We start from the raw sequence: 144,179 nt of genomic DNA, 5'->3' as shown, positions 1-144,179 counted from the left end.
GCTTTTCTTCACCTGATGCTTGTAACTGCCCTGTTAAATTCTTGGAAGCTCAGTCAGCTGGTGTCGTAATTTTAAAATGAGAGTTTTTATGGTGGTCGCGTAATAAGTATTTCACGTGAAGCACTGTTGCGACACAGGTAAAGGTCAATTGTGGAAACTAAGCCACAAGTAATGTTATTATAGACTCCACAAAATAAGAAGGCACGTACATTTGTGAGTGAGTGGTTCAGAATAAGAATATATGCCGTACAGGAAATGGGACATAAATATAGTCGGTACACACTCAGTTGTATGCGAACGTACGATCAGGATAGAGGCACGTACGTTCTAAGTACTATCATTCCCCCTGGCCTAGATAAAAAGAATTGTGATTAAATTGCATTTAGTCATCTAAGAAGGAAAATTATCAGACTTCCAAATTAAATGAAAAGAAAGATTGCAGATTCTAAAAGTCGCGGCAAATACATCGAAATCGACATTGGTGGCCATGAAGGGAAAGAGATGAACACATTCACATACCTCTATTGTTGAACAGCGCCGTCGTGAATATTGTCGCCTCCATCTAAATTCTCCATATAAAATTAAAATAATAATAATCTCCAAGAGTTACAGGAGCTGGGATCCATGGTATCGTAAATCAGAAAATCATATTGAGCGTGAATAGCTTTCATTGCATAACACCATTTCATTTTAAAATTACACAACACGTCTTATCACCAGGACAGGAGAACAACGAAAGGTATCTTATACTGAAATTAATAAACGATGAGTGTAAAAGCTTCTTTTGTCCATCAGTGTCAAAAACTTTTCACATTAATCTTTGGTATGAGAGTCAAATAACTATCTATTTATCAATAAGAACAAACTATTAAGTTCCTTTACATGCTGCTAGGCCACATTTCTCATGTATATATTGCACATAGAGGAAAAAGGCATTGATTAAATGTAAACATTGTACATATTGAAAGAAATGATTGAAATGTAAATACCATATATATAAAATGATGATGAAAGAAAATTATTAATTTGTGTCTATATGGACTGACTTCTTGTACCTGATAATCATAAATCTTAAGAAAAAAATACTTTGTCAATAAGCCCTATATATATATGTGTGTGTGTGTGTGTGTGTGTGTGTGTGTGTGTGTGTATGTATAAATACACCAACAAAAAACTGAAAATTATTGTATATAAGGAAAGACATTCATAAAAAACACAGTGTAATTAACAAATAAACTTGCAAATAAACAATTGTTCATAAAAAATACACTATTTGTATAACAAATAGCACTGTAAAGAGAAAAAAAGAAAAACTGCACAGTATTGTAAATAATGTATTAAAAAAAACTACTTCATAAAAAACTATTAGTTAATCCGTTACATCATTGTTATTATTTCCAAACCCCATTATACACGTATACAAGGCAATACCATTGCAACTCTGCCACCCTAACATCAATAATAAATGTCCAAAAGTCATTAATACAGGGGATGAGTGGAAGTTACACTAAAATAATACATAACCTGTTGTTTTTGTTGCTGCTTGCACCTTGTCGAATTCTTCTTTTGAAATTTGCCTGGATCTGGATTTGCATGTGGAATCTATGTGAATAAAAGATTCAGGTGCATTTTCAATTTTACCATCATTTATTTGTCCTCCACATGATATAAACAGAATTCTTAAAGACCGACCGTCCAGAGCACATCAAGGCAAAACACACTGAGGTGAAACACTGAAACTGAGACAAAAGGCTGAGCCCCATCAGCAGTGCTGCTTTCCTTTATATATAATTTTAACAATGAATTTCAAAATAATCCATTACTAATTTTGTACAATTTAGATGTAACAATTAAAATTTACCAAATGTAAAGGAACTGATGTTACAGGCGAAATAGGTATAAAATACAATATCAAATGACATAATTTTTGTGGTTTCATCTGTAGTTTTAAATATGAAAATCATTCTAAACTTTAATTACAATAATGTGTCTTGTATTATTTTAGTTACATACTTAATTGCAGTTTGGATTTGGTTACTAACGTTCAGTGACAGTACAGAGCTTGTGTTTTATCCCATTACACATGTAAAATTCACAAATAATGCCTCAAATTCTGGAAATCGGAAAGCTGTGTGATGTAAACAATTGAAGAGTTAATTAGAAATGTAAATATAAAGAATATTAGTTACAGAGGAGGACATAATAATAGATAACAAATGAAAATACATTGTTTGGTAATAACTTTTAAGCTGCTTCTCAAGATAGTGAGGTTTAGATTACCATTTTGTTAATTAGAAGCACTGATTTTTCATGATAACATTTCTGAAGTCTCTAGTTATTTATTGCTAATCACTTATTACTTCAATTTCTCGATTTGATATTTAATATGCATATCAAAAAGGTTGTATCAGACACCTCATAATTATCTTCAGGGAGGCTGTAGCATCATACCATCTTAGGACATAAAAAAATTACAATTGTGGTTCTCTTTCTTAAATGATGAATTCTGTGCGTCTATTCTTCCTGGCAAATTGGTTAATTACATCGTCAATAGGACAATCAGTGTCAGGGTGAGTGTTCAACAGAGTCTCGTAACAATATTTTTACTGAAAAATTACTACGAATTACTATTATTAATACTCCACAACCAACTGATCATTCTCACTCTTGACTAATCTTCAAACTTGCGCTTCCTACAACTAGGACTTTTTACTTATTCATTCTTCAGTCTTAATATTTCTGCTTCTGAATGTAAACTAGCTTCCTATTCAGCGAATAGTCCGTATTTATAACACTACTTATTGAAGGTTCTCTGTACAAGAAAACAGTAGAATATTCGCGACTTTTCTCCAACAAATTCCAGACAGAATAACAAATAGATATCATTAGAAAGGTCACGACTTTTCGCACAAGTACGTGTTAGCTATCTATATGCCAGGCAAACGTATAAAATACAATGACGCGGACACGCATGCTGCTTAGGAAAGTACAACTACTCGATTCAGTTGACTCGACTGACGAAGAAATGAACGAATAGCGTGCGGGGTCGGACTGACGGGGGCGGCACGGGTGGCAATGCGGGCGGCCCCGCCACTGTGTTGCACAGACCTCAAATGAAGAGGAATACACAGCTGGGCTAGTTATAACGAATACTAAAGGGGAAGAGGGAGTTTTCGAATATTATTGGTGCATGGAGTTTCCCACCATTTTCATGTGCTCCCTTGGATCTAGGGGTTTCCAAACAATTTTATATCACCTGACAAGTGTTGAGTTACATCATGACTTAGTCCACTTGCCTAAGGTGCTTGGTTAGGGCAGAGGTTCCCCTAGATGACTCTGAATATAACTGATACAGCTGCATAAGGTGCTTAGAGTTACCCTGGATAACCTTGATCACTTGACTGTAGTTTCCCAGACGAAACTGATTGGCAGTGACCTTAAATGTAAGTCTCCCAAGTGTGTAACCTGGCATCAAAAGTCTTTATCTTATCAGCAATGCCCACTATATCTTGGACTGGCACTGATAACCTGTAGGTTTAGCCTAAAAAATGTTGTACTTTTTTTGTAAAACAGTGTAAAGTGAACCGCATTGGATGGGAAGAGATTTCCTGTTACCCTTATATTATGTGTACTTTTTGTTTTTTATGTGTCAAAATATGAAAATATGTCGAAGTGTATAAACAAAGTGTTGAAAAGTTACTGACCAACAGAATCCGTTTCATCTAGGCAGCACACCCTGCTGTAACAGGGAAAAGAAGTGATCCAGCTAAAAAATGCTCCTGTCAGATCACAAAAAGGTGAATATGCTCCTCTTTAAACGACTCTGACAGGAAAATGGGGAACTAGCTGCCTAAATCCTTATTCCACCTTCCTCACCATAAATTTGGCTATGTGAACATATTCGCACTTTTTTGTACTGAAATAGACTAGCAGAGAAACAGTGAGGGTGGAAGAGAGAGGAGGCACTGCTGGCAGGAGAAAGTAGAAGTGAAAGAGAAAGAGAGATGGATGAAGATAGCAGCAGTAGGAGCAAAGAGAGGTGAAGGATACACGACTGGAAACCATAGCTGGGCTTTGAGGGTCTGGATGCCCCATATGGGTGAAGTTTAACCCCTCGACTGTGCGCAACAGAGTTTGGGATGCCTGCTGGCAACGCTGCACTGCATGTTCAATGAACAGAGCTTCAGCCTGCAGTTGGCAACATTCAGGATGCCTTACAAAGTGTATCTAGAGTTTCAGATCAGCCACAACGGTCCACTTGAAATTTTCACATTTGTTTCTGATGACGGGTTGTTAGCAGTAACAATTAATGGGACAAACAAATATGCTGCACAGTTTGTAAGTTCAAGATGAGTGCACTGAAACAATGAACACATGTGCACAGATGGATAGCAACCAGCAATTCTATTCTCTGTTGGCAATGTTATCCCTACAAGGCATAGTTCAGAAACCTGATTTTGAAATGTATTATTCAAGGAAAGAAACTCTTGAAACATCTATTTTCCGAAATGTATTGTGCGTGCATTTGCTCCTCCAGAAAAAGGCTTCATGAGACAGTTGGCCAAATAAATCAATTGTAATGTGCTTATTTTCGTAATATACAAACCTTTGCCAAAAGCTTCGAATTGTTAACAACTTACAATCACAACAATCACTCAATTTGAGAAAATGCATCAAAATGCGTCACAGTAGGCTGCACTGCAAGAAAGTACTGCGAAACACAGGAATAACTACATGGGTAGCACCAGATAGCAGTGCAAGGAACAGCCCAGTCAAGGTGCTAACACAAAAACATTTGCACCCTTTCCCCATTTCCAATACCTATGAGTTAATGTTTCCCTGCCTAGGTGCCAAACCCTGAGCAAAACATCTGCAATGGAATGTGTGAAGAGCAGACATTGGTTATTGAAGAAAAAGACAGCAGATGATAGGTGAGAAACAAAGAGACAGTGAGTGGCAATGGAAGAGAAGAAGAATGGGACAAAGATAATTGCAGTGGGACAGAGAGACAATGAATGTTGCAGAGAGGGAGACAGTGGTAAAAAAGAGTAAGAGAACAGTATGAAGACAGTGTCAGTGGGGGAGGCACAAAGGAGTGCCAATAGGAGAAAGTGCCAATAGGAGAAAAAGGAGACAATGGGAGTGACAGGGAGACGCTGGGTATGAAGGCTTCATTATGAAGAGTGACCGGGCAAAAGGATTTAGAATGTTCCACATTAAATGAGCGCAAATATGTTCCCATGCTGAAGATTTTGATGAGGAAGGCGGAATGAGGGTTGAGGTAGCTGGTCCCCATTTTACTGTCAGAATCTTTCAAAGAAGAGTTTATTTATTTATTTATTGCTAATTTAATCTGACCTTTTTAGAGCTTTAGGGTTATCTCTTACACCAGACCTGAAACTACACTTAAAATAGAACATTACATAACAGTCACAATAATAATGGTTTATATTATTAATTAAAGTAATAACTGGCAACAATAAGACGAAATATTGTAGGAATTAAGAATGATATTAATTAGTTTTTACATACCACAGTCAATAATAACTACCTGATTTATTGACAAAAAGTAATAATGTGCAATAATAATAGTAATAAAAGTAATTATTATTACAAATAATGGAGACATTAAGAAGGATATTAATTATTTTAGGCCTTTTGAAGCCTTGTTTGGTACCAGAGGAAGTGGTAGGAATAATGAAAGAGGAGAGTATTAAATAAAAGGGACAAAAATGACTGCCAGGAAAGGACAGGAGAGGAGAGGAGTAATGAGAGAGAGAGCTGCAAGAAGAGAGAGCTATTGTGATAGAAGGTGGGTCGTTAACTGCCTTTTGAAGTTTGAAAGGATTTTAATTTCTCTAATATTTTGAGGAATATTGTTCTATTGTCAGGTTCCAGATACAGCAAAAGATTTAGAGAACATGGCAGAGTTGTGTAATGGTGCAGAGAGGATTTTACTTTGTTGAGAATGAGTATTTCTACTGTGTTGTTCAGATAGTAGCGTAAGGGTTGAAGATAAATAGGAAGTAGTGTAATGATTGCAAAGACAATAGAGCAAACACAAGGTATTATAATCTCTTTGCTTATTGGCACATAGGCATGATAATTGTTAACAGGCAGGAATGATATGGCCGAAACAGCATACATCACAAACTCACCACACACAATCATTCATCTCCAGTTTCGAACAACATGAGCTCTCATACAAAAGTCCTTGTAAAACAGGACCACCATATTCAATGATGGGGAATATTAGTGACTCTATGAGTTTCTTTTTAAGCTTGAGAGGAAATACTTTTCAATATGTCTGTAATGAATGAAATGGTGCTGACATGTACTTACAGTGTGTTCAATCTACTCTAGGTGATGGTCCAGAATTATCCCTGTTCTGTGTTAGATTAAAGGTGGAAGAGATTCTCTGAACTGAGGAGTAATAAGTCTTATGTGAGTGACTAAGACTGCTTGATTTTACATGGGTTAAGTTTCAAATCTATGTTCTGTGCCCATTCTGAATGGCTGTTGGGCTTACACTTAGGTATAACTAAACGTCATCAGTGTATAAATAATGATCAATGTGTAAACAATATTTACAACGAGAAATAATAGTCGACACATCATTAACATATAATGAGAAAAGTATTGGGTCCAATACTGGTCCTTGTGGGACGTCTGATACTACATTCTGCCAGTGTGCCCTCTTTGTTCCAATCATTACACACTGTTGGGGGTATGTAAGGTATGAGTGGAACCATTGTAGGGCATTTGAAGAAAAGTTTTGAGTTTAGCAAGTAGAATATCAAAGTCGACACAGTTAAAACTTCGCTAAAATCCAAAAAGCGCCTTTTTTTGTCCATAGCTTGTTTCAGTTCGTCACTTTTCTAACAGCAGTTGTCATGCTGAAATTTTTCTGGAAACCACATTGATACTCATCCAGAAGGCTATTTGACGTTAAGTAACTGGGAAGCTGATAGTGATCTATATATTCTAAAGTCTTAGGTAATGCTGGTAGAATGCAAATGGGTCTGTAGTCATAATGTTCTAGAGCAGATTCTATTTTGGGTAGAGGTTCACGAGTCCCTTTCCCAAGGTCATTGAAAAGATGCTGGATGTCAGAGAATGGTTAAAAATATACATTATTATCCACTGTAATGGACCTATGAGGAAACTGATCATTTATATTGTAATACTGTCATGTCCTGCAGCTCCAGAATGAATTGATGTCCTGACTGTGTTAAGGCTTACCCTGTGTTAAGGCTTACCGGCTACAGACAAGTTTTTCGTTTATACACACTGCAGATACTTCATGCGATTCGATGGCTTGTGTCCTTATGCAGTGGTCCAGTAGAGATGTGGAGTAGGCACAATACACAATTAGGTCATCAACAGGAAAGAGTGGGGGTCAGCTACAGTTTGAGTTCTGCCTGTTCCTAGTCCTCATAGATTTTTCCACAAGATGGAGAGCCTGTGAACGCCCTCAGTTAATGAGTGGACATGCACTTCTCACCAACTCGCTAACTCTGTTGCGTAGTCGCAACTCTGTAATTATCTTTGTACTAGTGCCTTCACTTATTACTTCTATATTACCCTTAACTGTAATATTAGTTTTATTTACTGTTAACACTATTTGCATGAGAATTCTCTATCTTGTATGTAATAGTAGTACTGTAATTAATAATCTTTTCCTGGTTACATTGCTCACTCACCTTTTTTGATCAACTTGCCAGGAACAAAATCGCAGTCAGTGTTACTTTGGTAGTTTCTAATTTAATTGTTAGCTTTCTGGATTAATTTTTTAGTTATTAAACCCATTTTTCACTGCTGTCAGCATCGCCCCTGTAAGTCATCTGCTTCTCTCCCTCACCCTGAACTGTACAGTGTACTTAACTACTTTTCATCCTTTAATACAGAGGGCACATGTTGTTGTTTTTCTCTTTTTTTTTGCTGCTTAACAGTCCACTATTCTGTCATATTCCCTCACATTGAATACTCTCTGGTTCCCGCTTATCCGTGTTCATGCTGACCTCTGCCCTTTGTTCTAGGGAAGTGTAACTTGCCTTGAACTCCTTCCTGTCTCCCCCCCCCCCCCCCCCCCCCCCCCGCCCAATGCAAGTCCAGGACAGCCACTGTCCCTACTTGGGCATTTTAGCGGAAACGATTTGCGACGGCTAAGTGCTACAGGTAACACATACAAATGGCCAGTCGTTACCAACCCATTTGACTGAGTTCGGAGGTATATTTCAGGACCTCAGATTTCACGTACTACTACTATTGAAGAGATAAGCCGATTATCGCTTCAGTGGCTATCTGAGACATGACAGGTATAATAGCAGAGGTGGCGATGTGGTTGCATATACACGTGTGTGCTTACTTCTCAATGTCGTACGTCCAAAAACGAGGACAAACAGACAGAATATATGTTCACTGAAATTAAGACTCTCAACAGAAAGAGCCTCTCCGTGTAGTATACAATCTACCCAAAGCTGGGCAGCTCTCTAGGTTTCAATCCTCACTCTCAGGTCTTGAATCCTTGTACGAACACATAAGTGTAGCCTGAGATGTGAACATAAGTTTTCTAAATGGCAGTCCTGCAGTCTCAAAATTCAAGCGTATACTTTCCCGCTCATTTACACTGCTTTCACTTGCGTGAACTCGTCTTGCTGCATACAATCATATCACTATCGATATTTTTGTGACCCAGTCTCCAAACAGAGTAATTCGTGTTGATCAAATTTCTGCACCTGACTTACCTGCTCATGATGTAATATTGATGCACTATTCGTCGCCATGTCCAAAGAACAAATCACAATTAGTCACTCAGAGATTTTAAGCACTTGAATCTAAGTTACAGCTGACACCTATGATATCTCTTGGCAGAGATTGACAAGAAATCACTTGCTCTCTGTTCTCCAAATGTTGCTTTTCCTGCAGGGTGAATAAACTGGCAAGATAGGCAGATGTGTCTGTGAAATCAAGATTCTTTCACGTTATGTGAATGTGTCAGCCTATACTCACAGTATCTGACTCATTAATTTGGTCATATCTTATATAAATTGGTGCTGGTGTTTAAAAACTATCTTCTTGGGTTAGTGACACTACCTCCTCCATGTTGTGTTCAGTATTCAATGCTGCCTACTTCAGTTTATATGGGTACAACATTAACAGATTTACAACGGTGCTTTGGAAAGATCTCAGAATCACCAAGAGAGTTCACGAGATATTCATTGGACAGTTGCCTGTAAACACGTGCCACGTCAGTGCTCTTGGAAGAGAGCTCTGTTGTTGTTACCATGTAGTGTTTTGCGAGGATTGGCAGGGGGGGTGGGGGGGGGGGGGGGGGGGAGAAACGACATTCGAGCAGTGATTAAATACCTCATGAAAAAAGGTATGAAAGCAAAAGTCATTCATGCCGATTTCCAGAATCCACGGGGTGACTCTCTTCCTTCGTATTCAACTGTTGCAAAGTGGACAAATGAATTTAAATTTGTTCGGGAAAGCTTAAGACGATGATCCACGAAGTGGTCAGCCAAGATGTGTCACTACTCCAGAAATCATTGCAAAAGTGCACAAAATGGTCATGGAGGATCGCCGACTGCAAGTGCATTAAGTTGCTCACGCGTGCCAGATGTGATCTGACAGGGTGTATCACATTTTAAGTGAAGAATTGGAAATGAAAAAATTATCTGCAAGATGGGTGCAACAACTCTTGATGCCCACCCGCACACATGTGCCATCACCATGGCAAAATTACACGAACTAAGGTGTCAATTGTTGCCACACCTGCCTTATTCACCTGATATGGCTCCATCAGACTTCCATCCCTTCCCTAAACTGAAAATTTTTCTTGGTGGATGAAGATTCACTTCAAATGAAGAATTGATAGACGGAGTTGACAACTATTTTGCAGGCTTGGAGGCAACTCATTTACAAGATGGTATCAAGGCACTGGAACATCATTGGACCAAGTGCATTAATCTACAAGAAGACTAAACTGAAAAATATAAAAAGTTTCACTGTTGTAAGTACTGTTTTTCTATTCCGTCCCGAGAACTTTTCAAACCAGTAGTAAACAGTCACATCTCTTCCGAGTATTTTCTGTGTAACTGATAGTATTTCACGACTGCCATTCATATCACAGAAGCCTGTAGACTAACAGTGTTTATTTCCTGGTGCATTGTCTCCATGTGCTAGCATCATGTGAGTTCTACAAAAGGATCACTTTACAGATGTCATCTACCACATTGCTTCCATCATATTCAGATTCACATTCATTCACAGAGTTGTCACCTCATAGTTTTGGGCTCGGTTCTTTTGTTAACTATGAATACACAGATATGCTGCCGGTTATCACCAAATGTCTTCAATTTCAGCCTGAAATTTGTGCCTGCTCTTGAGTCTTCCTCTTCCTTGAACCTTTGCCATACCGTAGAATCTAAATATGGAGATTAACAAAGACATTACATCATCCACTGTTATAATTACTGACAAACCATTATAGCCATTTAGTCAGATCCTGGCCAGCAGCTCCCAGAAACACTGCTAAATGCTTGATGTGCACCTCACTAACCAATTTTTTTGTATCCACTGGTACCTTTTTCTAGGGGATGTACTGCTTGTATTTGGATTTCTCATCATGAAGTCAGTTGTTTTGTTGAGCCTCACTGGAACCACAACGATAATGTCCAAGGTACCTGGCATCTCCACTAAACTATTGTGTAGAACCAGGAACCAAGTACCAGGCACAGGAACAGGGTTGAAACTTCCTGGCAGATTAAAACTGTGTGCCCGACCGAGACTCGAACTTGGGACCTTTGCCTTTCGCGGGCAAGTGCTCTACCATCTGAGCTTCCGAAGCACGACTCACGCCCGGTACCCACAGCTTTACTTCTGCCGGTACCTCGTCTCCTACCTTCCAAACTTTACAGAAGCTCTCCTGCGAACCTGCAGAACTAGCACTCCTGAAAGAAAGGATATAGCGGAGACATGGCTTAGCCACAGCCATGTCAAAGGCAAAGGTCCCGAATTCGAGTCTCGGTCGGGCACACAGTTTTAATCTGCCAGGAAGTTTCATATCAGCGCACACTTCGCTGCAGAGTGGAAATCTCATTCAGGAACAGGGTTGTCAACAAGAACTAACACTTCACACTGAAAGGACACGTCCACAACAGCATTGCGCAGGACTGTGGTGAAATTTGATGCTAATGTGGCATCATTAACCCACCTTACAGGTCACAAGAACTTCGGAGCAGTAGCCTTTTCATTGCATGTGTCTAAACCATCACAAGACCAATGGTGATATTGCAGGTCGCCATGCTTTTGCACAGTTACAGATTAAGATTATACACACCTCTGAGTTCAGTTTCAAACTTCGGCATCACAATGGGTGGGAATTACAGGGTTTTGAAAAATTGATCCTTTAATTCTGATGCACAGTTTTTTGAAAAAAATTAAACATTGTCATTTCTTCATTGATATTGTGAACATTTTATGCAATTCTTGGTATTTTAAAAGTTTTTATAAAGTGTCACAAAAATGTGCCCTACAATCTCCTGCCTTAGCCATGACAGGTAAGACACTCAGTCCAATGATGATAGCATTTAAGACAAAATTTAAAACTCTGTAAGTGACGTTTACCAGTACAGTATCATGAAATAAATACACTTATATTCTTTCCATTTAACAGATTTAGAGTTTCTGCAAGAATTAAGCACCTTTTTCATGACAATCTACAAAATTTGTTTGCTGAAAACTAATCAATGTAAAGTACATTGTAAAATGAATGGGGATATGCAGACTATGTATAATGGATGACAGTTGTTCGTCGATTGATATTGTATATTTAGAGGAACGAAGAAAATGTTTGCTATGCTGTTTTCATATATTTCAGTTTTATGTGTGGGAGTGAAATATGGAAGCATTCTATAGTACTGTAGTATCAAGATGCATAACAATGCCAACCAAAAGGCAATATTAATACTTTGGAGACCAAGCCCGAGCACAGCTCAGATAGCAACGATGTGTTAAAAAAAGACTGTGTACAAGTATAGGTCAATTTCCCTGTGTGAGCCACCTATTGCTCGAAAACTGTACTCATTTCATGTGAAAACAATGTGATGACATCTCACTACCTGCCCCCTTGACTGGTAGTGCCTTCTGTTGTCAATTTCTAGAATTATTTAGAAAGAAACATTTGCAAATATTACAGCTGCTATCACGAATGGCTGAACCAGCACGACTTCACTGATGTAATTTCGTGTGTGTACTTGTTAGGTTGACAGTTTGCTGTAATTCTGTTACAAAAACCTCACCTTTCTTGAGTGAACAAGAAATTTTGGAAATTGAAGAGGAAGAAATTGACAGTAACCCACCTCACACTTCTTTCTTCAGGAGATAATTATATTATTATTTTAAAATTTGTAATCTATCAAAAAACTAAAGCAAACATGAAAAATAAATCTTGAAGCTTGGCCCAGTTTTAGTTACATCAGTTACATTTGCGCCAGTAATGCTTTAAAAAGTGTTAATCATAAGATATGTATTATTAATATTTTTAGTCTGCAGTAACAAACAGGAATCAGCAACAAGAAATTAAACAATTTGTGTCAAAAATCATGTACGACAATTTAGTTTCTCTACACAAGCAAAGTCTAAAGTTAGAACTGAATCAAATACTAAAAGTTACAATAAGTAAATAAACTGAATATCATTGCTGGAAATTAGTCCTGTGTATGCAGTCAATTTTGAATTAATACATATTTGAATGGTTTTAAAAAATTATATTAAGGAGAGAACAAGTATAACATTTGTCAGATATGCCTGCTATCGAGTTATATAAAATTTCACAAGATTCGAAATCATAATTTAAAACAGAGCAAGTATAACCAGACACCCAATTAACACCTGTAGTAACAGAATACCTGACTTTGGCCTAAGCACTTATATGACTGCTATGTATTTCTACCTTCTGAATGCAGGTTAAAATGTATACAATAGTTTAATAAGCTGCAAAATACTCTACTACGATGATTAAATATTCGGTGTGTTAATATTCTATTTTCTATAAAACAATACAACAAAAAACATTTTTCTCCTTGTGGGTCCCTGAACTACATAAAACAGTGGCTGACTGTGCTTTACATCAGATTTTGAATGAGAGTAAGAATCCGTTCAACTACATTTCACTATTGTCATTGTTTTGTACTTTATTGTGCAGTATGTGAATTATTACTTAGCACTGATGGCTTTCTTTGTTATGCGTACTGTGAACCATGAACTCAGTTAATAGCTGTAATCTAAATGTTTGATCTCTATGACTGATGAAAGAAATAGACAAAGTTATGGGATGTCCAAACCAAATGAACCTTTAAGTAAAACCTGGATAGTGTAACAGGGAATCAATGGACTAAAATTGTGAAACTAGAGGTGCACACACAAAAATTAACTGCAAAGAAATCATTTGAATCTGGTAGTGAACAGTTTCAAAATAGATCATCAAAAGCCTAACTTTATAAGAACATTAACTACAAAAATAAGGGCTTGTTTAATCGAATAATATGAAATTTAATACTTATTTTATATTGCAATCCATTTCATAAAAATATGTGTGCTCATTTTTAGACTTTCTATTGCTCAAAGTCAAGAACATCACATACTGACGATGTGTAATTGGTGCAATATATTTCTCTTCATTCATATTTCTAGCATAAGTACAACTGAGACAATGGAAGGAGAATAAAAGATTTATGATCCTACACATGTCAGAAACTTTGGTGGGTCAAAGACAAGCATAGAGAAATACAACAGAAAATTCTGCAAACCAAGAAAATAAAGTGATGTCATGATTCTAAGGAGCAAAGTTCAACTACAGGGGACAAATGGCAAATAGTCACATTAGTTACTCAGATGTATATAGCTACAAGAGCCTTCTAACAATTAGTGCACAGACAAACTGTTACACTAATGCTATCACTAAAACACAAATGCAGATACTTTCAGAAATACTAAAAATTTCATTGTTTTTGTAAATTTTCTATTAATCAAAATTTAGAAATAACTAAAAGGAAAATCTAAGTAGTACAATATGAGCAACTCCATAGCAGAAATTTGCAAGCATTTGTTACACCATAACAAGGGAAAAAGGCAGCACTGACTATCACCAAAAAACTTTCCAACAACATATTTCAAGTATGCATTGTTGCTGTAGCATAATTAGATCCACGCTCTTGTATGTCAACCATATCTCACACAGATCATTTGTGCCTACTTCAATCCCTCTAATTTAGTTTATGGTTGTGGTTTTGTGCATGTGTGTAAGGTTATCAATTATCCCATACATCCCATATTTTCACTTAATTTGGACGAAAATCTCTGGTCTCTTTTCTACATGTAATTCCATATTTTCAGAATTCCCATCATCCCTTATTTTAAATTAGACAATTGCTTTCACACCCATTCTCGCTTCCTTTCTTTTGTTTTCCTACACCTTCCTGATGAATTTATGCTCACCAATACAACTTCCATTCGATGCTGTGTTGGCCCAACACATCACTATGTGCGCCTAGGTGTTCCTCTTCCATTATCGCTCAATCGTCGTACTGTGTTCTGAGAGGACAATTTTTACTACTTAGGCAATATATATTTTATGAAGAGTTAAAGATGAGCGATGCTGGTGAGAATAGTGGATAAGAAATTTCACCAAGGGAGAAAAAAAAAGTTGGGAGAAGACAGTCATGGACTGCACATGTAAAGAATAATCATCATAATACACAGTTCTTTCTACAAGAAGGATTTTAGTTTTGCACAGGATGGCAACACAGACTGTCTTCAACATTTGATAAGTGGTATGAATTATAGGCTTAGTCATTTTGTGTAATTCATTTCGTAATCTAGGAAATACAATAGTGACTAAGTTTTTTATGTTTTGGTACATCACAAAAAGAGGGAAAGTCAAGCAGGCAAACAAGACATGCAGCTTCAACAGCACATCACAAAAGGAAGTATGCAGAGCCACTGAGGGAGAACTGGCATTTGTGTATCACAATGTTAAACATAACCTCAGTTATAGTAGGATGGACTACAATTTGAAACTAGCTGAGGAAGTGTTTGGTGATTCATATATTTTAAAAAACCATGCAGTGTGGTCACACAAAAACTGGAAGTCTCTTGACCAATATTTTGGGCCCCCAGAAGCATGTGATTTTACTCAAATTTTGAAAGACCCAGAGGTCACGCTAGTTTTTCTCTATTTGCACTGATTGCCTAACCATAAAAACAGGAAAATGTTCCCAGTAGTCTTTATGATATTTTGATCCATATGTTGGAATGTAACACAAACTTTTGGACGTTTTTCTACAAGGTGATGACACAGCCATAGGCATTAACAACTTGCTGAAAAACTTCCCTCGTGTCCCACACAGTTTAGAAGTTTCCAACTGTACAGTGTGGATAATCCAAATGTAAACTTTGGAAAGCACAGCTCAGTTATGAAACTGCTAAATGATAAATATTTTAAAGGCTCACTGTTGGAATCATGTTTTACATAATGCTGTCAAATGTGTAAGTGATACTTTAAATGCTGATATTGAAAATCTAGTTTTAAAATTGTATGGGCATTTTTTCATTTCTGCAAAAATAGGAATTATCTTAACCCATTTTCTGAATATGTAGAAATGGAATGGAGTGAAACTCACAAGCACACTCCTATCATGTGGTTAACACTAATCCCTGCTGTTGAAAGTTTAATTAAAACTAGGAACCCATAAGAAGTAATTTTAAAAGTAGAGTGTGTCTGGGAAGTAGGGTCAAATATTAAAGTGGTATAGAACACATTAAGTAACTTCTCCCATTTATTTACGAAAAATTATATCCTCCACATCACAATGCAAGGCCACACAGCATCGAGCAAAGTGTTCACTGACATTCTCGACATTTTCACAACACCTGGTGGGATACCATTAATAACCTTTTCAATTTCATCGTTCAATTGGTGTATTGTCTGGTTTATTCGCGTAAAAAAAAAAAGGGGGGTCATAAGACATAAGATCACATGACCTGGCAGGCTGTTCCTCATTGCCATGCAAAGAGATCATTTTTTTTTGAAGAAACTTTCCATTCAGCAGAGCAGTTGTTTCACCAGATGTTTAACAACTCGCACCATCTTGAAACCAAAAATCATCTTTTCGTCAATAACAGGAAAAACCAATCAACCCTCATTTTCAAAAACAAGTACGGGCCAATCACTACTACTGCCCAGAACCCACATCACAGTAGTGCATTTGTGGATGCATATCTTCCACAGCCACTTGCAGATTTTTATTACCCCAAATTCTGCAGTTCTGCTTATTGAAGTACCCACTGAGGTGGAAGTGCGCCTCACCTGAGAAAAATATTCTTTTTTGCGAAGTTCTCACTCTCCGCTCGTCGAGCCAAGAACCACTGAGCAAATCAGTGTGTCTTTCCATGATCTGCAGACTTCAGCTCGCGCGTCAGTTGAATCTCGTACGCATTCATTTTCAGATCTTTTGAAAAGATTTCATGCAGTGAACTTAGTGCAATTCAACTGCTGAGATCATCAGCGAACTGATTTTCTGGGGGCTTACTGTCACACTGTCATGCACAACAGCAATGTTTTCGTGTGTTCAAACATAAATGTGGTCGTCCCATTTCCTTAATGCTAGAAACAGAACCCTTGGTCTCCAACTTCCAACCTGCTTACATTTGAGTGTCACATGCAAGGTCTTTCACTGTTTTGTAATAACTTCTTATCACTTGGATACACTGATCAGTTATCTGCTCCATGACGAAAGTAAACACCAAACAACCATGTTCACCACATAAAAGCTACCAGACTACTAATGGGATGGTTCACAGACAAACATGAAAAAACCATGGGCTGCAAGTCATATGCCAATATGGTGCAAAATTCAAATTCATCCTTACTTCCTTGACCCCTGTTAATAATGATTGTCCTGAAGTATTGGACAAATATTTCAGTGACTAATGACCAAGAAAAAGGAATCAATATTACAGTCATATTTATACTGTTTTTCTCATATTGGTAACATAATAATGGAATACTCAAAGAAACTAGAATGTGCTGTAAGTGTGGAGTTCTTTGAAATAATAAAAACAAACTAGTAAATTCAAATAGTTCATACTTTTGTAGTGCTAAAATCAAAATGATAAAGGAATGACTTGTTCTATTCAGTTATTTAGAGAGACTTGCTAGATTTCTGTTCCACTTTGCTTGAATATCTAAACCAGCACTTCAAATCTGATGAAACTTTTTCATTAGATTCTTTGATACCTTTTACTTCAGTATCTGGACTTAAATTTAAGCACATTCAGAAACTTCCGAAATTTCTTTGGACTGAGTTTATGAAGTTGCTTCATCACTCATGATGAAAATGTTTGTAAAAATGAGTTAATGTTTTCAATTTTTTTTTAAATAGAAGTGTAAGGGACTTTGCCTAATCTTTTAAATGTAGTTGGATTTGTTTTCAGGGTTCCTGGATCAAATGTAGGGACACACAGAATTTTGACAGATTAATAATAAATGAAGTGACACACAAAAGAAGAGTAACCTAGACCTAATAAAAGCAAACTTCAGGGTAGTGTAAATTTTGAATACAGTTTTAAGGAATTTCTCTTGAATAAAAAACCATTTAAGGAATTTCTCTTGAATAAAAAACCAAAAAAACACTTTTACAAAAAGAGACCATCTGTTGTCAAATACCAGAAAGCCATCAATAATTGAAAGATACAGTTTTAAATCACGGAGTGTAGTCTGAAGTGTTCAGCCTCTATACTGGTATGCTTTTTTCATTCATTTTTGTATTTACAGAAATGTAAATAATTTGGGTTGTTAATGCAGCAATTTTATTTTTATAGAGAATATGATTATCTACCATTTGTTGTTCCGTATGCGTTATCCCTTATTTTGCATTTATCCCTTATTTCCACTTTCAGCCAGTGGAGGTCATGCTCCTGCACTCCTCATGGTAATGGGAGCGGTTGCACTGGACCTCACAGAGCCGAGAGTGATTTTAGCTGTTTAATGTTGTATATTTAGTTCTCGTAAGTCATGTCATATGTTTATCATCGTTATGGAATACAATAAAATGAAACTCGATATAATAATATGTATAATACATGTATTTACAAATTATATTTATAAAGAAATGTTATAGGAAATACATACTAATAAACAATGTTTATAAATGAGAAATTTTAATAGTATGCTTATGTTTGAAAAATCTTTACTTGTTTACTTCTAAATAGTAATCATAACATTTACAAACAAAGATTGAATGGTCCTTTAAGCAAATGTACTTTTGGCATTTCATACATTGGTAGTTTGTTTTCCTAACAATCTTAACATCTTTTCCTTCTAGAATGAAATTTTCACTCTACAGTGGAGTGTGCGCTGATATGAAACTTCCTGGCAGATTAAAACTGTGTGCCAGACCGAGACTCGGGACCTTTGCCTTCCGTGGGCAAGTGCTCTACCAACTGAGCTATCCAAGCATGACTCGTGCCCCGTCCTCACAGCTTTAATTCTGCCAGCTTGCCCACGAAAGGCAAAGCTCCCAAGTTCAAGTCTCGGTCCAGCACACAGTTTTAATCTGCCAGGAAGTTTATCTTTACCTTCGTTGGTTTGATGTCTTAGAACTGGTTCCACTATGGTTGTGGATACAATATTGCAAATAAGTTGTCAATGATCTCAATTGCCTGGGAAGATTTTGCATGTATTTCCTCCGTTTCACCTGGTCAGCAACAAGACCACTATCACTGCATTAATTCCACTAACATTCAGCAATGAATAGAAAACGCTCATTGGCCAACGTCGAGTATTTCTGGCCACATCCCAGAACTGCATATCCTATCCACTGTGTCAACACCAGTTTTGGTGGCGTTGTAGAAAGAAATTATTTCCGGCCTTTTGGCAACTGTTTCAATCACAGCGTCATAATGCATACTAGGTAAGAGGATAACTTTTTTTTGGCTTGATGGACAAAGAGTTTGTGTCATCAAAAAGGGAATTGTGTGCAATACTAATTTTGTTTATTTGCAATTTCAGGTGATAATTCTTTTTATTTTTTTTACCACCCCAACCATTGTCAACCTTTCGTTCAACAATTCTTCAGCCACTGAAAAGCTACTGAACCAGTTGTCCATAGTAATATTTCTGCTGGTATCGTGTCTAGGCTTCGTCAGACATTTCGTATGGGGACATGCCAGTCGTGAAGGGTTCAGGCGGCTGTTTTCCAGGATAAATTTCCAAATTGAGGGTATAAAAGGTCCATGCACCGGTAAGAGCAAACATCTTTACAACTTACCTTGTGGGTTTTGAAGGAGTATATTGCTTGAAAGGGCATCTTCCTCTAAAAGCCTTCAAGGTTTTCGTCAATTGTAGCATATTCCCAATAATATAGCACTTTTGGAAATTACCAGCTATTTATTTGAAAAGTTCTCTAATTAGAGCTAGTTTATCACCTCCCCCCCCCGCCCCCACTCCCCTCAAAGGCCTATTTAGGAATCCTACTATGCCATAAATGCATTACATAATGTCAATCAAACAATAAATACATCATTACTCTACTGTTTTTCATCATTGATTTATTCAATTTTTTTCTATTTTATGTGTGATTTGTACAATGAACAATGTCAAAAACATGCAAAGGGGGCTTTTCTTTGGGCCATCAAACATGTAAAGCTGCAGGCATGCGAAATACAATAGCCCAAAGGACAGAAGAATAAATCCAGCAAGTTAATACTAATGCGCGTGGGCATGGTGCAGTTGTGTCGAGCAGAATCAGAAGACTGCACGAGTTGAACAGAATGAACACAGAAGATTAGAACAAAGACAAGCACGTTGTTTCACAGTTAACTAATGCAGAGCAAATGAACAACAACGCCAACAGGTACAGCGATCATTTACATCTGATTCATTACAGCATCTAGCATTTGATTATGAGCCCGATATTCAATATTATGCTCATGAAATTGGTGCTGTGGACAAGGAATGCCCGCACTGCAATGCTCTTAAATTTAAAAATGAACCGGCTGGGATGTGTCGCGCACCAGGAAAGGTGCAACTACCTGCAATTGATACACAACCTGAACCACTGAACGGTTTACTTATCGGCATGGATCCACATTGTAACTTGTTCCTGAAGTCAATTCTAACATTCAATTCACGTTTCCAAATGGCATCGTTCGGAGCAACAGAAATAGTTAAGAATAATGCTGTAAATGGTGAACAATTCAACATTCAAAATAAAAGGCAAAATTTATCACAAGTGGGCTCATTGCTGCCAATGCCAAACAAACCACATAAATTTTTACAAATCTACTTTATGGGCAGTGAGGATGCACGCATGGATGCATGTTGTGGCTACAATAACTTCAATTCACTTCTTGCCAGATGCAACTGGCGAGCTGGACGCTCTATTGAATGAGCACAATGAATTATTGAAAATATTCAAATCACACATGCACAAATTACAAAGCGATAATCATGCCATTGTCATCAATCCTGATAAAACACCTGCTGGGGAGCACATTTGTAGATTCAATGCACCTGTTGCTGACAGCGTTGCTGGAATTATGGTTGGCGATCGTACAGCTACACAAGAAATTGTGATTCGTAGAAGAAATAATAATCTCCGGTTCATTACTGGTACACACCATTCATATGACACACTCCAAAATCCGCTAATGTTCTGGAAGGGACAAGATGGATATTGTATAAATATTAAACAATGAGATTCCACAACAGGTACTTTATTCGTTATAAACTTTATCATTACTCATTTAACAAAAAACTATTTATTAATCTTAATTTATTATTGAACTTAACTAATGTTAATTAATATCCATTAATATATATTATAGGAGCCGAAACAAATAAGAATGTTAGTTTGAAGGACTATTATGCGTATCGGTTGATGGACACACACAGTCAGGACAATGTCATTCTACGATGTCATGAGCTCTGTCAACAATTCATGGTTGACATGTATGTGAAGACAGAGAGCAAATTACTATAATACTTGTGATTTAATCAACAAAAGCTTCGTGCGGAAGAATACATTCACTTACGACACACTTTTCAACAACGCCGCCGAAATCAGTAACTGTCATTCTACCGTCATCATACATAGGCAGTCCACATCATATGCAAGAATATATACAGGATGCTCTGACTTTCGTGCGCGAATATGGACGACCGTGTTTGTTTTTCACGTTCACATGTAATCCAAAATGGCCGGACATTATATCTTCGCTATTGCCTGGCCAAAATGCAATACATCGTCATAACATTACAGCACATGTTCAGACAAAAATTAAAGTCTTTAATAAGTTTTATTACAAAATTACATGTCTTCAGTCCCACACGTTGCTGGATGTATTTGGTTGAATGGCAAAATCAGGGATTACCTCATGCACACATTTTGGTTTGGTTAATCGGCAAAATCCGTCCTGAAGAAATTTATAGTATAATTTCTAAGGAAATTCCAGATCTGTCCACTGATCCATTGCTGTTTGATATTCATATAGCAAACATGATTCATGGCCCATGCGGTAATTTGAATCTTTCATCACCTTGCATGGCAGATGGAAAAATGTACCACAAGTTTTCCTAAAAATTTCACTAATGACACTACCACAAATGTTGATGGATATCAAATATATAGAAGGAATCCCGATAATGGCGGACAATCATTTATTAAAAATATAAAAAACACACATTGACAATCGTTGGGTGGTACCATATTCGCTTGCCTCTGCTAAGCAAAACATACGATGCTCATATTAATGTCTGGTTCTGCAGTTCAGTGAAGAGCATCAAATACATTTGCAAGTATATGAATAAGGGCAATGATATAGCCATATTTCGAGTTTGAAATACCAATGTGAATGCTCCTCCAATGAATAAGAATGATGAAATAATGCTCTACCAAGTTGGCCAGTACTTAAGCTCCAATGAAGCTGTTTGGTGTATCTTTGGTTTCCCAATTAATCAACAGGATCGAGCAGTTAGTCATTTAGCCATCAATCTTGAGAAGAGTCAGCGTGTATATAACACGAACGAGACAGCGATTGATCGTGCTATGAATCAACCAAAAACTACACTCACCGAATTTTTTGAATTGTGTAATCCTGCAGATGCTTTTGATGCCTTTGCATGGACATTACTATATTCAGAAATACCACGCTATTTCACATGGGCTCAAACATGGGGCGAGTATTTACAGTCAATCCAAGGCAAACAGTGCTTTTATCTCTGTTGTTGGTTAATGTCACTGGCCCATTGTCATTTCAAGATATACGTAAAGTGAATGGACAACAGCATCCAACATATAAAGATGCATGACTTGTACTCGGCTTGTTGGGAGACTGCAACCAGTGGCAATGTGTGGTTGATGAAGCAGCATTGAACTGTACACCAAATTCATCTACTATTCGCTATAGTGTTGTCTACATGTGTCCCAACTCAAGCAGAGACATTGTGGGATAATCGCAAAGATTCAATGACCGATGATATATTTTATCACCATCGTACACAGTGCAACGATCTAACGATGGCATTCAGTGACGCTATGTACAAGGAAGTATTGAATGCTACTGAGGATCTTTGCAATATCATTGCCAACTTACCACTCAGTCATTTCGGTATGCATTCACCAAATCAGAGTGCATCTGATTTAATGAACACTGAAATGAATTGTGAACTGCAATACAATACTGTAGAAATGGCAGCGATTGTTACTCGCAATATCCCACTGATGAATAAGGAACAAAGAACCATTCACAACCACATTATGCTCACAGTTTCAGCAGGATAAGGTGGATTCTTTTTATTTGGCTGCACCAGGTGGAACTGGCAAAACATTCCTTGTTTCGCTAATTCTCGCCGAAATACGATCAAATAATGGCATCACATTGGCTGTTGCATCATCTGGCACTGCGTCAACTTTATTGGACGGAGGCAGGACAGCGCATTCGGTATTTAAGCTGCCACTAAATATTCAAAATAAGACGGATGCAGTGTGCAACATAAAAAACAATTGTCCTTGGCTACAGTGCTGAAACTGTAAAATTATCATCTGGGATGAATGCACTATGGCACATTAACATTCCCTTGAACAGGACATTGAAATACATAAACGACGAACTATTTGGCGGCACTGTTACTCCTTTCAGGTAATTTCAGACATATACTTCCCGTCATTCTACGTTCAACGTATGCTGATGAGATCAACAGTTGCTTACAATTATCGCCACTGTGGCATAATGTTGAAAAAGTACAACCGAAAGTAAATATGTGTGTTCAAATGCTTCAAGATCCATGCGCCGAAACATTCTCAAAACAATTGTTAGATATCGGTGATGGAAAAGTTACTATAGATGAAACTGGATGCATAAAATTACCAACCGATTTTAGCAGCAAAAAATGTGGATGTCAAAAAATTGAATCTCAAAATACAACAGTTGTTGCCTGGGGACTTGGTGTCATACAAATCTATTGATACAGTTTGTGATGCCACCGAAGCTGTGAATTATACAATAGAGTTTTTGAACACTCTGGATTTACTGGGCATGCCACCGCATAATTTATAACTGAAGGTTGGATCTCTGGTTATTTTGCTTCGAAATTTGAACCCACCAACGCCTTGTAACGGCACGAGATTAGTCATTAAAAATTAATGAAAAAAATTGTTGAAGCAATCATTTTAAATGCCAAATTCCAAGGTGAAAATATATTACTACCACAAATCCCTATTACACCCACAGATGTGCCAATTCAATTTAAACATTTTCAATTTCCAATTAGATCGGCATTTGCAATGACTATCAATAAGTCAAGACCAAATGATGTATTTTTGGCTTAGATTTGTAAACACCATGTTTTTCACACAGACAATTATATGTGGCATGCTCTGGAGTGGGCAAACTATCCAGTTTGTGTTAGCTAAAGATGGAATAACAAAAAATATTGTATACTATTGTATTAAGGGATTGATGTTTTTAAGTAACATTGTCATAATTAGTGATTATATATAATCTCAAAGAATAAATTACAATAAATTAAAAAATAAATGTTTGGTGTTATTTATATATTCTTTTATCATTCACAGCACGCCCTGCCTCTTCCACTCATATACCACATCATCACATACTTATAAGTTTTTTTTTTTACCAAAATATTCCCTAGAGGTAATTTATATGGCAAAACAATGTTTGCTGGGTCAGCTATAACATATAAAGATTTTCAGGGACGGAACAAAGTTCGCCAGGTATAGCTGTTGATATGATAAAAATATTATACTCAGAAGGAAAAATAAGTAAAACTTACTGCAACAAGAAAGGTCTGGGGGACCAGCAGATGAAAACTCAACAAAGATAAGTACACTTAGACAACAGTGTGAGAACTGCAGTCATGCTGAGGTTTTCCGCTTGCACAGGACGAGTGGGGGGAGGGTGGGCCCCACCGGACGTCAGGTCACTACCGTCACACCGGCTATTTCCTGTAGTGTATGTCTAGAATTGTCGGCTCTGTCAGACTCTTGTGGCCGCTGTGGGGTTAAACAGTTGACACCCCTAGTGTGTATGCACGCAACATATTCGAGCACTTGCATTTTGGGGAGGGGGAGAAAGGCTGACAGCACTAAACTTGGGAATGTAGGAAAGGTGTTTCTGACACTGGATAACAATATCACTTAAAAAAAGATGCATTCTTATTCATAATGTTGAAATGTAGCTACAAAAACATTAAAGAGTATACACAATCTGCAGACCAGAACATTTAATGACACTGTCAGTGTTTCACTACATTGTACAAAGATGGCAGCAGTACAAAATTATTTCCAGTCTTTGGTAACAATTTGGAAATGGAAGCATTTAATCATGACAGACTTAACTGCTTTGGATCCTGTCTTTCTGTCTTGACCCACATGAAACAATTATTAAAATGTTAAATTTAAGATTGTGTATCACACATAAAAGTAAATCACAAATATCAAAATTTCATTTATCACATACAAGCTTACTGTAATGACAATCACATTGAAGACAAATAAAAGAGAAGAAAAAAGTCTGAGGTAAAACATATCAATATAAATCTGTCTTAAACAAAGCATGTACCATCTATAAATATAGAAAACAAATGGTGACTTATTTACAATTGATATAGGCACTCATTATGAGTCAGAATTTAAATATCCCACTAATTCATGACTTTATACACTTGTGTCTCATATCCTGGGAAGGCCACACATCAATACTACAAAAAGCACACAAGCACACTGAATATGTCCAGGCAACACAGCAGCAATTACAGCCTGTCTTTCAGTGTGACTACAAGTGCAGAGTTGCTTAGTCATGTCTGATAGAGAGAGGTGGAGGAATTATGCCACAATGGTACTTTGATAATTTCATTTTCTCCAACGATTTCGTAAGATCATCCATTGTTATCGGCCTCAATGCATCATGAAATTCTTCTTCTGCATCATGTTGTGCATTAGTTAATGTTGGGGACCTGCTTGCACGAGGAAAAAATTATACATCAAAACAGTAATACTTTCAATCTTTAATCTAAAATTGTTCTCTGCTATTTATTTTACTACTTACATTTTGTGGTTTCCAGTTCTAACATAATCCCTTACTCGATATACAGAGGCATTGCGACACATTTCTCTAAGGTCTGAACCAGAGAAATTTTCTGTTAATTTGGCAAGCAGATTGTAATTTACATCATCTGCTGTGGGTTCATTACTCAATATAAGCCTCAGTATCTCTCTCCTTTGCGTGGGCGTCTGGGAAAAAGCAAACATTAATTCAAAATACAGAAAAACTAAGATGTTTAGCGCTACGTTAAATTCTCACTTTCAATGTATACAATGCGCACAAGAAAGAGCATGTGCCAACACACACAATATCATGCAGCTCAAAAAATAATTTCCCAAATAATTAAACTGTTGTCTTTTTGGAATCAATAGTGTCAAAAAGATATGGAGAGGAAGAAAAATGATAGAACATTTCAAGTTTCAGATCATTTGTGCTTTGTGCAGTTTAGGTGGTCCAACAGTACCACAGGAGGCTTTGGTATACTTGTTTACTGGTGTACATCAGTGGGCTATATAGCAGAACATACATGACCTACATACTATCCATGAACATACTCCCATTGTACTTTTGTGAAAGTTTAACTTAACACACAATGTCAATAGTAGGACGCAATTAATTTTACCTACAGTGTGTGTGTGTGTGTGGAATAGGAGTGTTTATGTTTATGCTTGATGGTATGGATTGCAGAGACATTTACAATATACATTTATGTGAAGTCACTTACGTAAACCCACAAATAATTAAGAATGTTTGCCTAGTTTAAAAGGAACTTATCTATCAATTTAACAGCATAGCAGCAAGAATATGACAGAGACCACTTATGCATATGGTCAATCAAAAAATGGTGGAGGTTAAAGGGGGCTGGAAATATGAGATCTGTTCTAAAAATTCCAGAACATTTGCAATTTCGCACCAATGGTGTGATGCAGCGAAATGCTATTAGCATCCTCGCACAACCCTGTGTTTAATGTGTAATGGCCAGAAGTTTCATTGTTTTATGTCTGTTAGTTATTGCTCAGTGCTGTACAGAGTTTAGCATTGGGTCAAACATTTTGCGAATTTCCAGATAGTGGAGTTAAGAGGAGTACCACATCTGCGCGAAACTCACGGCAACTTTACAGAGACATGCCAAATGATGCAGGAAGCCTACAGTGATGAGTGCTTAACTTGTAATCAATGTTACAAATGGTTCACATGGTTTCAAAATGGCTGGGTGGGAGTTAAAGGTGACGCTCATTCAGGATGCCCTTTGACATCTACAAATGACACTTGTCGGAAACAACAAAATTGTGTGTGTCCAATCTAAGACTGACTGTCTTAGAGATTGTGGAAGAACATGATAATTCTGTTAGATCATGTCAGGAAATCCTGAAACAACATCTTGGAATGCCTCATGTTGCCACCAACTTCGTCCTATAGCTCACGGGTCAAGGCCAGAAACAACTAAGCCTCACAATCTGTGAACAGCTTTAGATTGCTCAAATGAGAACAAGATGTTCCTTAGGAGAATTATAACTGTTTATGAGACATGGGTCTAATGTTATGACGCTGAGACCAAAATTCAATCATCACAATGGGTCAGGAAAGGTTCTCCAAGACCAAAAATGAGCTCATCAAGCCAAGCCAAATGTCAAAGCCATGCTGATAGTTTTCTTTGACTTTGAAGTATTAGTTCATCATGAATCCATGCCTCAGGGTCAAATTGTTAATCGATGGTACTATAGTGATGTGTTGTGCCGCCTGCAAAAAAAGTGAGAAGGAAATGGCCTAAAACGTGGCCAGACAATTCATAGCTCCTGCATCATGGTAACACACACACACACACACACACACACACACACACACACACACACACACCAGCTGATGCGTAACAATTGCACAAAAAAAATGAACTCACTGTGCTGCCTTATCATCCATACTCCAGGAACCTGGTGCCTGTGGACTTTTTATTTCCAAAGTTGAAAACACCATTGAAAAGACAAAGATTTGCAATGACAGACGAGAAAAATTCATAGACAGTACGTCATGCGATCCAGCAAGAGGCGTACCAAGACTACTTCTGGAAGTGGAAACTGCATTGGGAGTGGTATCAATTGTGGAGAAGAGTATTTCTAAGGGTAACAAGCAAAGTAAGTAGACGGTAAGCTTAGAATTTTTTTTGTCAAAGTTCCAGAATTTTTTGAACAGACTGTAATACACCTGTGGCAAGGAACTATCATGTTGGGAGTAAAAATGAATTTGCCTTGACTGCAATTAAATGATCAATTGAATGATTACCTCATTCACCAGATACAAATGCAAGTATGCAGAAACATATGCTTTAGGTACATTCTCATCAATCGGTGCAAACGCAATTTTGTCAGGAGACCAATGTCCCAAGGCACTTTCCAAGAAATGACAATGAACTTTTCGGTGTCAAGGTGCTATAATGAAGTGAGTGCATGACAGGATTTCAAGAAAATATTTTCAATCTGATCAGAGAAACCCAACCTTTTTAGGCTGTTCTCAGTTAACAACAATCAACTAGTAGCAAGCTACTTCTGAATAAAGATACATGACCACCACCAAGAAACCAAATTTTTCACACCATAAGAAAACTGACAAAACAGATGAATGTACTGTTCCAATCAATCCTTAGTACAACACCTTATTACACTACAAGCTGTCTTTTTCATAAATCCTGAACAAGCATCACATACTCTAAAAAATATTTCTTCACTGACAAGCAATTTTTTTATAAACATTGCAGAGAACATTTTCACTACAACTGACAGTTATACATTATCACAAACATTCTAAAATCATCCAAAATAACCTCTTTCTAAAATAGCTTCTATATATGCAAGCACAGGTAGTAAAACAAAAATATCTTCTAACACGTTCTGGTAATCACAGTTAGGATTATATCCAGAAGAAAAAATCCTGTTATTTTCTAGTTAGAATGTTTTATTTGTGCAATACACTAAACTTTTCTTTTCTAACTACATTACACGCACTAGCTTTCATTTGCCTATTTTCTACAATACTTATTCAGGAAAGTCTGGGCAAGTGAGATTTCAAGCAACTGGGAACTTCTTTCTCACTTCTAGAGCTTTACCTTAAAACAGTGCTAGATGTATGTCACTTACAGAGGTTCAAGAGAAGAACAGGAGAGGAGAAATGATTTATAATGTAATTGTCCAAATAATTTGTTATGTGCAATCATGTACTAAAAATGCTTCCTTTAATTATTCAGTTTGGTATTTTGAATGCAGCTCATACAAGTTATCAAAAACTGATTGGTAGTTGCAGAAAACCAAAATAATTAGTGCAAAGACTCAACACTCAACTATTCTCATTTAATTAGTCTGTAACCTAGACCATTGGTACCATGTGGAGAAATAACCACCCATGTATTTACCTGGCCTAATATGCACAGAAAACCTAGCTTTTACTACAGGACATACAATCAAAGTTTCCATTTATTTAATTTCTGAAGTGTACAAATTATTTCTGTACATCCAGATGAAATGACTAAGTGAAGTGAGCACTATACACATTTCATGGAACTGACTTAATTCATAATGTGATTTATTTTCATTGGCTTCTGAGAAGTCCAAGGGCCCAACAGTGCAGTATCCAGTAATGCCTGCTTACAGATGCCACAGCACTCCATTCTGATAGAAAACTGCTTTATAGTTTGTCTCTATAGTATCATACAAATGTGAAAATGTGAAATCCGAACACAGAATAAACCACTTTTAAGTGTCAGACTGATTCTTGATTTTAATTAGAGCCAAACACATGTTAATTTTTGTGAAATGTTTGAAATTTTCCAGTCCATGGGCAACCAATAAACTCTTTATACTCTTAACATGTAGGCTTTCACAGCTGGTGTCTTCATGAAAACTTTCGGACTAAAATTCCATGGTCGAGCAGTAGAAATTCTTCCTCCTGACACTTCTTTGCCAACTGCGGGCAATATCTTCCTAGGTGTGTCAATGACTGGCTGCTGGGCCATAGAAGTCGCATTTATATGGATTGCATACAAGGTGCCACCACTCTTCACATTCTGTCAACAGTAAAACTATTTGACTAATATCAATACTCTCAATCGAAGGCAATCTATTGTCACATCATTGGTACGAAGTCAATCACCATATCTCATCTCATTTTAAACCACCTTTTCTGTAAAGATTATTATGGTGTTTATAAATCTATATGGTTTTTTGTACATGTTGTTGTTGTGGTCTTCAGTCCTGAGACTGGTTTGATGCAGCTCTCCATGCTACTCTATCCTGTGCAAGCTTTTTCATCTCCCAGTACCTACTGCAACCTACATCCCGTGCACAATATTTCAATATTTCAATGTCTTACCTAGCACGCTTGTCTCAAATTTTATTTCATGATCACTGTCTTCAAAAACACGTTCTACTATAGCCGATTTGTCTGTGTCCCAGATGGACAAGAATATTATCATATTTACTGCTGATAAGGGTAATGCTACCACTCTTTTAAAGAGTGAAGACTACTACAGGAAGATCAGTGACCACTTTGATACTATCACTTACAAAAAGTTGAAAAGGATCCTGCAACAAAAATGTTAACAGCTACCAATCGTTTAATAAGAAAGTCTTCCACTCCTACAGAGGATAAAATATATCTCTGCAAAATGGAAGTTTACTCTCCTAGTTTATATGGGCTATCTAAGGTTCATAAACCTAATGTCCTACTGGACCGATAGTGCTACTGGATCCCTTACTCAGGAGTTGGCTAGATATCTACCTAGCCTCCTTGTTACAACCGTGTATCGGAAAAACTGATCATCATATTGAAACTTCTATGTACTTTATCGAAAAATTGATGAGGCTTACTGTTAGCCAAAGTGATATCAGTTAATGTGGTATCCTTGTCCACTATGGTTCTGATTAGTGAAGCTCTATCTTATACAGCTGATATTGTAGCTTTCTTTCGACATTGCCCATCCACAACTTATTTTCAGTACAATAATGAGTTCTATGAACAAACTAAGTCCAGCTGCTACTAATCTTTTTACACAATGGTTTGAACAGCAGGCACTGCAGTCAGCCAATAAATGTCCTCTAAGTATTGATATGTTTTGTTTTGTGGCACAAAAATAACTGGGGTCACACACACCCAAGTCAAAACTAAAGAACACAAAGACAGATGAGTTAAATGACTATACATAAATCACAATTGATATAAGAGAAGACAGCTAAAAATAGGGACATGGAGAGAGGGCTACAAAAGACACCATATAGAAACAGAGGTCAAAAACTAAAAATTACATGGCCTTTGCCATATTATTTTGATGGATGAAAGTAAAATACGGTAGACAGTCCGTGCGTCATTTGCTAAAATGGCTGATAACAGATGGCAAACCCACGTGGGAACGTGAACAGTCAAAAAATGGGAATTCCATCAGGAAGTGGTGGACGGTTAAAACTTTGGCACTAGTTAAAATGACCTCCTCCCTGCAGGAGGGCAGAGGTGGTCATCCAAGCTGCTGTGAGGGGCTTAATAACCTGGAGCTTATTCCAATGAAGACAGGACCAATGGTGATGCCAAAGGGACACTACCTCCTGACAGACGGCAACAGAGATCATTGGAGTAAATATAGGCACGAGTGGGCAAGTTCCAAGCAAATGTCATGAAACTGAAGGCGATAGAGCAAGGCTGGAGCAGTGTCCTTAGGAAGCAAATGAAGGCCAAGGTTAACACAGAGCACTGCGCAAAGCAAAGGCAGTGAAGGGTTCACACTCATTGGAAAAGTGGCAGGTAGTGTGAAGTTAAGCCACCAGAGCAAGTGCCGAAAGCGGACTCTAGGAGGTAACACAGAAGAGGGAAGCTCCCATACTGGTGATCGAAGGAATCATCCTTCGATAGGATAAGAGGCATAGGATGGGTGACCACTCACGGCAGAAAAATGGCACGCATATCTACTGAGGAGGAAGTCACAGTGGTAGGACAGTGGTAGTTCAGCAGCTTCATTAGACACACTCAACCGGGCTAGTGCAAAAGGCGAAAGGGGCCAAATGGATGCTACAATGGTGGATAGTGTTGGGATGGCCTAAGAGGGATGGATGAGCAGCTGTATAAACAAAGCACTCATACTCCAGTTTCGAACAGACTAAGGACTGGTACAAAAGGAGGAGGGTGGTTCGATTTGTACCCCAGGAAGCACCATTGAAGACAAGTAGGACACTGAGGGACCACATTCAGCAGGCTGCCAGGTAAGACATCGGAGGACCAAGAGTTTCCTATCGAGCATGAGTCCCAGGAATTTCATAGTTTCAACGAATGGAAGAGCAACAGGCCCAAGATGTAAAAATGGTGGGAGAAACAGATTGCACTGCAAAAAATTCATACAGATGGTTTTGTCAGTGGAAAAATGAAAGCCATTTTCGATTCTCCAGGAGCAGAGAGAATCGGGACATTGCTGAAGATGCTGCTCAATGAGACGAGTGCTTGGAGAACAGCAATAGATGGCAAAATCATCAATGAAGAGGGAGCCGGAGATTCCCGGCGGGAGACAGGCCAATATAGGGTTAAAGGCAATATCAAAGAGGACGACATTCAGGATGGAAACCTGAGGCACACCAGTTTCCTGTACAAAGGTGTCTTCCAACCAGGTGGAAAAAACACACACACACACACACACACACACACACACACACACACACACACACACACACACACACACACACACCTTGGAAACAGTCTTTTAAAAAATCCTGAAGGGAACAGGGCAGGTGACCACAGAAGCCCTACAAGAAAGAGTATGGAGGATACAAGTTTTCCAGCAGGTGTCCTAGGCCTTCTCCAAATCTAAAAACACAGCCACAGTCTGGGATTTCTGCACAAAACCATTCACGACATGGGTGGACAAACTAACTAGATGGTGAACTGTGGAACAGTGCAGTCTAAATCCACACTGTGCAGTCATTAGTAAATTGCGAGACTAGTCACCATACCAGCCAGGCACAATCTTATGTCCAATCAATTTACAAACACAGCTGGTGAGAGATGGGGTGGTAGCTACAAGGAAGGTTTTTGTCCTTACCAGGCTTAGGTATGGGTATGAGGGTGGCTTCATGCTAACATCCGGGAAATGTGTCCTCTGCCCAGATGCGGTTGTAGGTGTTAAGTAGAACATGCTTGCCCATAAGAGAACGGTGCTGCACGATCTGAATGTGGACAGTGTCTGGCCTTGGGGTAGAGGATCAGGATGAACAGAACGATCTAGCTCCTTCATAGCAAAGGCGGCACTGTAGCACTCACGATTCTGAGAAGAGAAAGTATCACCCAGGCCACCTCCACTCATTTCCAATGGAGGAAGTCGGGGTGCTAGTGGGAAGAGCTCGAAATTTCCGTAAAATGGCAGCCCACGGTGTTGGAGATAGCAATAGGGTTCACAATGACATTGTCTGCTACCATCAGGCAGAAATTAGCAAATGGATTTTGGTCCCAGAGTGCCACTGGACGTTTGCCCACACAACAGACGAAGGGATTGAACTGTTAAAAGAGCTAGTGAATGAAATCCAGCTAGCATGTTTGCTATCCTGAAGAACGCAACGACACTTTGCATGCATCTATTTATAATGAAAGCAATTTGCCATCGTAGGACAACAGTTAAAAATGTGGAGAGCATGTCTGTGTGCAAATTGCACCACAGCGTGCTTCAGTCCACTTAGGGACTGAGACATGGAGTGGTAAAGAGGGAGTGCGAGGAATGCAACATTCTGCAGCAGTAAGGATAACGTTTGTGAGATATTCTACCTGGTCATCATAATTGGGGAAACCTTTTTCTTCAAAGGTCGCAAGGGAGGTGTAAAAATGCCAGTCAGCCTTAGTAAGCTGTGATTTGGGTGTGCACGTGGATGGGGTAGGAGTCATCAAATGAATAGCACATGGGAAATGGTCACTCAATTAGGTGTCAAAGATGGACCACTGAAGATGATGAGCAAGCTGGACAGTGCAGAAGGATAGGTCCAAATGGGAATAATGTGTGAGGAGTCTGAAAGGAATGAGGGTGCTCCAGTGTTAAAGCAGAGGAGGACGAGTTGATTAAGATCAGCCAAGAGGGCACCTCTTTCTCAGGTTCTGGGAGAACCCCAAAGGGGATGATGTGCATTTAAGTCAAAGAGTACCAAAAATGGGGAGGTAGCTGCCCAATAAGCTGAAGGAAGTCTGCCCTAGTGTCACTGAATGACGGAGGGACATTAATGGTACATAGGGAAGAGTCAGGAAAAAGCAAACTGCAACAGCTTGAAGATGGGTTAACTATGATCATCATCCCATATGAGCAGCATGATGCCCCCATGAGATGGAATGTGGACTTCCGGGGGGAGGTCAAAATGAACCAGGAAGAAATGTGGAAGCTCAAAGCGGTCGTGAGGTCGCAATTTTGTTTCCAGAAGGCAGAATGCAAGGCGATGCTGCGATGCTGAAAGCAGCTGTAAATCCTCTTTGTGGGACCGAAGGCCGTGAATGTTCTATTAGAGAGGAGTCATGATGATGAAATGAAGGGGTGTCACCTCAGCAGCTGCCCAGTGACAGCATGTGAAGACTTGCTGCTACAGGCCACAGAAGGATGAAGATCCTGGTCCATGAGGTCCACACAAGCATCTGCTTGCTTGGGCTGTTGCTCTGTGGGGTCCAACACAGAAAAATGGTGGGTGGTGCGCACTAGCAACACTGAGGCTGGTCAGGCTAAGGTACAACGTGGCTACACCGTCTAAGAGGATCTTCGAATCAGTGAGGGAGAAGACCGTTTGCCTTATTAAGACTTCTTCAGGCCTTTCCGGTTAGCAGAGGAAGATTCAAGTGGTGATTGGCTGGAGGGACATAGGAAGTCTTTACAGGTGTGTTATTCCATCCTCTCCACCCTACCAGTTGTGTAGCTGGTGGCTTCGCCCCTTGAGGCGAGATTTCATGACTTCAGAGCTGAATTTGAGGTCGCACGTCTGCATAGTCATGTCCTTCATGGAGCGAGAGGTAACAAGAACAGAACTAAGTGCCAGATGGGAGAACACAGGGTTTGTGATTAGCCAATAACTTGCAAGCGGCTGGGTAAGGCACTTTTTCCTTTACCCAAATTTCCTGGAACAATCCCGAGAGGCGGCATGGCTGCCACTGCAGTTGATACAGCAGGGAAAAGGGACAGGCAATCACCCTCATGCGTATCCTTACCACAAGTTACACATTTGGCTGGGTGTCGACAAGATGTTCTAGTGTAGTTGAAGCAATGACACTGGGAGCAGAGCATCAAGTTTGGAATGTACAGTCTGACAGTGGTAATTTCATGGCCCGCTTTGATCTTTGACAGAAGCACCTTCTATCAAAGGTGAGAAAAATGAGTGCAGGTGAGCACTAAGAAAGAATCTACATTTTTCATCACTCGATGGACAGCAATGACACCCTGATCAGAGAGGTAAGATTGGATTTTGGCCTTAATCAGACCGTTGAGCAGCCTAGTGTAAATAATATCACAGGAAGAATTCAGAGTTCTATGGGCCTTGGCACAAAGAGGATAGCGGTAGAGAAGCGAGGTGGCACGCAGTAGTGCTTGATAATTAGAAGTAGTCTCCAGAAGCAAAGTACCATTCTGTAAATGAGAGCAGGATTTCAGACGGCTGGCAATGGCATCAACACCTTTCTGAATAATAAACAGATTTACCGTTGTGAAGGACTGACCGTCCTCATTACTTGAAACCATGAGGAACCGGCTGCAGCTAGGAGGGTCTTTGAATCGTTAACCTCATTCTGTTTACATTTCATAGACGCTGATTGTGAAGATGAGTTGCTGATTGAGAGAAAATTCCCCATGACCGCCAGCATCTCCAATGGTGCGCTCCTTCCAACTGGGGGCCCCTTCACAAGGAGGCACACCTGCCTTAGGTGATGGTTCACACCTCATGTCACATCTCCCAAACACCTGACAGAGGGACCACTCAGCAATTTGGGAAGGTAGCAGCTCTGGCAATCATCCCTCCCTGGGTGTGGCCTGTACCAGGTGGTACAAGTGAACCCTACCTGTCGATCCGGGGCTGGGCGTTACCCAGTCACCTGTTGTGCGTCAGACACGTGGGAAGGCATCAGGAGCACATAGGGAGGAAAAAGAAAAAGAGGAAACTCAAAAACCGAAGTGGAGGAACATGGAAGAAGGGAAACAAAGAAAGCAAAGGGGAACGAAAAATAGTGGTGAGACAATTCTGATATCAGTGACAATGTGGAACTTTCCCAAAAACACCCCAGACATGTTCCCAAGGGAGGGGGAAAAAGAATAGCAAGAGGATACAGATGCAGTGTGGAATGGAAAAGAGGCTGCAAAGGCAGGGGCCCCCTTGGTAGCCACACATGAACCCACCAAATGGTGGTGAGTCCCTTGGGGGCGGTATCAATATGTGGATGACACTTTTGTGATATGGGATCACGGTGAAGAGGAACTGAATGGTTTCTTGATGTGTTTAAATATTATTAATCCAAAGATACAATTTGCTATGGAGACAGATTAAAGGTTGGCTAAATTTTTTGGATTTTCAGTAATCAAACATAAAGATGGGACTTTACGTCATGAAGATACACATACCAATCGTTACCTTCGTAAGGATTCCAATCATCCCAAACAGAAGAGAGGAGTCATTAGAACATTGGTGGACAGGGCTAGTAAAATTTGTGAGCCAGTTTATTTGCAAGAGGAACTAAATCATTTGTGAACAGCTTTTACAAAAAATGGATATGCTGATAATGAGATAGAGCACTTCATCCCAGAAGAAAAGTATCCAAGAACATGCAGCAGCAGCAGCAGCAATCTTTAGACCCAGCAAGATGATCAGTGAATGTTTAAGATCGGAGAAAGATGCAAGACACCCTTTAGCAGCCCCTGGGGTGTATAAAATTCCACGCAGTAATGTTAAGGTTCACATTGGGACAATGAAAAGCAGTGATAATACCCACTTAACCAAACACGCAAGGAACTGTCATCGGGGACACACTGACATATCGGCTATAGCCCAACATGTTTTTGAAGACTGAAATAAAATTTAGGGAGACAAGTGTGCAAAGACATCGCATTATTATGTATGTACACTCCTGGAAATTGAAATAAGAACACCGTGAATTCATTGTCCCAGAAAGGGGAAACTTTATTGACACATTCCTGGGGTCAGATACATCACATGATCACACTGACAGAACCACAGGCGCACAGACACAGGCAACAGAGCATGCACAATGTCGGCACTAGTACAGTGTATATCCACCTTTCGCAGCAATGCAGGCTGCTATTCTCCCATGGAGACGATCGTAGAGATGCTGGATGTAGTCCTGTGGAACGGCTTGCCATGCCATTTCCACCTGGCGCCTCAGTTGGACCAGCGTTCGTGCTGGACGTGCAGACCGCGTGAGACGACGCTTCATCCAGTCCCATACATGCTCAATGGGGGACAGATCCGGAGATCTTGCTGGCCAGAGTAGTTGACTTTCACCTTCTAGAGCACGTTGGGTGGCAAGGATACATGCGGACGTGCATTGTCCTGTTGGAACAGCAAGTTCCCTTGCCGGTCTAGGAATGGTAGAACGATGGGTTCGATGACGGTTTGGATGTACCGTGCACTATTCAGTGTCCCCTCGACGATCAGCAGTGGTGTACGGCCAGTGTACGAGATCGCTCCCCACACCATGATGCCGGGTGTTGGCCCTGTGTGCCTCGGTCGTATGCAGTCCTGATTGTGGCGCTCACCTGCACGGCGCCAAACACGCATACGACCATCATTGGCACCAAGGCAGATGCGACTCTCATCGCTGAAGACGACACGTCTCCATTCGTCCCTCCATTCACGCCTGTCGCGACACCACTGGAGGCGGGCTGCACGATGTTGGGGCGTGAGCGGAAGACGGCCTAACGGTGTGCAGGACCGTAGCCCAGCTTCATGGAGACTGTTGCGAATGGTCCTCGCCGATACCCCAGGAGCAACAGTGTCCCTAATTTGCTGGGAAGTGGCGGTGCGGTCCCCTACGGCACTGCGTAGGATCCTACGGTCTTGGCGTGCATCCGTGCGTCGCTGCGGTCCGGTCCCAGGTCGACGGGCACGTGCACCTTCCGCCGACCACTGGCGACAACATCGATGTACTGTGGAGACCTCACGCCCCACGTGTTGAGCAATTCGGCGGTACGTCCACCCGGCCTCCCGCATGCCCACTATACGCCCTCGCTCAAAGTCCGTCAACTGCACATACGGTTCACGTCCACGCTGTCGCGGCATGCTACCAGTGTTAAAGACTGCGATGGAGCTCCGTATGCCACGGCAAACTGGCTGACACTGACGGCGGCGGTGCACAAATGCTGCGCAGCTAGCGCCATTCGACGGCCACCACTGCGGTTCCTGGTGTGTCCGCTGTGCCGTGCGTGTGATCATTGCTTGTACAGCCCTCTTGCAGTGTCCGGAGCAAGTATGGTGGGTCTGACACACCGGTATCAATGTGTTCTTTTTTCCATTTCCAGGAGTGTATATACAGAGAAGCCATAGAGATTTATATACACCGCAATAATTTTAACAGTAAAGAAGGAGGCTTAAAGTTACGTAAGATATGGTGGTAGACTTTGTACCAACAATGTGACTACCACCTTTGATTGAGAGTAATGACAGTTTTACTGTCGACAGCATGTTACGAGTAGTAGCAGCATCCTCTATGCACACACTATAAATGGGACCTCGACAGCCCAGCAGCCAGTAGTTGACTCACCCTGGAAGATGTCGCCCACAACTGGCAACGAAACGTCAGGAGAAAGAATTTCTACTATTCAACCATGGCCTCATTAAAATACTTTTTTCACTGAAGGGAAGACATTTTAACAGCAAAGTTACTGTTTATTTACTGGCCGAGTAGTTTCGGGCTGTGCCCATTTCCACAAACCACATATTCGTATTTAAGGTGGCATTGGTGTTTTAAATTCTATTTATGTCATCACATCTAGATGTATCTCATTTCTGTTTTACAAGTTGTCATACAGGTAGTTTAGTTACACTTTACAGTATTATGTTAGTTTATTTGCATAATATATGTTTTTCTTAAATGTGGTATATTCACTGGCCAGCATGATTTGGTCCATGTGATCGTATACATAGTAGAAAATTTGTCAGTATGGCAAAATTATAGTAACACCTATGACAAAATCCAGTGTGACAGTGTAATCCAATGAAAGAAAAAATTCTCCATTGTGTATACAATAATGTTTCACATGGATCACACCACGCTGGATAATGAAGGTACCACAATTAAGAAAAATATATATTATTCACATAAATTAACATAATACTACAAAGTGTAACTACATTTGCGACATCTTTTAACACAGACCTCAGAAATGTCTAAGTGTGATGACAAATAGAGCTGGCCACATCAACCTAATCCAAAATGCAAATGGTTGTAAAAATGGGCAAAGCCCGAAAATAATCCGCCAGTTAATAAACAGCAGCTTTGGTGTTAAAGTGTCTTTCCTTCATTATCTGAGAGCTACAAGACATTTATACTTTTTGCACTCTTTACCAAACTACTTCACTCAGTAACAGATCTTTCCAAAGCTGCATATGGCATCTAGTTTGTTATGTATAAGATTCTGAAAAATCTTTTAAAAAAATTGTATTACTGTTTAATAAATCTTAATAGTTATGAAGTTTTAAGGTTACCTACTGTTAAAGTCACAGTAAAATTCTGAAATGCATGGGCAGTACGTATCTATACAGCGTCACTTAATGAACCTCTTTACTACTTTAACCACTTATTATACAGCATGTATAACTAAATATTACATTCATTTATTGCAGCAATAGCTAACTGGAAAGTGGCTCAGTGTAGGAAGCAATGAAGTGGAAGCTATGGCAGGTTCCCATGATGTATGGTGGAAGCAGCAGTCCAGCATACAAGCTGTCGGGTGTCAACTTGTGTAAATGAAACCATTGAATAATAGAGTTATCTTTCTTACAGCAGTTTGGACATGAAAACAAGTCTCTTCTACAGCTCAGTTACGGGGGTTCTGGAGTGTGGTGGTTACAAAACCTTGCAATTAGCCTGAAGAAGTTTTTTCACCAATCTGGCTTATACTGTACATAAAAAAACCTTTGCATTCAGAAGTAATTGAGGAGCCTATTGTACAAACATCACAAAATCATAGCTAACAATTTTAAAAGTGTCAAATGCACTAATTTAGTATAGTTATATTTTTATTGCAGCACAGCTATGTGTTTAATGATGGCGTTCTCTTGGGGAAAACATTTTGAGCACAGGTTATTCACAATACTGTCATGAGGAAAAATCTAGTACTCAGCATATCAGAGCATAGAATATTTGATCCTTCAATTGGGAAGGTAGGTTATACAATTTAAAAAGCGAAATGGATATTTTGAATTAGATATCTTGGGAACTTCACTGCAGTGGTGGCAAAGAACAGGACTTCTGGTGTGGTGAGTACAGGGTCATAAACACACAATGAAATAGGCTTAATGTAAGGTCTAACACTTAATAAGAAAATGAGAATACAGGCCAAGTACTAGAAACAGTACACAAATGCATTATTGTATCTAGGAGAGATACAAAGTCGACATCCACCACAGTGGTACAAGTTTACATACCTACTAGTTCTGCAGATGATATTTAAGGAAATTAGACGAAGTAAATTATTCAGATCATTCAGTGAAGCAAAAATTTAGTTGTGATGAGGATTGGCATTTGACAACAGAAACAGAAAAAGGAAAAAAATAGGATGACATGAACTGGGAGTAAGGAATGGAAGGGGAAACAGTTTGGTAGAATTCTGGACAGAGCACACCATTCTGTATAAGAATCATGACAGCAGGTTGTAACATGGGAAAGACATGGAAACACTGGAAACTTTCAAACTGGTTACATATTGCAAGACAGATTGCAAAACGAAATTTCTAACAATGAAACATTTCCAGGTGCAGATATGGAGTTCCCATAATTTGTTAGTCCTGTAATGAAGACTAAAGCTGAAGAAATTGCAGAAAGGTAGAAAATTAAGGGGATGTGAGCTGGATAAAATTTACAGAACTGGCAGTTGAAGCTGACTGCAAAGTGATTCTGCTGCCTCCAACATACACTGCACATAAGGACCACAAAGGTAAGATAAGAGAAATTTAGGCTCATATGGAGGCATATTGACACCCATTTTTCCTTTGCTCTACTAATGAGCAGTTTTGTTTTGTGGCACAAGAAAGACCATAAACACCATATCAGAATTGTAGAACTGAAGAAAAAAAAGGAGTTCGAAACGACAACCTGTTAAGCTGAATCGATGGAAGGGAAGGCAGTTATATATGGGACAGAGAAAGGTCTATAAAATAAGCTATAGAGAAATGGAGGTGCTGAACTAAAGATTAAGTGTCCTTCGCCACACTGCTACAATGAATAAAAAGTAAAACGCAGTCGACAGCCCACATTTCATTCACTAAAACGGGCGATAACTAATATGGCAAACACAAATGAGAACGTGATTGGATAAAGAAGGGCATTCCGTCAGGAAGTGGGGGACTGTCACAGATTGAAAGCAATGAGCACAAAGGGATGGGGAGCACCCTTTAACAAATTGTCATAGCTAAAAAGACAGTGCCCAATATGCAACCTAGCTAAAAATGATCCCCTCACAGCGAAAAGAGGTTGTACAAGCCACTGGGAGAGGCTGAAGTCCCCAGAGCTTGTTCCCACGAAGCGAAAGATAAGGTGATGCGAAGATGACACCACATGTTGACACAGTAACAAAGAGATCAGAGGGAATGGAAGAGCTAGCTGGCCAAAGTATGCGCACTGCAGCCTTGAAAGAAGTGTCAGTGGCCTCGTTTCCTGTCAGACCAATGTGACCAGGAACCCACAAACATCAAAAGTGTCCCCAACAAGAGTGAGCACATGACAGCTTTCCTGGACCCGTTGTACTGCAGGATGGACGGTGTACAGCAAAGAGGCTTTAGAGTTTGAGCAGATGACACAACTGAAAGGCCTGTGTCACTGGATGTACTTAATGGTCCAATATAAAGCGAAGAGCTCTGCTCTGAGCAGTGATCTGGAAGCCGATACTGAAAAATGTCGGCAGCAATGACTAAGGCCCACCAGACACCATGGTCAGTCCGAGAGCTATCAGTGTACACGAAGGTACTGTCGCGAAGTTCCGTGCGAAGGCCGTGAAACTGATGGCAATAGATCAAGGTTGGAGTAGTGTTCTTAGGAAGCGAATGAACACCTAGGTGAATACAGGCCACTGCATGAAGCCAAAGTGGTGAAGGATTACACCCATTGGGAAAGTGGAACGCAGTGAAGTTAAGCTGCTGGAGAAAGAGCCAAAAGCAAACTCCAGGAGGTAACAGAAGGGGGACCTGCCCCATACTGACATGGACGGCCAGGCATGGCAGACAAACAGCATGCATATCTGCTGAGGAGAAAGTTATGGTGGCAGCTTCTACATACAGACACTCAATCAGGTTAGTGTAAAAGGTGCCAGTGGCTAAACGATGGTGGTCTGGTTTCGAACTGACAAGGGACCAATAAAAACAGAGGGAAGTGACCTGATCTGTTCCTCAGTAAGTACCACTGAGGACACACAGGAAACTGATTGACTGCATACAGCACACGGCCAGATAGGACATGTGGGTGGACCAGGAAAGTTTCCTATAGAGCATGAGCCCCAGGACTTTCATAGTTCCAATGAACAGAAGACCAACAGACCCAAGATTTAGAGATGGTGGAAGAACCCAATTGCGTTCAGCAGAAAGTCATAGAAACGGGTTTTTCAGTGGAAAAACGAAAGCCATTGTTGATGCTCCATGAGTAAAGACGATCAAGACATCATTTAAGACACCGCTCGAGGAGCTGAGTCTGTAGAGAACTGCAATAGATCGCAAAATTGTCAACAAAAATGGAGCCGGAGAAGCCTGGCAGGAGACAGGCTATTATGCGATTAATGGAGATAGCAAAGAGGAAGACACTCAGAGCGGAGCGCTGAGGCACACCATTTTCCTGGGTAAAGGTATCCGACAAGGGAGGACCCACACGTACCTTGAAAACTCTGTCTCTTCAAGACTCCTGAAGGAAACGGGGCATGCGGCCACAGAAGCCCCACGTGTATAGTACAGAGGACACCAGTCCTCCAGCAGGTGTCTTATGCTTTCTCAAAATTGAAAAAATGGCCGCAATCTGGTATTTATCCGGAAAACCACCCATGGCATGGATGGACAAAACGACAAGAACTGCAGACTAGCACACACTAAATCCACACTGAGCAGTAGTTAGTTGTGAGACTCGAGCCACTACACCAACCGGGCATAAATCCTACACTCCGTAACCTTGCAAACACAGCTGGTTAGAGAAATGGGGCGGTAGTTGGAATGAAGACATTTGTCCTTACCAGGCTTAGATAGGGGTATGACAGCGGCTTAATGCCAGCATCTGGAAAACGTGCCCTCTGCGCAGATGTGATTGTATGTATGAAGAAGGAAGTGCTTGCCCTTCGTAGAAAGGTGCTGCAACATCTGAATGTGAACATTATTCGGCCCAGAGGCAAAGGATCATGATGAAGTGAGAGCACGATCTAGCTGCTCCATAGTAAAAGCGGCATTGTAGCACTCATGATTCTGTGAAGAAGAGGGTATCACTCTAGCTGCTTCCACTCATCTCCAATGGAGGAGTTAGTGCGATAGTGGGTGGAGCTCAAGATCTCTACAAAACGGCAGCCCAAGTCTATGGAGATAGGAACAGGGTCCACTATGACATCTGTTATGATCAGACCAGAAATTGGGGAAAGGACCTTGGTCCCAGACAGCCTTATGGAAATAGGTGTGCATAGAGTGAAATCAATGCGGGTGGTCCTCTATTAAGGCAGATTAGGTTAAGTTGATTGAAGTCAGCCAAGAGGGAACCACTCTGACACGTTCAGTGAGAACGACAAAGGGAATAGTGTGCATTGAAGTCACCAAGCAATAGACAAGTGAGGGAGAGTTGTTCAATAAGCTGCAGGAAGTCTGCCCTGGTGACAGCGAATGACGGAGGGATGTAAACAGTACAATGGGAAAAGGTCATGGTAGGAACAAAATTGTGGACTGCAACAACTTGAAGCCAGGTAGTCAGTGTGAGTGTGAGTGTGTGTGTGTGTGTGTGTGTGTGTGTGTGTGTGTGTGTGTGTGTGTGTCACAGTGGACCAGGAAGAAATGTGAGCACTGAAAGCGGTCATGAGTATGCAATTTTGTTTCCTGGAGGCAGAAAACAACCAGACACTGCTATTCTACGAGTAGCCATAAGCCCTCTCTTAGGTCAAAGGCCATGAATGTTCCATTGGAGGGAGTCATGACAAGGAAAGAGGAAGATGGAAAAAATGCAGGGGTGTCAGCTCAGTGGCTGCCAAGTGCCAGCCTTTGAAGACTCACTGCTACAGGGCAGAGGCTGGAGGATCCTCCTCCATGAGATCTACAGAAGCGTCAGCATTCTTCTGCCTGCAGAGTCCACAGCAGAAACACAGTTGGCAGTGTGCACCGGTGGCACCGAGTTTGGCCGGGCAAGGGTCTCATGTGGTGACACTAAGAGGATCTCCGAGTCGGTGATGGAGAAGACCTTTGTAAAACACTTCTTGGAGCCTTTCCAGTTGACAGAAGAAGACTCTGATGTTTGTTGGCTGGAGGAATGTAGGAGGTCTTTGTGGGAGTATTCTTTCTATCTTTTCCACCCTGCTGGTTGTGTAGCACGTGGCTTCATCCCATGAGGCAAACGTCTGGTGGCTTCTGGTACAGCTGGATGGGGAGATGGGGCTGCTGCCATGACACTCAGCAATTTTACAACCGCAGTGCTGAATTTGAGGTTGCGTGTCTGCATGGCCAAGCCCTCCATCGAGCAAGATTTAACAAGAACAGTACTGTAAGTGTGACAATGATGATTGAGGTGAGGGGCACTTGACATCATGGTCACCAGCATCCTGATGGAAAGTCAGCATGCTAATCTCATGGATGGGGACAAAGGCTGTCCCGACTTGCAGAGCAGTTTATATTGTATTAAAGTCTGCCTCCCTCCCTCACCAATTTAGGAATGAGGCCTAACAGTTCACAAAATTTCACTACCCTTGGAAAAGTGGAAACTGTATCTGCGAGGACAGTGGGCAAATCTCCATTGACACAGAGGGCTGCCTTAATACCAGTATATAGGAGGCACATAGTCACAATATGTGGAACTGGAAATGGCATGGCACAAACTGCACAGAGTGGTGGATCCTCCTGCCGGAGGTTGAAGCCACGTGTTTTAAGGGCTATGCCCGATGCACAGTATCTTAAGCAGAACCTCCTCCCAGCGGTGAAGCTGACGTGAAGTCTGCCACGCCTTTGTGGTCGATTTGAACGAATTCAGTTTTTTGTCTGTCACCTGCAACCATTCAGTCTCCCACTAACGCAGGATGCGCCTGTCAGAAAATGAGATGATGGCATGCAACGGGATGGGACATTCATAAGAGTACCACCCAACATGCTTCCTTGACAGTTTTGTCGGCCATGTCATTGTCCTGTATCCCAATGTGGCCAGATACCCAGCAAAAGATCACTACATTGCCACAATGTTGGAGCCACTGTAAGGAGTCATGGATGAGCTGAATCAGCAGGTCTACTAGATACATTTGGTGAAGTGGTTGCAGTGCACTAAGTGAGTCAGAACATAGAAGAAACCTTGTATGGTGATGTCTGTGAACCCTCTCCAGTGCAATCAGAATGCCATATAGTTCTACATTGTAATTTGTAAATTGCTCCAGAACACCCACCTTAAAAACCCTGTCAGGGAGCCTCTGAAGACATCAAGGTGCACTGCGTTCCATCCCTGGCAGTGTATTTCGATTCCCAATAGATCTACGTCCTTGAGAAAATTTATAGAATTTATCCCAAATGGCTTGGTCGCATGGGGCTGATTCCTGAACAGCCGTTCAAAGATGGGTTGGACCACTGAACTGAATGTCAATGACCAAGGTGACAATGAGATTTTCAGCACCTGTCGAGCCAAAGGATGTAGACTATACTGCCATAATTTAAACTTGATCAAACAAATGCCCTATAAAACTGCAGGAGGCAGGACCTGTCAGCTCCCCCCTTTCCACTACGGCATTTCAAAATATTCAATGACTGGAAGCCCTTTGTTCCGAAGTCTTTCAGGTGTGCAAGCCAAGTTAATTTAGAGTTAAATAATAAACCCAAAAAGCACAGGTCTTGAAAACTAAAATATTGTCACCCATTGTGAGCACTGATTGGTTAAAACTTCAACAAGCACAGTTAAAATTGACATGGAGTCTTGGGTGAGAACAGAAAACCAGTTGTCCTGGCCCAGGTTTACAGCCTCGTAATGGTCAGCTGTAGCTGCCTTATCATCACAGGATCGGAGGGAGAGTAGAAGTTTGCAAAGTTATCTAGAAAGAAAGAGCGTTTGACAGGGCTCCTGACTACAGAGGAAATGCCATTGACAGTGATGGCAAACAATGTGACACTGAGGACAATGCCTTGGGGGATCCCATTCTCTTGAATATAGCAGTCAGACTTGGCATCACCAATGCAGTATCGAAAAAGCCGGTCCTCAAGCAAGGATTGGATAAGAAGCGGCAGTCATCCACATAGTCCCCATTCATGAAGTTGGTGATGGGTGTTGTACCTCCAAGTAGTGTTATGTGCTGTTTCGAGATCAAAAATCCACGAACCAAATGGTTATGGTGTAAGAAGGACTGCTGTGAAGGGTGGAATGGTAATGCCTGAAACCACAGTGGGAGCGGCTGAGGTGACCTTGGGATTCAAGCAGCCACATGAAGCGGCTGTTGACCATACGGTCAAGAGTCTTACCCATTCAACTGGTAAGGGCTACACTCCAGTAACTGTTAGGGCTGCTACAGTCCTTGCATAGTTTCCAGAATGGAATTTATATTGCTTCCTTCCAAGTCGTGGGCGTACTGTACATCAAACCAGATTTAACTGAAACAAGAAAGGAGCTGTCCTTTTTCCTCAGGGCACGGGTGACAACGCATAGCATAATGGATCTCATCAGGTCCTGAACCAATGTCTCCGGCTGCAGAAAAAGCCAATTCCAGTTCCCACATGGAGAACGGAAGTTTGCAGACCACTTCATTATGTGAGGAGACATTGAGCTTCCTAATCTCTGCAGTCCTACAGAACACCTGAAAAGCAGGAGCTTGTCTGGATGATGTAACAGTAAAGAACTGAGCCATGTCTTCCGACACTTCCACAAAGAGCCCATTACTTGACAAGGCTGTAAGGGGATGTGTACTACCCTTGCCTGAAATCCATCTCACTGATTCCCAAACTTGCCCAGTGGAAGTGGACTAATTAATGGAAGTCTTGAATTCCCTCTTTCATTCTTTTATCACTCTGCTTGCATGCACTCTCACAGATCTGAAGGCATGAAGATTTTCTGCAGCTGGATAGTGTTTGAAGTTCCACAGAGCTGTTCATCTGGCCCTGATTGCCAATCGACACTCTTCATTCCACCAAGGAACAGGCCATCATCTGAGATTGGGGGATGGACTCTGCGGCAGCCCGTTTGATCTCACAACTGACACAGGCCACCACCTACTGTATATCATCATTTTGTTCAAAAACAGCCTGTTGACTGTACTGCAACCAATGTGCTTTTTGGTATCATCCATCTGCGTGGTTTCCTGCCAGCCACCGTCCTACTCAGCTGACTGATCCACACTGGGAAGTGATCACTAGAATGCAAACCTGTAGCTACTTCCCACTGAACTGAGTCTGCAATAGCTGGGAAACAAATACATGTCAATAGCTGAGAAAGACCCTGTAAATGTGCAGAAGTGTCATTTGATCCATATTCAGAAGGCAAATATTCTCAAAACGAACGAGTCGCTCGATCACCCGACCCATGGAGCAAGTGGTAGCCGAGCCCCACAGCACATTGTGTGCACTTAAGTCCCCCACAAGGAGGAATGGGCATGGGAGTGCCCGGAAGAGTTCTGCCAGTGGATTGCATTCGGAGCATCATTAGGGGGAAGGTACAAAGAACATACTGTTATATTAAAGGGTGCGAGAACTTTCATGGCAATTGCTTGCGTGGTCGTGGTAAGAGGGAGAGGAGATGAATGAATCAGTCATTGATGAAACCAGCCATTCCACCTTGACCCCTGTCTCCAGTAGTACTGACCTTCCTGTATGGATGGTAACCACAGAGTGCAGGTGTCAGTGACTAAGATGCATTTTTTGTAAGCAGATGCGGAACAGTTTCTACTGCAGAAGCCATCGTTTAGCAGCCTTTATTATTTTCTTTCTCCCTTGGCAGTAGTGGTTTACCATGGAGGGCAGGGGGAACACTAGCCGGTTCCCATTCTCTGGTTCCTCCGATTGGAAGTCCATATCCTTAAGACCATCGTCCCTTCAGAGAGGGAGTGTCTCGCAGATCCAAAGGTTTAACTACTGCTTTCTTGGACTTTGAACTCATTTTCGAAGGATTTTTTCCTTTACTGATGATAGGAGATGGTTGCTTGTGTTGCAGAGACAGTGTAGTTGGCTTCTGATGTTGGGTAATGGTATGTGGCTTAGGTGGTAAGCCCATTGCTGACAGCTTCCGTATGACTTCAGTTTCAAGTGGAGTGCTTCCTTCGCAGGTACACTGAGAAGTGTATGTGCTTGTACTTTAATCTGTGGCCTGAGTGTGTGGAGGCATCACACTTAGTGATTGGCGTCTTAAGAGCTGATGCAAAAGAAGTGGCAAAAACCGGCAGCTGCATGCCGTTTAAAGCTTTTTAGCTTCATAGGGTAGGCACCTCTTGACTTGCAACTCTAATTTTCCTTTTCTCGTTGTGAACCTCATACACTCTGCCCCACACTGGGTGATCGCAAGAGCAGTTTACACATTTCGAAGAGTGTGTACAAGGAACTGCCTTATGAGCTGAGCCTCCATAATTGCCACACGTAGCCCTCCCATTACATCCCATAGTGGTATGACCAAATCTGACATTTGTAGCATACCATTCGATTAGAAACATACGGGTGAACCCTAAGATGGATACAGCCTGCCAGGATATGTTCAGGTAATTCTGTAGAACTAAACATTAGAATAAATGTTGCTGATTTTTCCAATTTGCCATTGACACTCTTCATATAGGTCTGCACTTCCATGACACCCATATTTTCCATAGATATTTGGCTTGAATTAGTGGTTTCTACTAGAAGTGTTCATTATGAACTCATCTGACACTTTTTAGAGACTCAGCAATACCTTGTGAATATAGAAAGGGGATACCTTCTCAAAGGTTCCCGTGTTCGATTGAGTCCAAAAGCGTTATGGTGCACTAATGCCCTATTACTATGATTCTGAGACTTCTTTTCAGGATGACTGACCAACCGAGCTCGAGATGCTGATGAAACAACTATCAACCCAGACAGAGCCCTGTATTCCCGAGCAAGCCTTATACAACTGGGGAGTGGCAGGTGCCCCAGAGGTTGCCCACTAGAGACTGTTCTACCTCAACAGCATTCACCTGATAAGCACATAGCACACTTTGAGGTTGAGATTTTTTCTAGAGATTTGTACCTTCCTTGTAGTCCAGGCAGTGAAGCCAAGACCCCCAGTCTCCAAAACACACAATATTCCACTGCTGTGCTGCACGATGGTCACTGAAGCATGCCCAGAGCTTATGGTGACAGGCCTGGCAGCACTTCCCAGTCCTCAGCTCAGGAACCCCAGGGTCACCAAGACCATACTCAGAAACAAATGCTGGGCCCCTGACGGGAGTACTGTAAGTTTGGGGAAGACCAGACAGCGAGGTCATCGGTCTTATCTGATTAGGGAAGGATGGAGAAGGAAGTCGGCCGTGCCCTTTCAGAGGAACCATCCCAGCATTTGCCTGGAGTGAGGTAGGGAAATCACGGAAAACCTAAATCAGGATGGCCAGACGCAGGATTGAACCGTCGTCCTCCCGAATGCGAGTCCAGGGTCTAACCACTGTGCCACCTCTCTCAGTAGTACTGTAAGTGCCGGATGGTAGAATGCAGAGTGAGCTTCAAACTAAGAACATGCGAGTGACTGGGTAAGGCACTTTGTCCTTCACCCGTACCTCCTGGACAGCCCACTCATCGAGATACACAGGACAATCTCTAGAGGCGGTGGAAGAAGTGTTCTCCAAAAGCAAAGTGCCATTTTGTAAACGAGAGCAGGGTTTCACATAAGGGTCTTTGAATCTTTTGCCTCATTCCATTTATGTTTGGTAAACATTTATATTGACTCATCGTGAGAAAACCCCAATAATTGCCAGTGTGTCCGATGTCACACTCCTTCCATCTGGGGCCCTCTCAGACGGGGGCTCACTTTGAGTGACTGTTCACACGTCAGGTCACACCTTTCAAACACCTGACAGAGGGACCAATCAAGAATTTATGAAGGTAACAGCTCAGGCAACAACACCTCCCTGGGCATGGCCTTTACCAGGGGGTACGTGCAAACCTTACCTGTCAACCCAGGGCTGCGAATTACGCATTACCCAGTCACCTGCCAAGTGTCAAGATGCCATGAGCTGGCCTTCAGGAGCACACAAGGAGGAGGAGGAGGAGGAGGAGGAGGAGGAAGAAGAAGAGGAGGAGGAGGAGGAAGAAGAAGAAGAGGAGGAGGAGGAAGAAGAAGAAGAAGAAGAGGAGGAGGAAGAAGAAGAAGAGGAGGAGGAGGAAGAAGAAGAAGAGGAGGAGGAGGAAGAAGAAGAAGAGGAGGAGGAGGAAGAAGAAGAAGAGGAGGAGGAGGAAGAAGAAGAAGGAGGAGGAGGAGGAGGAACCTTAAATGCCAAAGTGGAGGAAGGGCAGGAGAAAGAACGAAAGAAGAAAAAAAGGAACGAAAAACAGTGGAGAGACTGCTGTGATATCTGTGACTGAATATGTAGAACACATTTCCAACAACCTTCCAGACATATTCCCCAAAGGAAGAGAAAAATAATATCAACAGGATGGCCATGTAGCACAGAAGGGAAAGATGCTGCAAGGGCTGGGGTCTCATGGTAACCAAACACAAACTCACAAAAAAGTGTTGAGCCCCCTGGGGGGATTTGCGAGTGGAACAGGAAAGGAAATGACTAGTAGCATTATGGGGTACCTCCACCATGCATCGTAAGGTGGATTGTGGAGTATTGATCTAGATGTTGATCAATACAAAGAACCAGAAACAAAGGATGCCAAGATTTTCAAAGGGACCGTTAGGTGACAAAAAGGGAACAGGAATAAAGCGCAAGACAAATGCAGCAGAGATTTGAACAATGAAATAGTGAAGACAGCAAAGGATCAAATAGGCCAAAAGACAAGTCCCAGTAAAAATACTTGGATAAGGTATTAAATTTGATTGATGAAAGAAGAAAATATAAAAATGTAGAAAAATTAAGTACACAGAAAGGATACAAACACTTAAAAAATGAGACATATATTTGCAAAAGGGCTATGATCTACAATTGGAGGATAACCTACATGTACAGAAGTAACAAGAATAAGGAACATTATTCCCACAAAAAAATTAAAGAGAATTATGGAAAAAAGAGAAGCATCTTTATTAACACCAAGAGCACAGATGTGTTTTGTTTGAAATAATACTCATGGAGTTACATTTAATATCCTTCCACCAATAACAACAGAAACCAATCATTTCATTCCATGTAATGCACGAATCAGTCTAAAAACATGACACCTGGTCCCTGGATAGACGAACACAAGCAAGCCCATTTAAAGTTGCGTACAGATAAAGTGAATCTCAGTGCCAAATGCAACAATATAAAACAGTCTAAGAAGGTACTGATTAACAAATAATTACTACTGCTTTCCTTGATCGCAGAAACATAATTTAAAGTTTTATAGAAGTGCGTAGTGTCTGTTCCCTTGAAAGAACAGACAATACATGGATTCCACCATTGTGAAACACTATACGTAAATGGAAGGGGGATCACTGCTGCCCGCTGCAGTGGGACATTAAGCGGAATCGGTGGTGATGAGCAAAAACATGTACTGGGCCAAGATTCCAGTCCAGTACACATTTTCACTCGTCGCCGCTGATTCCACTTAACATCCCACTGCAGCTGACAGCAGTGATCCCCTTCCATTTACAGTTTAACGTGTTATCAGATACAAATTGTCAGTGCCACATTATCTATGACAAGCCATTAACTGCCTTTATAATTAATAGAAATTTTTTGCAGTTAAGAATCTAAGCTTGAATTTTATGTAATAACCATTTTGTGCCTTCTCCCAAAAAACGCAGAGCACACAAGAGTCATCATCTGAAAGAATATTTGTCGCCTGATAGTTATTTCAAAATTCTGTTACTACTATGCAATACAGAATGTCTGTGCCATATTATTATGTGGCAGAATATAATTAACATTAGAGTTTACAAAGAAATGACATGTTGATACCACATAAAACCTTTGTACAGAATCCATTTGACATCATCTTGCGGGCATCTTAAATTCAATTTTAGCATTACTCTCATGAACAGGCATGGTTACTAAAAAAATATAATGAAAGAATTTCTAAGGTGAGCACCGGATAACAAACAGTGACTATCTCAGAAAATGATAACCAAAAGCTGTGAAAAAAATGATCTATCAGTTCAATAAGACAGATTTGCAAAATGTTAACATGAATTATTTACAGACAAATGGAAAAACTGGTAGAAGCCTGCAGCAGTAAAATACAGTGAGCAAAAGGCTATTTACAATTTGTACAGAAACTAGACGGCAGTAATAAAGAGTTGAGGGGCATACAAGAGAAGCAGTGGTTGAGAAGGGAGTGAGACAGGGTTGTAGCCTGTCCTTGATGTTTTTCAGTCTGTATATTGAGCAAGCACTAAAGGAAACAAAGAAAAAAATTTGGAGTAGAAATTAAAATCCACAGAGAAGAAAGCCTTTGAGGTTTGCTGATGACATTGTTCAGATGATCATCAAAGGCAGAATCAGGATAATGGAATGTAGCTGAATTAAATCAAGTGACACTCACAGAATTAGATTAGGAAATGAGGCACTTTACAGTAGTAGATGAGTTTTGCTATTTGGGGAGCAAAATAACTGATGATGGTCGAAGTAGAGAGGATATAAAATGTAGACTGGCAATGGCAAGGAAGGCATTTCTGAAGAGATTTGTTAACATTGAGTAGAGATTGAGTGTCAGGAAGCCTTTTCTGAAAGTACTCGTATGGAGTGTAGCCATGTATGGAATTTCGACATGGATGATAAATAGCTTAGACAAGAAGAGAATAGAAGCTTTCGATATGTGGTGCTACAGAAGGATGAAGATTAGATGGGTAGATCATACAACTAATGAGGAGGTACTTAACAGAATTGGGGAGAAGAGGAATTTGTGGCAGAACTTGACTAGAAGAAGGGATTGGTTGGTAGGACACATTCTGAGGCATCAAGGGATTCTAATTTAGTACTGGAGGGAAGTGTGCAGGATAAAAATTTACAGGGAGACCAAGAGATGAATACACTAGGACATATGCTGCAGTAGTTACTTGGAGATAAAGACACTTGCACAGATTAGAGTAGCATGGAGAGCAGCACCAAACCAGTCTCTTGGCTGAATACCACCACCACCACCACCACAAAAAAAAACTGTACTGCCTGAAGACTGCTGATCAACACACTAAGCAATTCTGATCCAACAATATCACAGTAACTACCTGGTAACATAATTTATAAAATGTAAAAAATTTCATTCGCTTACAGGCTGCCCAATATGAAACGTTGCTGGCATTCTACGCAGAATAGCTCTATCTAAATCTTCAGGCCTATTTGTGGCTCCCATTACAATAACTGTGCAGTCTGGATTTGTTATGAGGCCATCCCATAAAGACATAAACTGCGCTTTCATCATGGCTGTAGCTTCATGGTCACTGGTGTTACGACTTCTCAGAAATGAATCTGGGAAAGAAAACTCAATCTGTTCAAAATATCCATATAAGAATTGTTCAAGGTAACTTTTTACACAATAAATTTAATTATTAACTCATTAAATTCTAACTTAGTTCGAAACCTACCAATTTCATCAATAAATATGATACATGGTTGTAACTTTACAGCAAGTGTAAACACAGCAGCTGCAAGTTTCTGACTTTCTCCATACCATTTGTCAGTGAGTATTGAAACATCCAGATTTATGAAGCGAGTGCCAGCTTCACGGGCAGTGGCTTTAGCAATCAATGTCTTCCCACAGCCAGGAGGGCCATGTAACAACACACCTACAATTGAAACAAATTGAAGTTGAAGTATGACTTATCAGGATGCTTCTAACACAAACAAAATTTTCATGTAAATGCAATGACATTTTCGAAGCTTGGATTGGGGAAGCAGAATGATTTTTATTTCATTTCTAAAGATACCATACCTGTGGTTAATTTTATAATTCAGCTGCAGATCTGCTCATTACATATTCCATCACAATCAATAAGATCTATAAAAGCACAGTAAATCTAAGGGGCAGATGAGCAGCTTAAATGTATAAATGCATTGCTGCTTTTGCTTTTGTTAGTAGCATTTTCATAAGTTATTTTGATTATTGGCTTCAGTATATGAATTGATTGTCCCACTGACAAATTGAGTAGTGCAAATGTGCTTCATAACACTAGCAATCTACCATTAACAGTTCTTATTAGTTACTGCAGTAAGAACAGTCAACAACAAGTGTCCCAAACTCTGCTATAATACTACTGCTGCTGCTATGGGTTCTCCTCTATCATGGGCCATATGACACACAAATACCACGGTAAAAGACTACTGTGACACTCAATCTGTCTGAATACAACTCTATTTCTGCTCATAGTTGATAAATGAGTCTTCAATGTAATTAGGTCCCTGCAAGAAAATTTATCGATAATGAGATTATGATGGATGATTGGTTTGTGGGACACTCAACTGTATGGTTATCCATGCCGGTACAAATATCCAATTTTTTCACAATCCAATCTATCCACTGTTACGAATAATGATGAAATGATGAGAACACACACACACACACACACACACACACACACACACACACACACAGTCCCCGGTCAGAGAAAATCCCAAACGCAGCTGGTAATCTAACCTAGGACCCCGTCAAAGAGAGACCACATGAATACTTAACTCACCAATATTTAGGGGTAACACTGATCCATGTTTTGAAGCATATTTATGTATACAGTCGTGAAGTAGAATAGCAGAAAGAAGCAGCCATTATAAACTGCATCTGCATGTTGTACTAACATGAATCCCAATTGTAAACTCATAGCCAATATAAAATATTAGTGAAACCGCCGATACTTTGCAGTTTTTTTTTAAAATTACAATATGTATGGGCACAAGATATACATCCCTATCTCTCTGTCTCCTCTTTCCTCACCCCCCTCTCCCAATACATCTCCTCCTCCCTCCATCTCCTCCAGTCACTGTCCGCCCTTCCTCCCCTTTTCTCTGACCTTTAACCATAGTTTATTGTTATTACCTACAAAACCTTGATTGGGAATTTGAATGCTTAAAATAAATGGATTAATCGGTTCTGATCATTGGTATATGATGTGAAAGCTCTCCTGCTGCCGGACCTGTGAGGATAATAGTTTCAATAACAATATTTTGTAGTTTTAATCTGCAATTGGGGAGAAGCAGAATTTCATACAATTCAGATTCCATAGTAGTATTCTAACCACAAATTGATACACCAGGAATATAACTTTCCTGTTTTCTGTTAAAACCACTAACCACTGCAGAATAAAACAGCAAACAGCTTTGTATACAATTTTTGTTTAGAATACTGTACTGTGTAAGGAAGGATTTAAATGCCCTGTTATCACAGTTTAAACTGACTGCAAAAAAAAAAAAAAAAAAAAAAAAAAAAAAAAAAAAAAAAAAAAAAAAGTCACTTTTCCACATCACAGCATAGCAGTTCCTTTCCAGCAGTTGGTTTTAACAGAAAACCTGTACATTGTTGTTTAAAAGAAAGAATTAGCTACATCCATCTGAATGTTTATTAGAGTATTTTGTGAAAATTTGAGGTGAACTAGTCAGGAACTCAGATGTCTGGTAATAAAGCTAAACACATGTCTTTACATACAGTGGAATCTCTTTAGTACATCTTGTTACCACACTTTCTCACACAGTACATCGATTTTTTTAAGTTCCAGTTCAAATCCATTAAACACACGTTAAACTGATTAGTTTGTGTGCTCTCCCTCCCCAGTTTGCATGTTCAAATTTGGCAGTATCTGTACTGTTTGCCCAGTTAAATTTTTGTTGCTGAGAGTTGCTAGAGTGGGGGGTGTAGGACTTTCACTGCTGCATGGTGTGGAAATATGCATGGAGAACATGCTATTCAGTGCTGGCAACTCAGCAACTGTTATGGATCATTTGCTATGATAGAAATGAGGCATGGAAGTAATTTCCATACATTGGTAAGCATGAATTTAGTCACTGGTCTCCTTTGTTCATGTTTAGTATTTGACTGACTCAGTGATTTTTCATGATTTTTAGGCAGGGAATTTTGTGTTAAACTGTACCAGTTTGTCATGGGCAAAGAGACATTTAGACAGTTTACAAATGAAAAAAGTGGATCATCATTCTGGAAATGGACAAAAATTCACACAAAGTGTGATGATATAACATGAAGACTGAATATACCTCCATCCATATTAAATCCAATAGGAGCAAATGAAAAATAATTGAAGCAGCATGTTTGGAAGTAGGAAATGGCAAAAAATTTAACACACATTTGTCAGCTTCTAGAAATGGAAAAAAATGTGCTATTTAAGGGGATAATACAAACTTTTGACTCAACATTCCAACTGGTAGTACAGTGGTTTGTGCTACAGCAATGTATGTGGCACGAAAGTTGGGGCTCTTAGATTTCGAGGTATTCAATGGTTGGATTGAAAGGTTCAAGAACAAAATTCAGTGTATCAATTTGATCAAGGTGAGGCTGGAAGCGTGAACACTGACACTGTTCACTCATGGAGAAACACCCATCAATCATAGAAAAGTACAGTCCCAACAATGTTTTTAATGCAGTTGAAACTTGCTTATTTTGTTTAACTTCTGCCTGACAAAACTCTTCCGTTCAGAAGAGAAAAATGCCACAGTGGAAAATGTAGTAAGGAGAGGCTAAATGTTTTATTATGTAGTAACAAAAGGGGAACAGAAAAAGTGATACTGCTCAAATTAGAAAAGCAAAGAGACCACAATGCTTCAAAACTGTGAGCATATCCATGTCCATATATACCTAATCGAAGTGCGTGGGTAACTACAATCTTTTGAACAATTTTTCTGCGCCTGGAATGTAAAATTGGGCATTAGAAACAACAGGAAACAACTAGTTTATTGACTAGTGAGCAGCTCAACCTCAAGACATATTGTATCTACATAATATAAATTTATGGCAGTGTTTTTCTCACTAACTGTACAGGCCATATCCAGCCTCTTGACAAAAGCACTATAAAATGCCTGAAACAAAAATACAAGAAGATTCTTATACAGCAGAGGCTGACTTGACCTTCATTCTACCATGAGAAAGGTTATGATCTCTGACGCTATAAATTTTTTAAGTGCCTCGGATTCCAAGCAAGACAGCACAATCTCAAACTGCTTCCACACAGCTGTTTTCATCGGATACTGATACAGAAGACATCACTCCAGGAAAGGAAATAATTGCTACAGATCAAGGGCACCAAATGATGGGACAAGAAGAAAATACAGTCTTAGCTTTGATGAGTATGTTGACTGAAGGTGTTGCCACCTGTCAGTACATGATTACTAATGATCTGTTGCAGGAACAGATAGCCAAAAAATAAGTTTCCCACTGTGTCAAAAGCTATTGAAGCAATGGACACAGTTTAATGTTTCTACCTGAGTTTTAAAATTGACTAAGAAGTCATGAACTCTAACCAAGATGGACAATGCAATATTAAAATTAGGGCAAACAGTCAACTACTGACATGTTTTTCAAACCTTTCTTAAGACAGGACTATGCACCTTATGTTATCATGCTATAGTGTAATTACGCTAACAAGATATATAAGTCAATAGTTTGTTGAAATAACCACTAGTCAGCTAGCAATAGTGATTAACTAATTAAGAGATGCTAAATGAATGACGTTTGCTTTGGGAAGTAATAATTGCAATTTTGTGCATTTTTATTTTTCTTCATCACATGCCAGGTATATATTTTGGACAGTTGAGGTTGCATTCTCATATCAAGTGACTTTCCTGCATTCCAATTGACTGATGGCAAAAGTGAATACATCCAACATGCTAAAATTAGTCAATGTCTCCATATTTAACACATTTTTGCTTCTTGTATATAAACAATTTGTAGAGTTTCTGTGGTTGATAGTCTGAATGTGATCTCAAAAATGTGCATCTTGAATTATACTTCATAGCCATCACAGGTCAAAGTGTGGCATTATGAGATCCTTTATTACCCCAAGTACGGGTACCTGCAATTCCACATTTTCACCTACGAAAAAATCTAATTACCAAATTAGGTATTTTTGGTAGTGTATTTTCCCACTTGACATTCAAAATCTGCAGTCCTTTCAAAAGCACGTGAATGAGATTCCACTGTAGTATAAATTACATATATATGATGCATGCTAAAACTGGCTGTGAAAGAGCATTGCAGAAGAAAATTTACTTTGATAAACCCTGCTGCTGCTTCTTCAATGTTATTCGTATGTAAATGATGTTTCCACATGGAAAACAGTTTTTATGTACAACAAAAACAGGAACTTATATTCCTAAGTCATAATCCTTTACAGGATTTATGATGTTACTAGCTCTCCCCCATAGCATACACACACTGGTGTGTATGATCAATAGTGGATGTGGTGAGATCTGGCAGTAGTCAATAACTATATGTGACAGTAGTATCTGTTCCCGAAAGAACAGTTACCATGGATGACCATGCAGCTTTGCTAGAAATGAAATGATAATTAAATGGACACCCTAGCTGCAAACAGGCGTTTATGTACTTCATTGGGGACATGTTGAAAATGTGTGCCCCGACCGGGAGTCGAACCCGGGATCTCCTGCTTACATGGCAGATGCTCTATCCATCTGAGCCACCGCGGGCACAGAGGATAGTGCGTTTGCAGGGATTTATCCCTTGCACGCTCCCCGTCAGATCCACATTCCCAACATGTCCACATCTATTAGGCGCACTACGAATATAGTGGTGTGGGCATGTTGGGAATGTGGATCTGACGGGGAGCGTGCAAGGGATAAGTCCCTGCAGACGCACTATCCTCTGCTCCCTCGGTGGCTCGGATGGATAGAGCGTCTGCCATGTAAGCAGGAGATCCCGGGTTCGACTCCCAGTCGGGGCACACATTTTCAACATGCTCCCAATGAAGTACATCAATGACTGTTTGCAGCTAGGGTGTCCATTTAATTATCATTTCAGTAGTCAATAAACTAGTGCAGATGGGTATTGTGATGAAATTGACAGCTGTCAGAACACATGGTTCCACCGTATAAATGCAAGTGATGTAACTGGGACAAGTCTGAGGAGAATGCACTTATGATGTGTATTTTGAAGCTAAGAGTGGTTTGTATGAATAATGATAGCCACCACAATTTAACAGATAAGAATGGTAAAATAGTTCCTGGAGTAATGATGCCAACATCAATACTGAACCAAAAAGCACTTTAATCAGCAAGACCACTCTGGAATGTAATTTCAAGAACAGTAGATAATTTACAATAAATTATAGTTAATCAAAAATACATCTGTGATAATTAAAATCGGTTCAAAACTTACAACTGTCAGAGGTTGTAGCTATAGCAATACCAACACATTTTCCATAACGTATAATACCAAGTGCACAGGGGTACTTTGTGCCCACCACCAAAAAGACTAAAAAGGAAATTTGTAAAATATGTAATTTCTGTTAACATAAAATACAAATTTCATTAATCATAACAAAGATGATGTGACTTACCAAACTAAAGCGCTGGCACGTCAATAGACACACAAACAAACACAAACATACACACAAAATTCAAGCTTTCGCAACAAACTGTTGCCTCATCAGGAAAAAGGGAAAGACGAAAGGAAGTGGGTTTTAAGGGAGTCTGTGTGTTGATGTTTCCACATGGAAAACAGTTTTTATGTACAACAAAAACAGGAACTTATATTCCTAGGTCATAATCCTTTACAGGATTTGATTATGTTACTAGCTCTCCCCCATAGCATAGACACACTGGTGTGTATGATCAAGAGTGGATGTGATCTAGCTATAGCAATACGAACACATTTTCCATAACATATAATACCAAGTGCACAGGGGTACTTTGTGTCCACCACCAAAACGACTAAAAAGGAAATTATTATTGTAATTCTAGATGTGAGTTTGTGTGTCTATCAACATGCCAGCGCTTTCGTTTGGTAAGTCACATCATCTTTGTGTGTGTGTGTGTGTGTGTGTGTGTGTGTGTGTGTGTGTGTGTGTGTGTGTGTGTGTGTGTGTGTGTGTATGTGTATATATAGTTGTACAGATAGGTATAAACAGTCCTGAACCTGTAAATATGGCTATGACATTTGTTGCAAAAAGTCACTTTCACCACTAAGACAAATTTTAGGTTACATTTTATTAAAAATTAAAGTGGTTATGGAATCTAATATAATAAAATCATTAAAAACAATATTTTTTTGAAGCATCAGACTAGATTATGATATTTTTCAAGTGGTCACAAAGTAACCATCTACAGGAAAGCCTAAATACCTTCTAATAGTGCTGCGTTTCACAGGGATTCTGTCAAGCCTCATGGAAGGATTTCTGGCAAGAGAGGGTCTTCTGTTCAGAAGTATGTATGTAGTTTTATGAACAGCTACAGTCAGTCTGTTGCCCTTGCACCCATGCCGCATCTGAGCAAGCACATCAGTTTTTTCTTAAGTCTCACCCTGCAGACAACTAGCAGGATGTCACCTGGATATGCAACACCATGACCACCAATGACATCTGCCCCATCTAACAGACTGGCAGTGGTCCAATACTAAGATCCCACTTATGGAGCCATGAGGTCAATCCTTGGTAATCTTTTTGATTACCTTGCTCTGCCCCACAAGCCAATGGGCACAATGTCCACTACAGTAATCTATAAAGCTATTAAACATCTTGGGGAACAGATCTGAGGCATGCAAACATCGTGGGCCACCAGAGATTATCGAATCTGCCTGCAATATCAATCACGAGTACAATTGAATAATTCATTGTAAAATTTTCTACAATCTGAAGAGCACTATTAACTGCATCATCTAGACACTTGCCTTCTGTGAATCCACACTGACATTGGTTTGGACACAAGAGCTCCAAGTGCACCGGGAACCAGTCACAAAGCACACACTCCTGAACTCTGGACAACATGTTTAATAAGAAAACAGGTCTATAGCTTTTCAATGATGGTGGGTGTTTGTCCTTTCCCTTTTTAGTACTACTGCTTCAGCTGCTTTCCATATCACTAGAAACCTGCCTATTCACAACGCCTCATTCAATAACACTGTCAAATATGGCACTTAGTGGATTTTGTCATATGCACAACAAAGTTTGAGTTACTAAATATAAAGTTTTCTGAAACTGTCACTAAAACAAAGTAAACATTCCATAATTCAAATCACAAACAGCTTACAAGCAGATATCCTTGGTGTAGTGAAGCTACTCAAATCACTTACTAAATCAAAGTCTTGCAGTTTTACACCAATTATGTTCCTTTCAGAATGTATTGATACAATAGTTCCACATGTAGAACCATACCACCACACTATGATTTGCTTCACTACACTGAGGCGAACCATTTCTATGTTTCTTGTGCTTGCAGCTGTTCTTTATTTGAATTCTGTGATACTGTCTGCGTCTTCTTTGGTGAAGGAAATTTTGGGGAAAGTGTTTAGCAAGTACTTTAGTGGTGCTGTCATATGTAACATTACTATTGTTATCACATGGTGAAGATATACTCTGTTCATCATGAGAATAAACCTGATATGAACGAACACAAAATGCAATGATTGGTCAGAAGCTGTAGCACTTTTACACTTTTGGCATTACACTCTTGGAAGTAGGTCCTACTTATGTATTAGATATCTTATTACTAAGCTACATTAAATGAAACTAAGATATTATATATAAAAAAAGATGAGGTGACTTACCGAACAAAAGCGCTGGCAGGTCGACCTGCCAGCGCTTTTGTTCGGTAAGTCACCTCATCTTTTTTTATATATAATTTTTCCCACGTGGAATGTTTCCTTCCATTATATTGAAACTAAGATATTGTAATACATAAACAGCCATCAATGTTTTCCTTAATCACACTTCAGCTATGTAGTTCTTATTTCAAAAATCTTGTCAGTCACAGTCTCTGTACTGTTGTGCTCCAATTATTGTGCTGTTAATATGCAGTACGAATATGTCTGAGGCTGCTTCCTGCTCCATTGTAGAACAGACGTGTGGAACACAGTTAAAAATTACCGAGAAATAGGTCATTCTCCATGTTTTTCATAAATTAAAAAATATCGGCTTTTAAGTTTTCTGAGAGGCTGTATTTGATACAGCTGAGAGAACACACACTGGACGTATAGCAGCGATTGGTAGCACAGTAGATTAATAATCATGTGCAGTTCACAGATTACTGGTTCAAATCTCATCTTGCTTATTTTTCATTCAATTTGAAATACCTATATCTTGTAATTGCAAAAATCATCATTTTTTATAAATAGTGCATGCCTTCTTGTTCCTAATTACATGTTGCATGCAAAATTCCTGTTTGCATTTCGAATATAATTTCTTAATTATCAATCTTATATCAAAGATATTAATAAGTCTGCTTAAATTAAGAAAACAATTTTTTTTGGTCAAAAATGAAAAACCAAATACTCTTTGTTTGGACTATGTCCATTGTTTAGTACCACAGATTTAGTCTCACGAACCAGAGTGGTAAGTGTCATAGAAACAAACATTCATTTTCACAGCACTGAGCACAGCATACAAATGCTGCATTTTTACATTTGCCACTGTACCATTACAATATGTATCCAATAGGACTGACCTGGAGCCAAGTTAAGGAATCTGCCACAGGAAATAACAAGGCTGTTAAGCTGCCAGCTGTACCAGAACTAATGTACGTAGCTTTTTCACGTCACTGTTTAACAGTGGTGGGATACAGAATGTCACATCATAAAAGAGAAAATACGGTGCCTGGATGCCTTTATGGATTCTGTTGTTTGACGCATTATCAAAGTAGCAGATGACAGTTCCAGAAATGAAATTATTCCTTGAATTTGGATAAGGAAGGAGCTAAGAGATCACCAGACAACTGACTAATTGTGATGTTTAAAGCTTTCCCGGCGTACTGATTGTTCCATAAAAACACGGGAGAACTGCCGGATATAAGTAACACCCTGCCACAATATTTCGGTGCAGAGTCTTCTGGCCATCTTCACCTGAAGATGGAACAACTGACTACTTAATACTTCTAGTAGTGTCAGTATTCGACAACACAGTGAAATCCCTGCAGTATGTTTTTGCATCACACATAGCTCACTCAGAAAAATTACCATGTGTAAGTCAGGAGTTTTCATCACTCTTGTTTGTAATTAGAATACTGTGTAAGATGAGAATGAGAGCATTTTATGCTTTCTGTCTGGCCACATAAAAAATGTGCAGTAGTGCTGGAGTTTTGCTGAATATTATTTCATTCTCCTTGGAAATTAAATGACATTCGAAGCTATATTGTTTCCCTATTTGCCTCTTTACATCTGACCTACAATTGCTCACACTGTTGCAGGTTACTTTGACCAGTTGGCCGGCCAGTGCTCTACCAGTTAAATGCGCTGGTAAAGCTGTTTTATCGCATTATTGTTCAGTCTGTTAGTGTAACAGTATAAAATGCGCCCTTATGATTGTAGTTGGCAGTAATGGACAAAGCCACCCCAAATGAAAATAACCCAGTGAGATTCACACAAACACTGAAGAATACATGGTGTAATGTTTACATCAGTTTTTTCTTATGACAAATACGGCATAGTCCATATCAATTCAGGCAGGCTAGGAAAAATCTTACTTCATAGTCTCTGATGCTACTGAATTTGGCATATGTTAAAATGTAAGGAACACACATTTTTTGTTTTCTACAAAAAAGTTTCTGCTCTGAGATACAGCCCTCCAAAGAAGACACTGTGCATACCATTTCGAAGATGCTGATTTTGGAAAAATTTTTAAAATGCTGTATCTTTGAAACAGTTCTAGCTATTTTGTTGGGTTTTTTATTTGAAAGATAATTTCTTTATGATTACAAAGAAATCCTCCATTTGGACTTACCTGTCAGAGTACTTTTACTATATCATTCTGAACTTTTAATAATTCATGGAAATTTTTTTTTCAAAAATGCTAATACATAAATTTATTTTTGCTGTTTATTAGTACCATATAGTTCTACATTCCTTGAAAAGGAAAGCTTCCACTTTCAGGTTGCACATGATTAATAAACAGTTTAAATTTTTGCCTCACATAAAAACTATTTTATTACCACATTATCACGTAACAGGCTCATAAAAATCAAAACCTAGCCTTATTTAACATAGTTTTGAAAGATGAAGAAGAGACTCCTTTTTTCAAGCATTTTAAATGGTTCCAAAATGTACGTGAAAGGTATGAAGACTTAAAGGTTTCAATTTATCCAACTTCTGTGTACTCTGTTTTGTACTGAAATTAGCCAATCAATGAACTGAAAATGTGTTCCACTTATTCAGTATCTTCCTTTGATATAAAGTGATGCCTTCCTGTTGAACCAATAGGAACTGGAGCACTTACAATCTTAAAAACATTGTTAACAGGAAGTGAGCACGGATGGCATTGTTGCTGTCCTTCAGCTGGAAACCTATATCCAACAGCTAGTCCATGTGGTAGCAAAGTTTACTATAATTTTGTTTAACTCTAACTAGTATCTATAATCTCTACAATTCAGCAGTCACACTCATACACACACGGCACAAACATCCCCCTTCTCAGCTTGTGAATTTGATCATCATCCTGCTGTTTCTGAGGTGTTCGCTGAATGAACAAATTTCTTCTTTCTTGCTCTTTAAAGTGGGTGCAGTATGAGTTCGCCCATCATTTCGAGCCCAAAAATGTGTCCTCTTAATTCTTTTCACAGGAGTAGTTTGTTTGGACCATTCTTTTTTCTATTAATGGAATTCTTCGATTTACTCTTTGGGCAAAAGAATGAGGGCTTTGGATGTGTAAGATTTCATGACTCTTGTAAAATCCTCAGCATTCTGAATCGCAGCTGCATTTGGTATGGAAACATTATGTTTTGAAGCATGGTGCTTCAGCAGGCTGCCTACACCATCACAAGGCCCCTTCCTGTGACCAGCAGCACTGTATACCCAGTCAGTTGGCACGTTGTTGTTGTTGTGGTCTTCACTCCTGAGACTGGTTTGATGCAGCTCTCCATGCTACTCTATCCTGTGCAAGCCTCTTCATCTCCCAGAACCTACTGCAGCCTACATCCTTCTGAATCTGTTTAGTGTATTCATCTCTGTCTCCCTCTACGATTTTTACCCTCCACACTGCCCTCCAACACTAAATTGGTGATCCCTCGATGTCTCAAAACATGTCCTACCAACCGATCCCTTCTTGTAGTCAAGTTGTGCCACAAGCTCCTCTTCTCCCAATTCTATTCAATACCTCCTCATTAGTTATGTGATCTACCCATCTAATCTTCAGCATTCTTCTGTAGCACCACATTTCGAAAGCTTCTATTCTCTTCTTGTCCAAACTAATTATCGTCCATGTTTCACTTCCATACATGGCTACACTCCATACAAATACTTTCAGAAACTACTTCCTGACAAATCTATACTCGATGTTAAATTCCTCTTCTTCAGAAACACTTTCCTTGCCATTGCCAGTCTACATTTTATATCCTCTCTACTTCGACCATCATCAGTTATTTTGCTCCCCACATAGCAAAACTCCTTTATTATTTTAAGTGTCTCATTTCCTAATCTAATTCCCTCAGCATTATCCAACTTAATTCGACTACATTCCATTATCGTCGTTTTGCTTTTGTTGATGTTCATCTTATATCCTCCTTTCAAGACACTGTCCATTCTGTTCAACTGCTCTTCCAAGTCCCTTGCTGTCTGACGGAATTACAATGTCATCAGCGAACCTCAAAGTTTTTATTTCTTCTCCATGGATTTTAATACCTACTCCGAACTTTTCTTTTGTTTCCTTTATTGCTTGCTCAATATACAGATTGAATAACATCGGTGATAAGCTACAACCCTGTCTCACTCCCTTCCCAACTACTGCTTCCCTTTCATGCCCCTCGACTCTTGCAACTGCCATCTGCTTTCTGTACAAATTGTAAATAGCCTTTCGCTCCCTGTATTGTACCCCTGCCACCTTCAGAATTGAAAGAGTATTCCAGTCAACATTGTCAAAAGCCTACTCTAAGTCTACAAATGCTAGTAACGTAGGTTTGCCTTTCCTTAATCTTTCTCCTAAGATAAGTCGTAGGGTCAGTATTGCCTCACATGTTCCAACATTTCTACGGAATCCAAACTGATCTTCCCAGAGCTCGGCTTCTACCAGTATTTCCATTTGTTTGTAAAGAATTCGCATTAGTATTTTGCAGCTGTGACTTATTAAACTGATAGTTCGGTAATTTTCACATCTGTCAGCACCTGCTTTCTTTGGGATTGGAATAATTATATTCTTCTTGAAGTCTGGGGGTGTTTCGCCTGTCTCATACATCTTGCTCACCAGATGGTAGAGTTTTGTCAGGACTGGCTCTCCCAAGTCTGTCAGTAGTTCTAATGGAATGTTGTCTACTCTGGGGGCCTTGTTTTGACTCAGGTCTTTCAGTGCTCTGTCAAACTCTTCACGCAGTGTCATATCTCCCTTTTCATCTTGATCTACATCTTCTTCCATTTCCATAATATTGTCCTCAAGTACATCGCCCTTGTATAGACCTTCTTATACTCCTTCCACCACCTGCTTTCCCTTCTTTGCTTGGAAGTGGGTTCCCATCTGAGCTCTTTATATTCATACAAGTGGTTCTCTTTTCTCCAAAGGTCTCTTTAATTTTCCTGGAGGCAGTATCTATCTTATGCCTAGTGAGATTAGCCTCTACATCCTTACATATATCCTCTAGCCATCCACACTTAGCTATTTGGCACTTCCTGTCAATCTCATTTTTGAGACGTTTGTATTCCTTTTTGCCTGCTTCATTTATTGCATTTTTATATTTTCTCCTTTCATCAATTAAATTCAATATTTCTTCTGTTACCCAAGGGTCTCTACTAGCCCTAGCCTTTTTACCTATTTGAGCCTCTGCTGCCTTCACTATTTCATCCCTCAAAGGTACCCATTCTTCTACTTCATTTCTTTCCCCCATTCCTGTCAATTGTTCCCTTATGGTCTCCCTGAAACTCTGCACAACCTCTGGTTCTTTCAATTTATCCAGGTCCAATCTCCTTAAATTCCCACCTTTTTGCAGTTTCTTCAGTTTTAATCTACAGTTCATAACCAATAGATTGTGGTCAGAGTCCATATCTGCACCTGGAAATGTCTTACAATTTAAAACCTGGTTCCTAAATCTCTGTCTTACCATTATATAATCTATCTGATATCTTTAGTATCTCCAGGGTTCTTCCACGTATACAACCTTCTTTCATGATTCTTGAACCAAGTGTTAGCTTTGATTAAGTTATGCTCTGTGCAAAATTCTACCAGGCAGCTTCCTCTTTCATTTCTTACTCCCAATCCATATTCACCTACTATGTTTCCTTCTCTCCCTTTTCCTACTCTCGAATTCCAGTCACCCATGACTATTAAATTTTTGTCTCCCTTCACTACCCGAAAATTTCTTTTGTCTCATCATACATTTCATCAATTTCTTCATCTGCAGAGCTAGTTGGCATATAAACTTTCCTACTGTAGTGGGCGTGGGCTTCGTGTCTATCTTGGCCACAATAATGCCTTCACTATGCTGTTTGTAGTAGCTTACCCGTGCACCTATTTTTTTATTCATGATTAAACCTACTCCTGCATTACCCCTATTTGATTTTGTATTTATAACCCCGTATTCACCTGACCAGAAGTCTTGTTCCTCCTGCCACCAAACTTCATTAATTCCCACTATATCTAACTTTAACCTATCCATTTCCCTTTTTGAATTTTCTAGCCTACCTGCCCAATTAAGGGATCTGACATTCCACGCTCCGATCCGTAGAATGCCAGTTTTCTTTCTCCTGATAACGACGTTCTCTTGAGTAGTACCCGCCCGAGATCCGAATGGGGGACTATTTTACCTCCAGAATATTTTACCCAAGAGGACATCATCATTTAATCATACAGTAAAGCTGCATGCCCTCGGGAAAAATTATGGCTATAGTCTCCCCTTGCTTTCAGCCGTTTGCAGTACCAGAACAGCAAGGCCATTTTGGTTAGTGTTACAAGGCCAGATCAGTCAATCATCCAGACTGTTGCCCCTGCACCTACTGAAAAGGCTGCTGCCCTCTTCAGGAACCACACGTTTGTCTGGCCTCTCAACAGATACCCCTCCATTGTACTATTTTTAAAATGACTAGTAGCACCTTCAGAAATAATGATCTACTCTGCCCTTGTTTGCAGTTTGCACATAAAACTGTCAGATGCAACAATTTTCTTAATTAGTTAATTTTCCTCTCATGTCACATATGTAATTTCTACAGAGTTATCTGCTATGTCTTGAGAGGCACCGACTTATAAAAAATATTGGGCAGATCCATACTGGGGGTCTCGCCCCAGGAAATTTTCTAAATTTTAGATGAAAAATACTGAGTTTTAAAGTTTTTTAAAAGCATTTTAGAGTCATATGATCAACATTAAAATCCCGAAAACTGGACTCTTGATAACTCGACACTCCTGGAAACTCGACAAGCCTGACATTTTTTGGCTTTTGAAAAAAGAAACAGAATAAACACAAAGGATTTTCAGAAAAAGCTAATTTAATTTACAGTAATGATCATGCTTATAGACTATTACAAAGCAGTGAATATATAGATCTGAGAAGACAAATTATATTTAAATAAATGCTAAACTATCATTAAAAGAATAAAACAAAATATTGCTGTTGCACAGTAATAGCACTTAGAAACAGCTAATTTAAGCTTACTCTGAATAAGGCTCAGGGTTCATTAAATAAAAACAATATCTCAGTTAATACAGTATGCCTAATACTTTCAGTCAAAAAGAATGAAAAAAGCGGGTCTTAATTCGGTCTTACACCCTAGAAATAGTTCAAGCATTTGAAAATAACTAATACAGTACTATAGTAATGTAGTAATACAGTACTGAACTCGTACTAATACAGTAGAGTCCCGTTAATTCTAACTAACTGGGACCGGACCTTGTTCGGATTAGCTGGAACTATGGAGATGAGTTTCTAGAATGAAGTATACCAAGCAGATAAGTAGGTACACCACAGTAACAAATGGGAACAAGTGTGGGAACAATGGCTCACTCTCACTCCCTGCCCTTGTTGTTGTGCATTGTTGAGACTTTTGTAGTGTCTAGTCATTGCAACGCCAGCTGGTTTGCAAAGCACTTTGTTATGTTAGTTATCGATCGCTGGCACACGTAACAGTTTTATTGTATTCAATCAGATGTAGTGTATGTATTTTCGTCATGAGCAAATGGAAACATACAACGTTAAATGTCAAGCAAAAACTGAATGCTTTGAAATGGATAGAGAGTGGTGAGAATCTATCTAAACTAGCAACGGAACTGGGTGTTGGTAAAGCAACCATTTGTGATTGGAAGAAAAACTGAGAAGCTTGAACAGTCCTGCGCAATGTCTTCGGGAAAACACTAAATTCGGCAGACTTTTAAACAGTCCCAGTACGATAAAGTGGATGAAGCTCTTGTCCTTTGGTTTACACAGGAAAGAGAAAGGGGAACTTCTACAAGTGGAGCACTGGTTCAGGAGAAGGCTGTTTACCTGACAAAGTTAATGAATGGTGATGAGTATTAGTGTGAATACAGGTTGGTTGGACAGATTCAAAAACATCATGGAATCCGTCAACTAACAATTACTGGAGAGAAGCTTTCTTCTGACCGTGATGGACCGAAGGAATACTTGGGTGAGTTTGAAAAAATAATAAGAGAGGGAAAGTATTGTCACCAAAAAATTTATAATGCTGACAAGACTGGCCTTAATTTTAGGGCATTGCCAACAAAAAGCCTGACATCAAAAGCAGAAGACCATGTTACTGGTTTTATTGTGTGACTATTAGCGTGCAGTAACACCGCTGGTAATCACAAACTGCCTTTTAACGCTGATCGGCAAATCTGCTAGGCCCAGAGCTTTTAAAAACTGCAACATGATGTCTCTGCCCATATATTATTGCAACCAGAAAAAAAGCACGGTTTCACAGCCAGTTGGTTCCCTCTGTTCTACGGTTTTCTAAGGAAAAATCATTTGTCTACCTGTGCAATCATTTTGATTGATAATGCGCCATTTCACCGCAGCACTGAGGAATTGTGTGATGGATAAAGTGTGGCGACGTTTTTGCCGCAGAATGTTACACCACTTCTACAGCCAGTGGACCAGGGCGTACTGCAAATATTAAAACTGATTTACAGAAAACAATTTTTAAGAATGCTGATTCAAGATGATAGCAATCCTTTAGTGGACAAAATAAAAAGACCAATGTGAAGGATGTTTATTGGGCTGCTGAGGCATGGCAGAATATTTCAGAAAATACTCTGAGAAAATTGTGGAGAAAACTGGACATTTCTTGAATTTCAGGACAACCTAGTTGAAAATGAAGAGGAAAATCTACTACAAATGATACAGACAATCCCCAGATGTGAAGAAGCCAGTGAAAGACGTAGATGAGTGGATGGCAGCAGATGAGGCATGTGTGGAGAACCTTACTGATGCAGATTTAGATGCTGCTGTGACAAGACCAGGAAGAAGTGGACTGCTGTGACGGAAGTGACAATGAGCCTGAAAACGACAAAGGAGAATTGGTGCCGCACAGTGACACAGCAGAAGCCCTTGACCTCGCGCTACGTTATCTGGAGAAACAACCCACTGCTATACCTGCTGATTTGATGTTTACGAGACGATGGTGCAACTATGCTTCATAACAGACTGTCTTCATTAGGCCAAAAAACAATGAGTTTTGTCATCTAAAAGTAGGGATAAATGTCAACTGTATTTTAGAAAGTGACAGCTTTTCTTTCATTGTTATGCATTGTTTAAACCTAATCTTTCCTCACCAATTTTTCTAACACGTGTTTACTGTACTGTGTAAATTAAAATAGTCTTATGTACCATACAGTCTTCCATACTTTGATATTTTGAGCGTTCGGACTAACCCGAGCGTTCTCTGTTTAACTGCTCAAGGTAGTTTTCAGATAAAGCACTTAAAAAAATTTCACTGGATTCTTTGTCCCTGCCACCCGTTATGAACTTTTGAGTCTCCCAGTCTATATCCGGCAAATTAAAATCTCCACCCAGAACTATAACATGGTGGGGAAATCTACTCGAAATATTTTCCAAATTATCCTTCAGGTGCTCAGCCACAACAGCTGCTGAGCCATGGGGCCTATACAGACATCCAAATTTTCACATTTCGGATCACAACTTTTTGACCTTTAACTGTTACAGTTAGTGTCTCTCTTGGCACTCTGGTGAGAACAGTCCCATTTATCTTCCAGATGAAATAACAGCACCATTTGAACTGAGCTGCTTCTACAGGAAGACCATAATAGGGGCCTGGTCTTCCAAAGAATCTGATTAAAGACCTTACATTTCTTGATTTGTCTACCATGTACTTTGTGACTCAAAATTTTTTCTTTGAAAATTTCTGTGGAATAATAGTAAAAACTTACACCTTTTCACTGTGGGATGCTCAATATTCAACAGCTGAACTGATATTAGTGAAAAATTCCTGGCAAGAGGCGCAAGAGTTCTTCAGTTTCTTCTTCTGAAGATGGAATTTCTACATTGAAGAGTGTGGTCATCCACAGCTTTAGGAACAACTCTGCATTTTCTTGATGTGTAGAGCTTACAACTCTACTTCATTGACCACGGTTTCTTAACAGGACTAACACCCACCTCTGTAGTTGACTGATTCAGAGTAATTCTTTCTCTACTGATGCAAAATCTGCACCATGGGAGGCTTCACCTTGTTCAGATACCATCATTGTTGTTGTTCTGTCAAAACATTTATAAATCAAAAAGTCGTCACTGGAAATATCTTCACTTTGAAAGAGTCTTCAAATGAGAATACTAACTCCCAACCTGAATAAAGTGTTTTTGTTTGTCTTATATGTCACCGTTTTATGGATATGCAAATAGTCAGCACACTTCACTCTTCTGTGGCCCCAGCCAGAAGACATTTCAAACAGTCCTTTTCACAAAACACACTGCAACTGTGTCAACTGGCAAATTCCTCATGAAAACACAGCACTTGCTGGATGGTCTCAGATTTCTTAGTAGCCTCTTCAGTAAACAAATTAGCACTAACAACTACAATACAGAAACCTGCAATGAACAACCACGACAAGAAACTGACAAGAAACTACAACGAAGTGTAAGAAATATCTGCAACAAAGAAAGTGATAAGAACTAATTGCAACAAAGACACAGGAAATAAACATTGTAACAAAGAAATTAGTAAGAAACAACTTCAGTGAAGACATATGATTTGAAAGTTTAATGTTTTTTAAACAAAAACTTGTTCAACCTAAAAGTGGAGGCTCTCCTTTTCAGGGAATATAGAACTATATGGTACTAACAAAAAATCCATATTTTATGGACTGGCATTTTTGAAAAAAAAAAAAAAAACGTAAATTATTAAAGTTCTGAACACTATAGTAAAAGAATTGACAAGATTAGCCCAAATGGAGGATTTCTTTGTAATCATAAAACAATTATCTTTTAAATAAAAAACCCAACAAAATATCTAGAACTGTTCCAGACACAGAATTTTGAAATTTTTCCAAAATTCGCATCTTCAAAATGGTATGCGCAATGTCATCTTTGGAGGGCTGTATCTTGGAGCAGAAATTGTTTGGAGAAAGCTAAAAAATACATGTTTCTTACTTGTGAATTTTAACATATGCTTAATTCAGTAACATCAGAGACTATTAAGGTAAACTGCTTCCCTGAACTGATAGGGATTATGCCACACAGTATAGTGACTGTCTTGTTGCTGGTGCACTTTACATAAAAATACAATCTCTGGTATTTCTGCCAGATTTCAAGACAGCTTTGTTTTGGAAATTGTCAAAAGCATCTCACATTTAAGCTCATACTCAACTTCGAGCTACTGTAAAATATTGCCAATCTGAGATTTTGCTTTCTTTTAAATTTGATATGCTTTTTTGTTGCTTCTGTAACAGTTTTCTGACCTGTTTTGTGTACCATGGAGGATCACAGTTCTGTCTTATCAATTTTGTGTATCTATTCCTCCACTGTGTATGCATTCCTCCACTCCAAAAGTAGGAAAGGTTTAGGGAGTTGATCAATTAGTGCAGCCAATTTATTCAGGGTGACACCTGTTGGGGGTCTGATACCCGAAAACACGTTTGATCTTTGCCCAGATTTGGGAATGTGACACGGCACCCAATGGTCGAGACTTATCTCTTCCAACACTCCTGCTTCCATTGTTTGATAAGATGGCGAATGCTGGCACGGAGCCGTTTAAAGGTTATGAGGTGCTCCAGGGAAGGGTGCCAGTGTAGAGCTCGCAGAAACTTCTTAATTGCTTCATCGACTTCTAGCGACCACCAAGGAACTGCCTTTCACCGCGGGCATCCTAAAGAGCGAGGGATCACGTTTTCTGCCACAGAAACAACAGTTGCAGTCACCTGCTCAACCATCACATCGATGTTACCATGCAGGGGAGATTCAACAGTGACAGCAGAGGTGCATGTTTCCCAGTATGATTTATTTCAAGCCCATCCGGGCAGGTGTCTGTGGGCCTGACGCAGGGGCAGCAACAGGGAGATGGGGAAGTGGTCACTACCACACAGGTCATGTGCTCTCCAGTGGATAGATGGGAGAACGCCAGGACTGCAAACCGAGAGATCAATGGCCGAATATGTGGGGGGAGGTACATGTATTTAAGAGGCAGAGGTCGAGTTGTGACAGTAAATTTTCGACATCTTTGCCTTGGCCAGTTAGCACATTGCCACCCCACAACAGATTATGAGCGTTAAAATCTAGGAAAGGTCTAGGGAATTGATCAATCAGTGCAGCCAATGTATTCAGGGTGATTCCACCATCTGGAGGAAGATATACGTTGCAGACAGTTATTTCCAGGGTCGTCCTTATCCTGACAGCCACAGCTTCAAGAGGAGTTTGAAGGGGCACAGGTTCACTGCATACCGAGTTCAGGACAGATGCAAACTCCACCCGACAATTATAGTCGCTACAGTCCCTGTTATATCCCTTATAGCCGCAGAGGGCAGGGTTCTGCATTGCCAGAACCGGGTTTCATGGAGGGCAGTGTAGAAAGCAGGTGTAAAGCTTAACAGTTGCCATAACTCAGCCAGGCGTTGGAAAAAACCGCATGGAGGATGACTTGATCGTGAGGCTGGGAAGACACGGAACATTTAATGAGGCAGTTTACACCTCAGGGTCACTTGCCGCCACCAATTTATTTCCTGAGCAGTGTGTATCCATGGCGTCTGAGGGTCCTGCGAGATCTAGGTCCTCAGCAGACACCTCATCCTCAGAAGCAAAGCTCGTAGGTAGCGGTGGTGTGGGTGCCACCCCAAGTCCATTGGTCTTGGGGGTCTTCTTTTTGGATTTCTCTCACTGCTCCTTGGGTTTCTCTGGCTGGGAGGGCTTGACTGATTCAGTCTCTGGGACTGAGGATGATCGTGAAGCCCTACGACCGAATGCTTTTGTACTCTTCAGCCACTGGTGGGTGCCATCTTTCCCACTAGCAGAAACCTGGGAAGGGAGTGACCCAAGGGATCCCTTCCTAGTGAGAGGTGCCAAAGAAGACTTTCACTTCTCCAGCTGAGAAGTGGGGACTGGTGTCCGTGATGGTTAGGGGGCAGTGCTCCCGAGGTAGGTGGTATGGGAGCAACAGGGAGGGAACTGCCCTCCACCATCAAAGGGGCAGGTGTAGTATTCCGGCTCTGAGAGCCGACCGGAATTCGCGGAACGGATGGGGATACAACTTTTCTTGTAGCGGTGGCATAACAGGTGCTCATAGCCACACGATGTAGACACTCAAATTTCCTCTTAGCCTCAGTGTAGGTTAGTCAGCCGAGGGACTTTTAATCCATTATTTCCCTTTGGCACTGTAAAATCGCGCAGTCTGATGAGCAAGGGGAATGATGCTCTCCACAGATGGGAGGCAAGGCACATGGAGTATTGGGATGTGATGGACATCCACAATCTCCACGTGTGACGCTGGAAGTACAGTGGGAAGACATATGGCCAAACTTTCAGCACTTAAAGCACCGCATTGGGGAGGTATATATGGCTTGACGTCACAGTGGTAGACCATCACATTGACTTTCTTGGACAATGTGTCACCCCCAAAGGCCAAGATGAAGGCACTGGTGGCAATCTGATTATCCCTCAAATCCTGATGGACGTGCCAGACAAAATGAACCTCTTGGCACTAAAATTGGCACTCAGCTCATCGCCAGACTGCAAAAGAAGGTCCCTGTGGAATACAATACCCTGGACCATACTTAAGCTCTTACGGGGAGCAGTGGTATCAGAAACATCCCTCAACTTGCCACAAGCGAGTAATGCCCCCACCCTGGAGGGGTGGGGGAGAGTTCGGGAGTTGCCAAGAATCAAATGGACCAGACACTGGTTTGTGATCTACTTTATCTCCACCAGTGCTCCCCCTGCGCATCCAGGGGTTAGCATAGGCCTGAGGTATTCCTGCCTGTCTTAAGAGGTGACGAAAAGGCGTCTCCCGGGATTTGAGTGGCATTATGTATGGGCTCCTCAGGGGCCAAGTAATCAATGGACTACCTCTCCCAAGCCAGCAATCTGGGAAATAATTATCCAAGAAAATTTTTTTTCAAAGTGGCACAGTGCACCACTTTGTTGGAAGATCACTTTACGGGTAAGTTGTGGCACAGCATGCAACTCATGTTTATGTAAGTTGCTGCATTAAATGTATTCTGTGTGAAGATGGCTGGGCCTATAATCCTCCACACATTCAGTTTCATAGCATCACATTCACGCTATGTGGTTTGTGGTTCAGTTCCCTATATGTGGCAACTGTGCATGCTTATCAAGCCAGAAGTGTGGAATGGAGCCTCAAAATTGAGGACTGCTACATTTTCATCCATTTTTGCCAGACTTGATTCTGCAAATGCTTTCTGTCACAGCTTGTCCTCAGGATTTGATTTTATGAGAAGCTACAGTTTTTATGCTCACAGGCGCAACCTTTTGTGGATGACTATTGTCAAACAAATTAACTATAACTGCCTAATTGCTTGTCAGACTGACTTACGAGGACTACGCTGGAAGTACATAAGAAAAGAACTCTAGTCTCAAACTGTGGGCTTGGCTTTGCGGCTCAACATGAAGAGCAAACTCCCAGTTTCCCAAAGCCACTTGTCCCATTTCTTGATTGTTATGTAAGAGGGAACATCGTCAGTCATAGTCCATACTCACACCGAAAACAATGTTGTAACAGTGTGAAGGTCAGTACCTCCATGAGAGAGAGCATACAGAAGATCATTTGCTGTGGAGACCTCATGGCCACTGACATGTGTGTATCTCAACACAGCAGTTACATGCATACTCACATGGTAAGAACTGCAACAAGCTAACACAGGAAAAATTGAGTTACCATACTTTTAGAAGCAAACCACCAATAAATATCTCAATTATGTTTCAAGTTATTTCATTTTATATTATTGTGTGTTTAACCTGGACACCTATGTAACCCCCACCTGCATAGTTCAGAAGAGCTGGTGGTGCAGGGAAGGATCCAGATGGCTCAGGTTACAAAGCAGCCACTGCAATCTAGCATGTTTTGCTCAGCTGTATGTTGCACCATTGGGCAGTCAACTTTGCTTTTGCCCACAGTCTGCTGTTGGCCATTCATGCTGGTCATTAGTTGGTCATTAGTTGGTTGCCATAACAAACTTTGCAGTGATTGTAGCAGGTTTGTATACAATGTGACTGCTTTCACAGATGGTGGCCCTGCCTGTAATAGGGTAGGATAAACCTGTGACTGGACTGGAATAAGGAGTACTGGATGGGTGGACTGGGCAGGTCTTCCACCTGATTCTTCCATAGAAATTAGATCACTATGGCAAGGGGTTGGGAGTGGGAGTGACATAGGAGTGGACTAAGATGTGTAGGTTGGGCAGGCAACACAATACCACTTTAGGAGTAGTGAGAAGGATCCTGGGTATAATGTCCCTCATTTTATGACACTGTGATAGAATGGTGAAGGATCTGGTTTAATTGTTTCAGTCTAAAGGATGACAAGGAGGGTGCTCCTTTTTAGTCAATTCAAAGGGGGAATGGGAGCACTAGGGTTGTTTGAGTACATGTCATGGGAAATTTATTTGGTGACTAGGTCTGAAGGATACAGCCTGTCCATTAAGAGCCTCTTGAGACATTTTGCATACTGGGAAAGGGGGGTAATCACTGCAGATACACTGTCCATAGGTGGCAAGGCTGAATGGGACTGATATTCTGGTGTAGAAGGGATAATAGCTGTTCTATCACTCCTCCTTAATCCAGTTTAGGTCCTTTGTAAAACTTCTGGTTGAACTGAACTCCAGCTTTAGCCAGCTTTCACCACCCATAACAGTTTTAGTATCAGAGCTCTCTATTGGCTATTGGAGCTCTGGGTTTATCTGACACTAGTTCACTTATTGAGATTTAATGACACTAAAGCTACAAAATCTTAAAAATTGGTATTAAATTTGAATCAAATGGCTATCCCAGATAATCATGTATAGTTCTTGAAGAAGTCATTAAAACTCACTGACAATGACAAATATTATAAACTCCCAGTACACACAGATTGAATATTTTAACTATCCAGTTTTTGAAATCATTAGATGAAGTAGTCCAGCACAAACTCTTGCTTGCAGAGAAATTTATCAGTTTTATGTTCTGTGAGCAGCCTCTGTAACTCACTAAAATGGAGACCACACACAGTACATAAAACTGACAGGCTTCTGTGGAACTACAATGGATTTGAAGACTGTCAAAAATTTGAATGTAACCAGTAATAAGACAAATGCAACAACACACTACAATAAAATTTTCCAAATAATTCAGTTCTTGCACGTTTATCTCCATGTGACAAGTCAATCTTTCATAAATACTGTCTGAATGTATTTTAATCATTCTCTGAAGATACATAAAGCGTTAGAACATTGTTAACAAGAATCAAAACACAGGAACAACCACAAACCAGTCACTAAATCATTTTCTACATATGACCCTTGATTGTATAGGTCACATCAGGGTTTCATCACTCTTACAGATACTTACAAACAGCTCATAAGGTCATTATCACAAATGGCATTATTAGACTGGAGATATGTCATATGTAATGCATAAGTGTCTACAGTAGTTCTTGTGTTGCAATGTTTCCGGTAGTTATATTGTAAAGTACCCTGTACACTTGTGTACCTCAAACACACATCAGTAGCTGTCAGGCCGGCGATTCTGGTATGGATGAAACATTCCTCTGCCATTTCCAGTCATACTTTTGATCGATAAATAATTCAATACTGAGAGCTTACTAGAGCAGATCACTTGTGACCTCACAAAGTGCATTTCTGAACTTGGTTTAGTGTCTGGCTAAAATAGGAATTAAACAGGTGTTAGGTAGTTGTCATATCACAACTCACCCCCTGCTATATGACAAGGTGCATTTTCAATGTTTTGAAGTATGTTATACATTATTACTTTTTTATTTTTCATCTTTTTTAATCAATTAGCTGCACACTTGAGTAAAATGTCAGCTGCTGAGATATTTTCCACTTGCCATTGACCAAGAATGGAAATAAATTTTAAGAGGAAGAGCACTCTTGTGAAATTGAAATTTAGAAACACATTATTTGTAACATAATAAATGAGTGTTAAACTATGTGTTGCCCGTATTATTTTGACTACCACAAATCATTCAATGCTATTATATTTTGAAGCATACTGGGTGAAGCCAGCTAAGCAGCCTAAAATTAAGGAAGAAAGTAGACTGCTGACTGAACACATTTCATTTAAAAATGCATTTTTATCCTAGCAATTTTTTAACTGTGCAAAGGATGTTTAACACCCAATAACATGATAAGCAACTGCCTATTGCCTACAACAATGTTCCTTCAGTGTATTAGACTTTATTACCATCATTTCTTCTGTATTCATTTCTTTTCAGAGCAAAATGATCTCATATGGATCTACAGCAGTGTGTTCCAACCCAAGTGCAGTCAAGTGCCCACAGACAAAGGTGGGCAAACAACTGATGTGCAGGCTATCAGAGAGCTGGGCCATAGCCTCAGCAGTGCACACAACAGCAAGGGCAGGCAAATTACTTTCTCGTACAAAAGAAAAGGCATGAATATGGCATGGTCTTTTGAATTATCAGCATATGTAATCTAATCCACATTTAATCACTGACCATGTCAGATCCTTACTATAGAACAGTCTTCCTGCATATTAATTGTAATGACAACATTTGCTGATAATAAATGTTAGTATATTACGTGTTAGTTTGCTTTACCTGCAGATTATGTTTCACGACTGCACCCATTAACCCTTTCACTACTACACACGTTCTCTGCTTCCTGTGCTTAGAGTGGCTTATTTGTGGCTATAATGCTTGTCAAATGCTGCTATCTGTGCTGAGAGATGGCATTCTTCCACAAAAAAAAAATTTTTTTTAATCTAAGAAAATTATTTACTGAAAAAATTTATTTTTGCAAATCTTTAAGTACGATACCTTTGCTCGATAAAGAACTGAATTTCTTTCCCCTATTCATCAAAGTTACTGCACTGCATCACATTACGTATAACATTGCATGAAATTTTGAGAAGAGAGTGCAATGGTAAAAGTGCATTGTGTAGACTGCACGTGGTTGACTTTAGCTTTTAAATTGTAGTATCTGAAATGTTGGTAAGATATCAATATTTTGTTTAAAATCGAGAACAGAATGATATTTCATTCTCTAGGTACTGATTTTTATAACCTACTGACAGTTGCATGTGAAATATCCATTTCTGTTCCTGCAGATCAAGAATTTGCAGCATGCAAAGCAGCAAATACGTTGTATGATAAACACACTAAACCTACTTTATTCACCAAGATATAAGCAAACTTGTTGAGGTGGGGGTGGGGGGTGAGAGGTTGGAAGCTCAGGATGCAGACAGACAAGAGCACTGTAGGAAAGCTAAGCCGTGTTTGTATAAGTGTCCACAGCACCTGGGAAGCAACAGAGCAGTACATGTATACACGTCCACAGCAGCATAAGGGTTAACCTACATGTTGGTAACAAAGTTTCACTGCACATTAAAATCATATGCTCATAACTGACGGCATGAAATGTTCACATTCAGGAACAATATTTGAGATGAGTCAAGAGAAAACTGACTGTGCCTAAAAATAGCATCAAAAGAACACTTTAGTGCTAAGACACAAACAAATGACTTATGAAAGAACTTTTATAAAACATGATTAGTTATTTAGACAGGAAACATCAAGCGAATAACCAAAGTTACAAGAAAGCCAATACCTTTCGGTGGCTGTGTTAGCTGGGAATCTGCAAAAAGTTCCTTTCGCTGAATTGGTAGTATTACAGTCTCTTTCAATTCTTGAATAACATCATCGAGTCCAGCGATGTCATCCCACGATACATTTATCTCTGTAGGATCAACTAGATGTGCAGCAATAACCATTTCATATTCTGTTAAGCTGAGTTTCTGGAAAAACCAAATCATAATGACAAAATAACTTCCACACACAAAAAGTTTTATAAAATAAGATTAATCAACAAAGATAGTTTGCTTTGGTGTGGGGGTGAGGAAGATATGGAACTAGTATAAACCTGGGGAGAAACGTAGTCATGTATAAACTAATGCAAGTGAAAACTGTCAGTATCTGATACTTTTATAGGAAATTAGTCACCTACATCAGAACCAATGGCAATTGCAGATAATGACAATTTTTTCTGCATACTATTGAGAGATTTGTTTTGTAGTGTATTCTGTTCACAACAATTTTGCTCCATAACAATTTTCATACTTTTACTGGTGCCTTAATTCCTCGGGTTTCAATAAAAATAGTTTAAACTGCAACATTTAATCATGGAGTGGTTACACAGTCAGCAGCAGAAATTACTGAACAAACTTTCACCTACATACCACAGAGACCATTCTACTGAAATTTACAAATGCTCTCTAAAAAGATGTGAGTAACACCACACAGTACCATGTGATGACAACAGAGGATGCTGAATATTAACAAGAAATTTCTTTTCACTGCATTCTCACAGGTATTATAACAGCAATGTTTAGTTTGAAATTAAAGGGAGTTTCCTGTAGTAAAAACAATATTTATAAAAAAGACAATGTAAATTCTGAAAATTGCTGCAACCTGACTGAACTAAGTTATATCCATTATGCCTTTCTGCCTTAGAGTCGCAGGGTGGTCGGGAAAACCTTTAAAGTCTTAAGACAATACTGCTCAATGGATATTAATTTAGCCAGTCTATTTTCATACTTTTGTAGCAGTGAGGAATTAAGGAGCCTATTTCCTTACATAATTTTATTATTCGTGCAGTTAAAATGGCAAAATCCAAATGGATACACCTTAGACAGTAACAGAGAAGAACTTAAACTTGGAAAAGTGAGATCAGAGGAAAAAGCCCAAAGGAATGCAATTCCACTATGCCTTGGTTAAATCACATGCAATGCTTAAATTATATATTAATTCCATGAGCTACTCACAGTTCATTGTTAGCAGAAATGAAACCAGTGAGCCTCAAGAATTTTCACCTTTCAATCTCTCTGGACCACAAGACAATGAGATGTCTGAGATGTAACTAGACTTTCCCCAAGTATTTACAGATCAAATTCTTCTCAGGCCTACAGTCAAATCAAACTGCTGTCTGCACATGCGTGGAGGCAATACGCAAGCAGTCAAATGTTGCTGCTGCCCCTTGTGCAAGAAAAACTGCACCACCACTAGTGATGACAAAAACGATATACCGTTAAAAATTAATACTCACAGCCAGCTGATTCACATGCCCTTGTTCCTTCGTATCCGATGAAACATGATTCCAAGTTTTATTTAGCAGGTATCCATTATCATGGTTAATGATATTACCTTTTAGTCTGTACTGAAATTCTTTTAAAACACAATCCCAATAACGCAAGGAGTTTGCAATCACTTGTGTCCGCTGTATAGCATCTGACATCCCTCTGCAAGACAGTGCTCAACCAATGAAGATTTGTCAGGTTGTAATAATCACATATGACGATGTTCAACACACCTGACACTGACAGTACAAATGGTCTGGCCAATGTATGGTATATTTTATCACACTCACATGGTATTTTGTAAATGCCAGGCTTCCTCAAAACCTACATCATCCTTAACAGAGCCACGATGTGCTTTAGTCTTAGCAGACAGAAGGAATACACATCTGATATCATGTTTCTTCAAAACCCTACCAATCATGGCATATTTTCTGCATATGGAAGGAAAGCCACAGAACTAAAGTCTTCAGCTGGTTTATGTAGTGGTCCAAACTCAAATGTATGTTATTTCCATACCTACTTTTTGATTAATTAAAATCAACGACAAAACTCTGCCATCATGTACTGACATCCATCTATTTTTTTTTTCAATGACAAATATTATGAACAGACTGAGGGTGGTGTTATAGCAAGTCTATTATCCCCCAGTCACTAATCTTTCCATGGAGGACTGAGCATATGGCCCTGAAAACATACTTTCGGAAGCCTACTTGTGATATGTTTCTTGCTTTGCCACATGAAGTAGACTCTTTGTACTGGTTATTGAACCATTTTAACTGTCTTCATCCTAATATCAAATTCATAATGGAGATTGAAAAGGAGGGGAAGTTACCCTTTTTGATGTCAATGTGAAAATGAAACAAACAGAAAATAAAATCTTTTTTATGTAGAGCTTTAATCAGATAGCATTGAAACACTTCCATCTGCACCTGTGTTGTCTTTGACTTTCAGCTGCTACAGAGTGAAGATTCATTGCCACTGGGTACAAGCCCACCAAATGGAGGAAGACAGGAGGGAGGAACTACACAGATACAGTGTGACACATTGCAACCTTTAAACTGGTTTTAATTGCATGTCAATCCAACATCTATCTAGTCAGTTTACCTCTCCTGCAGTGTTTGGGGCTACACTGAATCTGAAAGTTTTCCCTTCAGCTAAAGTAGAATAATCAAAATGGAAGGATCCTACTATAGGCAAAGAACAACTGTGTTATCAAATGATCCAGTAAAACCTGCTTTGAAATGCCATTCCTCCCTGCCAGTGTGCCACTCCATTAATTTCCTGACGTAAACTATTCGTGAGAGCTAACACTGATCTTAAAGTGGACTTAGGGTCAATCGAAAGCATATATTTACACCTTGCGGAACTATACTTTCCCAGAACTACAAAAGTAAAAATAACAAAAATAAGCAACTTTCATATTATTCAACGTAGACACAGAAACATCAATAAAAGTGATTACATTTTTTAACATACGCCATTTTCATCCCCAATTAGAAAGGAATTATGTAGAATGTAAACTATTACAGTCCAGCACAGGGAGGCCACCTCATTACTTTATTCTTCTACTTCCAAACATTAAATGTACATTCTAATAATTATATGATACAGACAATTGTTTGTTTTTTACAACACACAGTGTGGCTCATTGTAAGACCACAGCAAACTACTGTCCAGTACAATCTTATTGTTTTGTTTTACAGTGCAAAAACAACTAAGTTCATGCACCTCCACATCAGAACCTTAGAACACTAATACAAAAGGAGTTAACAGCAACTACATATTAAGCCCACTTGAAGGATATGAGAGCTAAGAACAAGGACTTCCTCTCTGAGAGAAGTCCACAAAATACACCAAAGAGACAACAGAAGTCCTGAATTAAAGATTAAATGTCCTTCACTGTGTTATTAAGACAGATAAAAAGTAGAACACAGTCGACACCCCACATGTCGTTCGCTAAAACGACCAAGAACTCGAAAAATATACATTAGAAAGCAAGTTTTTAAAAAAAGGGCATTCTGTCAGGCAACTGAACCATCAAATGATGTTGACAAAGAGCACAAAGTGGTGGGGGATTACCACTTAAATGGTGATGGCTAAAACAAAAGCACCCAATACGCAACCTAGACAAAGTGATCACACGGTAAGAGGGCCGAGAGGAGTTGACCAAGCCACTGGGAGAGGTTTAATTCCCCGGAGCTTGTACCTATGGAAAGAAGACCAGCAGTGATCCCAAAGGAACATTACCTGCTGAGAGACAGCAACACAGATCATCTGAAGGAATAAAAGAACTAGCGGGCCGAGGTAGGACAGCAGCCTTGGCGGCTCATTTCATTTCAAGCCACCCAAAATAAATCTCGTTGCTATCATGTTACAGATATTTGTGAAAATTTGGTGCAAGGAAGTACATAAATATATTTTAAAAAATGCTGTGACTTACCAAACGAGAAAGCACTGGTAGATAGACACAATAAAAAACACACAAATACAAATTCAAGCTTGAAACTCTTTGCCTTTACATATGTCTGCTGTGTGTGTGTGTGTGTGTGTGTGTGTGTGTGTGTGTGTGTGTGTGTGTGTGTATCTACCAGCACTTTTGTTGGGGAAGTCACAGCATTTTTTAATATATTTTTCCCATGTGGAATGTTTATTTTTATTATATTCAAAGTACATAAATAGAAAGAGATAATTTTTTTCAGATTTTTAGATCAAAACTGTAGTCAGGGGGCATTTTGAAATGTCTAGCATTTTCTCCATCTGGCGTCAGTATAAAGGGTAGGTTGAAAGTTTTTAACTACTCTAACTCCCTGATTTACAAGTCAATTTTAGTCAATTTGGTGTCATTAGGAAGACAAAAGGACCAACTATATCACTAAACTATAAAAATGCTGCAACTGTGCATTTAAATATGTGCAAATCTGTGCTTAGTCATTTTTCAATTTTTTTTACAAACTTCATGAATTTTTTCACCAAAATCACAAGTTTCACCATTTCAAATTTTGTCTCAAAGAATTCCTATTGTCATACATTTCAACATAACAAAAAATCAGAAGGATGTTCGTTCTGTTTAATCATTTAATACGGAAAGAACAATAATATACAGATTTCATTTTGTGACTTACCTAGTGGTCACGAATGATCTGTTCTCATAAAACACATCCATAAAATTCTAAAAAGCATTCATTCTTTCAAACAAGTTTTCGATGGACAGTATTATGTCTGATTCAAAAGTATATGAACGACCAATACTTGTGTAGGAGCAGGCAGTCATTAAAATGTTTTCATAAGGTATCCAGCGAACATCAGTGTTAAGTGGCCAAAAATAACTTGAGGAAGAGCCACTTGGACTAGTGCATCTGTGTTCTTCACTTATCTCTAATTTTTCGAAACCACCGCTGTTTATCGTAGATAGCTGCGACAAATGTTTCTTCTTTAATTGTGTTAGAGGCAGTGTTTCAAATTCCAAGAGTAACTTTAATGAATTTAGTAGCTGATGAAACACGCTATCAGCAACTTTTCCTTCAGTGGTTTGAAAAAATGATTCACTCTTGTCCCAGGAATGGTAGAACCAGTCTCAAATCATTTTTGTAACATGTCTGAACTTTCTTATCTCCTCTGTTTTAACAAAAGGTTTCTATTCCTGGAACATGAGTTTTGGCAAATGTAAACAGATCTTTTGGACTTAAAATGTGACTGTCATATGGATGCTGTAAACCTGCTCTTGTTGCTAAATGTTTAATAGTACCACCAGCTCTGTAGCTAAGGTAGAATATTCAAAATTTCTAAGTGTATGCACTGATGAGGGCTTGAACTGAAAAAAAAAAAAACACTGAAGATCTGCTGAAACGTTTGAGTTTAGCTACTTATGCTATTAGGGTCATTGCAAATTTTGTCAATATACATCTCAGTAAATTAGCTTACCACACCTATTTTCATTCTCTGCTTCTGTATGGAGTCATATTCTGGAATAACTCATCACTGAGTAAAAGAGTGTTCATTGCACTAAAGCGTGTAATCAGAATAATTTCTGGAGCTCATCCAAGCTCATCCTGCACGCAATTATTTAAAGAGCTAGGGATCTTCACTGTAGCCTCACAATTATATATATTCACTTACGAAATTTGTTATTAACAATCCGAACGAATTTGCAAGTAATAGCAGTGTACATGGCTACAACACTAGGAGAAAGGATCTTCACTACTCAAGGTTAAATCTAATTTGGCTCAGAAGGGGGTAAATTATGCTGCCACAAAAGTCTTTGGTCACTTAATAGCATCAAAAGTCTGACAGATAGCCATATAGCATTTAAAAGGAAATTAGAAGAATTTCTGAATGGCAACTCCTACTCGTTAGATGAATTTTTGGATATAGTAAGTGGGAAATTAACTCCCACAAAAAAAAATATTAAGTGTCATGTAATATGTTGTGTAATGTAGTATCTTGTATGGACACCTTTTATTAACCTGACACATTCCACATAATTACGAAGTGTTGTATTCATGATCTATGGAACACGTACTAATCTAATCTACTCCATCACATGCATTTTAGCCATGACTAGTGGCAAAAATTTCATTCTGCAGTTACTCCATGATCTTGCTTGTGATGACAAATTTAAAAAGTTCTTAAAGTTTTTATATTGTACAGAACTGCCATCACTGAAGTACAAACATGATGGATGTGTGGTAATTGTTCCAACACTTAAGTGAGAACAGTTTTCTGGAAGACATAGAATGTGTTTGTATCATTCTCCAAACAGCCACTTATACAACACAATGACATTAGCTTAATTCAACCATCTGTTTTAAAGTACACCACAAAAGGAAGGGTGACTAATGTTCTGCCAGTGAAATCCTTGTGCAGCATCCTGCAGCAAACAGGTATAGTTCTCTGCAAAATCCACTATGACGACATGTATCAGGGAAGGTTTCTTTGCTTGATTTGAAGTAGTGACAGATTTGGATACATAATTGTGTGTTTTGAAGTTTTTGCATGAGATACTCAAAAACTTCATCAGTCATCTTCATTAATGTTTCCAGTGTAGGTCGATCAGTTTGCATCCATTGTTTGGATACAACATTTTCACAATCTTGTAAGGACTCCAGCTCCATTAAAAACTGCGCAGTTCATATTCGTCAGGACACCAAGAACAGCAATGTAGCATGCACTCATTTTCCAGATTGCACCCAAGTTTCTGCAGAAGTTCAGTATATGGTTCTTTCACATGTGCAGCACGCATTAACAGTTTTACGTTTTGGTGATACATGCACACACATACGTTATGCATTCCACGACTGTTTACAGTAACAAATTCTTTTGGCCTAAGTTCACAAAATTTAGCAAAACCAATTTTATCTTCAGGGTATTTTTCTCTGAAAGCTAAGTATACATCTTTCAGATTATGTAAAGTTAGTCTTTGTCTTATACACTCTTGCCATTTTCTGAAGGGACAGACAGTCATTAGCAGAAATGCGACATATCTTCACAGTAAAAATTCTTGACACGTTTTTACATATCCTTGCCTATTCTGTTTCCCACTTTATAACTCCCTTTTGACAAAATACCATCTTTTAGCAATACCCTTTATTTCCTTACCATGTATTCGGTAGTGTTAAAAACATTTGGATTTTTTCTTTACTCCATGAAGCTGATACTAAGGTAAGGTAAGTATTTGTAGTTTTGCTTTAACAGAAGTTCTGCTGAATTTCTCTTTAAGTTTTAGCATTAAAATATTAGTCTGTACATTCAGCAAAGTCAGTTTCTTCAGACACAATTTTCACTGGAACATATAGCACTTCTGATGCTGTTTGCTGGAATTTTAAAGCCAAGCAACGAGACTTTGATCGAACGTATTCTGGACGCCTGTCTTGTGCTCCCTTGATAACCTTAAATGGTGAAATTTCAAGTAATTCACAACTTCCATTATGTTTTTGAAGAGCTGTAGATGGATCTGGCATATATTCTTTATCTTCAACTTCACATTTATCCATCCCTGGAAGGTTATCCCCCATATGAGAAAATGTCCTTGCAGCATGTTATGCACAGCTTGGTACCTGGGATAAGTCCAAGGATTTTATATTTCCTTGCCATGGTTAAAGAAATATGTTTCAAAGATTTCTTAGCAGTCTTTTTAACATGCTTCTTAAAAGGGTCACAGCAAATTCTTTGTCGCCAAATGTTCTCAAAGAGCTTTTTGTTAGAAGAACAAACACTCAATATTTTCACAGGTGCTTCTTAGCTTCAATAATTAAATATCAGCTTTATTCAGGCTTGACATACCTATTAAATCAAGCTCTTCACTGCTACTACTTTTCTTCTGACACACAACTGCTGACAAAACCTACAGAACATTTGTTTTCCATTGCGATTTTTAATCAACTGTGTATGTTGCAGAAAAGAACTGGATGGTTTGAAACTTTCTTGTTCTCTAATTAGTCAAGAATGTACTATGAAGTACCTGTAAGGGGGAATGAGAAAGAGTTAATGTTCACTTCATTAAGTGATCTCTAATATTCACATTATGGAACAATTTTGTATTACAGCTGGACCCCTCAATATGGAACCCCTTGATAGGTAAAACCCCTCAACTTTATAGTGTGACTTATTTTATGACAGTCAATCAGATGCTACTATATGAGCATAGTAAGATTCATAATACATAAAACTTCCAATTGTGGAATTGAATTATGTTTATTATAATTTGTTTTATTTATTTGATTTGAATTATTGTATGTAAGTAATAAATTTTACATAAAGAAAATATTTTTGTTTAAATTTTGTGAAAATATGTAAAACACTTATAACCTTAAAAATGTAGTATTAATAATGTCTTAACAGCCTTTAAAATGAAATACACAAAAATTAATATGTCAACTGTCAATAACAAAATCAATGACAAAAATTATTATTTATTTATTACTTTGTTATGTATTGTTAAAATTGAGTGGATTAATGACTGGTTTGAAGGTAATATATATTTCAAGCATATAAATTAAGTTTAATAAATAAATATACAAATCTCTAATTTTTAATTTATAATTAAATTGATATATAGTGAATAATAATTTAAAGAGTAATAAGTAATTATAAAAACCTTCAAAATAGAGTTATAAATATGATGACTAAATTTTAAATTATTTTTAAATGAATTATCATTTATCATAATATAATTCTGTGTGAAACAAATTATTAATAAATAATAATATTTATATGAATATATCAATTTCTAATGATTGAATCAAACACGTGAAAAAACAACATTAAATAAAATACGTGATCTATTTCACTCATTATAATATTTTATAAAATTCGCTAAAACATCTGATAAGCCACAACTAAACAAAGCATATACTGCAACAACTGTTTGTAGGTTATAATGATTGGGTGGTCTAGCGTCACTTCATAAAAATTATACGTCAGAGGGCACTGTAATACGTTGAAAAAATGCAACCCATTGCGCTTATGGAAGTTAAATTTAGTCTTCCTGGTTACTGCGCAATTATTTCCCGAACGTTATCATATTGAGGGGTTCGACTGTACTTTCAAATAACCTACCAGACAGAATGGCTGTTTATGTAAGAAGCACAAAAATCAAGACAAAAAAGTCCTTCAGATATATAAAGTGCATACACACACACACAAAAATTAACACCCACAGCCTGTGTTGCATGCGAGTTGCTGATAGACTGAACGTTTCATTGTTGTTTCATGTAATGTTGATTAGCCATTTGAAGCAATTAATTATTGCAGCATTACTGAAAAATTATAAGATCTAACAATAGAGGACAAACGCCCTTCTGATTTTTTTATGTTGAAAAGTATGGCAATAGGAATTATTTGAAACAAAAATTCAGATTGTGAAACTTTTGATTGTGCTGAAAAAAATTCCTGAAATTTGAAAAGTGAGAAATTACATTAATTACAAATTTTCAAACATTTGTTGCTCAGACACAGCACTTTAATAATTTTTATATTATAGCTCTATTCTTTTACTTTCCAATGACACCAAATTGAATAAAATTGATTATTAAATAAAAAGTTATAGAGGTTACAAACTTACAAGGCACTTCGTTTCTCAATGCCAGTTGTTAGAAGGGACCAACATTTCAAAATGGTCTCCTAATTACAATTTTTATCAAAAAATTCCAGAAAAATATTTTAACCCTAACTCATTTTGTATATTTCTAAAAACAAAGATGATTTGACTTACCATATGAAAGTGCTGGCAGGTCGACAGACACACAAACAACCACAAACACACACACAAAATTCAAGCTTTCGCAACAAACTGTTGCCTCATCAGGAAAGAGGGAAGGAGAGGGAAAGACGAAAGGAAGTGGGTTTTAAGGGAGAGGGTAAGGAGTCATTCCAATCCCGGGAGCGGAAAGACTTACCTTAGGGGGAAAAAAGGACGGGTATACACTCGCACACACACACATATCCATCCACACATATACAGACACAAGCAGACATATTTAAATATGTCCGCTTGTGTCTGTATATGTGTGTGGATTGATATGTGTGTGTGTGCGCGAGTTTATACCCGTCCTTTTTTCCCCCTAAGGTAAGTCTTTCCGCTCCCGGGATTGGAATGACTCCTTACCCTCTCCCTTAAAACCCACTTCCTTTCGTCTTTCCCTCTCCTTCCCTCTTTCCTGATGATGCAACAGTTTGTTGCCAAAGCTTGAATTTTGTGTGTATGTTTGTGTGTCTGTCGACCTGCCAGCACTTTCATTTGGTAAGCCAAATCATCTTTGCTTTTAGATATATATTTCCTACGTGGAATGTTTCCCTCTATTATAATCATTTTGTATATTCTTACACCAAATTTTCAGAAAAATATGTTACATAAGAGCAACTGCCACTGGGTGATTTCACATGAAATTACCCTGGCAGCATCAGCAGCCTCGTTTCCCAGCAGACTGATGTGACCACGAACCCACATAAAGATCACAGTGGCTCCCCCAGGGTGCGCAAGCAGAAGCTTTCTTGGATCTGTTGCAGTAAGGGATGGGCTGTGTACAGCACACAGAGGCTCTGAAGGCCACAGAGAGAATCTGAGCACATGACAATTGAAAAGCATATGTCACTGGATGTACTGCGTGGCCTGATACAGGGTGAAGAGCTGATGCATATACTGAACAGTCTTCCGGAAGGAGACACCAAAAATTGTCAGTGCCAATGACTAAGGCACACCCAACACCACAGTCAGTCCAAGAGCTGTCAGTGTACACAAAAGGTACTATCACTAAGTTCCATGCACAGGTCGAAGCTGAAAACGGGCCACTGCACAAGGCCAAGGTGGGTTGCCATTTAAGGTGATCGGTGTTGCTGCTAAGCCAAGGTGGTGCAGGGTTCACACCCATTGGGAAAGCAGCATGTAGTGTGAAGTTAGGCTGCTGGAGCAATAACCAAAAGCACACTATAGGAGGTAGCACGGAAGAGGGATGTGCCCCACACTAGCACAGTAAATTGGCAACCTCTGCATAAGAGACTGTAAGCCAGGCTAATGTAAAAGGTGTCACTGGCCAAACTAATTCCATGATGGCGGATTATATGTAAGGGGGACATTGATTAAATTGACCAAAAATGTAAATTTTCGATTTATTTTTTATTTGTTAGTGCAACTCATAGACAAAAAGTTCCCAAAGATTCAATGTTGAAATCGCACCCGAAGTGCCTGAAAATAATTAAAAGTGTGAAGCAGCCTCCCGCTACACCCACATTTTGAAGCACCTCTAATACCAGCTCAGTGAACAACAATTTGTGTATTACTTTCAACCAAACATGTGGGACAGGCAGTGATACATACACTCTGGTTTTATAGATCATCTTTGGCCGATCCTGCACTTTTCAAAAAGTGTGTTCGAGGCAAAACCCAGAGTCAATTCACTCATATAGAAATTATGCCCTAAAAACACATTTGCATCTTTTCTCCAGTTGTCAGAATTGCAACTTATGATGCAGTTATTGTATTTAATGAGGGGAATGTCAGGAGGATGAAGGTATTAGAAAGAATGGGCTTCAAGATAGGAAATTTTACTGAAGACATCCTGAGAAAAATAGATTTACAGTGCGTCTCTGCAGCTGAAAAGTCAGTTGAAGACCTGGTAAAGGAAAAAAGGAGACAGACAACAAGAAACCAGAATAGAAGCCTTGAAGGCAAAGACTACCCAGAGTACAAACGTTGTCCCCTCTGAAGAAGGGACATAACTTTTTCCGTATGTTGAACTTTAAATTGCATTTCCTGAAAAGTTTGTTTTTTAAAATTTATGTACCTTTTTCTCAGATTCTATGAATGCTAGAATTATGAAATTCTGTACACATACCTGTAAACCTAATAAACATTGTCTCAAGACCAAATTTTGAAATTTGGATTGCAAGTTGAGATATGGGGCAAAGTGCTTCGACTTTTGAATGAATTTAAAATTGTACTTGTGGAATTATAATTAAAAAATTATGAAAATTTTATTTGACATTCCCTAAACCTCATGAGAGAAGCTTACAACATATTAAGAGATGAAACTGAATTTTTTGTAGAAATCTCTGGAATACTTTCTGAGAAAGAGGAACATTATTTTTTGAAAATAAAACTTCAAATTTCATTAAAAAAGATGTATAATCAAAGGATTTTATATGTAAATGTGTTACTTTCATGTAAAGCATGGTACAAAATTCATTGCCATATCTCCAAAACTGTGGATTTGGTGCATTTTTGTAATAGTGTGTGTTTTTCATCAACATCCCTCCTTAAACGGCCCAACATGGATGGACAAGCAGATGCATAAACAAAATACTATTAGTCTAGTTTTGACCAGAAAAGGGAGCACTACAAATGAAGGGTGGTCTGATCTGCTCCCCAGGAAGTACCAATTAGTACACATAGGACACTGAGGGACTGGGTGCAGCGCAGGGCCAGTTAGGACACATGGGAGGACCAAGAAAGTTTTCTACCAAGCACAAGCCCCAGGAATTTCACAGTTTCAGCAAACTGAAGAGTAACAGGTCCAAGATGTAAAGACAGTGGAAGAACATACTGCACCACCAGAAATTCATAAAATGGTTTTGTCAGCAGAAAAACAAAAGCCATTGTCTATTGTTTAAGGTGCAATAACTAGAGTCATACATACTCACCCATGACAAAACTGTAGACCACAGACAAAGAAATGAGTTGAAAATGACAAGTCAACCCCAAATGACAGAAGATAAAACAGCTAAGAACAGGGACATCTATAAAATATGCCATAGAGAAACAGATCCAGAACTAAAAATTAAATGGCCTTCGCCATATTGCTAAGATAGATAAAAAGTAAAATGGCGGTCGACAGCTGACGTGTTGTTCACTAAAACACACGATAAATCAATGGCAAATGGGAACGTAATTGGTTAAAAATGTGTATTCCATCAGGAAATGCCAGACTGTTAAAAGTTGGGCACAATGTGCACTTAAATGGCAATGGCTAAAAACACAGTGCCAAATACACAAACTAGTTAAAATAATCTCACAGTGAGAGGGTCAAGGAGGTGGTCATCCAAGCCACAGCGAGAGGCTTAATGACTCTAAGCTTGTTTCCATAAAGGGAGGACCAGAGGTGATGCCAAAGTGACAATACATATGCTGACAGACGATTACACAGAGATCGGAGTGTATGTAAGAACTAGCTGGCTGAGGTAGAAGGACTGCAGCCTCGGCAGTAGACTCATTTCCTGGCAGACTGATGTGACCAGAAACCCATATAGACATCACAATGGCTCCATCGAGATTGACAGCTTGCTTTGACCTATTGCACTAAGGGATGGTGTGCAGAACACAAACTTTGAAGGGTGCTGAGAGCGTCTGACCAAATGACAGCTGAAAAGTCTGTGGATGTGCTGTGTGCCTGACACAGAGCGAAGAGCTCTGCTGTAAATACTGAGCAGTGTTCTGGATGTCAATACCTAGAAACATCTGTGCCAATGATGAAGGTACATCTGACACCATAGTCCAAGAGCCATCAGTGTACACTAAGGTACTATCGTGTAATTCCATGAGAAGGTCGTGAAACTGAACATGATAGAGCAAGGCTGGAGTAGTGTCCTTCACAAGCAAATGAAGGCCAAGGTGAATGCATTCCGCCACACGAAGACAAGGTGGTGAAGGGTTCACAACCACTTGGAAAGTTGCAGGTAGCGTGAAAAGGTGCGTTAGCAAGTGGCAAAAATGGACTTCAGGAGGTAACAGAAGAGGGACAAGCCCCATACTGAAGATCAAAGGAGGAGGCATAAGAGTGGTGGCCACATATGGCAGACAAACAGCATACATACCTGCTGAGGAGAAAGATACAGTGGTAGGATAGTGGTAGTTCAGGAGCTTCAGCATACAGAAGCAATCATGCTAGTGTAAAAGGCACCCTTGGCCAAACAGATGCCACGATGGCAGATAGCATTGAGACAGCGTAAAAGGGATGGGCGTGCAGATGCATAAACAAAGCACCCACAGTCTAATTTCGAACAGACAAGGGACAGGTACAAACGGAGGAGGGTGCTTCGATCAGCACCCCAATAAGTACCATTGAGGACACACAGGACATTGAGGGACTGCGAACAGTGGGCTCCAAGGTAAGAGACATGGAAGGATCAAGCACTTCCTATCGAGCATGAGCTCCAGGAATTTCATAGTGTCAATGAACGGAAGGGCAACAGGCCCAAGATGTAGAGATGGTGGGAGAAACCATTTGCACCGCCAGAAATTCATGAACACGGTTTTGTCAGTGGAAAAGCAAAAGCCACTGGCAATGCTCCAGGAGTGAAGACAATCACGACAGCGCTGAACATGCCGCTCAGTGAGACAGGTATGTGTAGAACTGCAATAGATGGCAAAATCATCAACAAAGGGAACTGGAGGCACCTGGTAGGAGACAGGCCATTATAGGGTTACAGGCAATAGCAAAGAGAATGACTCTCAGGACAGAACCCTGAGGCACACCATTTTCCTGAATAAAGGTGTTCGACAAGGGAGAACACACACACACACACACACACACACACACACACACACACACACACACACACACACCCCTTGAAAACTCGGTCTTGTAAAAATGCCTGAAGAAAACAGGGCACGCGCCCACAGAAGACCCAGGTGTAAAGAGTACGGAGGATACCAGAACTCCAGCAGGTGTCTTAGGCCTTCTCCAAATCAAAAAACATGGCCACAGTCTGGGATTTCTGCAGAAAACCATTCATGATGTGTGGGCAAAGTAACGAGATGGTCAACTGCAGAATGCCACACTCTGGAACCACACTATGCATTTGTGAGTAAATGGTGAGACTCGAGCCACCACACCAACTGGGCACGAATCTTATGTTCCACACCTTGCTTATGCACCTGGAACAAGAGATGGGGTGGTAGCTAGAAGGAAGCTTTTTGTCCTTACCAGGCTTAGGTATGGGTATGACTGGCTTCACACCAGCATCCAAGAAATGTGCTGCAACATCATGTTGACAGCATCTGGCCCTGGGGTGGAGGACCGGGATGAACAGAGCATGATTTAGCTCTCTCATAGTGAAGTCTCAATGTAGCAATCACGATTATGGGGAGACAACGGTATCGCCCAAGCCGCCACCACTCGTTTCCGATGGACGAAGGCAGGGTGATAGTGGGAAAAGCTCGAAACTTCCACAAAATGGCTGCCCAAGGTGTTGGAGATAGGAATGGGATCCACAGTGACATTGAAACCTACTGTCAGGCCAGAAATGGGAGAATGGATCTTGGTTCCAGAGAGCTGTCTGAGGTTGGCCCACACAACAGAGGAAGGTGTGGAACTGTTGAAAGAGCTAGTGAATGAAAGCCAACTAGTTCTTTTGCTATCCCAAAGAACTATGACACTTTGCATGCATCTGTTTATAATAAATGCAGTTTTTCAGCATAGAGTGGTAGTTAAAAATGTGGCGAGCACATCTCCGTGTGTGAATTGCATCGCGGCATGCCTCAGTCCATCAAGGAACTGTGATACGATGTGGCAAAGAGGAAGTGCGAGGAATGGAACGTTCTGCAGCAGTAAGGATAATGGTGAGGTAGTCCACCAGGTCATCAGAACTGGGAATATCTTGTTCTGCGAAAGTCGCCAGGGAGGAGTAAAGCTGCAAGTCAGCCTTAATAAGCTGCCCTTTGGGCATGCATGTGGATGGGGTAGGAGTCAGCAGATGGAGCACACGGGGGAAAGGGTGATTCAAATACGTTTCAGAAAGAATGGACCACTCAAGACAATGGGCAAGCTGTGCAGTGCAAAAGGATAGGTCCAAATGGGAATAGGTGAGCGAGGAAGAAAGGAAAGTGGGTGCTCCTGTGTTAAGGTAGAAGAGCTTGAGTTGGTTAAGAAGGTCAGGCAAGAGGGCACCTCTCTGGCAGGTCCTGGGAGAACCCCAAAGGGGAAGATGCATTTAAGTCGCCGAGTAGCAAAAATGGGCGAGGTAGCTGCCCAATGAGCTGAAAGAAGTCTGCCCTGGTGACATTTAAAGATGGAGGTACATAAATGGTACAGAGGGAGAAGTCAGGTGGGGAAGGAAAAGGTGAATGGCAACAGCTTGAAGATGGGTAGCCAGGGAGATGGGTTGACTATGAATGTCATCGCATATGAGCAGCCTGACGCCCCATGAGATGGGATGCCGACCTCAGGGGGAAGGTCAAAACAAATCAGTAAGTAATGTGAAAGCTCAAAGTGGTCTTGAAGGCACAATTTCATTTCCTGAAGCCAGAGTACAAGGGGATTCCGCAATGCTAGAAGCAGCCATAAATCCTCTTTGTGGGACCGTAAGCTGCGAACGTTACATTGGAGGACAGTCACGAGGAGGAAGAGATGTAGGGGTATCAACTCGGCGGTCGCCAAGGGACAGCCAGAGTAGAGTCACTACTACAGGGCACAGAACCAGGAGTATCCTGCTCCATGGGGTCCACACAAGCATCAGCATGCTTGTGCAATTTGTCTGTGGAGTCCAACACTGAAAAATGGCTGGTGGCGCGCACCGGCAAGACAGAGGCCGGCTGGGCCAAGTGATCACGTGGCGACAATGTCGAGCAGGATCTTCAAGTTGAAGGAGAAGACCATTAATCTTTAGCGGACTTCTTCGAGCCCTTCTGATTAGAAGAAGACTTTGGTGTTTAGCTGGAGGGACAGAGGAAATCTTCTCGGGAGTACTCCTGTCCTTTCCTGCCTGCTGGTTGTATAGTGGGTAGCTTTGCCCCTTTAGCAGAGGGTTTGACAGTTTGTTGCGCAGCAGGATTTGGGGGGGGGGGGGGGGGGGGGGGGGGACGGCAATGCTAGCTTGACACTGGGTGACTTCACAACTTCAGAGCCAAATTTGAGGTCATATGTCTGCGTGGCTATGTCCTTCATGGAGTGAGGGGTAACAACAGAACTATATGTGCCCTATGGGAGAACACAGGTTTTGCGACTAGCCAGTAACTTGCGACCTACTGGGTAAGGCACTTTTTCCTTTACCCGACTAACAGCCCACTCATCTAGACACATGGGACAATCCCAAGAGGCGGCGGCATGGCCACCATTGCAGTTGATGTAGCAGGAAGTAGGAGGCGGACATTTGCCCTTGTGTGCATCACTGCCACAGGTTACACATTTAGCTGGGTGTTGACAAGATGTTCCAGTGTGGTTGAGAATGACACTGGTAGCAGCGCATCAGATTCGGAATGAGCGGCCAGACTGTGATGATTTCGAAGCCTGCTTTAATCTTTGACAGCAGCACCACACTATCAAAGGTGAGGAAAAGGGTGCGGGTGGGCACCATGGAGGAATTTACCTTTTCCATTACACAATGGATGGCAATAAAACCCTGATCAGAGAGGTAAGACACACTACTGGCCATTAAAATTGCTACACCACGAAGATGACGTGCTACAGACGCAACAGGAAGAAGATGCTGTGATATGCAAATGATTAGCTTTTTACAGCATTCACACAAGGTTGGCGCCGGTGGTGACACCTACAACGTGCTGACATGAGGAAAGTTTCCAACTGATTTCTCATACACAAACAGCAGTTGACCGGCGTTGCCTGGTGAAACGTTGTTATGCCTCCAGTAAGGAAGAGAAATGCGTACCATCACATTTCAGACTTTTATCAAAGTCGGATTGTAGCCTATCGCGATTGTGTTTTATCGTATCGTGACATTGCTACTCGTGTTGGTCGAGATCCAATGACTGTTAGCAGAATATGGAATCAGTGGGTTCAGGAGGGTAATACAGAATGCTGCGCTGGATCCCAACAGCCTCGTATCACTAGCAGTCGAGATGACAGGCATCTTATCCGCATGGCTGTAACTGATCATGCATCCACGTCTCGATCCCTGAGTCAACAGATGGGGACGTCTGCAAGACAACAACATCTGCATGAACAGTTCGACCAAGTTTGCAGCAGCATGGACAATCAGCTCTGAGACCATGGCTGTGGTTACCCTTGATGCTGCATCACATACAGGAGCGCCTGCGATGGTGTAGTCAACGACGAACCTGGGTGCATGAATGGCAAAACGTCACTTTTTTCAGATGAATCCAGGTTCTGTTTACAGGATCGTGATGGTCGCATCCATGTTTGGAGGCATTGCAATGCACGCACATTGGAAGTGTGTATTCATCATCGCCCTACTGCCGTATCACTCAGTGTGATGGTATGGGGTGCCACTGGTTACACGTCTCAGTCACCTCTTGTTTGCATTGACGTGGATGTTGCATTTCAGATTGCTACGACACGTGGCTCTACCCTTCATTCGATCTCTGCGAAACCCTACATTTCAGGAGGATAATGCATGACTGAATGTTGCAGGTCCTGTATGGGCCATTCTGGATACAGTTGCATGAGCAACTGGCTCGTCACAATACGCCAGTTACTACTATTGATGAACTGTGGTATTATGTTGAAGCTGCATGGTCAACAGTACACGCCATCCAAGCTCTGTTTCACTCAATGCCCAGGCGTATCAAGGCCGTTATTACGGCCAGAGGTGGTTGTTCTGGATACTGATTTCTCAGGATCTATGCACCCAAATTGCGTGAAAATGTAATCACATGTCAGTTCTAGTATAATATATTTGTCCAATGAATACCCATTTATCATCTGCATTTCTTCTTGGTGTAGCAATTTTAATGCCCAGTAGCGTAGTATTTCAGCCTCGGTTAGACCGTCAAGCAGCCTGGTGTAAATTACATCACGGAAGGAATTCAAAGTTCTATGTGCCTCTACACAAACAGAGTAGCCATGGAGAAGTGAGACAGCAAGTAGTTGTGCTTGAGAATCAGAAGCCGTCTCCAAAAGCAAAGTGCCATTCCGTAAACGAGAGCAGGATTTCACAGGGCAACACCTTTCTGAATAATAAATGGATTGACGTGATACCACAAGAAACCGCAGCGCAGTGGGAAGGGTCTTTGAATCAGTAGCCTCATTACATTTACGTTTCGTCGGCGTCGATGGAGAGGATGATTGATACATCGCAAGGAAATCCCCATGATTGCCAGCTTCTCAGGTCACATCTCCCGAACCACTGACAGAGGGACCAATCAGCAACGTCAGAAGATCACAGCTCAGGCAATCATCCCTCCCTGGACCTGGCCTGTACCAGGGGATATGTGCGAACCCTACCTGTCTACACAAGGGCTGGAAATTATGTAACCCAGCTACCTTTTATTCATCAGATGCATGAGCCGGCCTTCACGAGCACATGAGCACACAAGGGAGGAAGAAGGAAAAAAAGAGGATCCTCAAACACCGAAGTGGAGGGATGAGAGGAGAAGGGAAACAAAGAAAGGAAAAGGGAGCCAAAAAGAAAGTTAAGACTGTTCGCAGATCAGTGACAGAACATTCCCAGTAATACCTCAGACATGTTCCCAATGGAGGGGAAAAAGATACAAGAGGATAGACATACAGCACAGAAGGGAAAAAGTGCTGCAAAGGCTGGGGCCATAGCCAAGCACGAACTCGCCAAGGAGTGGTGAGTCCCCTGGAGTGAACAGAGGTCTGAATGGGAATAGGTGTCTGGAGTCTGAAAGAAAAGTAGGTGCTCCAGTGTTAAGGCAGATGAGGTTGAGCTGATTAAGGTCAGCCAAGAGGGAACCTTTCAGGCAGGCTATGGAAGAGTCCTGAAAGGTGATGGCATGCATTAAAGTCACCAAGCAGTAAAAAGGGGTGAGGGAGTTGACCACTGAGTTGGAGGAAGTCTGCCCCAGTGACACCAAATTTGCAAAGAGAAAAGTTGAAGAAAGGAAGGAAAATGTGAAATTAAACCACTCGTAGCTGGTGTTCAGTGGGATGGTTTGACTCTAAACGTCATCCAAGATGAGCAGCATGATATGGGAAGCCATCCTCATGGTAGGGGGTCAAAGCAGACCAGAAAGAAATGCGAGATATCAAAGTGGTTGCGAGGATGCAATGTTTTTTCTGGGGGCAGAAAACAAGGGGCCACTGCAATTCTTAGAACAGCTGTAATGCTGCCTTGTTGGATTGAATGCTGTGTACATTCCATTGGAGGCGAGTCATGATGTTGGCCAAAGGGGAGGAGGGAAAAATATGAAAGATTGTCACCTCAGCAGCTGCTGATTGCCTGCCTTCAAAGACACACTGCTACAAGGCACAGAGACTGGAGGATCAGGTTCCATGATCTACAGAGGTGTGAGTTGTCCCACTGGGGGAAGCCTGCAGATTCCACAGAATAAAAACAGTTTCACTGTCAGAAATGAAGTTTAAGTGCCTTGCTTCACAGCTGGAGGAGGAGGAGGGGATGCTACTGCAACACTGGGCGATTTGACAATTGCAGTGTTGAATTTGAGGACACAAGCCTTCGTGGTCATGTCCTTCGTGGAGCGTGGCATAGCAAAAAACAGTACTGTAAGTGCCAGATGGTAAGAAGCAGGGCTTTCGACTAGCCAATAACTTGAGTGGCAGGGTAAGGAACTTTTTCTTCCACCCTGATCTCTTGGATGGTTCGCTCATCAGGAAATGGGGGACATTCTCAGGATGAGGCTGCATGGTTGCCATTGCAAATGATACAGTGGAGAGGAGGAGGCGGGCAATTGCCCTCTTGAGCACCCCTACCAGAAGTAACACACTTGGCTGTGTTTCGAAAGGACATTCGAGTGTGGTTATGAAGTTGACTCTGGTAATAGCACATCAGGTACGGAATGTACGGATGGACTGTGATGTTCATAGCCTGCTTTTATCTTTGACGGAAGCACTACTCTCAAACATGAGGAAAAAAGTGTGTGGGCACAAGTTGCATCAACTTTTTTCGTCATCCGATGGACTGCAGTGATGCCCTGATCAGGGACGTAAGTTTGGGTTTCTCCCTCAGTCAGATCAAGCAGCCTACTGTAAATAACTCCACAAAGAATTCAGCATTTGATGGGCCTCGACACGAACAAAATAGCCATAGAGGAGTAAAGCTACAAGCAGTTGGTGGGTTTGAATATCGCAATTGGTCTCCCAAAGCAACGTGTCATTACATAAATGAGAGCAGGATTTTACATGGCCTGCAATTGCATGAACACTCTTCTGAATAATAAATGGATTAACCACAGCAAGAACTGACTGCCTTCAGTACATGGTACCACAAGGAACTGAGGTGCAGTTCTGAGATTCTTGGAATCTTTATCCTAATTCCAGTTACATTCAGCCTGAGGTTGTGATAGGCTTACTGCAAAAAATCCACAACTGCCAGTTTTTTTGTTTGTTTTGTTTTGGTTTTAGGGCGCAAAACTGCTATGGTCATTAGCGCCCGGTCTGTGACTTAGCAAACAGTAAAAACAGAAAATGGAAACCAGCAGCAATGGGAACGAAACTCAAAAAATTGGAGAAACTAAAAGCAGAAGGAAGGCTTAAAAATCCACTACAGAAAGGGGTTGGTTGTCCCAAAAAAAAAAGCTTCAAATGACTGACGTCATTTCACTGGCACTAATAAACTCGGGAACGCGATCAGCCAAGCGCGTGTCATCTGCTAAAATTGACGATATATAAGGCGACAGCTGTAGATGGGCGCGTAATGGAGTAAAATAGGGGCACTCAATTAAAAGGTGTCTTACTGTCCACAGCTGAGAGCAGTGGGGACAGAGTGGGGTAGGATCACCGCTTAAAAGATGTCGATGGCTAAAAAGACAGTGCCCTATCTGGAGTCTAGTTAAAATTACCTCCTCCCGACGACGCGTTCGGGAGGAAGAGGTCCAAGCACAAGGAAGAGCTTTCACGTCCCGCAATTTATTACGGGGAAGTGTCGACCAATGTGCGTGCCATAAAAGAACAACACGACGACATAAAACGCTCCGTAGATCGGCGAAGGGAATTGATTGAATAGCTGCCCGAAGAAGAGAGAGTGCAGCCTTGGCCGCTATATTGGCTGCCTCATTTCCACAGATACCAACGTGTCCCGGGAGCCAGGGGAACGCCACCGAGACGCCCCCCAGGTGGAGCAAGCACAGACAGTCCTGAATCCGGTGGACCAGATGGTGGACAGGGTAAAGAGCTTGGAGACTGAGGAGAGAGCTGAGAGAATCTGAGCAGATAACATACTGTATCCGTTGATGGCGGCAGATGTAGTGGACAGCCTGGAGAACAGCGTAAAGCTCCGCAGTATAAACCAAACACTGGTCGGGAAGCCGAAATTGATTTGGGGTGTCGCCAACAATATAGGCACTCCCTACACCTAACGATGTTTTTGAGCCATCAGTGTAAATAAATGTGGCTTCCTTCATTTGTGCACATAGAGCAGAAAATGCCCGACGATAAACAAGTGAAGGGGTACCATCCTTGAGAAACAGACAAAGGTCACGGAGCAGGCAGATCCGGGGACGGAGCCAAGGCGGTGCTGTACCCCATGTTGTCAAGAAGGTTTTAGGAAAGCGGAAGGAAAGAGAATGGAGCAGTTGACGGAAGCGGACTCCCGGTGGTAGTAGGGAGGAGGGGCGGCCTGCATACCCTACATCAAAGGAGGCGTTGAAAATTATGTCATGGGCTGGATTAGCAGGCATGGAAGACAGATGGCTAGCATAACGACTCAGGACTGCTCGCCGATTGGACAGCGGAGGTTCAGCAGTCTCAGCATAAAGGCTTTCCACAGGGCTGGTCTAAAAAGCTCCAGACACTAAACGTAATCCATGGTGGTGGATAGAGTCAAGACGCCGAAGAATAGACGGCCGACCAGAGGAGTAGACTATGCTTCCATAGTCCAATTTCGAGCGCACTAAGGCGCAATAGAGGCGGAGAAGGACCACTCTGTCCGCTCCCCAGGAGGTACCATTCAGGACACAGAGGGTGTTGAGGGATCGCAGACAGCGAGCCGAAAGATAGGGAACGTGGGAGGACCAGCACAGTTTTCTGTCAAACATAAGACCCAAGAATTTAGCGACGTCCGAAAACGGAAGGTTGACAGGTCCTAGACGTAAGGAGGGTGGAAGAAACTCCTCACGTCGCCAAAAATTAACACAAACGGTCTTACTGGGAGAAAAACAGAAGCCGGTTTCGATGCTCCAAGAGTGGAGGCGATTGAGACATCCCTGAAGACGTTCAAGAAGGCTGGTCCGTTGAAAGCTGTAGTAGATTGCAAAATCGTCCACAAAGAGGGAGCCCGAGACATCAGGAAGGAGACAATCCATAATTGGATTTATGGCAATGGCAAACAGTACAACACTCAGCACAGAGCCCTGGGGTACCCCGTTTTCTTGGGAGAAAGTACAGGAGAGAGTAGTGTTCACCCGCACCCTAAATGTGCACTCTGCCATAAATTCGCGAAGAAAAAGGGGCAGCCGACCTCGAAAGCCCCAAGAGAACAGTGTGCGGAGGATGCCTGTCCTCCAACAGGTATCGTATGCTCTCTCCAGATCAAAAAATATTGCTACTGTTTGGAGTCTCCGGAGAAAATTGTTCATGATATAAGTGGAGAGAGCAACAAGATGGTCAACTGCAGAACGATGCTTTCAGAATCCGCATTGGGCAGGTGTCAAAAGACTGCGGGACTCCAGCCACCAAGCTAAACGGCAATTCACCATACACTCCAAAACCTTACATACACTACTCGTGAGAGAAATGGGGCAATAGCTAGAGGGGAGATGTTTGTCCTTTCCAGGTTTCAGAACAGGAACAACGATAGCTTCCCACCATCATCTGGGAAAAGTACTGTCGGTCTAAATTCGATTATAAAGGCGAAGGAGGTAATGCAGACTATGGGTTGATAAATGCAGCAACATTTGGACGTGGATACCATCCGGTCCTGGGGCGGAGGAGCGAGAAGAAGAGAGGGCAGGGCATGTTGGAGTTCCCGCATGGGGAAAACAGTATTGTAGCTTTTGCGATTTTGAGAGGAGAAAGCAAGAGGTCGCACTTCCGCTGCACGTTTCTTCGGGAGAAATGCTGGCGGGTAATTTGAAGAGCTCGAACTCTCAGCAAAGTGCTGACCCAATGAGTTAGAAATTGTGACGGGGTCCACTAATGTATCATGCACGACAGTGAGCCCAGAGACCGGGGAGAAACTAGGCGCGCCTGAGAACTGTCGAAGCCGACTCCAAACTTCCGAGGAGGGAGTGAAGGTGTTAAATGAGCTAATAAAGAATTTCCATATGCCTTCTTGCTATCATGGATGACGCGACGGCATCGCGCACGGAACTGCTTATAGCGGATACAGTTGGCCAAAGTAGGATGGTGGCAGAAAACGTGAAGAGCACGTCGCCGCTCACGTATTGCGTCACGGCACGCCTCGTTCCACCAAGGAACTGGGGGCGCCGGGGCAATCCGGAGGAGTGTGGTATCGAACATTCCGCAGCTGTAAGAATAACGTCAGTAATATGTGTGACCTCATCGTCGACGCTGGGAAAGTGATGGTCATCGAATGTCGCTAGAGACGAAAAAAGTGTCTAATCAGCTTGGGCAAACTTCCAGCGTCACGGGCGCATATATGGCAGTTGAGGATGCAGTCTAAGGACACATGGAAAGTGGTCACTCAAGTGTGTATCATCAAGGGCGAACCATTCGAAGCGCTGAGCTAGCGGAATAGTACCAACCGAAAGGTCCAAATGAGAGAAATTTGTCGTGGAGGCAGACAAAAATGTAGGGACCCCAGTGTTGAGGCGAATTAGATCCGCTTGGTGGTAGACGTCTAGCAATAGTGAGCCATGTGGACAAGGATGTGGAGATCCCCAAAGCGGGTGGTGGGCATTGAAGTCCCCAACCAGCAAATAGGGGGGAGGAAGCTGACCAAGAAGATGGAGATCAGCTCGTACCATTGGTGTGGACGATGGAATGTATACAGTACAAAGAGAAAAGGTATATCCAGAAAGGGAAAGACAGACAGCGACAGCTTGGAAGGAAGTGTTTAAGTGGACTGGGTGATAATGGAGAGTATCATGGAGAAGAATCATGAGTCCTCCATGGGCTGGAGTGCCTTCAACAGAGGGAAGATCAAATCAGACGGACTGAAAATGGGAGAGAACAAAGCGGTCATGAGGACGCAGCTTTGTTTCCTGAAGACAGAAGATGACCGGCGAGTAGGATCGTAAGAGGATCGACAATTCATCCAGACTGGCTCGAATGCCGCGGATATTCCAGTGGATAATGGACATAGGGTGAACAGAAAATGGAGGAATGTGACCAAGGTTGCCGTCAACTCAACGACTGCTCAGAGCTTGCGACCAACAGCATGGAATGGCATTCAGTCGAAGGCAGAAGATCCTGATCCATAGGTTGTTCAGAAGCAGCTCCTGCCACCAGCGATCGGCCGGTTGATCAGCCGCCAGCAGTGCGCCTCGGCGACACAGAAGATGGCCGATTGTGATTTCCGCCAGGTGGTGCTGTAGATGGGACACGCCTTGGCGGAGAAGGAGATGAACTGGGTTTCTTAGTAGCCTTCTTGGAAATATGATGTTTAGATGGAGGAGGAACCGATGGTTGTGAAGTTGGGGTACGTAAAAAATCTTCACGAGTACGCTCTTTTTTCGAAGTCTTGGTGTCTGATTTTTGGGCTCGAGATTTAGCAGAACCCGATGAAGGGTGAGCCATAGCGTGGGCAGGCGAAAGTGGTGAGGTTGAACGGGCGATCTTTGCACTAGCCAATCTGATGACCGTGGCACTAAAGGTGAGGTCGCAAGTCTGCGTGGTCGCCTCCTTTGTTGGCCGAGGAGAAGCAAGGACAGCGCTGTATTTTCCTGTCTGAGGCACGGTGGGCTGTCGACTGGCGAATAATTTTTGAACAGCAAAGGTCGACACCTTTTCCTTCACTCTGATTTCCTGGATGAACTTTTCGTCTTTAAAAATGGGGCAATCTCGAGAGGAAGCAGCGTGGTCACCCATACAGTTGATGCAGCGAGGGGACGGAGGTGGACAAGCACCCTCATGGGCATCCTTGCCACATGTAACACATTTGGCCGGATTGGAAAAGGACTGGCTGGTGTGATTCAACCGCTGACACCGATAGCAACGCGTAGGGTTTGGGACGTAAGGGCGAATGGAAATTATCTCATAGCCTGCTTTGATTTTCGATGGGAGTTGAACTTTGTCAAATGTCAAGAAGACCGTGCGGGTTGGAATGATGTTCGTGTCAACCCTTTTCATAACTCTATGAACAGCCATTACGCCCTGGTCAGACAGGTAGTGCTGAATTTCTTCGTCAGACAATCCATCGAGGGAGCGTGTATCAATGACTCCACGCGAGGAATTTAAAGTGCGGTGCGCTTCAAGCCGGACAGGGAAGGTGTGGAGCAGTGAAGTATGCAGCAATTTTTGTGCCTGGAGGGCACTGACTGTTTCTAACAACAAGGTGCCATTCCGTAATCTGGAACAAGACTTTACAGGACCTGCAATTGTGTCGACACCTTTCTGAACAATGAAAGGGTTGACCGTGGAGAAGTCTTGACCTTCGTCAGACCGAGAAACAACAAGAACTGTGGCAACGATGGAAGAACTGAGTGGCTGAGACTCAGTGAACTTATGCTTGTGAGCAGACACAGTGGAAGGTGAGGAAACCATTGCGGAAGAATCCCCCATGATTACTGGCGTCTCCGATGGCGCGCTCCTCCCTTGTGGGGGCCCTCTCTGAGGGCACTCCCGCCTTAGGTGATTGTTCACACCTCAGGTCACACCTACTGACAAACGGACAGAGGGACAAATCAGCACTTTCGGAAGGTATCAGCTCGGGTAATCGCTCTTCCCTGGGCCTGGCCGTTACCAGGGGGTACGTACGTGTCCTACCTGTCTACCCGGGGCGGGGAATTACGCGTTACCTTGTCACCGGCTACGCACAAAAATGTGTGGGTCGGCCTTCAGACACACACAAGGAGGAAGAAAGAGAAAGGGAAAAACAAAGAAAGGGAAAGGAAAGAAGAGAGGTCTCAAACGCCGCAGCGGAGAAAAGGGGAAAGAGAAGAGGTAAGGAAAAGAGAAGGACAAAGGAAGGATGAAGACATACAAGCAGAGAAGGCGAAGAATGTGTGACATTTTATGAGCGTCTGTCTCCGGACGTAGGCACAAACCATACTCCCAGAGGGGGAGAAAGGGAAGGAAAGAGCCAGAGGTGAGGGGAGGGGGGGCGAAGATGGGGGATAGGGAAGGATGCGGAAAACGAAGGTATGCAGCCCGGAAAGGAAGGAGGGCCACATTAGCTCGGGGTCCCGCGCTCGCTACGCACGTATCCACAAAAGAGTTGTGGACCCCCTGGGGGCCACACACAACTGCCAGTGTCACATACCTTAGGTGATTGTTCATGCCTCAGGTCAAACCTCCCAAACTTCTGACAGAGGGATCAAATGTCAATTTGAGACTGTCACAGCTCAGTGGAAGTGGCCCATTGGGCTCGTGTGAAAAAAATGAAAATCACACATTATCATGAAATAACACATTACCCAACCACCTGTTACACGTCAAACTCGTGTACCAGCCTTCAGTAGAAAACAGGGAGGATGAGGAAAAGAGAACACCAAGCAGAGGATGAATAGATATAGGACAGAGCAAAGAAACAGTGAAGTACCTTTCTGACGTCAGGCTACTGGAACTTTAGAACACATTCAAAAAATATCCCAGACATGTTCTCAAGGGAGGTGAAAAAGAACAGCAGGAGGATAGACATGCAGCACAGAAAACATGCTGCAAAGGCTGGGGCCCCATGGTAGCCAAGCACGAACTCACCCTGGAGGAGAGTACAGTCTGATGTCGGGGAGAAAATTAGTACGTATTTGTATTTTTCTACTTGTGGATCATTAAAATAACACAACGGACTGACACTAGGACTGCAGTGACAGCTAGTTATTGTTTTTTCTACCCTGCAGTGTTTCACACCAAGCTGAACCTGCGTAAACTCTGGAGGTTTGCAATTGCAGCACTGGCACCACTCAGTAACTCTCATTTACTTAGGAATGGAGATGTCACTATGCCATTTCAAAAACCTTTTGGTGCTTTTAGCAACATTTCATTTACAATAATGATTGGTCAAAAGACATCCAACATTAGCGGTAAAGAAGAGAGCCACGCGGTAAAGAAGAGAGCCACGCGGTAAAGAAGAGAGCCACGCGGTAAAGAAGAGAGCCACGCGGTAAAGAAGAGAGCCACGCGGTAAAGAAGAGAGCCACGCGGTAAAGAAGAGAGCCACGCGGTAAAGAAGAGAGCCACGCGGTAAAGAAGAGAGCCACGCGGTAAAGAAGAGAGCCACGCGGTAAAGAAGAGAGCCACGCGGTAAAGAAGAGAGCCACGCGGTAAAGAAGAGAGCCACGCGGTAAAGAAGAGAGCCACGCGGTAAAGAAGAGAGCCACGCGGTAAAGAAGAGAGCCACGCGGTAAAGAAGAGAGCCACGCGGTAAAGAAGAGAGCCACGCGGTAAAGAAGAGAGCCACGCGGTAAAGAAGAGATTGGTTGGTTGGTTGTTTGAGGTTTAAAGGGACCAAACAGCAAGGTCATCAGTCCCTTGTTTCAAATAGACTCCATTCTGCTAACGAGACATCTCAGAAAAGTCAGAACAATAAAACGGAAAAAGGGGAAACTTAAAAGGGCAGTCACGTTGTCATTAGTAAAAACAAATGAGGGAAGTTGGCAAGAGAACGAACCCAACACTATGCTGAAGCAGCATAGGCAAGACCACCTGTGTCTTAAAAGGTACAACTGCTATAATGCAGAAAGTACGTATGGGAATAGAAAAACTAACCAAGCCTTAAAAAGAAGGAGTAAAAACAGAGTAAAAGGGGAAGAAAAGAGGATTCCGGTCAGGGAGGTGAATCGGGAATCTCTGAACACTGCCTACAGTGGGAGACACCCAAACACTCACTGCCCTTTAACTTTAAAACTTAGAATAAAAACCACTCTCCCGGAGGAAACCTAGAACCAGGGAGACCATCCGGGAATCGTCAGCCAACATCAAAGGTAAAGTGTGGGGGAGTCTGTACTTAGCACGCAGAGCCAAAAGAAGGGGGCATTCAACCAAAATGTGGGCCTCTGACTGGAAGGCTCCACAACCACATAGCGGGGATGGCTCATCACGCAAAAGGAAACCATGGGTCAGCCTGGTATGGCCAATGCGGAGACGACAGTGTGGTCGAGTCCTTGCGGGAGAGGCGAAAGGAAGAACGCCATGGGCCTGGATTCACCTTAATTGCACGAAGTTTATTAGACAGTGGAGTAGCCTCCCAAGAATTGGCCCATGACTGTGCAAAGTGGGATTTGATGTGAAGCGGTAAATCCGCTGCAGGAGGGGTTACAGATAACGGGGGGGGGGGGGGGGGGTAAGTAACTGCTCCCCCAGCCAAACGATCAGCGAGCTCATTACCCGGGACACCCACATGGCCCGGGACCCATAGGAAGTCAATGGAACAAGCAGCACGGTGAAGATCAGCGAGATGGTCATGGATGGCAGAGACCAAGGGATGGCGCGAAAAACACCGGTCAATAGCAAGAAGGCCACTCATTGAGTCCGTACATAACAAAACGCGGTTGTGTTGGGATTGTTTAATAAAGGTAAGGGCCCGGGAAATTGCCATCAATTCCGCAGTAAACACCCCACATGAGGGTGGCAGCAGATGATTTTCTGTTCCAACAAAGGACGTGAAGGCATACCCAACATGATCAGCAGATTTAGAGACATCAGTGTAAAAAACAACAGCATCCCGAAACTCCCATAAAATTTGGCGGAAAAAGGAACGGACCACCACCGGGGGGATGGAATCTTTCGGACCGCGGCGGAGATCCATCCGAATTCGAGGCCGAGGAACTAACCAAGGAGGGGTGGAGGGGAGGGAGCGAGGAAGACAGGACAAAGAAGGAAGCTGAAAATCACGGTTAAGAGACGCAAGGCGCAGCCCAACCAGTAAACCCGCCCGAGGGCGGGAGTCGGGTGGGCGACGTCCATGGTCTGGGAATAGGATAGAATAGGAAGGATGAGTGGGAGAAGAACTGATAGTAAGGGCATAAGACACCAGAAGCTGGGACCGCCGAACAGAAAGGGGGGATCCCAGCTTCAACCAGGAGACTATCAACAGGGCTAGTAGGGAAGGCACCGGTGGCCAAACGGATACCACGATGGTGGACTGGATCCAGCACGTGCAGTGTGGAAGGAGCAGCTGAACCATAAACTTGACAACCATAGTCCAAACGTGACAGAACTAGAGCACGATAAAGACAGAGGAGGAGGGAACGGTCCGCACCCCAAGAGGAGTGGGCAAGGAAGCGAAGGACATTGAGTTTACGGAAACGTCCTACCTTCAGGAGTCTGATATGGGGCAGCCAAGTGAGCTTGTTGTCGAAAAGAAGACCCAGTAAACGAAACTGTGGAACCACAGGCAATCTTTGTGCAGCGAGATAGAGCTCTGGATCAGGGTGGACCGTAGTACGGCGACAGAAGTGGACCACCCGCGATTTTAAAGGAGAGAATTGAAACCCGTGTGAGAGGGTCCATGCAGAGGCACGCCGTATAGCCACCTGGAGCTGCCGTTCTGCAGATGGCATCGAGGAGGAACTAACCCAAATGCAGAAATCATCCACATACAGGGCAGGGGCGACCAAGGGACCGACAGAGGCCACAAGTCCATCGATAGCAATGAGGAAAAGAAGGACACTCAAGACAGAACCCTGTGGGATGCCCGTCTCCTGGGTCCGTGGAGAACTAAAAGCAGTACCAACTCGAACTCTGAATGACCGATGGATCAGGAACTGGCGGATAAAAATCGGGAGTGGGCCCCGAAGACCCCACTGATGAAGGGTTAGTAAGATGTGATGGCGCCAGGCCGTGTCATAGGCCTTGCGAAGGTCAAAAAACACTGCAACCAAATGGCGGCGCTGGGAAAAAGCCTGCCGAACTGCGGATTCCAAGCGAAGTAAATGATCGATTGGAGATCGTCCCTCTCGAAAGCCACACTGGTAAGGGGACAATAGATCCCGAGATTCGAGGACCCAAGTGAGCCGACGGGCTACCAGCCGTTCAAGTAACTTACAAACAACATTGGTCAAACTAATTGGCCGATAGCTGTCAACAGATAGGGGGTTCTTACCAGGCTTAAGGACAGGAACCACAATGCTATCCCTCCACTGAGGAGGGAAGTCACCCTGGAGCCAGATACGGTTAAACACCCGAAGAAGATGGTGCCGTTGTGGAGCACTGAGATGTTGAAGCAGCTGGTTATGAATGGAATCTGGGCCAGAGGCCGTATCATGAGAAGAAGATAGAGCAGAAAGAAATTCCCATTCAGTGAAAGGTTCGTTGTAAGATTCTGACTCACAAGTGGTGAAACATAAGGTGACAGCTTCAGCCTGCTGTTTTTGATGAAGGAAAGCAGCTGGATAGGAGGCCGACGCTGATGCCACTGCAAAATGGGTCACAAGATGTTCTGCGAGAACTAATGGGTCCGTACAAATGCCATCTGAGAGGTGAAGGCCTGGGAGGGTGGACTGCCGATGGCAACCTTCGAGAGAGCGAAGTGTAGCCCATACCCGTGACAGAGGGACAGTGGAACCAAGGGAAGAAACGAATCGTTCCCAACATATCCGCTTGCTCTGTTTGATTAAATAACGGGCTTTAGCGCGAAGGTGCTTAAAGGTAGAAAGGCTGGCTACGGATGGGTGCCTCTTAAAGTGTTGCAAAGCTCGACGGCGATCACGGATGGCAATGGCAATGGCCATAATCCACCACGGGACTTGCTGACGACTAAATTGTCCAGATAAGCACGGGACAGCAAGGTTAGCAGCGCGAACAATCGCGTCAGACACGTCACGTAGAACGTCATCAATACAACCCGACAAAGAGGGAGATAACTCGACTTGTGCAGTGTATAGAGGCCAATCGGCGTGGTGGAAAGACCAACGAGGTAACCTGTCCATCGGGGAGCGGGAAGGGAGCGTGATAATCAACGGGAAATGGTCACTATCACAAAGGTCGTCGTGTGGCGACCAGTGTAATGAAGGGAGGAGAGAGGGAGAAGAAAGAGAAAGATCAATGGCAGAAAAGGTACCATGACCAGCACTGAAATGAGTAGGGGAGCCATCATTAAGAAGGCACAGGTCGTGGTCTGCAATAAATTGGTCTATAAGAAGACCTCGTCTAGATGGAAAGGCACTGCCTCACAAAGGATGATGAGCATTAAAATCCCCAAGGAGGAGGAAGGGAGGAGGAAGTTGCTGAAGAAGGGTGGTTAAGGCGGCAGGTATAAGAGTCCTGTCAGGAGGGAGATAAAGATTGCAAACTGTGACTGCAGAGTCTAAGTGGACCCTAACAGCAACCGCTTCCAATGTAGTTTGGAGAGGAATCCACGTGCTAGCAATGTCTGTACGGACCAACATACAAACGCCACCAGAAGCCCGCAAGGGTCCAACCCGATTTCGACAGAAAACACGTAACCCACGGAGGGTCGGTGAGTGAGCATCAGTAAAATGAGATTCCTGGAGAACCACACAAGCTGCTGAGTAGGACGAAAGAAGGGATTTCAATTCCGTAAGGTGACGATAGTAGCCATTACAATTCCATTGGAGAACCACAGAACGATGGTTTAAATGAGGGCTGAACACGCTAAATCCAGTCAAACCGCCGGGTCCCCACCCGTCACCGACAAGGAGGGGGCGACATCCATAAACGACAGGTCAGAATCCGGTTGTGAAGTCGGGGAAGAGACCTCCGGTGACACCAGAGGCTCTTTGTCCCGGTACTTATGTTTCTTCTTCTTTTCAGGCTGAGATCGAGGAGGGCTGTGTGGCATAAAGGAGCCAGCTGCAGCAAGATCAGGAACAGAAAGAGACCGGGCGACCTGGGGGCCGAGAGACCGCGGCTCTCGCGGTCGCTGCGCTGCAGCAGACCTTTGACCTGGAAGGTGCCGAGAAGGGGCATCCCGGGAGAGGCGCCCTTGACCGGCAGACGCCGAAGGAGTGGGACACTTCTCCGGCTGGGGAGGGGGAGCAGCGCCCAGAGGAGAAGGTGTGGGAGCCACAGGGGAGGGGGGAAGGAGAGGGGTCCGGGATGGGGGTACGGAAGGGGGAGGAAGGGATGAAGATGTAACCAAGGCGTAACTAGATGTCATGGACACAGGGTGCAATCGTGCATATTTCTTACGGGCCTCTGTAGCTTAAACGATCAAGGGACTCTTGTATCTTTTTTTCTTTCTTATAGACTGGGCAATCTGCTGAACGTGGAGAATGACTACCATGACAATTTACACATACAGGAGGGGGAACACAGGGACTCCCCTCATGGAGTGGACGTCCACAGTCACCACAGAGAGGGTCCTGGGAACAGCGAGAAGACATGTGGCCAAAACGCAAGCACTTAAAACACCGCATAGGAGGTGGGATGTACGGCTTCACATCACAGCGATAGACCATAATCTTAACTTTCTCAGGAAGGGTATCCCCTTCAAAGGCCAGGATAAAGGCACCAGTATCAATACGATTATCTTTAGGACCCTTCTGAACACACTGAACAAAGTGAACACCCCGCCGTCCGAGATTGTCCCGAAGTTCCTCATCAGTCTGAAGGATGAGGTCCCTGTGAAAAATCACACCTTGTACCATATTTAGAGACTGGTGAGGGGTAATGGACACGGGAATTGTGCCAAGATGGGTACAGGCACGAAGGGCCGCAGATTGGGCAGCCGAAGCAGTTTTTATCAGCAACGAACCCGACCGCATCTTGCTCAGGGAGTCCACTTCGCCGAACTTGTCTTCAATGTGTTCCACAAAGAATAAAGGTTTGACACTGGTGAAAGTATCTCCATCAGTCCTGGTGCAAACTAGATAACGGGGGAAAGGTTTTGCCCCTAGACGACAGGCCTGACCCCCCTCCCAGGGGGTAGCCATGGAAGGGAAGGCCGAAGGGGCAAGAGAAGCAGCACTTGAGGAATCAGTACCACGCAGAGAGACGGCCGCAGAAGAGCGGCCAGAGTTTTGGACCCGTATGCGTTTCATCTGCATAGCGTCCGCCCTGATACCACCCACTCCGATTAGGGGCTCTCCTCACAGGCGCCACCCAGCCACAGCAAGGGCCGTCTGGCACGGCGGCCATTGCCGGGAGTTCCGATGCTCCAGGATGACAAGCAACCACTCCAAGGCATGCATGAGGAGGTCACAGCTCAGGTATCAGAAGTGTGATCCCTGTGTGTTCAGGGGGCTCAACCAAAAGGGTACATAGCGACCCCACCACACGGGCTGGCTACCATGCTGGCTATGCACCCTAGCATCAGACAACGACGTAAAAGAAAAGGTGGAATGTACTAGGAGGGCGCACGTCGGAGACACTAGGTAAGGTGCTCTTCCCCAAATGGCTCACACTACGGAAGAGAAATTTTGGAATGGAGGTCAAACCCCAGAGGGGGACCAAGGAATGCCAAAAGGAGGAGATGATAACGCAACAAAGCCGGAGTGTAAAACCAACAGAACCATGAGGATAGTGGGGGCCAACATAAGCAAGGACACCAATAGAGGGAGAGGAGAGGGCGAGGGGAAAGGGGCATGGAGGGGAAAGGAGGGGAAGGGAAAGGAAATGCAGCTCGGGAGAGAAAGAAGGCTGCAATGGCTCGGGGCCCCATGCTCGCCACGCACGTATCCACAAAAGAGTTGTGGACCCCCTGGGGGGGAAAAGAAAAGAGCCACGCGGAAAAGAAAAGAGCCACGCGGAAAAGAAAAGAGCCACGCGGAAAAGAAAAGAGCCACGCGGAAAAGAAAAGAGCCACGCGGAAAAGAAAAGAGCCACGCGGAAAAGAAAAGAGCCACGCGGAAAAGAAAAGAGCCACGCGGAAAAGAAAAGAGCCACGCGGAAAAGAAAAGAGCCACGCGGAAAAGAAAAGAGCCACGCGGAAAAGAAAAGAGCCACGCGGAAAAGAAAAGAGCCACGCGGAAAAGAAAAAAGGCGTTTTCCTTTTTCAAATGAAAATTAAAGCTTTTATGGAAAAGAAATTCACACAATGACCATGTTGTATAGCCACATATACTGCCACGAGTTTTTATGATGTGAAAATTGGAGAATGGATTTCCCCTTTTTCACCAGCCCAGCCTGGTGTGCAGTGTGAACACCCTGGATGGTGGCTTGAGGCAGCTAGGCACAGGCTGGGCAGTACAGGTCATGCTGGACCAGCCGGCAGTGTGAATGCAGTCTAAGGACTACCCTAGACCACACTTAATGTAGAAGAACCAATCACTTTGCTCAATTTTCCTAGGCTGGAGGAACTGTGTAATGTTTAAATGTTGACCCTGTACTGTAGGCAGCTACAGTATGCCCTTTCTTCTGAAATACATCCAAATGCTGCTAGGCCACAGGCTATCCAAAATACTTTATCCCTTATCTGTCACAATATAATTTGATAAGATCCCAAAAATCTCATTTGTGTGTGCAGGTTTTTGGAACATGTTGGTAATGTGCACTGCTTGCGTGATCAATGCTCCCTATTCACTGGTAGCACTTCCAGAGAGGAATGACATCTGTCACAATTTCCCCACGATCCACCATTACTTTTCTACCCGAGAAAGTCTTCCAATTTAAGCCAATTTTTCTTAACGCAATGGAAAGATCTGTTGCACTGCCAGTAAATAAACCACTTTCCAACAGTCAAATAAGTGTTTACATTTAAGGTATTGTTTTCTACAGTAATATGCTTAATATATGCCACGTGTTGTCTCCTTTACACGTGAACCACTCTTTCCGAAAATTCTCCCAATAAACTTAAGTTTACCATTCACCTTCCCTACCACAGTTCTCACATGCTCATTCCATTTCACACTGCTTTGCAACATTATGCACAGAAATTTAAGCAACTTGACTGACAAGCAGGACACTGGTAATACTGTATTCATACATTACAAGTTTGTTCTTCCTACTCATCAGCATAGCTTACATTTTTCCTGCGTTTAGAGCCATTCATCACACCATCTTTTATCTTCCTACAGTAACAACTCTTTACACCTTACTTTACACCACAGCACCTTTAGCAACACATTCGCAGATTGCTGCCCACCATATCATTTATTTATATACAGAGTGACTCATGTAGATATGCAAATATGTTAATATGTTATTCTACTAGTAAATCTGAAGAAAAATGTTCATATAAACATAGGTCCACAAATGTTCAGTTACGGAGTTATGGCTAATAAAAGATTTTGCCTGAAATTTATTAACTTCGCTAATATGAAGCCATCATAAAACTGCACAAGGTTTAAAAAAGCACAATTTCCATTTATTTTGTTGTTATTGGTCTGATGAATCTAATAAAACATGTTCCAGATGTGTATTTGTAGTAGTAACTAAACATTTGCAGATGCTTTCTGTAAATCTAGGTATATGAACGACAAATGTCCCCTTCACCCACGGTTCGTGTTATATCAAATGAAGAAAGGGCAACCTGAGTTTCACACTTGTGATGACTTCTAAAGCCACACTGATTCATGGACATAACCTTCGCAGTCTCAAGAACGTTTATTATATTTGAAATGAGAATATTTTCAAGTATTCTACAGTAAACCAAAGTTAGGGATGTTGGTCTAATTTTGCAGGTCTACTCTTTAACCCTTCTTATATACTGGAGTCACTTGCACCTTTTCCAGTCACTTGGGACTTTGTGCTGGGCAAGAGATTCATGATAAATATAAGCTAGGTTAGGGGTCAATGCAGTAGAGTACACTTTGTAAAACCGAACTGGGATTTCTTCTGGACCTGGTTATTTGCTTTCAAATCTTTCAGTTGTTACTCTAAGCAAGAGATGCTTATTACTATGTTGTCCATATGGGAGTCTATCTGATGATGGGGTATTTGTGCAATCGCCCTGTGTGAATGTTTTCTTGAATGTGAAATTTAAAACTTCAGCTTTTGTTTTGCTAGCTTAACTGCCATAACAGACTAGTCAAAATAATACTTAATGGAAGCCTTGGGCCCACTTTTACATATAACCAGATTTTTCTTGAGCTCTCTGATAGATCTTTTGTTAAGGGGCAACAATGGTAGTAGTTGTGTGCTTTGTGCATAGATCTTTTCACAGACTTTTGCGTGTTATTTGCACATTCACTTTTGTACCAAGAATGCAACAGCCTCTGCTTCCTTAGCATTTTCCAAGTCTCGTTATTAAACCTTAGTGGGTCTTTCCCATCCTTAATCCACTTACTAGGCACATAATTCTCTAGATCACAATTTAAACTTTGCACATAATTCCTGTAGATCCATGTTACTGGAACCAAGTGATGTCAGTTCACTGTCTCGGTGAGATGCTAACAACTGTGTATCTGCTCTATCTAGCAGAAACACTCTCCCAGCCTTCTTGACTGATTTATAAGCTTTCATAATTGTTGTTGCTATAGTAACATGATCACTAATCCCCATTTATATACGGACATTGTTGATAAGGTCCAGCTTATCTGTACCTACAAAGTCTAAGATATTTCCACTGCATGTGGGCTGCCAAGCTAGTTGCTCACAACAGTTGAGAGAAAAAGTGCTCAACAGTATATTTCACATCACTGACTGTACCCCCACAATGAATCCATAGACATACCAGTCAATACTCGGTAGGTTAAAGCCACCTCCGATTACTACTGAATGATCGAAGTATTTACACACTACTGATTAGACGAATGACTAAAATTGTCACAGGGGAATCGGGTGGCTGGTAAAAGAACTTTGTCACATTCAACTTCAATATTTTTGTCAACTGCAATGAACACTCCCCTCCTTTGTCCTCTAATCCGTCCTTCCAATGTAATGTTCTATGGCTTGCTGAATAACTGAACATTATACTTCGGGTTTCAGCCAGCTCTCAGTCCCAAGAATAATTTCAATGCACAAACTTTCCTGGAGGGCAGTAAATTCGGAAACTTTATTACAAATATTCCCAACACTTTACTGACAAATTTTGACAGTTGATGTGTCTTAATTTGAACACTGACTACCCTTGATGTTTATCGACTGGAAAGTGCTCATCAGAGCATCCCAAACTAATGCATAGCCTAGAAAACCCTCATGTGCATTCCACAAGTACTCTGCTACCTGAGTGACTGCTTTCTTTGTGTAGTGCACCCCTGACCTATTAAGGGGAGTCCTTGCAAATAGTATTGGCACACACCGAAATACTGACATCCAGAAAAGCCACCTAAATAGAACTCCTGAAACACTAGGGTGAACTCCCATACACAGTTCCAAAATCACATTACTTGACTGGTTGCAGCACACATGGAAAGCTGTCATGCTCAGTCCACAGCAACTATCAGGGATCTTCTTACAAATGGCCAACTATAGATACTGAGCCGTGGCGGCTCATATCGATAGTGCCACTCTGGTGGTTTATCTTTCCTGCCACGGTCAGGGCGGTAAGCAGTTCCCTCTGGGGCCTACGCGAGGAGTAACGAGGCGAGGTCCAGTGGGGGGTGTGCTCCGGGACGTGGTGGAAGACGGTTGTCGGGTTGACGCAGCGAGTGTGGGATCTGACCTATCGCATGGAGATATACAAGTTGGCTCTGAACGGAAGACGCCGTAGCAAGCAGCGGGCGTCCTGTAATTTGTGTGAAGGAGTAACGATTTTTGCATTTGATGTCCCAGTGGTTCCCGAGAGTTGCGGTGGCTGCTTTCAGAGAAGAGAATTGGTAAGAGTTTGTGTCTACACTCTTTTCCATACGATGTTGCTGCCTGACGTTATAAACGGGTGAAAATCAGGCACTTGTATTGATTATATGGGAACTGGTGATGTAAAATTACATTTGTGATTGAGTCTCACTTGTACTGTGACAATTTAGAGGCAAAAACTGTGGTGGTTTAATTAGGTCTGGTTCTTTGCTGTGCAACTAAGAGAGTCAGTTATTTGGGGTAACTGAGAGAGCACCATTATGTTGTTCTAAGTGATACGTTCTCCACATTTTGTCTAGACCTATGGCTTTGCGAACTGAAATCGTGAGGGAGTAGACGTTGAGTAATTTGCTATTGTATTGATGGTTATGTTGTAAAGACTTCTCTGGTGTGTTAAATCACGCTCTGATTTGTAGCCAATCTAAGCATAAGTTACCATTGCTACTTGTTTATGTGCTACTGTTCTTATGATGGGCATTCATTGTCTTTTCACTGTGGGTGTGCTCACGTTTAAAAAATAAATTACAGCTACTATTTATAAGGATTGTCTAGTAAGGAAATAGCTTAAGCTTTTATCATATGCTGCTCTGTTTGCCTACCACACTGGCTTTCTATGCAGTAACTGAAGGAATGTGTATTGTGGCTCAAGATTGTAGGTTGACTAGTATTTGAACTGGTGTTGAGGTTAAGGGCGAGATCAGCATCCCGCAAACCCGCACACTGTGTGTGGTTAAATGTTCCGCTATTGGGGAGCTGGCTCTCTGTTCTTGGATTTTGTAAGGATACGTGATGAGTGCATCACTGTAGTTTTTCGCGTGCTAAATTGCGGGGTGTCAGTGCCGTCCTAGGGCTAGACTTGTGATGTATGGTATGTTGAAAGGGAATTAACTGTACCAAACTTAGGACAGCTTTTAGTTTGTTTTAGGTCTGCACATGGAATGATGATATTTTGTCGATTGCGGCAATAACTTCCTGTGTGGGGAGATCCTCTGAGGGACTTGTACTGTACTGCCATATATGCTTTCACCAGTCAAATTTTGAATGATCTGAATAACCGAACACCACCCATTGGGATTTTTTGTGATCTCTCAAAGGCTTTTGATTATGTAAATCATGAAATTCTGCTAGACAAGCTCAAGTATTGTGGCATGAGTGGGACAGTGCACAAATGGTCTAATTCGTACCTAACTGGAAGAGTGCAGAAAGTTGAAATAAGTAGTTCTCTTAACATGCAAAGATCAGCACATTCCTCAAACTGGGGAACTATCAAGAATGGGGTTCCACAAGGGTCAGTCTTGGGTCCTTTGTTATTATATATTAATGACTTGCCATTCTATATTCTTGAAGAGGCAAAGTTAGTTCTCTTTGCTGATGATACAAGTATAGTAATCACACCTGAGAAACAAGAATTAACTGATGAATTTGTCAATACTGTCTTTCAGAAAATTACTAAGTGGTTCCTTGTAAACGGACTCTCACTGAATTTTGATAAGACACAGTACATACAGTTCCGTACAGTGAATGGTATGACGCCATTAATAAATATAGACCTTAATCAGAAGCATATAGCTAAGGTAGAATATTCCAAATTTTTAGGTATGTCCATTGATGAGAGATTAAATTGGAAGAAACACATTGATGATCTGCTGAAACGTTTGAGTTCAGCTACTTATGAAATAAGTGTCATTGCAAATTTTGGTGATAAACATCTTAGTAAATTAGCTTACTACGCCTATTTTCACTCATTGCTTTCATATGGCATCATATTTTGGGGTAATTCATCACTGAGGAATAAAGTATTTATTGCACAAAAGCGTGTAATCAGAATAATAGCTGGAGTCCACCCAAGATCATCCTGCAGACATTTATTTAAGGATCTAGGGATATTCACAGTAGCTTCTCAGTATATATACTCTCTTATGAAATTTGTTATTAACAACCAAACCCAATTCAAAAGTAATAGCAGTGTGCATAACTACAATACTAGGAGAAAGGACGATCTTCACTATTCAAGATTAAATCTAACTTTGGCACAGAAAGGGGTGAATTATACTGGCACTAAAGTCTTTGGTCACTTACCAAATAGTATCAAAAGTCTGACAGATAACCAACAAGTATTTAAGAAGAAATTAAAGGAATTTCTGAATGACAACTCCTTCTACTCCATAGAGGAATTTTTAGATATAAATTAAGAAAAAAAGAAAAAACCAAAACAAAAATATTAAAAAAAATAAAAATAAAAAATAAAGAAAAACAAAAAATACAAAATAATAAAGTTGTTATATTAACTTAAGTATGTTGTTAAATTAACCTAATTATGTCATGTATTGGAAAATTCGACTCGTTCCACATCATTACGAAATATCGTACTCATGATCCATGGAACTAGTATTAATCTAATCTAATCTAATGTTGCAGTGCAGTCCATCTGAAACGTGCTGCTTAAAACTTGGGACTGCAGCTCTCTGATGTTATATATTACTGCTTAATCTTAAATGTCTTGGGTGTAATATGGTTGTTGAGGATTATGTAATTAATTTATGGTTCCTTAAAGGAAGTATTTCGTTTTAAAATATGTGCTCGGTCAGAGCCTATTTAAATATGATTTTAACTCATCACTCAAATTTCCTGGTCTTGCTTTCTTAAAAGGCTTTCAGTTAAATGATTGCTATTTGCCTGTTTAAATGTTTGAGTGACTTAAAGGAAAAGAATATTATTTTGTAATTTGTACTGATTGTTCCTTTTGGGTACTACCTGACTTGTGTGTTCAATAAATGAGTGTCTAGTCAATGGTGATGCACTGTTCTATTGCTAGCCTACCCCTTCCACTCCACAGCCTATTGAGCTGCTTTGTGTCAAAATTGTGTTCAGAACACCTCTCTGATCTGACACCTCAGGCACTGTAACACTCTTCAATTTTTCTAGTAATACATAACAATAACCGTAAATTTAGGCATACAATTACAATTTGAATGGTGTCACAGTTTGTCACTAGAGTATGCGAGTAGTAGCACCTGGGCATGGTGTACCAAAAGCCACATTCAGCAACACTGCAACCTGGCCACATGAACTGTCTGTACCAATTATTTGTCTTTATGATTATAAAGATGTTTTCCATTGAGCTGGAAGAGGTAAAAAGGCACTGAAGTGGCACTGGTAGATATGAAGATTTGACTATGACTATGACTGTGGCTCTGTGCTGATGAACTGTACTGTATTTTGCGCTCTTTGCGTATTTTGCTGTTTCTACAGGACATCTGCCAGTTTCCTGAATGCATCAGCAACCAATTGTCGACACTATGTTAATGTTGGATGACAGCTTAGGAATGATATACACACCTGGAGATCAGATAACGGGAATAAACTGATTGATAGCTACTTAACCCATCAGAATGAGCTGTCACACTTCTCTTCGCAGTCAGCATGCTCTGCTATTTCAAGTGCCAGGTGGAGACAACACTTACAGCTGGTAATTTAACAACTATTTGATTTCACTGTTTCTCCGTATAGTACTTTGTGACTGTCAAACTAGTTGCAAAAGTGCACATAGGAGTGTGCAAACTTTCCAACCCAACACTGCATGCTAACAGATAGCATATGAATGTATCCAGAGCAAACTCCCATCTGTTTCCACCCTATTCATACTGTGTGCACTGATAAGTGCAGGAGGAAGAGAACCCAGATAACAGTGTGGACACACCTAACTTAGAAGACTGCAATTAGGAAATTAAAGAACAACATAGCAGCAGCAACAGGTAGCATTTCAGCAGAAATTTCTAGCAGGCTGGCTCTGAACTGGAAAGGAGTAGCACGAAACTGGTTAATCCAACATGGGAAGAAGAAGAAATGCCTCAAACATGGAAAGAGGGAATTAGATGCACTATATATATACAAAAGACGACCCAATGGAATGCAGTAATTACAGACTGATCACACTGTTTAATCTGGGAGATAAAATCCTCTCTAACATATTCCACAACTGACCTCTTCCAACAGTACAGAGGGGAATAGTCTTACGAATGTGGATGTAACCCTGTCGAGTCTGCCATCAACCAGATATTTACTTCAAAGCAAAGTCTAGAAAAAAGGAATATGGGATCACAACATATCTTTTTATTGATTTTAAAGCAGCATATAACAGCAAAGACCGAGGGCAGCTGTCAAGCTTTAAGTGGATTGGGCGGAAATACGGAAGCGTCCGATCCCACCCGTCTGCTTTGACCCATGACGTCACAAATATGGCGGAAACAAAAACACACACACACACACACACACACACACACACACACACACACACACACACACTTTCCACAAGAAGCCTAATGACACTAACGGGACAAGCGTAGGAAATGGGGTGTTTTGGGTGGGGGGCAAACTAAATATAAACAAATTTAGACGCCTTGCGTAGCTACAATATGTAAGTGAAGACAGCCATGCATGAATACCCACCCACCTCCCCAGGGGTCGTAACCCCTGCAACCCATAGAAGATGAAGATGCTTCAGTAGCTGATTAGTGTGTCTTTTAAAAAAAAAACCTCACAGGATAGAACGAACAGAACAGAACGATAAATATAATCAACTAAAACAGAAATTCGAGGAAACAGATAATTAAAATAAGTAATAAGTGTTTTTAAATTTAAAAAATCTCACGAGATAGAACGAACAGATCAGAAAAGTAAATAAAATAAGATAAAACAGAACTGGAGACAGCCACACTCAAACCAAACTCTGTGCCGTCATGACGTCACACACGACAACACCCTTACGTCACGGGTCAAAGACGACGCGTGGGATCGGACGCTTCTGTCGACCCGATTGGGCAGTACAAAAAACTGCTAAGGATAGTAAGAATGACAAAGACAAATGCAATGTAGCATTAAAATTAATGAATGTTGTCAGTACCATGGAAATTAAAAGCAAGATGATGCACTGGCATGCCCACTATTCAATGCCATCTTGGAAAAGACAAGAAAAGAAAATATCTTTAATAGGAGAAGATTTTTCTTACATCTGTGCCGATACTGGCCTATGCAGCCGACAGTGACGTAATAGCAAGAACTCTGAAGGCAATCAAAGGGACATTCACCCTAACAAGCCAGCAGGAATGTAGGACTAAATATTTAAACAAGCAGAAAATATATAGCTGCTGGGAAAGCACACAGGAAGAACACGGATGCAAAAAAGACAATGGTTAGTTATCCATTTGAAAGTCATTCCGAGTACATGGGTTTGACAGTAACCAGTCATATCTCCTATAAAATAAAGCAGGGACTAATTGCAGCCAATAAAGCTTATTTCACCTTAACGAAGCTTCTCTCTCCTGACTAGAATCACAAAACTAACCACCTATAAAACTCTAATCAGCACAGTGGTTACAGACACCTCTAAAACCTAGGCTCTGACAAGCAAAGGATGTTGAATAACTTGATGCATTCAAGAGGGGATACTCAGGAGAGTCATCAGCCCAATTTGCAAAAGGGAAAGTTGGAGGACAAGATACAACCACAAGTTGTATGCCATCTACGAAGATCAGCCCGTTAGAAGAAATGTGAAGTCATCTAGACTGAAATGGGCTGGACACATGACTGATATGGAAATATCAAACAAGATTTTTCCAGTGAATCCAGGTGGACAGAGAGAACATGATCACCCAAAAACTAGACTGGAGGACAGAGTCATAGAACACCTTTAGAAGATGGGTTAAAGGAATTGGAAAATTCTAGCAAGGGACCAGAATAAATGGAAGGAGATAGTTGAAGGACCCAAGACTCTTGAGATGCAGAGCAGCAGAAAAACAGACATCACTGTCTCTCCCTTACTCAACTGTCAAATACTTTGGGGTCGTTATTAAAGGCCAACTTATTTGAATTAAACAATATTAGCTTCTCTGGTATTCAGAAACTTTCTTAAGCACTATTACCCAGTTTAGGATTGAAACTGAAGGAGTTGACCATTGTCATTCCAAATTTACCACAGACAATAATGACAAAACAATACTGTGTGCAGCAGCATAATTGATGCGTCATATTGCTGCACTGTGTTTGGGTTAAAATAACTAATCACGCAGTTCCTGGTCATCACGGCATTATCTACAACTCTTTCAAACAAACACTATTCACAGTTAAAGGTAAGTACTTTGTATGAGATATAAGCAGCAGTATAGTAATTTTAAAGTGTGATGGAGGCCAATAACCTCCACAACACTGCTGATCCCCTTAGCCACAGTGAACCCTTTCTCTCTTCTCTCTGTTCACCTTTCCAATAGGGTTCGGGAACAAATTTACAGACTAGTTGAAGCTGTTACTACATTCCACAAACTATAGAAATTTGAAATTAGTTCGTTCTTCAGTATTAATTTCAATCAACAACTTTCATAAAGATCAGAAGGGTACTGTTGGGTGTTTCATTATACGTGACTCCTGGGGAAAAAATATTGCAAATAAAACTGGGAGCAGTATGTGATTACATGTGACTTACGATGTTTAGCTGACAGGATTATGGTTTTAGGTCAAGAAACTGCAGGGTCATCAATTACTAAATGTAAACATGGTCTGTAGTAGGCTGTAACATGATTTTTGTTTAAGTGTGCAATTAACTAATTTCGACTGCTTGTCACTGTCAAGCACTTCTAAAACCAACTTGGAAAAGCACTACATTGTCTGCATGCATCACACTTTTAACACTTCACACAAATCACGTAAAGTGTTATACATGTGATTCATGCATAGAATGTAGTGCTTTTCAAAGTGGGTTTTACACGTTCTTGACAATGACAAGTAGCTGAAATTAGCTAATTGCATGATTAAATATAACATTACAGCCTACTACGGACCATGTTTGCATTTAATAAGCATCTGGAGGCTGTGGATTCTCACAAATACAAAATTTTAAATAAGGGTGTGGATAAAATCAATTTACAAGTACAAAAATGTCTGAATTCAAATAGGAACAACACACTTAATACATTCAGCAGCACTTAAATACAGAGCTAAATAAGACCACCAAAACAACAGATACCAATAAAAACAAACTGTTGCTGTAAGCTATGACAACAAAAAAGCAAAACAAACATTTAAAAAGAGACCACATTATAGATATACTATTACTGCAGAATAGTTTGTGACAACAGCTATATCAGAATCAAGTGAGTGGCGGCTACTTGTTTACAGAACAGCTACTGTAACAACCAGAGCACAAGTTTGGTCACAACTTCTGCTCTGTCCACAATTGTCACCCCACTTCACTACCTCATCTTTAATTACCAGTCCACTACAGGCAGCAATTACTGCAGTCTAACAGCTGTGATTTCTTCTAGGAATGTATGTGCCTTTTTTGTTTTCCTTGCACCGAATCTATGAACCTAACCACAAAATTGCTTAGAAAGGTGAGAGGACACTACTGTGATGTGACCACAATACTTCACGTTAACTGGGAAGACATAAATACAATGTGGAACTGCATGGGTGCTGCTAACAGAGCACAATACCTGCAGGTAACTGAACAGAAAATGTTCTCTCTACCACGATCAGCTGCCAATCACTTCATTCTATTCCAGAAATAGCAGCAAACTTGCAGGTTCTACCCACCTCATTCCCAGTTATTCCAAGTCGTCGAAGATGTTCCAAAGCCTAAAAAAAAATAAAAAAAAATCAAACTATGAGTCAGGAGTAAATTTACTGAAGTAACAAAAAGAAGCAATCACATACCATTCACAGCAAGAAGATAAAAAGGAATTCATAATCAATGCTCAGCTAAATTTTTGTACACAATTACACAATACTATTATTTGTATCAAATCAACATTGTGAAGTTCCTGCTTTTAATAAACTGAAATATAAAACCACGTACAATGTTTAATAGAAGTAGTTACTCCCAACCATTGAAACCATTCCACACAGAGTCAACCTTTATAAACCATAAAATAGTGTCAAAAATTTATACAGCACTCGTCTTTAAATCAATATGTAATAAGTAGCGAATTAGCCAAAATTGTATTTTTTTTTTTTGAGGGGGGGAAAAAAAAGTGCAGAAAAATCTGAGAAAATTTCTGTCAGTAACCTTAATATGGCAGCTTTTCGAATTTTAATGTCTCTTCAACAGAAACATGAGGATCTTTCAATTTCGTTACATTCTATAAGCAAACAGATGCTGGTTACCATGATGTGAGTAGCTAATGGCTGTGGTACAGTAACAACCAAACAAATTACTTTCTCCTGAAAATGCATACTGTCCCTCTCTATTTTCCGAACACACACATACACTACATTAATTATTAAAACTGCTCTTATCACACAAACTCGTTCTGAAATTACAATCAATCCAAATTCGTGCGTGTATATTTACAAAAGAAATTACGCTAGCTTTGGTACTTGCCCGCTTTTTGGCGTTCTTCTTCTGATTATTGGTTGGATCCATCTGATTGATCATCCACCTTACGCTATAGTAAGTAACAGCCCCAAATAGTGTCAGTCTGACTATTAAGCTAATCATTTCAAATCTTAACATCGCGTGTGACTCGCTCATGTTAAATAAGTGACAGTTTTGCGGCGACGGAAGTTAAAGAATTGCCCAATCAAAATTACAACCAACACATTGGAGTATGCTACTACCCAATTTTACACTTCCCTTGATAGCTTGAACAGCAATAATCAAAGGAACGGGGAAAATCCAAAACTTTGTCAACGATGTGCACACAAATCAAAGATACCAACCAACACGTGAACCAGAGATGTGACACAAAGTCACAGCTCCAGTCAGTTAAGTTAGAAATTTAGTTACTGGCTTACTGCAAGAGACGCTAGTAAATACATTTCTGTTTGTGCCAGTGCATCAATGAAGATTTAACAGATGTTCATACAAAATAATGGGGATTCAACTTAGTAAATATAAGTTATGGTAAAAAGAAGAGATAATAAGGAGTGCATGAAGACCAATTCACACTAGACGTCATCACGTCGGTTCACGTCACGTCAAAACATCCACAATGCATTTTAACTGGCAGCATTCACACAGGTTGTCAACGAACCGTCACGTTACGTCATGTGATATAATCAGTGATTTCCCTACTAGTATAGAGATCACTGGATACAATGATTTCTCGGAGAGAAAATCATGATCGCGGCGCCGTCCACTAACATCGGAAGTTCACCTATTTTCGGCACTTCACATTATAGCAGTGGATTCTGTGTTTTTACATCTTCTTAATACTTATTCTATCACTGTGCTTTGTTTCGTGGCAAATTGCAAACGTTGCAAGTGTTCCATGACGACTTGGATATTTTTTTATGCCCAAACCTAAGTACAAATATAGTCTTAAGTAAAAAATGTGCTATACTGTGGTCACAGAAACCTTGCTAAAGTTTACCATAAGACTTTTCTTTCCACATATTTTGACTGTATACCAGTATGAGGAAGAGCAGCAGCTGTATACATTCAGAGAATCTTAAAACTTAAAAAAAAGCCGCCTGATGCATAGCAAAACTAACAACAAAGAATTTCTACAAAAACAAATTCAAAGGATTGAAAATAATAATTGTATCAAGTTTCTACATATAAGAGACAATATTTATTTTAATGATAAATTGTACAGCATCTTTAAACAGACTTTTTAGAGCCACAGCACAAGAAATAAAGCAAAAGATTGAAAATGGCAGATAGGGACACTACAAATGCAGGAAGGTTACTTTTATAACAGACTGACACTTAGTAGAAAAGCATAAAGGAACTGGGCAGCTTCAAAAGAAAACTGAAGAAACATCTCATTTCTATATGTTGGTATAAGGTGCAGCAGTACTTGCAGGTAAATGTGTAGGACAAATGTAAAGTTGAAAGAAGAAAAGGGAAAACAAAGTGTAGCGCCAAAAATACAGAAGAGAACATATAGAATATGTGTATCTGTTGCGAATACGATTTAAATGGGTTTTCGCTACCGTGAACTGCGACTATTTGGGGCAACTTTGTCTCAACAGAAAAAAGATTAATTATGTTCCTCCAGAGATTATGCTGAAGATACTGGAGCTCCAGTTGTTTCTATAAACTTCGCTAGCTTGTAAAACCCCATTCTAAATACTCCAATAAACGACTATACGTGTTTAAGAAAATCGCTCTTATCTAGTCACAGATTTGCCAAGTGAGCCCGTATACATTCAAACAATGTTTTTCAGTTTAACCTCACTTTGAAGCAGACGCAGTTCTTATTTGTGTGTATTTGAGAGTAGTGAGAACGGCCACAAATGCAGAAAATGCAGTCCTGGCAATGACTTTGCACTGTGATTAAAGAAGAAGAAGACAAGACTCTGGTCCAGGGTATGGCTTAGAAAGATTTCTCCATGAAAATATTCTAAACTCTCAGAACCCAATGATTACATCAACGTCCTTCGAATGGACAACGAAACTTTTTAAAACTTATTAAGTCCCTCCTAAAAGAGCAAACTTGCCTGTCAAGTGCGCTTTCATGTAGCCACAGATGTGTCAAACAAATGCGTACACATACTAAAGGCCCATCCACACGCAACGATCTGTCTGCGCAAATGTCTGCGCACATCACATCTGCACAGACAGATCGTTGCGTGTGTACAGAAGATTTGCACCAACCTGAGGTGTGTGCAAACCTGGATGTTGGAGTTGGAGGTTTGAGCGAAACCTCTCAAATCTGTGGGTTCAAACCACATCTGCGCAGACAAGTTGGAGCGTGTGGACAGGAGATCGCCGCAAATCTGGCGCGAAACAGCTGTTTGCTCAGTATTTGTACGCACAGGGCATTAAAATGGCTGATACTCGTCAGTGTTCTCGGGAGTTTGTAAGCGAATTCATTGAAATATATAGAAACCACCCATGTTTGTGTGAGATTAAAAGTAAAGAATATAGTGACCGACACAAAAAGACAGCAGCATACAATGCTCTAATTGAAAAATTGCGGGCAGTTGATGCCTCGGCAAACAGAGAAACAGTAACAATAATAAAAAAAAAAATTCGTTGCGAACTCTGTCTAGAATTCAGAGTGGAGTTTTGTATCGTGTAACAAAAGTTTGTAACAGGTTGCTTCCACACAGTAGCGAACTGAAAATGCCTACTCAGAAACAAAGTAAACCATAGTTCACTGGCCATGTAGGTACACTCCTGGAAATGGAAAAAAGAACACATTGACACCGGTGTGTCAGACCCACCATACTTGCTCCGGACACTGCGAGAGGGCTGTACAAGCAATGATCACACGCACGGCACAGCGGACACACCAGGAACCGCGGTGTTGGCCGTCGAATGGCGCTAGCTGCGCAGCATTTGTGCACCGCCGCCGTCAGTGTCAGCCAGTTTGCCGTGGCATACGGAGCTCCATCGCAGTCTTTAACACTGGTAGCATGTCGCGACAGCGTGGACGTGAACCGTATGTGGAGTTGACGGACTTTGAGCGAGGGCGTATAGTGGGCATGCGGGAGGCCGGGTGGACGTACCGCCGAATTGCTCAACACGTGGGGCGTGAGGTCTCCACAGTACATCGATGTTGTCGCCAGTGGTCGGCGGAAGGTGCACGTGCCCGTCGACCTGGGACCGGACCGCAGCGATGCACAGATGCACGCCAAGACCGTAGGATCCTACGCAGTGCCGTAGGGGACCACACCGCCACTTTCCAGAAAATTAGGGACACTGTTGCTCCTGGGGTATCGGCGAGGACCATTCGCAACCGTCTCCATGAAGCTGGGCTACAGTCCCGCACACCATTAGGCCGTCTTCCGCTCACGCCCCAACATCGTGCAGCCCGCCTCCAGTGGTGTCGCGACAGGCGTGAATGGAGGGACGAATGGAGACGTGTCGTCTTCAGCGATGAGAGTCGCTTCTGCCTTGGTGCCAATGATGGTCATATGCATGTTTGGCGCCGTGCAGGTGAGCGCCACAATCAGGACTGCATACGACCGAGGCACACAGGGCCAACACCCGGCATCATGGTGTGGGGAGCGATCTCGTACACTGGCCGTACACCACTGGTGATCGTCGAGGGGACACTGAATAGTGCACGGTACATCCAAACCGTCATCGAACCCATCGTTCTACCATTCCTAGACCGGCAAGGGAACTCGCTGTTCCAACAGGACAATGCACGTCTGCATGTATCCCGTGCCACCCAACGTTCTCTAGAAGGTGTAAGTCAACTACCCTGGCCAGCAAGATCTCCGGATCTGTCCCCCATTGAGCATGTTTGGGACTGGATGAAGCGTCGTCTCACGCGGTCTGCACATCCAGCACGAACGCTGGTTCAACTGAGGCGCCAGGTGGAAATGGCATGGCAAGCCGTTCCACAGGACTACATCCAGCATCTCTATGATCGTCTCCATGGGAGAATAGCAGCCTGCATTGCTGCGAAAGGTGGATATACACTGTACTAGTGCCGACATTGTGCATGCTCTGTTGCCTGTGTCTATGTGCCTGTGGTTCTGTCAATGTGATCATGTGATGTATCTGACCCCAGGAATGTGTCAATAGAGTTTCCCCTTCCTGGGACAATGAATTCACGGTGTTCTTATTTCAATTTCCAGGAGTGTATATAATCTCTAATAATATAGGCCTACTGTGTTTCAAACACGTCTACAACACCAAAAATATTATCTGTAACTTGGCAGACTTAATTTACTTGACTTGCCTTCATGAACTCATCCTTCAGGACAGCGTAAATAGCTTCACATGTGTTGGGTATTATTTCACTCAACGCTTGTTTCGATTTTGCAGTTGAAAATTCCAAATCCTTGTAGCTCCTCCCTGTTGCTAGGGATCTTAATGTTACCGCCAGCCGTTCATGAGGAGAAATTGCCCTTCTCATACAAGTATTTTTTTTCATAATATGAGGCATTACAAGCTTTAAGAAATAATTATAAGTTTCGACATCCATCCGCAAATAATTTCGCCAGTCGTTAGGTTCGCCCTGCAGCTCTCGCAGTAAATTTACGTGAGAAAACTGCTTTCGCTTTAGCAGCCACTGTCTACACCATTTTTACCGCTTTCTCTGTTTCCTGCGGTTGGTCTGAATGTTTTTTGCAACACAAGTTGCGAACACAGACCACAAAAGAACTTCCTCCATTTCTGTATTTCAAAATAACTGAATTAAATTTTTGACGTTTATGGGGAGCGTAGTCGCTTGCCATTGATATTTCTTTTCTACACCGACAGATGGCGGGCGAGTAGTAGATTGGGGTTTGTGTCGTGTGAACACGCCACATTTGCAGCGATCTTTTGCATGTACAGACATCTGCGCCGATGTCTGCGCAGACAGATCGTTACGTGTGGACTGCGCTTAAGAAAGCTTGTCAATATAACCTTACAATTGAAGCAGACGCTTTTCGTGTATGATTTATTTTGACACTAGTGGGAATGTCTACAAACGCAGATGAAGCATTTCTAACATTGTGTCTAGCATGTGTTTAAAGAAGAAGGAAACAACACGATGATGCATGGAATGGTTTAAATTGAGGAATGTACTACTGGAAACCTGTTAATGGAAATGTTGCATTCGGAACCTAATGATTACACCAACTTTCTGTGGATGGACAGTGAAACGTTTAATAGCTTGTTTAGAGTTACTTCACTCTCACATTGAAAAAGAAGACACAAGTATGCGAAAATTTATTCTCTTCCACTTGGTCCCCTAATGACAAGTCATTAAGACACAGCGACGTGGGAACACATAACCCACGTCGTCCGCCGAAGAACCAGAGAATTACGATTTCTTTTATTTCATTACACTCCTCTAGTATGTCACTGTTTGTGTAAAATATTAATGTTGTTCGTAACCTCTTCTTGCTGGGAAAGACATGCCATCTCTGCAATTTTGATTATTGTCAGTGTTATTTTGTTTTTATACTTGATCGTAGTTTTCATGGCACAACGGAACTCACAATGCAGTGAGATGAATAGTAATAAACCAGTTTATGACTAAACATATACGGCGAAACGTCGACACAACGTCCACACATCTTGTCAAACTTTCTGCTAATCGAAATTTCACGTAAACACGTCAAATACGATGTATGCTTGACAAACACGTCAAACTGCACCGTACACGATCAAATACTTGGCATGCATAGTGATGATGGTGAAGTCCCATACTGCTTGATAGAGTGTAGGGGAACGATGCGGGAGACCCGCACTGCCTTACTAGGCAAGGTCCTACTCGAGGTGGTTTGCCATTGCCTTCCTCCGACCGTAATGGGGATTAATGATGATGATGATGATGACGACACAACAACAGCCAGTCATCTCGAGGAGGGTGAAAATCCCCGACCCCGTCGGGAATCGAACCCGGGACCCCGTGCTCGGTACGCGAGAACGCTACCACGAGACCACGAGCTGCGGAAACAAGCATAGTGAAGTCAAACAAAATGTTTGATTGTTTACGGTTGCCTTAAGTTGGTCACACTGTTTTCCAACTATCTTTTCATGTTGGAAGCATTGTTACTAGGGATTCCCCTCTTTGGTCGTCTTGAAGTAGTACAAGAAGTTTATTGTTTGTGGATATTGATTTCTAACTTAAAAGTTCAAGTAAGTACCAGTTTAGTGTCGTTATTTAACTTTGTCACCGGTCAAAGTTGTCCCATTTTCAGTAAAATACCTTTATTCATATGGTCGTTTCATACAGTATACTGTTGCTTATAGTCTTCAAGTTAGACTATATTTCACTTCGTTTATTTCTTTTTCTATTTACAAAATACATCGTTAAATAGAGGAACGGAAATAGTAAAAAAATTGGAAGCTGGAGGGACAAGGGCTCTTATGTGATGTTACGGAAGTATTTGATTGACATAAAGGTAGGCTGACTGCCCCAGAGGGAGGCAGCAAAGAACATAAACGATTAAAAACAAACTTAAAAAAGCACGAAGAAACCAGTGCTGTCAGTGGGAGAAGAAAGAGCAGTTGTTCATTTCGTGTGAATTTGGGTTTCCGTTTCGAGAAATGAAATGAGGCGTGTTGTCAATGTGTGTTTAGAAAAGATGGGCAGACAAGATAAAGAATTGCGTGGTAATCTACCTGGTTATGACTGCAAGGGTGCTGATACGATAGTTTGTAAGTGGGGCAGGAGGCTCGATCTGTGGATATGGAGTGTTTAACGTTTTGGAAGACGAATCACAACTTGTAAGTAGTCACAAAAAAGTTTCAGTTCCAATACTCTTAAAAATCTTCATAATACCGACTTCTCAACCATTTTCTTGAAAGGAAACCACCTGACTACACTACTATTTTCTTTCCATGAGAGGGTGGGAGGGGGTGGGGGAGTCGGGGTGTAGCCGACACCCCCGGGATAACAAGGCCGCCCAGCAGTGTTAGTGACGTCACACTAAGCGGCCCACAGCGGACGTAGCAGTCCACGGACACCTCCGTACAGACGCGCCTCATGCCAACGATCTTCTGTCCGTCATACAGAAAGGAGCGAACTATAATTCGAACCAAAGACCAAATTATATATATTCTTGTAAACAGCATAAAGGTTCATAACGAAATACCGATTACATATACGGGCAGGAATAAGTTTAATCGATTGAGGAACTGTTTTATAATTGTCAGAACACTATTTAGCTTTAAAACTCGCATACAGGTGGTGACAAATGCCATCTGACAGCAGGACTTAACATTTTCAAGCTATTACACTGAAAGTAAATTATCTTAATCACTGTCATACATAGCAAAACCCTCACAACTTTCGTTTACAATAAGGTAACAAGAGTTCGCTTTATCTCATAAAACACTCGACTATCGTGAATTTACTCATATGTTCATGGTGACAGCTCTTTTCAAGAATTTTTACAAGTGTATCCTCAGTAATAAAGAATGGAAACAAAAGATAGATATCAAATATTCTCCTTTTAACAAAGACATCACTGAACACAAGATTCTGTCTTGCACTGTGATACTAACGGACTGCTCTTTCCTTTAAAGAAAAGCCTGACAATTTGAAGTTCACTCTGCTATTGAAGATACACTTCTTGAAACAATATTAAAAATGTTATGAAAGGTAAGGAAATGAAAAACAACCAAGTGCATTATGTGTAAGAATGTGAGTAAAAGGCTGAGGCTCTCTTTACTTACCATTTTCAATCTCTCTACAGCTTATTTCCTTTTCCACGTAGAAATCACTAACTGCAAGTCTCATTATTGCTGTCTGTTACTAACAAAGTGCTTTTCTATTTAGAAAACCTGACAATTTGATGTTCATTCTGGTACTGAAGATAAACACTTTTCAGAGGAGTTCTAGAACCTATTCCTGCCCGTATATGTAATTGGTATTTCGTTATGAACCTTTATGCTGTTTACAAGAATATATATAATTTGGTCTTTGGTTCGAATTATAGTTCGCTCCTTTCTGTATGATGGACAGAAGATCGTTAGCATCAGGCGCGTTTGTACGGAGGTGTCCGTGGACTGCTGCGTCGGCTATGGGCCGCTTAGTGTGACGTCACTAACACTGCTGGGCGGCCTTGTTATCCCGGGGGTGTCGGTGTAGCCCCCCCTTGCTGCCAGGTTCAAGTGCCTTTTGCGACTGTTGAAGATACTTTACCCACTATCATCCTCAACAAACAACTCATGTTTCATTTAAATATCGAAAGTGATTGGGTGACAATATCCAAGGAGACTCTGATATGGTAGTCTCAAATTTAGAGAACAGTGTTGATAGCATTCCACTTGAAAACATGTGGAATTACAATGAAATTAACGTGACAGATGATTGTAGAAGTAGGAAAGCTTTGTCAAGATGAGAAATAAGTCGTGGAGCAACTAATGGCTTTCTCAAGAATACCAGCATTGATTATCATGTGTAGTAAATGCAAATGTCGTGTGACTAGGGCCTCCTGTTGAATAGACCATTTGCCAGCTGCAAGTCTTTTGAGTTGATGTCACTTTGGCGACTTGTGCAATGATGGTGATGAAATGATGATGATTAGGACAACACAACACCCAGTTCCTGAGTGGAGAAAATCTCCGACCCAGCCGGGAATCGGACTCGGGCCCTTAGGATTGACATTCTGTCACGCTGACCACTCAGCTACTGGGGGCGGACTTCGTATGTAGTAATGTATTAGGATAGTTACTACCACCTTATGTTGTATATAAGACACAGAAGCTGTGGAACACCTGAGTGGAAGGTGGTCCTTATGGTGCATGCTATAATCAATCAAACAGGGGATGGTTGACTCCACGTCATTTAAGGACTGGTTTTATAGTCTTGTGCTTCTTGGGTTAGAAAAAACAAAATGGAAAAAAGTTTTTGATAGGAGACATTTATCAAGTCAGAATTAGCATGGAATTGCTTGCAGCCTGTAAAGAAAATTTCGTTGTTTTTGCTTCCTGCCAACCTGAAGACCCATGGAGTACCATTGAGCATGGATATTTAGGTTGATTTTCTTGTTGCATGAAGAAAAAGTGTGACAGAAGCCTCAGGACTTGCATCTCAGGGCTTTGCCACACACCATTTCTGCTGCTGAAGCACCGAGGCCAGTTTGGAATACAATTTGTGGCCTGAGTAATACCAGTGGCAATATTGTTAACCAGGAAGACTTCTGACACACTAATGTTGACTTGAGTATTCTGTGCCAGCATTCCACCATGTTGTTGCTTGCCGGGTGATAACTGGTGGAAGAATGATGAGTGAATCCACATAAAGCAGCAAGTTTGTTGAATAAGGAGACTCAGATTGTCAACCTTGATCTGTCATCACCTCTGTCGGGCACCCAAAACTTAAAATTCATCTAGTCAAAAAGACTTTTGCCACTGTCTCTGCGGAAATGGCCTTAATAGGTGTGGCTTTGACCCAGCGAGTAGACCCATCAGTAGGCATGAGAATATATTTAAATCCTTGCACTGGTGATAGTAGTGCTATGATTTCTCTATGGACATGAGAAAAACAATCTGTTGGTCTCAGAAAGAGCCCAGAGGCTTGTGGCGTGGTGACCAACAATGGTCGACTGACACCCATAAATGACACTCACTTCGTACTCCCACCCAAACATACTTGTCCATTATCGTATGAATAGTCATGTTGGCTCCAGAATGTGTGATGTCATAAATTACATCAGAAACCTTTCCTACAATGGAAAGGAATGTAAGGTTAGGGTTGACGCTGAGAAACTTCATACGAGTCGAGGTAGTTGTCGTATATACTTGTTTCACTTGCATTCCAGTCATTTCCTTCATAAGGAACTCATGTAAGTCCTTATCTATTTCCTGTGCCATAGCTAGGTGGGTTAGAGCCACTCTTGCAGAGTGTGTTAATTCTTAAGAAGCTGGTGACTATGTTGTCAGCTCCTCACAGGTGATGGACACAGGCGATGGAAATTGGTAATGAGTTGTACAATGAACTCAAACTGGCAGAAATCCCAAGAAGTGCAGGAATTGAGGGTTGTGAAACAGCAAAGGAACAAGTTTATGGTCTGTAAAGACAGTTAAATGACGTGCTTGAACTTATGGTCAGAAATGTCTAATTGCTTGATAGGCTGCTGACAGCTCATGGATGCAGGCACTCCATTTAATTTGTATGTCAGACAACTTATGGGGAAAAAATGAGAAGTTTCCATAACACTTTTACCTTCTGTTGTAGCACTGCCTCTATAGCAGTCTGGCTAGCATCTATGACCACAGAGGTGCTGAGGGAAGAGGGTGAACAAGGAGGACAGCCTCTCACAAGCAGGATTTGGCTCTGTGGAAAGCAGACAATATTTCAGGTGTCCATGTGATTGAGTGCTTTCCTGGTGGAGTGATGCTGGAAAGTGCTGCTGTGAGTGTGGCCCGAATTACTGCTGCATGTGATAGGTGGTGCCTGTAAAAATTAGCCATGCCTGAGAAATATTATAATTGTTGATACATTTTAGGAAGGGGAAAAAATTACAAGCCCACCTTAGACTGAAAGGACCTGCAGCAGTCACACAGTGTCCCAAAAAGTCCAATTACTGCTTCTGAAGCATGCACTTGTCACTGTTTATCTTCAATCCATAATCGTAAAGCTTCTCAAAAATAGTCTGTTGGTGAATTTCATGCTCAGTAGCAGATACATAACAAATTCACACATTGTCGAGGTACACTAGGCAGAAATTCAGGCCACAGAGAACCTTGTCAACAATACGTTGCCATGTTTGTGCAGCATTCTTAAGACTGAATATGGCATGTACATATTCAAACATGCTAAAATGCTTGATTACTGCTTTCTTTTGTACATCATTTGGTGCTGCTGGGATCTGATGATATCCCTTTTCGAAGTCAGTAATATTAAATATCTGTGAGCCGGCCAAGCAGCCATAAAATCATGTAAGTGGAGCATAGGCTAGTGATCAAGTCTGGTGCACTTGTGAAATTAGATCACCAACACTGAACTGTTGTGGAATAGTCTGAAGGTCACCTGAAATGCCTGGTACATGTCTCAGAGTTGTAGTGTCCATGTTGGTAGTCAAAGTGATCTTGTTGTTGATTAGTTTATCATCTGCGGGACCTACAGTCCACAACTGATACAGATGGTGTAAGTATTATAAACTTTATTATTTGAATCAAACATGAAAATCAAGGAACAAAGTACTTAGGGGAAAACCAGAGAGATCTCACCGGGAGCTCCTTTAGCAGTGGTGTTTTTGCACCTGCTGCCGAACATGCTGGATCCTCTCATGTGGGGCTGTGGTTGTTGCTGACCTAAAAGCATCTTCTGCAATTACCATATGACCATGTAGAATTTCACTATTCATGTGAAGTGTAGCCTCCCATATGGACACAGTTATGTTGTAATAGTGAAGCAAAACCCTTACTGAGTATGAGGTCAGCAGTGTCAGAAATCAGGAAAGTCCATCAAAAATTCTGTGAGAATCAGAAATTTGTGACTGCATCTAGGTGCCAAAATGTCAGAATTCTCATACTGTTTGATGTTGTGAGCCATGATTTTATATATGATCGGTTTCTTGATGTTGCAGGAAGAAAACTGAGGTCCAAACCTGTGTCAGTTAAACAAACTAGATCATTCTGCATGCCCTTGATGTACAGCTGGTGTGACGTTGAAACACTGTGAAGAACAGAGTGCCCTTTAGCTGTGTTTGAGCGGGTACATTGGCAATACAAGGGAGTACACTGTTACTGCATAGTAGAGTATGAATGGTACACCTTTCTGGTGGGGTTAGAATTGTTTATAGTAGGGAGTAGACACTGTACAGCAGAGCAGTAGGTCATGCCTAACATAGGTCACTGCCCCCATGTGGCTGTATGCAAATGGTATCAGCACAGTTTTGCATGCTGGCTGACATTATTTTGTGTGCTGCACTATCTGGTAATTTCAGTGCTGCTGGGATGGCTGGAGCTTCTTGGAGTTGCCGCTGAAGAGTGTTGACCCTGCACTCATTTATTCATCAATAGAAGCTGCTGCTCCCTAGCAGCAGCATCCATAACCATATTGACAGTACCATGTTGTCTAGTTTGTGGGGGTCCACTTGCATCTTTGAATGATAGAACATGATAAAATTGATCCATAATCAGTAATTGTGAGTCAAAAGGTGAGGAAATACTGAAAATCCCTGTGGTTTCCACTCCAAAAGATAACTGACTCACCCAAATCTTCATGGAATCCAATGATCGTAGGAGATGCCTAAAAGTGGAAGAGGGCTTGTCATGAATATTTTTATCTAGCAGCACTTATCGAAAGCGAATGTCTGTTGGTTTGCACACTCAGCGAAATGTACTGTTTTGTACATGTGTATATTTACCCTCAGAAGGCATGCTGTGCACAACATTTGAAATAACAATAAAGTTTGTGGGTCCAATGCTCCAGTAATGAGGATGAATAGCATGTTATCATCTGAGATACCACAGGCCTTAAGGGAAAGCTCAAAAAGCTGGCACCAAAGATCAGGCTGTTGCAGCATGTACAGTGATGCAGTGAATTTACTACTCAGGTCAGAAGCTGCAATGCAGCTTTGTGGCAAACTGTCTGTGAGATGCATAAGATGTTAAGTGCCTGCCACTTGCCTGGAAGTTAACACTGGCTGTGGAATAGTCTGAAGGTAATCTGAAACACCCAGTAAGTGTCTTGGAGGTGTAGTGTTCATGTTAGTAGCAAAATGATCTCATTCTTTATTAGCTTATCATCTGTGGGAACTATCATCCACAACAGAATACAGACAGTGTAGATATTATGCACTTTATTACTAGAATCAAATGCAAAAATTGGAGGTGTAGTGTTCATGTTAGTAGCAAAATGATCTCATTCTTTATTAGCTTATCGTCTGTGGGAACTATCATCCACAACAGAATACAGACAGTGTAGATATTATGCACTTTATTACTAAAATCAAATGCAAAAATAAAGGGACAAAATACCTGGGAGATAACCAGAGAGATTTCACAAAATTATGGGTAACAAATAAACAAAGATGCTGTTAGGTCAATTATCACTTATGAACAAAAATAGTCCACACTTTCAGTTACTGATCTGACTGCTTATGTCACCACAATGTATGACCTGTAGTTTTTCAGGTATAAAAATAGGAATAAATGAGTCCAGACCTATTAGGAGAGGATATTACTCTGTTTTTGACTGGTTAACTTCATTCTTTTCTGATCTCATAAATATACTTCCCCTATATCTATCACTTCCATTCAATAAAATATTCAGTAAAGTATCAGGATGTAACTTAAACTGCCCTTTTTCTGATTTAATTTATGTGACATTATTACTTTGTAAATTAAGTAGGCCTACAACATTCACCAACTGATTAAAAAATATTTTCCAAAAAATAAAACTAAATCAACAAAATTTGGGGAAGCATTAGCCAATTTAAGAAAAACAGTGTTTTTTAAACAATAATGATTGATCAAACACTCTCTGCCATAATGTACTCAGAAAACCTTCAATTACCATATAATTTTTTTGTGTTTGGAAGCAAAAATGAAGGACTTAATCAACTTTAATCCTGAAAAACCAGAAAAAGTGGTCCATCGTTGGTCCAGTTTACAGTATGTATAAATGCTCAAATTTTCTGCAGTATGGCTAACACAATACTCGCTTACTGCAAAAACCTGTTAACTCCATTTTAGCAAGTTCTGAGACAAATGAATTTTTAGTTTCTTTATTAAGCTTCAAATAATTGTGTCATCGGAGGAATTGTTGGACTGCAGTAATTAACTAACAATGATGATGTCTAGAAAAGCTTAATGAACTGACATATTTGACACTGATAGTTCTTAGGTTTATAGAAGATGAGATTGTAGTTCCGAAAAAACATTTTCCTATAAGTTTTTTCGCTGACAGACTTGAAATCCTTTCATTCTTCCTTGTACAGACTGTAAATTTCAGCTAAACTTATTTTGGGGTCTAGGTACATTAGTTTTGTAGATTTCCTTGAGTAATGATATTCCACTGTAGGAAACTTTTCTGTGTAAGTGTACTTTAAATCTCTGCACGTCATCTTTTTAGTTTTATTCTGTGAGATCCTTTCCCTTCCTTATTGCTTCATATGAAAAGTCCACCCTAGCTGTTACCTTTTCCTTTTTATGCACTGTCAGTGACCATCAACCAAAATTCATGAAGTTCTAATAAAGGAGTTCTTGCAGACTCTTGACTCATTTACTATCTTTATTTGAGTAGTATACCTTACAATCTTTATGTTGTTTCAGTGTGGAGATTCACTTTCATTTCATTAAAATGTAAGTATGAAATAAAATTAATGTATGCTTTTTTAAAACGACAGTGTATCGTAAGAATTCAATCTGCACTTAGAGTATCATTTTATTACTTACCTCCAATTTCATGTTTTGTGGATATCATTTATATTATTACGTGAAAATTTGAGTCACCTGCATTGTTGCCAGCTGTTGAGAATATGAAACACAAATTTATCACAGTATGCTAATAAAATTTCTCTTTGAGATCTTTCAAATAATGGACAATAGCATTTACGTCACACTGTTTAGCTAGGACAATAACAATTACGTCACACTGTTTAGCTAATGCCGCACTTCTCTGGTAGCTGAGGCTTACCACAGTCTAGTTATAAAATTTATCACTGTTACATTATGTATTTTTTCTACTGAAATCCATTAAGTGCACTTGAAAAATCCATTAAGTGCACTTGAAGGATTATCGTTGTTCAAATAATTTCAATTTGCCAGTCACCAAAGTGCACCTTACTCTATAAAATGTTCAACAATGCACTTAACAGATTTCTGACCAATCTGTTTCATTTCTTAGAATGAGAAATGCACTTAACTGGTTTCTACAGACAAAAGATATTCATTTGCTCATACAGAATGCATAAATAACCCAAAAATGACCAAATCTGCACTTAAAATTTTTTTGCTGTAAGTATACGTATTGATGTCATAGGCTCTTGACCTCCATCCACTGGCCAGTGTTACCTATTGACAGTGATTGACTGTTTCACCTGATGGTCAGAAGCAGCACCTGTAGATAACATATTAGCCGAGACTTTAGCTTCCACCTTCATCTGCATCTGGATATCAAGTTTCAGCTGTCCTCCACATGTGATGATGGTTCGCGGAAGCCAATTCGAGTCCAACCTGTTCACTCAGCGTACTAAATTCTGTGGCATAATACACCCTAAGACCACAAGCTACCACCCAACCAGTAATGGGATGATGCAACACTGGCACCATTCTCTGAAGGCAGCCCTCATGTGCCACGATAAAGATTGGATTACTGCTCTGTCGGGTGATCAAAAAGTCAGTGTAAATTTGAAAACTGAATAAATCACGGAATAATGTAGATAGAGAGGTACAAATTGACACACATGCTTGAAATGACATGGGGTTTTATTAGAACCAAAAAAATACAAAAGTTCAAAAAATGTCAGACAGATGGCGCTTCATCTGATCAGAATAGCAATAATTAGCATAACAAAGTAAGACAAAGCAAAGATGATGTTCTTTACAGGAAATGCTCAATATGTCCACCATCATTCCTCAACAATAGCTGTAGTCAAGGAATAATGTAATGAACAGCACTGTAAAGCATGTCCGGAGTTATGGTGAGGCACTGGTGTCGGATGTTGTCTTTCAGCATCCCTAGAGATGTCGGTCGATCACGATACACTTGCAACTTCAGGTAACCCCAAAGCCAATAATTGCACGGACTGAGGTTTGGGGACCCGGGAGGCCAAGCTTGACGAAAGTGGCGGCTGAGCACACGATCATCACCAAACGACGCGCGCAGAGATCTTTCATGCATCTAGCAATATGGGGTGGAGCGCCATCATGCATAAACAATGTACGTTCCAGCAGGTGTTTATCAGCCAGGCTGGGCGTGATGCGATTCTGTAACATATCGGTGTTCCTCAAAGAAAAAACGCCCGATAACAGTAGATGTGATAAATCCAACCCATACCGTGACTTTCTTGTCGTGCAATGGAGTTTCCACAACAGTTCTAGGATTTTCGGCAGTCTGCAATTTGCAGGGGGGGATCGGGGGGATTTCCCCCCCTCTGCATCAGACCATCCCCTCCTCTGGTTTTAGTTTATGCATCCCAACCTGGGATGTTTATTTCCCATGCACTGGAGTAAAACTTTACATATAATTTAAATTTGTGGAGCCGAACACTGAAAGTTTACTATTAATATGTTTGCTTATTAATTTGGAAAAAGTGTTATGTAGTAGTTAAGCATTTCAAAACATTTAGAAGTAAATGACAAGACGACGCACGCCACATTTCCGTAGCATGCCACAATGTTGCAAGACATCGCCCCAGCATAAACGAGGCTTTAGAGCCAGGTCTATATTGTATGGTGGATGTGATGTGTTGCGTACGAAACTAAAACCTGCAATCAGATCCAAACGTCGAGGAAAACTGTGACGAGGTGTCATCCTGCAGCAATATAACGCTCGCCCACTTTCTGCCAAACGGACAGCCGACGCAATAAAAGAGTTCAGATTCGAGGTGCTGGAACATCCATCATACAGTCCAGACCTGGCTCCAAGCGATTTTCCCATGTTTCGACTCTTAACGGAAGCACTACAGGGAAGAAGATTTGAAAGTGATGAAGATGTCATTGCTGCAGTGCAAAATTGGTTACAGATGCAACCGATAAACGTATTAGCTGATGAAATAAAAAAACTCGTAACACGTCAGGAAAACTGCATTAAAGTCCAGGGAGGTTACATAGCAAAATAACGCATGTTTCAGTTTTCTATCATGAGAATAAATACAGCTTTTCACAAATGTGCCTTTACTTTTTTAATTCCCCTTGTATACCTGTATGTAGA

The 144,179-nt window shown here is 41.1% G+C and overlaps 1 protein-coding gene and 1 non-coding gene across 2 annotated transcripts; both read right to left on the bottom strand.

Annotated features, from left to right (window-relative positions):
* Positions 1–24,793: 24,793 nt before the first annotated feature.
* LOC124596147 (outer mitochondrial transmembrane helix translocase) lies at positions 24,794–127,659 on the bottom strand. The gene is made up of 7 exons (XM_047135167.1): positions 127,331–127,659; positions 126,544–126,585; positions 80,410–80,596; positions 53,683–53,883; positions 53,370–53,566; positions 25,633–25,817; positions 24,794–25,540 (listed from the first exon to the last, which is right to left on the bottom strand). Exons 1-7 carry the CDS (start codon positions 127,478–127,480, stop codon positions 25,378–25,380), a joined length of 1,125 nt encoding a protein of 374 aa, XP_046991123.1. The 5' UTR covers positions 127,481–127,659; the 3' UTR covers positions 24,794–25,377.
* On the bottom strand, positions 58,668–58,742 carry Trnat-ugu. The gene has a single exon. It is a non-coding gene; the product is annotated as a tRNA-Thr (tRNA).
* Positions 127,660–144,179: the final 16,520 nt, after the last annotated feature.

This window comes from Schistocerca americana, chromosome 2 (assembly GCF_021461395.2).
Source record: "Schistocerca americana isolate TAMUIC-IGC-003095 chromosome 2, iqSchAmer2.1, whole genome shotgun sequence".
In the NCBI taxonomy this organism is placed as follows: Eukaryota; Metazoa; Arthropoda; class Insecta; order Orthoptera; family Acrididae; genus Schistocerca; species Schistocerca americana.
Note: the sequence above shows the minus strand (reverse complement) of the source record. Positions and strands in the feature narration are given on the sequence as shown.

Coding starts and splice junctions, on each gene's coding strand:
- LOC124596147 (XM_047135167.1), bottom strand. CDS start 127,480: ATGAGCGAGTCACACGCGATGTTAAGATTTGAAATGATTAGCTTAATA. Junction 126,586..127,330: donor AGAAGAACGCCAAAAAGCGG/GCAAGTACCAAA, acceptor ATTTTTTTTTAG/GCTTTGGAACATCTTCGACG. Junction 25,541..25,632: donor AGAACTGGAAACCACAAAAT/GTAAGTAGTAAA, acceptor TCGTGCAAGCAG/GTCCCCAACATTAACTAATG.